The 142,877-nt window shown below is 45.6% G+C and overlaps 8 protein-coding genes across 13 annotated transcripts in view; 4 read left to right on the top strand and 4 right to left on the bottom strand.

Moving 5' to 3' along the window:
- The first annotated feature begins 862 nt into the window (after window positions 1–862).
- On the top strand, window positions 863–7,568 carry zgc:154093 (uncharacterized protein LOC777623 homolog). The gene is made up of 2 exons (XM_036537108.1): window positions 863–996; window positions 5,517–7,568. The coding sequence occupies exon 2, from the start codon at window positions 5,978–5,980 to the stop codon at window positions 6,782–6,784; it is 807 nt and encodes a 268-aa protein (XP_036393001.1). The 5' UTR covers window positions 863–996; window positions 5,517–5,977; the 3' UTR covers window positions 6,785–7,568.
- Window positions 7,569–9,547: 1,979 nt separating this feature from the next.
- On the top strand, window positions 9,548–18,676 carry ercc2 (excision repair cross-complementation group 2). Its single transcript, XM_036536965.1, has 23 exons — window positions 9,548–9,692; window positions 10,092–10,191; window positions 10,500–10,577; window positions 10,928–10,990; window positions 11,165–11,278; window positions 11,524–11,640; window positions 11,902–12,018; window positions 12,391–12,514; window positions 12,616–12,712; window positions 12,891–13,024; window positions 13,389–13,557; window positions 14,276–14,394; window positions 14,549–14,618; window positions 15,164–15,233; window positions 15,544–15,645; window positions 15,784–15,847; window positions 16,131–16,252; window positions 16,565–16,657; window positions 16,885–16,957; window positions 17,129–17,199; window positions 17,729–17,872; window positions 17,960–18,103; window positions 18,468–18,676. Exons 1-23 carry the CDS (start codon window positions 9,688–9,690, stop codon window positions 18,558–18,560), a joined length of 2,283 nt encoding a protein of 760 aa, XP_036392858.1. The 5' UTR covers window positions 9,548–9,687; the 3' UTR covers window positions 18,561–18,676.
- Window positions 18,677–21,857: 3,181 nt separating this feature from the next.
- On the bottom strand, window positions 21,858–32,661 carry klc3 (kinesin light chain 3). Of its 3 annotated transcripts, none has more exons than XM_036536349.1 (14): window positions 32,568–32,661; window positions 27,827–27,860; window positions 27,131–27,362; window positions 26,186–26,416; window positions 25,730–25,805; window positions 25,127–25,352; window positions 24,931–25,018; window positions 24,450–24,551; window positions 23,917–24,090; window positions 23,429–23,528; window positions 23,169–23,218; window positions 22,679–22,809; window positions 22,352–22,418; window positions 21,858–22,254 (listed from the first exon to the last, which is right to left on the bottom strand). In XM_036536349.1, exons 3-14 carry the CDS (start codon window positions 27,338–27,340, stop codon window positions 22,168–22,170), a joined length of 1,542 nt encoding a protein of 513 aa, XP_036392242.1. In that variant the 5' UTR covers window positions 27,341–27,362; window positions 27,827–27,860; window positions 32,568–32,661; the 3' UTR covers window positions 21,858–22,167. The 3 variants fall into 3 exon arrangements, with proteins under 3 accessions (XP_036392242.1, XP_036392241.1, XP_036392240.1); XM_036536348.1 differs by lacking the exon at window positions 32,568–32,661 and adding an exon at window positions 32,325–32,561; XM_036536347.1 differs by lacking the exons at window positions 27,827–27,860; window positions 32,568–32,661 and adding an exon at window positions 32,325–32,561.
- Window positions 32,662–48,715: 16,054 nt separating this feature from the next.
- On the top strand, window positions 48,716–53,465 carry ckmb (creatine kinase, muscle b). Its single transcript, XM_036536573.1, has 8 exons — window positions 48,716–48,794; window positions 50,431–50,640; window positions 51,022–51,176; window positions 51,468–51,600; window positions 51,835–52,006; window positions 52,150–52,273; window positions 52,413–52,602; window positions 52,957–53,465. The coding sequence occupies exons 2-8, from the start codon at window positions 50,451–50,453 to the stop codon at window positions 53,133–53,135; spliced, it is 1,143 nt and encodes a 380-aa protein (XP_036392466.1). The 5' UTR covers window positions 48,716–48,794; window positions 50,431–50,450; the 3' UTR covers window positions 53,136–53,465.
- Window positions 53,466–53,743: 278 nt separating this feature from the next.
- mark4 (microtubule affinity regulating kinase 4) lies at window positions 53,744–109,207 on the bottom strand. Of its 4 annotated transcripts, none has more exons than XM_036537284.1 (18): window positions 108,582–109,207; window positions 93,076–93,273; window positions 92,219–92,272; window positions 81,541–81,589; window positions 80,021–80,086; window positions 75,647–75,717; window positions 75,451–75,507; window positions 74,364–74,600; window positions 72,018–72,137; window positions 71,184–71,283; window positions 70,698–70,807; window positions 69,707–69,899; window positions 67,882–68,093; window positions 66,828–66,931; window positions 64,851–65,129; window positions 63,504–63,586; window positions 61,021–61,057; window positions 53,744–58,828 (listed from the first exon to the last, which is right to left on the bottom strand). In XM_036537284.1, the coding sequence occupies exons 1-18, from the start codon at window positions 108,630–108,632 to the stop codon at window positions 58,495–58,497; spliced, it is 2,355 nt and encodes a 784-aa protein (XP_036393177.1). In that variant the 5' UTR covers window positions 108,633–109,207; the 3' UTR covers window positions 53,744–58,494. The 4 variants fall into 4 exon arrangements, with proteins under 4 accessions (XP_036393177.1, XP_036393178.1, XP_036393179.1 ...); XM_036537286.1 differs by having other exon boundaries at window positions 58,684–58,828; window positions 61,021–61,065; XM_036537285.1 differs by lacking the exon at window positions 63,504–63,586 and having other exon boundaries at window positions 61,021–61,065.
- An 11,848-nt stretch (window positions 109,208–121,055) lies between these two features.
- On the top strand, window positions 121,056–122,843 carry si:dkey-182i3.11 (insulin-like growth factor-binding protein complex acid labile subunit). Its single transcript, XM_036536595.1, has one exon. The coding sequence runs from the start codon at window positions 121,056–121,058 to the stop codon at window positions 122,841–122,843; it is 1,788 nt and encodes a 595-aa protein (XP_036392488.1).
- Window positions 122,844–133,373: 10,530 nt separating this feature from the next.
- On the bottom strand, window positions 133,374–138,005 carry LOC118783263 (oocyte zinc finger protein XlCOF6-like). The gene is made up of 6 exons (XM_036537030.1): window positions 137,779–138,005; window positions 136,608–136,875; window positions 136,331–136,431; window positions 135,770–135,878; window positions 134,891–135,013; window positions 133,374–134,783 (listed from the first exon to the last, which is right to left on the bottom strand). The coding sequence occupies exons 1-6, from the start codon at window positions 137,962–137,964 to the stop codon at window positions 133,384–133,386; spliced, it is 2,187 nt and encodes a 728-aa protein (XP_036392923.1). The 5' UTR covers window positions 137,965–138,005; the 3' UTR covers window positions 133,374–133,383.
- A 1,711-nt stretch (window positions 138,006–139,716) lies between these two features.
- LOC118783262 (zinc finger protein 260-like) overlaps window positions 139,717–142,877 on the bottom strand; it is a 4,417-nt gene continuing 1,256 nt past the window's right edge. Inside the window, exons 2-5 of the mRNA XM_036537029.1 lie at window positions 142,649–142,877; window positions 142,396–142,496; window positions 141,853–141,964; window positions 139,717–141,758 (exon numbers count right to left, since the gene is read on the bottom strand). The exon at window positions 142,649–142,877 is cut by the window's right edge and continues 42 nt beyond it. Of these exons, the coding sequence (XP_036392922.1) occupies window positions 140,095–141,758; window positions 141,853–141,964; window positions 142,396–142,496; window positions 142,649–142,877 (2,106 nt within the window). The 3' untranslated portion in view covers window positions 139,717–140,094. The remainder of the gene's footprint in view (window positions 141,759–141,852; window positions 141,965–142,395; window positions 142,497–142,648) is intronic.

Genomic DNA, 142,877 nt, shown 5'->3' with positions numbered 1-142,877 from the left:
AAGCCATTTGTCAATCCACGGGTGAATGGTCTGAAATTAGATTAATTGGCGCCAGGATTAGCTCCTTGGTTCTTGCCAGGAGTAATTCAAAAGCAACCGCCTTTGTTCTTTTTCTTGTTTGATTAATAGGTGACAAATAAGTAGTAGTCTTGCAGCATTCTGAGGTTTCCATTTATTGTGCAATTAATAAAGTTAAGGAATTTAATCACTGTTTTGTTTCAGTATGTCCTTCAGCTGTGAGTAAATTATCCAAAAGCAGCTGCTTATCTGCGGTTGGTTGTATTATTATCAATTTGACTGTTGTCTGTTGTTATGTGGGGTTCCATTGACCGCAGTCAAGGCTGTACTGTAGGCCTGAATGGTCAAGATATGACAATGAAGTGACATCAGAAAGATATACTCTTTGACGCCTCATTTTTCTAGCAAGTCTGTCTTTGGAGTTGTTCTATCAAGAAAAACTGTAGAATGAAACAAACAAAAAGTATAAGTCGAGGAACTGATGGAAGCTTCATCTAAACACACCTAGTTACACTTGATTAAGGTAAGAATAAACCAGTGGCCTACTTCACCTTTCCAACTGTAGCTGCAGCCACTGGGCCCAGCCAAAACGTATATATATATATATATATATTTGGTCCAGCTATTCGCTCAATGTAGCCTGCTGGATCTGTGAAGTGCCTCACAGAACAACAGCTGGATTTTCAGTGTCCACGCACTTTGAACAGATGTTGTGGTACTCCCGCCCTTCTCCCTCATTGCTCTCTCCATTCAAGATCATTCACGCCCCCTCCTTTTCATCGTACTGGCTGTGCTGTGCCTCGGCTCTCTAGACAGTGAGCTAAGAGGTTTATTTGCTCTAACTTTGGCATCGGCAAACACATGGAGCGCTAGGCGTTTAAAGCAGAGGGACCAACTTACGACGTACCTGATTTTCTTCGCGGTGGACAGCTGCAGAATTCTTTCGGTTTTATATAGATATCTAGGACTACGGAGCAGGTACAATTTAAAGATACATTTTACTCTTTGTAATTTAAAGTTTCATATTCTGGGAATATTCGCAGTTTATATGCAGCAGCATGTCGCCAGTTAAGAATTGCCCTGTTACTCTTCAGTATCAGCTACGTATTTTTCCTATAAACCGTGAGAATTATGTGTTTGACAAAAATAACGCTGAATTTAAAGAGCACAACTATCTATTATTGTATTTATCTGTTTGTTTTCACGGCTATGCCTGCGGATCCTCCTAATGCTAAGCAGTACCAGTAACCTAAACGGACAGTTTTTCCTCAACTTATACCATTGTATACCATTTTGCATATCGGCTACCAATGTTTTGCCAATGTATATCGCTTGGGGATCTGAGCTGTGCTGCATGTAGGTTGCATATCGGTGCCGGGAAATTTAAGACGATTATAAAGATAATACAGAGGGGTTGTTATAATAGGACCATAATTAAACTAGTGGAATGACCGAGCTCTCTGGGGGAATTCGGTTCTTAAAACAAGTGTTTCAACGAAAGATGATTGTCATGAGATCCAAACATACAAAGCATGACTTTACAGAGAGTTTTAAGAGAGTTTTAAGCAAATACATACTCTACCTTAAACTGTGCTAGTGTCACCAACAAACATTTATAAAACTGATATAGATTTTCTGTTTTTCTGAAAAGTAGTCAGGATGGGTGCGGATTAGTGACTAAGCTGATGATACAACGCGGTTAACGGGGGGATATCCGGGAATTGGATGATCTCAAAGGTTGCGTTTAGGTTGCGATTACATAAGAGACTGAACAACCAGGGAACGCATTCGGGCAAGGCATTTATTCAAGGTCACAAGGCAAGAGACTGTAATTACAACGGAGAAGCAAAAATCTTGCTCTCCGTTTAAAATTAAATTTGAATTCCAGAGCTACACTCTTCCCGTGTCATATGGCATCAAAATCACAGAAACACGTTAGCAAGACACAAAATGTTAACAGGTAGATTACAGCTGTTATCACATGTTTACAAACTCTAAAAGCATTTGAACTGGTCATGGGAAGTTAGACATTTACAAACATTGTACATAAATATCTACATTTTGTGAAGCCTGCAGTAATAACCCTGACAGTACATGTTGGTAGTGGTGGTGTTTGTAACCTGAAATTGTCTGACCATGTTATTTTAAAAGATTTCCTCTACCTTTCAGTTAGTGGAAAAACACACCAGATTAAGACTTTTATTCATGTAAAGGGCCCACACCATGGCATCAAAAGGCATTTGTGGCTATTCTGCAAGTAGGCACAGTTATTAAAAAAACAGCTGGACCATTAAAAAAAAGAGAAAAAACCAAGACAGTTTAACACATATGGTAGACACATCACCACACACATCAATCTGCTCCCTACGAGACGTGGCACTGAATGCTAAACCAGTGAGGCGACAGTGTGGCATCGTGGTTAGGAAGCTAGACCTAAAACCAGATGGCCATGGTTTTGAATCCTAGATCCCAAAGGGCTGTCAGTTTGAACCCCAACTAACTGTGAAAAGTAATTAACTTGAATTGCTTCAGTAAATATCTAGATGTGTTAATGAATAATGTGTGGTATAAGGGCGTCTGCTGAATAAATCAGTGATGCTTTGCAGTGGGTCAACTTTCTCAGATAGAGACATAAGACTGCTGAGAGATTTTTAAAAGTATGAGTTGCTCCTCTATTAACTGGTGAAAATAGAAATATTCCAGCTCACATTTCAAGGTTAGCCAGGTGGCATCCACAGTTTTGTACCATGAAGAGAGATCACTTAGATAGAGTTAAGAGGTCAGGAGTAACAAGCCGTGGCAACCTCTTTGATAGCAGATAAACGGTTTCAGCTTGTTAATGGGGTCTCAAGTGGCAGGGGGAAACTGGAGCCAGATGTTTAAATTTATGGGGGAAAGTCGTGTGTCGCATCAGCAATTTCACAGATTTCACAGTCAAGCTTATCTGTAGCGTCTCCAGGAAAACCAAACAAAACAGACTTCTGGGCCAAATTCTCCAAGGGTTTGAAAGCTTCAGCAGTTTACAGCAGCTACCCATTGTTTTCGGATGAAAACAGCTTTGAGATCATATTGCATGACCACAGCGTTTTTCTTTTTATTAGAGGAAAACTCAGGCTTACTAAACTGTTACTTATTAATCCAGAAACAGCTTGCACACTTTAATTAAATTGCACATAGTGGGCCAACTCTTTGCCCCCCCTTTGTGTAGCTTTACAGCCATATATAAAATATAGAATAAATGTACCATTCATTTAGAGTGGTGAGGGTTTTTGGTGGCTTTTTTCAGCCAAAATTCCAGTTGGTTTTTCACATATTGGAAAAATATTCTCCGACATTCTCTTCAATATCACGCTTATGAGATGGTTTAATGTAAGTTTCTTGCATTTTAGATTTGATCTTTAAAGGCACTTTGAAGGGCACTGTGAGAAAATAAAACCCAGGGAAAGTGTTTGGATTGATACAGTAAACAGCCTTCTCTGGGGCGCATTCAAACACCTTCTCCAGGAAAGTCTCATTTAAAGTGCCACGTGCTTGAAATGATGACTGAGCTAAACTTTATTTAAACCTATCTAAACCTAAATTAAACCTAATCTAAACCTAATTTAGATTACATGGTCATTTTATAAACCTTCCAAATTTCATTCCTCACAAAGAGGGTCTTTAGATGACAGCATAGATGACAAGTCTCCAAGTGTATTTTGCAGTTTCTCTGTGGTGGAGCAAGACAGTGCGTTTGATTTAATTCCCTCAGTGACAGCATTAGCAGGTACGTCAGATGCCATAAATAGGTGCAGCCTGAACACAATCTTTGAATGGAGAGTGGTGCGTGAGAGGATTAGAGGCCTGACATGCATTAATATGGCAGGTATAGCCCCTTGGTTTCAGTGCGCATGGAGTGTGTGTTTTTGCACAGGTGGAGATACTCAGGGAGGACAGATACATATAAGAATAAAAGGCAAAGGTCAGAGAGAAAGGGGGAGAGGCAGAGATACAGCATATTTCTGAACTTCACCAGTGTAAAAAACCTGCACTATGTATGGGGTCTGCAAGACATGCGAGATACGGGCAAGGTTAGCTGCCTTGTACCAGGAAGCCCATTCTGCATGCCACTACTGTGTGGATGGGTTTTGATGCTGTCCCCCTTTCTCACCTTTCTCATCCCTGTACCTTCACCCCCACCACCTCTGTCACCTCCCCCACCCCGTCTCCTCCATTATCACTGTGATCTGTCTGGCGACTGGCTCTGCGACCCAGTCCTGCCCTATTACCCCTCTCCTTGCCATTTGGGCGTAGGCAGGGGGCCACGGCCGGGACAGTCACGTCAGTGACAGAGAAAGCGCAGATGTAGCATCTCATCTTAAATTGAAAGTAGAACTGAAACCTCGGATTAGGGATTTGTACACTATGTGTCATTATGTGCACAGTGGTAATCTGCACAGTTATATGGTGTTCGAATCACAGGCAGAAGAAACACGAACTCTCAGATATCTAGAACTGTCTGATGTCTTTTTTAAGTTCTTTTTTTGTTGTATATGTCCTCTGGTGAAAGAGCTTAATTAAAACCACAGTTCCCAGACCCTCTGCCCCAGTGCACTCCATTTAGGCAGGGAAGCTTCATTATCAGCCTCCAGCTGTTTACAAATACCAGTCAGTCATGTGACAATGTTTGAGCATTGATAGCGAGCTCTACTGCAGTAAATAAGAAAGCTATCATTTTAAAAATTGCATAGATTTTTTTTTCTGAACACACTAGCTACATTAAAATCCTGAATGAGCTTGAGTGTCATCGTCTTCATCATCATTATAATCACAACTCATCGTTCTGCCCAAATAATGTATTCCAATGCATTACATGCTGATTACATGCACCAATCAAAGGCTGTAATTTTTTTCATGCCACCATATGTACAGTTGAGTGTGTATTGGCAGAGCCAGGTCAGGCATAGAACAATGCATGGATTTAAAGACATACTGACAAGTGCCTACAAGTTTTAAAAATGCATTCACTCATACATGCTCCAGGCTAGATTCCCTAGCCTTCAGCAACCGCTGATAACAGGCCTCTCAGACCACAACATTCTCAAAAATGTTGTTGTAACATCACCGCAACATTATCTTGTTGCCCCAGTGTTTCAGGAACGTTGTTAGAATGGTAAGCTTATACGCTGGGAAGACCTTTCACACACAGTTAGAGGAGAGTACGTGTCTAAATACATTTTCATAAACATCCTCTGGAGTACTTCTTGGTACTTTGCCCATCCCCAAAGTTGAGCAAATAGCCAGCGGAATGTCCGAGGAATTCCTTACAGAATGTGAGCGTGATTCAGTGTGTGACTCACTGGGAACACCCCCTCCTGAAAATGAGGATCTTAATTCTGTGGAACGTTGAGAAAGTGGGAAAGACTTCCCGAAAGTCATTCCTCCTTTTTTTTTGTCTTCCTCTGTGTTGTCTCTTCTGTCCCAGACTCTGATTCCTGCTTCCTCTGTTTGCTCTACAGAACGCTGGGACTAGCATTCCGTCGCTACATTCCGCTAAACCCTGACCTTCATCTGTAAGATCACGGCAGACGCTGGGGCAGTTGGAGGGTTACAGGTTACTGCCGTTGTACGACTGAAAAGCTCCAGGGAAGAAGTTTGGTGTCCGTAAGCCGCAGAAGTACTGCCTCATCTGAGATGCCGTCTTCGTGAGGGCACATTGATCCGAAGGTCAAGGTCTTTCCCTCAGCAGAGCTCATACCACTCTGACAGCTAAGCAGCTTAGCGGCTGATGAGACGAGCCTGAGAAGAAACGAAACAGAGGCTCGTCCCTCAATATTATCCCACTGCTTCAGTTTGAGGGAGAAGGAGTTCCACGTCCGGCTAATGCCTGGACCACACCCCAAATCCTCCTAACCCCCGGCCCTGCGAGGGACACATCACTGAGCCGCAACACCCGCCGCACTGAATTCTGGGTAACAGCATGCCGGCCAAGACGCCCATGTACCTGAAGACATCCACCCCGAAGCGGGGCAAGAAGCTGAAGCTGCGGGACGTGCTGTCCAGCGACATGATCAGCCCGCCCCTGGGCGACGTGCGCCACAGCGCCCACGTGGGGCCGGAAGGGGAGGCGGACATGTTCGGGGACGTGGGCTTCCTGCAGGGCAAGCTGGACATGCTGCCGGCGCTGGGCCGCCCCCACTCGCGCTCCCAGAGCATGGAGCGCCGGCTGGACGAGCCCTTCCCGGTGGACGGGAAGTACCACCACCGCAACAACACGCTCCTCAAGAGCACCATCTCCATGCCGGTGTTCCTGGCCCCAGAGCAGGCCCCACCCAAGCCGCCCCGCCTCCACCTGGAGGAGCCCGCGCCCCCTGCCCTGCACCAGCAGCTCCAGCAGCAGCAGCAGCAGCAGCGCTCCATGTCCGTCTGCGAGGAGGGCGTGCCGCTGGCCGAGCGCTACGCCGGGCCCTGCCGCGACCTCAGCTACTCCGCCTCCATCCCCGCCTTACGGCACCTCGTGCCCTCGTCCGGCTCCTTCTCGGAGGCCTCGTCGGAGGACTCCATGCTGGACGGCTGCCCGCCCCTGGACCCGCGGAGGGGCCTGAGCTTGGACTCGGACGCGGGGCTCAGCAACGAGGACCTGCGCAGCGACCGCAGTGACTCCCCCGGCGTGCCCCACTCCGAGTCCCTCGTGGGCCTCGACCTGGACCTGGGCCCCTCCATCCTGGAGGATGTGCTGCGGATCATGGACCGCTACAAGACCGCCCAGGAGGGCTGTGAGCTGTGAGGTGTGGAGCGGGAGGTGTGGACTAGGAACTACAACCATGTTCCCAAACATTTGTGCCCCTTACCTGCTGCTCCCATCCCCCATGTGCAGCTGTACGTCTGACAGAGAGAAAAAAAGCATCTAATAGGTGTGACTTCAATAAATATGAAGTAAAGAGACAGGACTCTCACTGAATGACTGCTTGTCTAGAGTTCACTCATAGCAGCTTCAGGATGGGTTTCTAACTGAAGCGCTTATACTAATGGATAACATGGATCCTTACAACTGTGACCAGCAATAGTGCATTTATTTCCTTCTGTCAAAGTCTTAGACCTTCATTATTTGTCTTGATCAAAATGTTCATGGAATAATTAGGTGAAAGCTGTCAGGGGTGCATGTCACCATTTGTACAAATGGAATCCCCTTAAAACACAGAATCGTTCAGCAACCATCTGTAAGGTTGTTGATCCTGTGGTTTTTTAGGTCACTGGGTTACAGTGCAAGTTCTGTACTGCAAAAGCTGACACGTGAATGCATTTTGTATATTCATTTCCTTTAATTGTACAGAAATGCTGAAGGAGTAAAATAAGCCATAACTTAAGATGAGTTCTGGTTACCTTCATTAGGGTGCCATCTAGTGGTAGTTATGGGAACATGGTGGTGCTGCTGACAAGATACCATGTGCGCTGAACAACTAGTCAAATAACTAAAATTTATAAGGTAATCTGGAAAATTAAGTGCATTAGTGTGAGACAGCAGTATGTCAAGTTAAAAGTGTACTTTAGGATTTACTGAATAGTTGGATGGCCAGAAAATGTAGTCTTCCTTGTTGCCATTTCGAGGTTTATGGTTATATATAAGTACTACATTTTTGTTGTTAACACTATAGAACAGTTGTATTGACCAAAGATTCTGGTCTGTCCTCATAGAAAATGTTGGAGATTCTAGTGTTCTTTTGCATCATTATACTCTTGTATGCTTCATCTTAATGTATTGTAATACATGAAATAAATGTGACCATGAAAAACCTCTATTTGCTAGAAATTCAAAAAAAGTTCTTTGACAGTATGCATACTCATTTTGTGTATGTGTGTGTGTGTGTATATATATATATATATATATATGTGTGTGTGTGTGTGTGTATGTATGTATATATACAACTCCACCCCTAAAAGACAATACTCATACCATCACTCACTCATTCGACAGGTTGTTATATGAATATAAAACACTGAACAACAGTGTGATTACAGATACATTATAATTACCATAAGCTTGTATATAATTAATCATCTTGAAGGGGTACATGCATACATGGCTTGTTTCTTTAAACTGTTGGACATGCAGTGGGTGTGTGTATTGTAATGATATTTCTTTTGATGCCTTGTTGGTTGCCAAGGAAAACTATGTGAGCCCTCCACCAGGGCCCTCAGCTTCAGCGGATTCCCTGGCCTTGCTGGTGACTCTTACTGCTGGGGCCAGGCAGGTAAACATTAACTTCATTGATGGCCAGTTGAGTTCATTCACTAAAGTGATGGGCGCCTCTGTGCAGGGAGCAGTCAAACACAAAAATTCCAAACACTATAGCCTCACAAGTCTCATTTCACCTTGCTGCTTGGACAATTTTCTGTTTTATGACATGTGCCATACTGCCATATTTATCATTTTTGATGCTTGTTTTAAATGGTAATATAGTAATGCTACAACCCACAAGTTCAGTCAAGAGGTTTGACTTCCATAATTCCAACAAAGAGAACCACTTCGACCCTGTGACTAAGTCAAGAAACTAATCTCTGTGGGAGAAAGGATTAAGAGTCTTTCACAGTAACTTTACTGGCTCTTTGGTAGCCATAGCAAACCACCAAAGCACCATCTGTCTTAAGCACCCTGAACACCAGAGATATCTATGGGATGTCAGACCCCTGCAGGTTAGATCTCATCCAGTTTCTTATTAGACACTTTCTGGCAAGCACAAGCCTTGTGACACAAAGCTGCCTCTTTTCCCACCCTGCTGAGTCCTTTACTTTCACACCAATCAATCAATGTGCCTAATTTTCTTAGAAATAGCCAGTCTGCTGCAGAATGGCATCCTACCCTGGAAAATATAATGGTGATAATGGATAATGTCCTACAATAATGTCCACACACATATTCACATAATGAACGCCCTTGATAAAACACTATTATATCATAGATAGGTAGACGGCCATCATCGTTACCTATAATTTTAAGAAATTTACAGACGACAATAATAAAAACAGAATTTTTGATATCAAACAAACGATTTTTGATGTCCAAAATATAAGTGACAGGGTGTATTCGGTTGTGGATAGCAATTATTGCAGTCTATAAAATATCACAACAAATATATTATATATATATATTATAAAACAACTCGCTAGAGTATCTTGCACATTACTTTCTCTCGTAAATCCTCAGTTTTCTTCTCTAGTGTTTCCTTGGTTTCGTTAGAAATTATTGAATCAATTTTACAGTCCATTCAGTGCTCGATTACTTTGGTCTATGCTTCAACTTCAGAGGGGGACGCTGTAGATAAACGCTGCCGCTTGTGAACACTCTGATCCTGCTTCAGCGCTGGGAGCCGTACACACCCGGAAGAAAGGGTGCTGTACTTCCGTGAATACTGCGGCAAACAGACACATGAAATACCCATTCAGTGACACGAATATGACCAGTGCAAATTCAGCAGCCAATCAGAGGAGCAGACAGTAACAACGAACGAAATCGAGGTTGCGTAAAATGCATTAGACAAGACATGTGAATAAGCACAGAAACCCCGAGCAGTAGAGAAGTTTAGTTTGGATACTGATGATTGCGTCGGGTTTGAAGTTCGCAGTAATAAACAATACTAAACAACACACCTAGATAAGAGGTTGAGTTCGAGGGCACCACCACCTCCAGCAATGAAGTATGTAGCTATCTAGCGAGCTAATGTTTTAGATAGCTAACTGGCTAAGTTGCTAGCTACAACGGTCATGATAGCGGTTTATCAATGCTCATTCATTTCAGTCGTTTACGGATGTATTGCAGTTATATGCTCTGTTAGATTGTTGGCTAGCTGTCACTTACTCACAACATATATAATATATAATAATATATTGAACTCAGCTGTGAGATGGTTAACTATAATGTTACCTAGCATTTCGTGGCACAACATACTGTGTGTTACTGTACGTGCATCAGTAACTTTTTTAAAACAGAAGAAAACTTTTTGTGCAAGGTTCCACTTTGACAAATCTCTGGTTAATGTGCTTTCTGCACCTCTTCATGCCACCAAGTGAATACTGTTCATTTTTTTTTCATCCAGGTTGAATATCGAGGGGCTGCTGGTGTATTTTCCTTATGACTACATCTACCCAGAGCAATACTCCTACATGCTGGAGCTGAAGAGAACTCTGGACGCTAAGGTACATGAAGAGTCTACACTAAACCTGCACAGAGAAGCCTAATGTGCAAGACAGATTTCCAAGAGATAGTGAAGCAGGGGATGGTGGTCCGCCACCGGCATGGGAATTTGTTGGGAGGTTAATATTGTTTACTAAGAACATTTATTTATGCCATAGATTACAGGCTTCCCAAAGTCTTGCTTTTGTGTATTTGTGTATCATGTCTTCATTCTCAGATGTTTTGGTATGCTCCGACTGTAAAATTGGCACAGGTAACTGCATTAACGGTATTTGACGTTTCTGCTTGCTCCTAAATCACGTGTCTACAGGGCCATGGAGTTCTGGAAATGCCATCGGGAACTGGGAAAACCATATCCCTTCTTTCTTTAATTGTTGCTTATCAGCGGGTAAGTCTTAAATCAGACCCCTTTTTGAACAAATTCAATACAGCTCAGTAGTATTTAATATATTTCGGTATAAACTGTATCTTACACAAAACATTGGCCAAGACATTGTGTTTTATTTTAGCATCAAGTGTTATGGGTCTTCTTGGGTTTGGAGTTAAGGTTAATGGTTATGACCTACCTTCTTTCCTTGGATCGATATGTAAGACAGTGAAATATTTACCCATTCTTAAAGGAGTAAGTGCATGTGAGAGGTACAGTCAAGGGTACATCTCTCTGCTGTCTCTTAGTGAGTCTAGGAGACGTCATTTAAAAATGCCTGTAATGCTCCTCCTGCACTCATTGGCTCACAGGCCTTCCCCCTGGAGGTGACCAAGCTGATCTACTGCTCTCGAACTGTGCCTGAGATAGAGAAGGTAAGTAATGGGGGGGGGGGTCACAGACTAATACACTGTGTTGACCTAATTTGTTCCTGTCTCCCAGTTCCATCAAATGATCAGGATGTTACAAAAAAATTGTCAATAATGAATGTTCACTGTGGCTTTATGTTAACTTCCAAAACGCTCTGCCCCATCCCCAATCCCCCTTAGGTGGTGGAAGAGTTGAGGAAGCTAATGGAGTTCTATGCCAAGGAGACGGGAGAAGAGAGCAGCTTCCTCGCCCTAGCCCTGTCGTCTCGTAAGAACCTCTGTGTGCACCCAGAGGTAGGCCTCTCCGTCTGTTCCCTTTCAGTGGCGGCCTGTAACACAGCAATTTATGTACAAATGCCTGCTGGCTGTAATTTCATTTGTGTGTGTAGACAATGTTTATAGCGGCTTGACCCCCCACAAACAGCCGTGTGCTGCATGTGCTCGGTGAGCCCCCACGGGGAATTTTATAAAGGGGGAAGAATGTGTGGGCTGTGTACGCCGAGCCCCACAGAAACTGATCAGGTGTGTTGCGTGCCCAGGTGAGCTCCCTGCGCTTTGGGAAGGAGGTGGACGGGAAGTGCCATAGCTTGACAGCGTCCTACATCCGTGCCCAGCGCCATAGTAACCCCAGTGTGCCTACCTGCCACTTCTATGAGGTAGGTGGAATGAGAGGGGATGGGGAGGGGAGGGGTGGGGAGTGACCAATGGTGAAGCTGGGATCTGGCACGGAGTGCTGTATTTTACAGTCAGGCTGACAAGAACCGCTGCAAAAGGCTTGCTGGTCTTGCTCTCCTCCTCTGTGACCAGGCATCTCCTGATTTCATGCCTCTCTAGCCTTCACAGGGGTTTAATATCTTTCTTCTGCCTCCTCTGTCTCTGTCTGGTGGTTTACCCTCCTGTGTCTTTCCATTCCTCAGGGTTTTGATGCCCTTGGGAGGCAGGTGCCCATCCCCTCTGGTATCTACAACCTGGACGATCTGAAGGCTTTCGGCCGGAGCAAAGGCTGGTGCCCCTACTACCTGGCACGGTACTCGGTACGGTCAGCTCCTATGCCACGTTTTATCTGAGTGCCACAGTGCAAATCTGAGTTGCTCCAGGGAAGCCTTGTGGACAGGCTGCATGGCCAAGGGGGCTTCAGTCCTTTTGTTTCAGACTGTCCTGTTTCATTTCAGAGAATGCCATGGACACCCTATGAAATGCCCTTGTGCTCTTGAAAAGTAGCCTGTATTGCTGTTCAGTTGTAACCAAGGACAGAGGGGTGTGCAAAGCAAATGCATAAAGTGATATGATATAAACAGTATTCCTTGAGTATTCTCAAAGATGCAGGTTTATAGGGGTCATATAGCTTTACCTTTTATGCTGTCTCAATAGCCTTCTCTTTCTCTCTTTCTGTTTTTCATACCCAGATTCTCCACGCCAATATCGTTGTCTACAGCTACCACTACCTCCTGGACCCAAAGATTGCAGACCTGGTCTCCAAAGAGCTGGCCAAGAAGTCTGTCGTGGTTTTTGACGAAGCGCACAATATTGGTAAGAGGACCCCCCACCAAGTGCTGATTCACACAGGAGCTGCTACACTTTACACACGTCATCCTTCCCTGATGGTGTGTGTGGTCTCACCCCCCCTCCAGACAATGTGTGCATTGACTCCATGAGTGTCAACATCACCCGGAGAACCCTGGACCGCAGCCAGGCTAACATGGAGACCCTCCAGAGCACCATCCAAAAGTAAGGCACCTTACACATAATCAGGGATTTACTCAGCTGTTTGGTTCCTTTGGTGGAGCATTGTCCATTTATGCACTGTGTAACTAATGGAACTTCTCAATGGAGATACATTCTTGTGTTTTTGGCCTCCTTATGGGATTCCCGGTTGCTGCTTAAACTTCTGGTTCTTACCTCTCAGGATAAAGGAGACGGATGCAGCCAAACTGAAAGAAGAATACAGCCGATTGGTGGAGGGGCTGAAGGAGGCCAATGTTGCCCGGGAAACAGACGTCTACTTGTCCAATCCTGTGTTACCCGATGAAATCCTTCAAGGTAATTGTGTGAATGTGTAAAATTGATAAGATATGTAAGTCACTATGGATAAAAGCTTCTGCTAAGCAAAATGTAGTATGCAGCATGTAATTACTATCCCATTTTCCTAAGTTTTTGGGATAGGTCATATTCAGATATTTTTCCCAGTGTAGGGCTAGTCTACACTGATCTTGGATGGTCGAAGTATCTGCAAGTGTTCACTCAAGGCAGAGATTATTTAGTTAACTTCCTGATTCAATTAATTATTTCCCTGATGGCAGCAGGTAAGTCTCTGTCCCCAGTTCTGAGGTTTGTAGTTCTTCAGCTGGAGTATTGGGGGGAGGTCTGTCAGCTGACCGTGTCTGCTCCCTCCCCCCCTTTGCAGAGGCTGTCCCTGGCAGCATCCGCACAGCAGAGCACTTTGTGGGCTTCATGAAGCGCTTCCTGGAGTACCTCAAATCCCGCCTCCGGATACAGCACGTGGTGCAGGAGAGTGCGCCCCAGTTCCTCAAGGACATCTTCGAGAAAGTGTGCATTGACCGTAAGCCACTCCGGTAAGACACCCAGGCTAAACATGCCCACCTTACACCCCCAGAGCCCTAACCCTACTGAGTGCCAGGCCACCTCTGCTGCCTCAAGGGAACAGAAATCTCCTCTTACAATGCCGCAAAGCTGTCATACTAAGCATCCCTTTCTCCTCATCAGCTCAGCTACTGTACTGTCAGAATACCAAAAAAGCATTTTTGTGTCTTCAAATATTCAGCTGGTATCGTTTAGTGTTCTTTGTTGGCGTAAACAAATGTTTGGTTTTTGATGTGGCAATGAATGGCACATATTCCCGCACAATAATCTTGTGTACTAACCCATTTTTACAAATTCTTAAATGAAGCATTCTGTTATATCCCCATATTACACATATGTCAATGAACATCAAAGTCCCCTAACATAGAGGGGCTTCAAAACAGAGAGCTTCAGTACAACACTCATGTTGTGTGTGCAGCAAAACTGAAAATCTTAAATGTAGCTGAGGCAGTCAGAAAGAAAATGAATTGGAAGTCAGTTAGAGACATTATTTAAAAGACATGCAATTGTGACACGGCGATTACCTGAGCATCAGAAACACATTTTGCCAACATATTACGAGTTGAGTCCTACCAGCGTCGCGTTGATGACGCTTGCCTGTGTACAGAATTTTATGGTTTACATTATTTCTGTACTTGGGAGTCTCACGCCAGGAAGTGATGCGACGAACCTCTTCCTGTGTTCACCCAGGTTCTGTGCGGAGAGGCTGCGCTCATTGTTGCGGACCCTCGAGATCGCGGACATCGCGGACTTCTCCCCCATCACTCTCATCTCTAACTTTGCCACGCTGGTCAGCACATACAGCAGAGGTATGTTTCTCTACCCCTGTCTCTGGCGTGGCGCTGCCCCACTGTAGAATGGCCACACAGGAGGGGGCACGTGTCCATTACTTTTTGTCTGCACCTTTAATGACGGTACGCTAAGTGAACATAGGCTTATTTAGTACTGTCTCTGCTCTTGCAGGTTTCACCATTATCATCGAGCCTTTCGAAGACAAGACCCCCACAATCGCTAACCCAGTGCTGCACTTCAGGTTGGGCAATATGAATTCCAGCGTGTTTAGTGTGCCCTTAGGATTCACAGACAGAATGTATATATGACTCACAGCCATGCTCTTCTCATTATCAGAGGTTACTGGTCTCTGTGAATGTTGTATTTTGCTAGCATGGGTAACTCTGTAATAATGTGGGATGGGCTGTCTGACTCCCACTGGAACTTCTGGTTCCAGTAAAGGTTTATCATCTTCACGTCACCTTTGTTATTAGACTGGGGGACTCTACCACTGAACTGCTGTAAATCAGGAATTTACCGACTGAGTCAAGCATGAATCACTGGGTTGTATGACAACAGAGCAGCAATTCATTAAAGATTAGAGGGATAATCGGAGACATGTTCAAGTATCAGGAGAAATCCATTTTTGGATAATGTGCACTTGATGCACTCTGGTCAAACCTCTTAAAACTTTTAGTAGAAGGATAAAAATGTCTCCCTGACTTAATCATTTGACCATCCTTTTTTCTGTGATTGATTATTAACCCTATGTAATCTCCCTTGCTTACTCTCTCTCTTCCCCCCCAGTTGTATGGACCCTTCGATAGCCATCAAGCCTGTGTTTGAGCGCTTCCAGTCAGTCATCATCACCTCAGGGGTAATCTCTCCCCCTCCCCCTGGGGCAGATTAGCTGCCTGCTAATCACTGATTACACACTCTGCTGATGGCCTGCTCCATCTGTGGCGGCTTTCCTTCTGTCTGAGCCAGCCAAGCAGAAAACAAGGATCCGTATCATGTGCGGATTCTGTAGCCGGGCCACTCAGGCCTTTGTCTGTTGATGCCTGTTTAGTGTCTGAGTCTTCAGTGTATGAATTCACAAGCGGCTACCTCAGTCCCAGATGAGTGAATGTATGTGCCCTTTAACCTGTGACTCCATCACTGTTTCAGTCACACCCCTCTCTCCGTAGACCTTGTCACCACTGGACATCTACCCCCGGATTCTTGACTTCCGCCCGGTTACCATGGCGTCCTTCACCATGACGCTGGCGCGCACTTGCTTGTGCCCCCTTGTGAGTTGTCATCGAAATGCATACTCCATGCACAGTTATAGGGAGAAATGCATCCCCCGTGCACGGTTAAATTGAGGTACAGAGATACAAGTGCAGAACTGAATCGGCAGTTGTAAGTTCAGCCTCTTCCTCTTTCAGATTGTAGGCCGAGGGAACGACCAGGTGGCGATTAGTTCTAAGTTTGAGACACGGGAAGATTTCGGTGAGTGATGGTGATGATGCCTTTCCACACGGAATTCTGTTGTAAGACTTTGGTGGGAGTCGTTTTTCCTTACTCATGACAAATCACAACAACAGCTGACTGTAGAGGTGGTTCAGATGTTTCAAACGTTCTAGGAGTTAACTGTGAGGTGGCTTTTAGACTTTGTCTGGACATTTGTCACGTGGAATAAGAAGGACCCAAATAATTGTCTGTTCATTTTAGTATCCCAAACACAAACTTGAGGTTTGCACGAAATGTTTTAAAAGCCTGACTTCTCTTTCAGCTGTTATACGTAACTATGGCAATCTGCTCCTGGAGTTGTCAGCCATCGTGCCAGACGGCATTGTGGCATTCTTCACCAGCTACGTTTACATGGAGAACATTGTGGCTTCATGGTATGAGCAGGTACGTATGGAGTGTGAAAGAGTAGATGCACTGGGGCTTTAAACCAATGACACGTAATTTCTACAGTGGTTCTGGTTATCAGAAAAAATGACATATCAGGCAGCCATGTTGTATCGGATAGAATCTGAACCTTTGTTCATATTTATATGGACCTCTTAATCCATGTCATTAGTTTGTTAATGATTATCCACAGTGTAAAAGGGGACTGTGGTATATATGTCCACATAGCTGAAAGCCATCTGGCCAATCTGCCTTTGCCTCCTCTTCATGAGAGGTCTGCCTGTGGCTTCATTCTTGTCCTGTTGGGTGCAGGGGATCCTGGAGAACATTCAGAGGAACAAGCTCATCTTCATTGAGACGCCTGATGCAGCGGAGACCAGCATGGCACTAGAGAAGTACCAGGAGGTCAGTAGGAGGGGGGGGGGTCACAGTCTCACTCTTGTGCTGTTCAGTGAAAGTCTCTGAAAACTCCGATGGCCCACCTTATCTGAAGCCTTGGGCCTAACAAAGATGCAGCTGGAGTGTATGTGGGGAGGGTGACCGTCCAGCTGCCCGCAGTATGCAGGAGGACCAGTCACCCTGAGGTGCAGCTTCCGTTCGTGTCTCTCAGCTGTGGTGTTTCGTCTCTACAGGCTTGTGAGAACGGCCGTGGGGCCATTCTGCTGTCGGTGGCTAGGGGGAAGGTGTCAGAGGGGATTGACTTTGGTGAGTATAAGGAAGCATCAGCCATCTTTAAAGTTGCAGATCTCCTTTACCACATCCTCCTGTTGCTCCCCTTGTTAACATCATATGGTAGTGTTACCAATAGTCATAGCCATTTCAGTATTAAAGAATTCATTAGTCGTGCTAATAATGAGTCTTTTTTCTTTCACCCAGTGCATCACTATGGCCGTGCTGTGGTCATGTTTGGAGTACCCTATGTCTATACACAGAGCCGCATCCTCAAGGTTAGTTTGTATCACAGCACTCCTCCCCTCCATACAGAAGGCCTCCCTCCACTCATCTCCTGTCCTGTCCTGTCCTGTCTGTATCTCTTCTTTTACTTCTAACCTTGGACTTAGTTGTGTTGATGACCTGGTAGTCACCATGACCACCACTGAGATGTTAAAATGAGGTGCGGAATCACTTTGGTTGTTAAGGATCCCACAGTGCTTATTGCAAAGAGTCCATGGTGTCCAGGCCAAATTCCCCATCTGGCTGCAATAGTCTGACCAGCTGATCATCCCACTGTTTAATTAGCTAAATAAATCCCACCCCTCCTAAACTGATGGTTACGGAGCATCCTAGAGCAAACTGGCTGTTACGATTTGCTCACATTGGTAATGGTTGAGGTGAGTCACCCCTCCTAACTGAGGCACTCTGAGACCCTTGTACCGTGTAAACGTGTTTCTTTCCTTTATTTATTCTGAAACATCAGTCACGCAGCACGGCCCTCCGTGTGTGGGCTCAAGCTGTCCCTGCGCTCTCCCCTTCCAGGCGCGTCTGGAGTACCTGCGGGACCAGTTCCAGATCCGCGAGAACGACTTCCTGACGTTCGACGCCATGCGGCACGCGGCGCAGTGCGTGGGGCGGGCCATCCGAGGCAAGACCGACTACGGCCTGATGGTCTTCGCCGACAAGGTGAGCCGCGGGGGCCGCGAGAGCAGCGGGGATCGAGGGAGAACAGAAGGTGCTGACGTGACGCCTCTGTCCCTTGCCCCCATACAGCGGTACGCCCGTGCTGACAAGAGGGGGAAGCTGCCTCGCTGGATCCAGGAGCACATCAGCGACGGCAGCCTGAACCTGACCATCGACGAGACCGTGCAGCTCTCCAAGCACTTCCTGCGCCAGATGGCCCAGCCTTTCAGACGGGTAGGTCTCCCCTCTCAGGCCGGAGCGAGCCATCTCTGTGCAGTGTCTCGCTCGCCTTGGTTCTTCTCCACAGCCAAAAACATGCATGGTTCATGTTCTCCCTCTCCATGGCGTCTTGTAAAAGCACGCCCATCCTGTCTGCCCTTGCTGTGTATGGCTGCCTGTATCTGACTTGCTTCCCCTCAGTCCATCTTCCTCTCCTCTGTAGCACCACACACTCATTGAGCTTCCTTTGCTCTGAACCTCCCCCCCTCCCCTTTCTGCCTTTGCTCTAGAGCCCTTTGTTTCAAAAAGAAACAGCCTCATTGGTACAAAAAAGAAGTGCAGTGAACAGATATATGTGTGTGTGTGTGTGTGCGTGCAGGAGGACCAGCTCGGCCTCTCCCTCCTCACGCTGGACCAGCTGCAGTCAGAGGAGATGCTGGAGAGGATCGCCCAGATCGCTCACCAGGTCTGAGGCGCTCGCATCAGAACCGACACAGGCCTTGCGAAACCGTGCCCGTCCCGCATACATGGCCTGTCCTCCATTGCTTTCTCCAGACTACAAAAGCGACTGCTTCCACTGTATATATGCCCTGCAAAGAACTGTATTATGTATATTTGCTGACTACCGGAGGGGTAGGAATAAATGTTTCCAGTTTTTATTGTTCTCTACTTCTGCCTGTGGTGCCTTTTGTCACAGTGTTCTCCAGACCTGTTGAGAAAGTGGGAAACTTTACAAATCAGGAAAACATTTCTGACCAAAGTCCTTGCAGACCTTACCTTCAGCCTTAGTATATGTCACTGAAGAGTGTGTACATACAGAACTTTTAACACAAAAAGAAAACACATGGGACATGCTTATTTCATAACAGCTAGACTTTATTTTACATTCCTGCAATAATTCTCATATAAATATATATTATGTACCATACATGAAGTTTTGTAATGTAAACAGCATAGAGAGCACTAAGTGTCTAGGTAACGTACCTTTTACTTGACTAAGTGGACCACAGCCGTCATAGACAAGCATCCCAGGTAACACACAACATTCTCGCAATATTGTAACACTTCAGCAACAGTCTTGCACAACATGACTCAGAGGGGAACCTTGATGGTTTAACTTGGTTCTCAAAGGAGAACCTCTCATTTAAAGCTATGGTGGTGCCTGCCTTTAAGGAAACAGCGTTGTATATTCCTGCAGTCCAGGATAAGGCTTTACCTAGACAGACTCTTTTGAGACATAGTTGTATGTTGGTTTCAGCATACTTCGATTACAAAATGCAAAACTGCCACAATCAAAAGGAGGAGAGTACACCTCAGTGCAATTTTATATGGACTCACTGGGGAAATAAAACCCCACTTCTGTAACAGTTTCAACACATTTTTCTGTGTTTGGAAATAATGTAGAAATAAAATCATGAACACAATTAAATCTAGAAGCAATTACAAACCATTATATCATTAAGCCATCTGGAAGGGCAGTAAAGTGTAAAATAAACCCAGAATGCATTCTAAACTCTTTTCTACTGTTGGTCCCAGGGATGATCATTCACAGAGGCCTGGGTTCAAGCTCTTCCACTGTAGCTCATTGACATTAACATTTAAACTGTTTTATAGTGGAGGGGATGATTTAATTTGTTTAAAGGACAAACAGAAGCAAGTCACACACTGTCAGCATGGAGCAACCTAAGCATGATTCAGTTGGCTTGGTAATATAAAAAAAATTAAATGAGTTCAAACCATTTTTTGTTATTACAAAGGCTAACGTTCTTGCCAAAAAGCTTACAGACAGCATCCAAGATGTAACAGCAAGCAATAAGAAAGTTTGCAGGCACTAGCAGGCACACAGTGCTATTTACTTTGGGGTTGAAAAAAAAATCTTAGAGGAGTTAGCATTAGGCTAAATTATTATTTTTTTTAACATTCCATAGTTAGGGCATCCAAAGAGTTTAACATTGCTTGACATGAGATGTTACACATTGTCGTGTTACACATACTGCTAGTGCTATCAGTCAACTAGCCTTTTCTGTAAGGTTATAAAAATGATTCCCTGTCCCTTCTTGTTACAAATCTAGTGACCTAACACAGGCAGTGGTCAGGGGAAGGATTTCTGCCCCTGCATTGCCGACCAGAAAACATGCGTTGCAAAACCATCTGCGCAGAAATCGAGCGGACTACTACAACAGCTGCTGCACACAAAGAGGAATGTTATTAAAACCAGTTTAAAAACACACCGCTGATCTACATCTGTTAAAAACGGACATTAGAAAACAAAACAACAGTATCAAAGTGTTGTAATTATTCTTAGAAAAAGCATAAACGGACACACTATTCTTATGTAAGGAGCAGAGTGAACCATGGACACACTGCGTTAAAAATGTCCCTTCGAGATGGGGGTGTAAGTTTTTTTGGCCGGTGTGATAAAAAAAAAACATGTTATTTTGTTCTTTGTACAGGTTCATAGTTCAGAAAACCTTCATTGTCGATTACATGACAATTTTCCAGAGTGCTGTCGGTCTCACAGCGAGGAGAACAGAATCTAGAATTATGACCTCAAAGGCAGGCAGTAGTCTTGCATAAGTATTTGCATGCCATCATTGGTGCTCTATTGTTCAGTAGCACAATAGAATAAAAGTCCTTTGTTTCCGCATGCCATCCCGGCTCTGTGAGATACTCTTACTTGTAAATGATGGCAGACACCCTGAACCGAAAGGACAGGGTGAATTCATCCTAATTCTGATAACGTCACATCAAGGCTGTTTCAAGAACAACTTAATTCTGTCGCATGAGAAATGTGGGCAATTCGCACCTGTTTCTCAAGGGAAACAAAATCAAGGTCCAATTTTCAGGTCCAACATGAATTGCACATCGGTAATTATCACATATCTTAGATCGTCACTGAACGCCCTTGAAAGATGTGCAAGGTGGTCAGAATCAAACAAGAGTTAATGAATGTAAAACAAGTTAACTAGTTCAGACTTCAATTTGTTTAACACAAGCGTTGAAATATTCTTATTAAACTGACATACACATTTAATTTACTGCATCTTACTTAAGGCAGTACTGCACTGTTCTAAAACTTCACTTAAGCAAGAGTAGCTACGGCATACTAGAGGCATACAACATGCTATTGCTTTCCTCCCTACATGTTCTGTGTATTTAACTTTTTGTAAAGTACATATTGAGCATATATTTTCCCCCTACATCTTACTTGTGTGAATTACATAGACCTGATATGATGAATTAGCCAGGTAATTGAGTGTCCTAAATCTAGGACTGACAGCTGATGCATTTGCCTTCAAATAATAAGACATGATTTGGTCACATGATGACACAGTGGGGAATACAGCTGAACCATCTTGACATATCCCTTCCATAACTATTTCAAAGGTATAAAATGGGAATGGTCATTTCTCATTGTCAGCGTAGTGATTTAAAGGTAGTGCAATAATTTTTTTTGGAGGGCTGTTTGATATATTTGATACATTAAAATGTATCATGTTTCTATGTGTTGTCTTTGCAGATCGTTAGATATGGCTCCTTATTCTATGATGGAGCAGATATAAATATGTATTTTCAGCATTACATCAACCTCCCCAGAACTTAATCTGGGTTTAGCTGCCCTCTTTTAGTATTATTATATTTTTGTAAAAACCACTAAACATCCTTCTAAACCCAGTTTATAACCTTAACGGATTGTCTTTGCTTTTTAAGTCCCGCTTACACTAAAATGGTTAAAAATGGATGTGCGGTTGATTACATTACAGCAAGGCTGTGTGACTGGTCTCTGCTTTTCCACACTGAAGATGGTGAACAACAGAGAGATTAATAGGATGGACCGTGGGTGTGTACATGTGTGTCTGCGGTAGGGGGTCTGCATCTATCTTAATGTGCCTACATAGGTCTGCTGGTGCTGGACAGGTGTCCAATAGGGCCCAATAGGGTTGCGTGTGATGAGGTGTGGCCAGTCCAGTGGGACAGTCGGACAGAGGAACGGGTGGTGAGGACAAGCAGGTCCTGAGCCGGGTGTGAGTCAGCTGAGGTTCGGGGGGTCAGATGTCAGAGGTCAGGGAATGGTTGTGTTAGCTGTTTGCGCTCAAGGACCCACGCCGTGCCAAGCTCTGGGTGCTGGAGCTGAGTGTCCGGCTTTCTGTCAGAGCACCGGCGTTCTAGAGAGCGACAAAGAGACGGACGTGCACGCTGGAAAATGCTTCCATCTCAAAAAGGAGCAAGAATCTGTGCTATCACATATAGTTTCCCTCTTACCTGGGCTGTATCCTGGCTCTCCCTCACTCCAACATTCAGCACATTAAGGGAATTGGCCCTTTTCATCCTGTCAGAAGAGAGGAAACAACCTCTCGTGACATAGATGAAAAAAAAAAATCAACAAGTCTGGAAACGCAGCACCTTCTCAATCAGTCAGCTACAGTCTCAATGACATTTAGCCCTACCAAAAATTGAAAAATTGTTGAAAGCCACATTAATTGCAAGACCTAACCATTCAAATAAACTGATTCCTCAACTCACACACATACACACACACACAGACACATACACAAACACATACACACAGTACTCCTTGTGCAGTCTTACCCTGGGGTCCGCGGGGGGCAGTCTTGCGTCCCCACTCCCTTCAGCTTGCGAACCAGCTTCTCACTGCTCCTCCTGATGGACTCTCTGAGCTTAGTGAAGGAGCCACTGCGCTTCAAACTCCCCAGTCCATCCTGCAGACAGAGAGTAAGAGTGGGTCAACCAATGAGAGAGGAGAGAAAGAGATCGAGAACCAATTAAACAAAAGAGTCTGAAGCACCAGTGGAAGACAAGAGCGAAAGGGAGACGGAACCCAGAGAGAATGAAGCAAGAGAGTGAATGAGGAGCATGAATGAAAAAGAAAGAGGAGAGAGTGAATAGAGTGAGAGACAGACAGGGCAGGACAGAGACTGGCAGAAAGAACCAGAGGGACTGAATACTGGATGTAATGAACACTGACAGGGAGGGTGGCAGTGTCCCCTGTATTTTTGGATCATTCACTATTCCATTTCATGACAATGAAAGACCCCTCACGGGACGTCCAACCATTCACCTGTCGCGAACCGCCCTCTTCTGTGTGTATCCAGATGGGCCGTCCATCTCCTGAGCAGGAGGGAGAGGAAAGAAAGGAGATTACATGCTCTTCAGAAATATAATTTCTTTTATGGATTGTGCCTGTGCTTTTACAAAATGAAATGCATTTCCCACATGGCTACTTGCAATCAATAGGAAGGAAGCAAGGGATATGAATAGGACACCACAGGTCACATAATAAATTACAACATTCTGGAATGTAGCCCCTTTTGTTTTTACCTTCAACTGATCCAAACTCTTTCTCGTGGGCACGGGTCAGGATCTCCTTGTAAAGGGCTTCAGCCTGCCTGTACTTTCCTTGTTTTAGGTAACAGGAGGCCTGTAGAGACACACACACACACACAAAACGACAACACAGAGTCACACCTTCAGTTTGACAACTTCAATTCGGACACACATTCTGGTCTCCACCACGCTGGCATGATCCAACCAATGGTAGAACACCTAACCGACAATCCTGGACCAATAATGGCTGCTTGGTTAGCATAGCCTGGGAGCCGGTAGTCATTTGGCATTTCTCTGGATGCCCTTCAGTTTGCTTCTCTGTTCATTCACAACCCAGCTGACTGCTCTAATCATTGCTCCATCTACCCTCATCTCTTCTCCTCAACCCACCACCCCATCCCATTGTCCTGCTGTCACAGCCACACCCACTTCCTTATCCAATGTCCCCTGCTCTGCCAAGTCCAAAGCCACTGGTTTCTCACCAGGTTGTTCTTGGTCTTGGCCACGTTGGCATCATCGGGACCCAGGCGACTCTGGTAGATATGCAGGGCACGCTCATAGTACTGCTCCACCTCCTGGTACTTTCCCTGGTTCTGACAGAGCAGGGCCAGGTTGTTCAGCTGCTTGGCTACATCTGGGTGGTCTGTACCCAGCACCTGGGGAGGGAAGAGCAGGGAGTATGACGGCAGGAGTGGGACAAGCCTGTCCTCTTCATTTCGTCAGCCACCATCAGCTTCTTCAGTTCTTTCACACGTACACTTCATATAAAAGAAAATTAACTTTCAATTCCATTACAGAAGTTAAGTGGCAGTTTACCTTCTAATGGAGTCATGCATTTTCCCTTGTCTTACACAAGCTGGTTGACATTGAGTGTTTTCAATACAAGTTTAAACTGTAATTTAAGGCAGCATTAACTTTTATGAAAGTTAAACTGAAATGAACTGAAAATGTAGTGTAAGCAGCAAAGTGGGTCACTGAATGAGTCTGGCGTGACAGGCTGAGGTTCCCCCCTTACCTTCTCCCTGATCTCCAGTGCCCTCTTGCACAGTGGCTCCGCCTCCTTGTACTTCCCCCTCTTGCCGTACAGCACGGCCAGGTTGTTCAGTGTGGCCGCCACCTGCACACACAGAAATACAGGTGTCATCTGCTTCCTTGTGTGTCTAGCTCTGAAGTGACTGGGGATTCATGGGTTACTAGTCTGTTACAATTTGCGTCATATTTACTTAATTAAATCCACTGATTGATAAAAATGTTTACTCCTGGCATGTTTATGCCTCTTGGACAGTATCTCTAAATCCCTGTGGATTTCAGACCTACAGGAGTAGGTGTGGCCACCACTGGTCTCCCATCCCCCACTTCGATATCAGGGACAAAGCAAGAGTAATTAACATTTTTATTGTCCATAGACAACCTGCACATGTTCTCTAAAATTCATTTAGAGAGACGGTCATTTTTTAAGGGAGGAATCGAGAATCCTCAGGATGGGGGGTACTAACTGCAGGGTGGTCCATGCCCAGGGTCTTCTCCCGTATGGCTAGGGCATCGTTCAGCAGGTTGGCAGCCTCTTTATACTTGTTCTGGTCCCTGAAGAGAGGATGAGCGGAAAGAGCAGCTTTAAACATGACGTGGAGGGTTACAGAAATCTAGAATTTACTGTCAAGGATCATGCCGTTAGCAGGATGTTCCCATCACCTGTAGACCAGGGCCAGGATGTTGAGCATGGTGGCCACGTCGGGGTGGCTGTGGCCGGAGGACTTCTCCAGGTCCTCCAGGGCCTGCTTGCAGAGTGGCACGGCCACCTCGTAGCGGCCCTGGGAGGCGTACTGGATCACCAGGTTGTGGAGGGTGCGCAGCCGGGCCGGGATCTCGTAGCCTCCCTGCTGGGCCGCCGCGGCTGCGCTGCTGTGAGGCTGGGAGACTGAGAGAAACCCGGGGAGACCAGACAGCGTGAAACACTGTGAGACACTGAGACCAGGGAACACTGATAGAAACGCAGGGAGACCAGACACTGTGAGACACACCAATACCGAGACCAGGAAACAATGAGAGGGACACAGGAGTCAACTGAGATAATGAGATACACGTTTCTATCCAGACAGTGGACACTGCAGAGACACTGACATGGCGGGACAGAGATAAATGACAGAGAGAAATGGAGCAAAGGAAAAAGACTCAGGACAGAGAGAGACTCAGGCTGACACTGCAGAAACTGACAGCAACGGACAGGCTGACAGGACACAGGAATCATGATACTAGCACGAGGTACATGTTTTGGAGGACAGAGACCAGACTTACTCTGCGACTGCTCCTCCTCATCAGTGGGAAAGAGGTCATCCAGGGACTCCTTTGCAGAGGCAGTTTCTTTGTCATCCTGTGTGAGGAGGACACAGATGACATCAAGCATTACTGTCAGATCTAAAATCTAACAATTACAACATTTACATACGACAATCTGCTCTGATATGCCATCTAAAAAGTGAATATACAAACATCAAAGTGACTATAACATTATAGACTATATACTAGCACTATAGCATTGGCACACTATAAACTGACGAAGGTAGGGCTATAGGAGATTGAGGCAGAGCTTCCAAACAACGAGCCAATCATACAGGAAAGTGAGCAGGGCTCCAGGAGATGATGACAGAGCACAGTCAGACTGTGAAGGAGCTGCAGGACGCTGAGGGTCGAGCTACAGGGCAGGCTGGAGGGGGGGGGGGGGGGGGGGGGGTGGCGGGGCAGGGCCCGTACCAGCGGCGGCTCCTCCTGGTCGTACTTGCGGATGCTGCTCATGAACTGCAGGTGGCGGTTCTGCTCCTCCAGCGTGACCACCTCCTGCTCGCGCTCCTGCAGCCGCTGCTGCGTGCCCGCCAGCTCGTCCCGCAGCCACTGGTTCTCCTGGCACAGCCGCCGCACCTGCGCCCGCAGCTTCTGCTTCTCCGCCTCCAGCGAGCCCAGGTGGGCCGACAGCGCCATCATCACCTGCGGGGAGGTCAACTACAGCTGAACCGCTACACAGCCTAAAACAGGGTGCTTCCCCGAGGGTGGACGTTGGGTTGGGTCATACACTCTGTTTCAGGATGGGAGATGACTACTACTCAGAAAAGTTGTGTTGAAATGGCAGCTGCATCAGAGTCAGCTTGGCACTTCTTAGAGGGACTGCAAAGAACTCTTTTATTTGACAATTTAGAAGTCACAGTATTGATGCATATATCTTCATACATACTGTACATATGAATTCTAAAATGTGACTAAATAAATTACTGATGATAACAAGAAAAGTCTAAAAGACTTAGACTCACGGCACATTGCTCATTGTTGCTAATTACTGGAGCGTGAGCAGAGACTTCTATCATAAGTGCTTCTTTTATAATTCCCGTGCTAACGTAAAACATGCAATACTCTGGGCTTGCTCAAGATTTCCCATAGTATCTTGATATAGACCAACCTCTGTGTAGTTCATAATAGGGCCTTCATCTATGACATCACTATCAATCTGCATGGACATGCAAAAACCATTAGTTATTCTTTCATGCTATTTGTACACCACCTGTTTAATGCATTCAGTGGGGTACAATCAGTTTTCATTTTTCATCATGGGTGCATTCCATAACATTTTTATCTAGGTGACTCAAGTCAAGTGAAGTCAACAGCACCTCATATTCCCACAACGGTTCTGTGACTCGGCCCGCTCACCTGCGCCTCCCCGAGGCCCAGCTCGATCCTCTCCAGCGACTCGCGGATGATGCCGCTCTTCTCCTGCTCCAGGCTGCCGCTCTCGGCGGGCGGGCGGCTCTGCAGCGCCTCCTGCAGGTTGTCCAGGAGGGTGCAGTTCTCACTGCGCAGCGCCTCCAGCCCCGCGATCACCTGCCGTGTGCTGCACAGGATCTCCTCCCCCGACAGCATGGTTCCCCCTGTTGAGCCACGCCTGGGGGCACACACGGGGGGGACAGGGGCGGGGGACGGGGACGGGGAGCGGTCACTAACACACGGCACGTATGACAACCCCGGCTGATCACTGTGCGACTTTGCCATACTCACAGCATGGACCAAATTCAACCTCTCCCTACAGTACTGAGAAAGCTGAAGATTTACAATGTGCTGCTAAAGTCTACTGGGGAGCTCTCAGTACAACTTGACTCTTCCTCCCCTAAATATTGTTTGTGCACACAAAACTTACAATATATAAGCCACTGAAAATGTTACCTAGAGTACGATGAATACAGAATGTTCAGTACACTACATTGCATTCTGTGCAACACACAAAACCATAAGCATACACTCTAGATGTAGACACTTGACACACAGCTGCATTGCCTATACATTGCAATAGCGTGACAAAGCTGTCACTCTTAATACAAACAACACAACACGATGCTGGAATGACCTCACCTCAAAATGAAGGTCCTCTGTGATATCCCTCAAGCTGCAGAGAGACAAAACAGGAGTGGAAGAGTAACGGAATGGAAAAATACTTCTATATCTCGTGTTTTATGAGGACACATCTCCTTTCATTCATCTCCACAGGAGGGCAGCACATCTTTTTTTTTTTTAAGAAGCAAAACTGTAACTGTTCTACTTTTCTAGTCCTTTACTTGTCATATAAACCTCAACACACCTGCCCATGACAAATAACAGAATACAGACATCTGACATATGCTGGCTTCTCTAGAACATTCCTTCTCCGGCCCAAGGCAGCAGCTGGAGTTTAGAGTCTGGTGGCTTTCCAGTTTCCAGCTGAAGACTACACTAAAGCTAGAACAGAGTTCCATTTCAGGAACCATTATAACTGTGTTAAAGACAAAATCGCTCATATGGAAAGAACATGGCTCCAGGTTCCCACGAATCTCTTGTTACGGGAACTGACCAGTCCTCCTGGTCTCCAGCCACCTGGTAGATGGGAACCAACTAGAGATATTGAGATATTTCAGCCATAACAGTAAACCCAAATTACAGGCATTTGAACCTGAGAGGGTGTAGTGCTTGAATGTTCTGAAGGGGAAACTCTAAATATAGAGCAATGGATTTCCATTGCTAATGTATGGAAAGCGTACCCTGTGGCTCCTTCCACCAGCTCACAGTGCAGGGCGCAGACAGCCACATGTGGGTGCCCACATCCTGAGGGGGGCTGAGATTGTGTACTTCCTGTCTCTTTATCTGGGCACACTGAGAAACGTTTGAGGGGGCAGAGCCTCCAAATGTGTCCTTACTGCTCAGAAAAAAAGGTGTGGTTGGGACACAGGTCTCATGACCCTGGCGGTTTGTGAATTGTTTTTTTTTTTTTCCTTAACGTTGGGCTCTGCATCTATGTCCAGGGGTTCTGATGTTCTCTGTCTTTAGAAGTTGGCAAAACACCAGGTGCAGCCAGTGTAAGTCGCCCTCGGTAAACAGGTCGTCTGACGACATTAAAAATGCATTAAGGGAAGGATATGATATCCTTACAAATTGAATCAACCTCTCTTTGAACCTACCCAAGTGCATCTTAATTATCTGAATGAACTACACTGAATGTTTGTTTACTGGTTTTTTGTTCATCCAACACAATTTGCAAAACCACATACTGTACATATTATTGATATAACAAACTTTTAAGTAAAACCTGAGCCACTGAATGAGAGATTGCAGCCTCTCTGTTCAAGATGGCAGGAATGGTGTCTCGGGTCATGTTCACAAGATTGCTCCTAGGTTCAAATGTTTTGGGCATAGAAGTCATAGTAGAAAAATGAACAAACAATGAGTTCACCTTCAGCATGGATAGATTCACAAAAACTCTTGTTTACATTTCATCACACCGGAAAATGTAGGTGAAGCTACAAGATGACCTAGCAAACTGACACTCACTAAGCTACTTCTATATTCACTCTTTTTTCTGTGTGAAGGCTTAGGTCCAAAACAAGTTAACACTGTACATTTAACCTGCATGTGCTAGCATATACTTCATATTGAAACCCCACACAAGACACATGTGTAGACCTGCTCTAATTAGCAGAATGCAAATTTAGGCAAAGGGCCACCCCCAGAGTTTCTGTTTTAGGCGGATATTTGACATATAGCAAAAAAGGAAGGAGGAAGCCATGGCTCCACAATGCCAGCAGTTCATTTGCAATAAGAAGGGCTAACAATCTCCTCATCAGTGCAGTATGGATATCCTTTTACGTGAAGATCACAACAACGGTTTTTTTGGTGGGCAGGAGGACTGCAATGCAAACTGTGGTGTCTGGTGGTAAGCCTTCCTTTAATTTGTGGCAGCCAAGCACTCCTCTGTTAGTTTAGAAATAGTAATATCGGTAGCCTAAAAAAATGCATTCCATGCAGTGGTTGAGAGTGATATATGGAAAAATACTGTTTACAGTATTCTGTACTTCGGGAATAGTTCTGATTTCTTTAACAATTCTTCCTGCCACTTTTCTTTTGGCAGGGTGGGGTGAGGGGTTGTATCCACAAGGTGTAAGTTTTTTACATTCTCAATTCAGTAAGAGTGAGTGTTATGAATTAGTATCTTATTTTCTTAATAAATTACCCTCATCCTGGTAGAGCAGGTAACCAATCTTGAACTGAATACATGGTTTAGAGGTGCCCTGTATGGGTTTGATTACTATGGCATCATGGTCCGGATCAGGTAACCTGACATTCACCAACATGACCCCTAACGTCGATCTAAAATCCATTCCCCTGCTGGAGATTACATCATTTACTTCAGTTTTCCCTGGTGTTGTTCTTGCCCTGGATAATCCCTGCGGGCATACGATATTCTACACCACACAACACAGAGAGAAGATAGTCGCCCAATAGAAAGGATCACCACTCCATCCCAACCTTTTGTGAACCTTGTGTAAGGAGAGCCAGGTGTTGAACACACCCTTTTACGCATAACACATTAAATTTAAAGTAACAAGTACTAACCTAGAACTGCCAAAATGGCAGAGTGGTGGAATGGTAGCAGGGATTGAAAGGTTTCTTTTCATTGCAAGCTGACATCAATGTAACTGAACAAACTAACTGTAACTGAATCATCCAAAACTGCAAGATAGTATGCAGACGTCTCCTTAACACACTCCACTCTGCAGGAAATGGATCCAAATGTCTTGGCTAGACGTACCACACATTTACAATCTGAAACGATGATCTGAGACAATAAAACAAGATTTACCGCCAGGGATGTGACAGTGCTCATTCTGAATCTGTTTAAAATAGTATAGACAAAATAAAAATGATTTACATCTCTGACTTACTAAAGTCTCTGATTAGAAATACAGCAAGATAACATGTAAGGTAATCTGCTGATCATTTCTGACAGAAGGAACCTTGTTGGCGTCAACCTTTTTATGGCAAGACATTCTCCATTTTCCCTCACAATACATGCAGATAAACCGCTTTTTAAAAGAGACTTTGGTTGAGCCAGGCCTGTTTTTAGAGGTGTTGGCATGATCAGAGGTTTCCCAACAAATAATTAGGACACACAGCTATTCACAACGTTCATCAGTGTCCTTTTACCAGCAGAAATAACAAGCTGTTTAACTCACTATGGCTTGAAGCAGAACACACAAAACACTCCGCCAATTTCAGATTCCTGAGAGCTGTGAAGTCAGATTTCGTAAGAACTGTAAATAAATATACACATGCAAGTACACATAATTTGTAACAATACATTACCTGTACCGCAGAAACTCACATTTATAATTCCAGAATGTGTGATTACTCCAAATGTAAAACATTGTTTAACAACATTGTCTGAGTGGATGACGGCATTTGTTCCAAGCTTCAATTCTTGCAATACAGTTTATTAGTGCAAAATGCAGCCTGCTTATTCTGTCACTGTTCTCTGTGAATTCATACTGGTTGACCTGTAGGTACACTGCTTAAGGAATGGTATGTGTATGAGTTAATTATCATTTGTCATGTGAATGCAAATGAAAGGTCTAATAACTTTTTGAAAGTTCATTATTCGTTTTATCCATTTAAATGTTTTGCTCTAAAAATCACATGCATCTCAGATGTGATGGTCCATGGTATAAGACAAGAGGGCAGTTTTTGTTGCTGTATGTAGTCTCACCCGTTTAATTACTACCGTAACTTATGCATAATGGCAGTCGTGACAAATAAAGGGTTTACGGTAATATCCAATTTTCAGCAGCACGCCTTGTTTTATTTCACATTTTCCTCCAGTAAGTCTTCTTTACTGACATTTGCCATACAGGCTATATTCCAAAATTGGAACAAAGAGCAAATCGAGACAAAACCCGGTGTTTTCGTAAATGTAAGGTTCGTAGCGAAGCTAAAAGGCTAAAACACATGTAGTGAAGAGATTCATTCAATAAAACCATAATAGAGAGAGTTGCCGGCTGTTAGGCGATAAACCGACAACACCTTTTTTTCCGAGCGACGCTTTTCAGGGTGGCGGTTCTCCTTGCGGGGAAGGCCTTTCTCCTCAGATATTCACAGGGGCGTGTTGTTGAGTTTCCCCCACCCCGTTTAGGCTTTACCACGAATTAATTAGATCGGTAGGAATTTCTGAATAAAATCAGATATCCTACTCATGTTTTCGGTTCGTATTTCACTCCCTGCCACTTTTCAACTTTAGCAATCGCAGGACACGATTTAATCGTAGCAGCATGATAAATGAGACGCCATCCTTGTCGCAGATTATATTTGCAGATAAAATCAAATTGCTTACTTACATATTAAGCGATGCATAAAATTGAACCAAGAGAGGCGCATCAATAAATACTAAACAACACTCTTTTAGCTAATTAAAAATAAAGCTGATGCATCTTATCGATTTTAAAAATAATACCCTTAAGAGATAAACGGCGGAGAACGGGCTAGTTTGTCAATACTGTCCCCTTAGAGGGAAAATCGATAGCGACATCTTGCCAACAATAATATTTACCTGCTGTTAATCCCTGACGCGTCTTCCGTGGGGTTCAAAGTATTTTTCCGCATGTGACACAAAAGAAGGCTATTTGAATAGATGCTCCAATTAAAATAAAGTGATCTCATTAAAACATCGACGTGCAATAAATCTGTTCACAGTGGGATGAGATGACAGATTTATTCTATATAGCCATAAAGTAACTCTGGCAATCATTCACCTGTTCTTACAGCTTAGACTGTCTGTGTTATTTGAGCTTACCTGACATACTCCTACCCACAATGCACAGCGGCTCCCGAGGGTGACATCTTGGTAGAGGAGTCCAGTTGCGAGTGTTTTGAAATACGACATTATAGTAATATATACCTAGATATTAAAATTTGTCATGAAAGCACAATCAAACCTCTTGTTTTATGCATAATTGTACTGTAAAGATTTGTATTAGAAATCATTTTAAAACATATACAAACACATCGTCGTTGTTAAGGAAATGGTACAGTGTGTTCCTATGAATAAAGGCAGAGGGCGTCATTTTGGTGAAGGAGAATAAGCATCCTCCAAGCCCCACTATTTACTGCACTTGCGTTTGTGACTTGCCATCGTAGTTATTTATTTTTAATGAGATTGCCGGAGTCATCACATACAGCACCACTTATAAAAACATATGCTTAGAAGATATACTAACTATTCTATGCGCACTCACACTTTGCATTAATTTTCAGAGTAGCACGGTAAGTCGCAGGGCTCAGATCTTGCTCTATTGTCCGGCCCAGTGTCCCTATCTGGAACTGTTGATCTGACTAGCTGTGCGCATGACTGACATCACTGGGGTGGAACAGCCAGCGGAAGGGATAGGCCACTGAGAAGCGACGCAGCCGAGGCTACCAACCCTGCCTTGATAAATATCCCAGCGCTGATGATATGCACATTAGCTCATAGGTTCCATAAAGTGTGGAAGTGGACAGAAATATGACCACTGCTAAATATTTCCCTGCTAATAAACAGAAGCCTTGCACTGCAAGTTGGGAAGCAAAAACCGCCCACCACCAGACATAACACTACTAAATGTTTCAAGCGTGCCTGCTATCACAACTATTTAAAGTAACACAGTTACACATAGGCATATCATGGCCAGACGCGTTGCGCAGAAAAGGTAGTGCCTGAAAAATCTTTTATTTTATTATTGCTTTATTTTGTTTTTTTTTTTTGTAGAACAGTGCCCAAATAAGAATGGGCCAGTTTATCTTAAATCGTGACTGAGGGGCACTACGGGACGTCAGGTCAGACATTTGAATTTTTGGAAATACTTCGGGATGCAAATACAAGCATTTCATATAGTGCGACCACAGATGTTAAAATGAACGGTTTATCATTCATGTTTATTCTGATATGAATCGACAAGATAGTAGGCCTACATCAAAAACTAGGGTACATTCAGAAGCGCAAATCATTCTATAATTAAGCAGTGGAATTATTGTATATGTAATGTGTAATGGTAATGTAGTGTTAATATTAACATGTTGTTATTGACAGATTGTATGCTAAAATCAAGTTATGTTTTCTCATTGAAAAAAAATAAAATAACGATTATTTATTGTAGAAACTCCACTACTAACATTTACAACTAACTTTTAACTAGAGTCGCCATTTCGGTCAAGGATTACGAAAATTGACCTGTCTGTGGGTGATGTTTTCGTTCGTACATGCGCAAATGATTATTTCTTGTCTCATAAAAAGGGCCCGACAATGACTTCAGAATATCGACTTAAAATGTAAACAACATTAACAGTAAGTTCCGATTGCGACCACAAGGCGGCGACAATAGCCAATGCATGGCAAATCGTCCGCCTTGGCTCTGCATATGGTATCTTCCTGGTCACTACCCGTCTTCACGTGCAATGAAAAAAACCACGTTTATCGATTGTTTCTGTTAAGCACCATCTCTTATTGCGCTATAATAATGTGTCCATGCAAGATAAGCGGTCATTTATGAAAGCAATAATTGGGGTTTATTTTGTACTTTCTGCATGGAATAGCCTATTTTGTACGTGTCGCTGTTTCCGCGTTGTCCCGCTAATAGGACAAGTACAGTAACCACAGTAATGCTTAGTAACACGCTAGCATGTCGGACCAAAGGAGGTCCGCCGATGGGAAAATGTGATGTGAAAAGCAGACATTGTGGAAGTAAAGAAGGATGGAAACTTCACTGAAAATTGTAATTTGTGGTCTTTATTGGCTGTGTGTGTGACATAATTTTAAGTTAGGAGGGCTTTAGGGTACTGAAAGCACACGAATAGACTACTACAGGTCGCCATGCAACAATTGATTTGTCGTTGTTTTTTACAGTTTGGTTGACTCCAGCCTTTGAATATGCATGCAATGAAATTAATTCTGCTCATGCAATGTTTTCATACATGCTTTGTTATTTCAAACACTGAAGCAATGCCACCCACAATGGGCCACTGTACATTAATTATGTGTAATGAAATCATTCAACAAATCATATCCCCCTAAATAAATAAATTTTATTTTTGAGCCTGCAATCAACTGCTGGACATTAGCTAGTGAACATGGTTCTGCGTTTAAAACATGTAACTGCAATTAACTATTTGAAAGGTATCATTACTGTAATTGCCAGTTGTTGTGCATCCAATTAATTTATGTAGTCATTTGCTGTTGGTAATAAGCTGCTGGCTATGTCCCCCTGTAATTTTATGTCTTGGCTTCAACCATATTGTGCTTCACATACAAACAGCTAATTTTTCTTTTTTACATTTACTTCTTTTCTCTCTAAATTTTGCCTAGGAGGAGTTACTCATGCCTATGGCTAATGTAATTTCATGGATGGTGACTGTGAGTCTTATTTGAAAAAGTTTCCATGTTGCCATAGGACAAGGAGTGCCAATGTTGCCATTAAGAGCACTTTAATTAGATCTGCCATTTGAGAAGGGTAGATGGGTTGCAAGCACAAGGTCATTATGTGCACCCCCTTGTGTGAGTTTTGCTGTGGAGACCTACAGTTACACAGAGAGAGAGAGAGAGAGAGAGGGGTTACCCTGCATTTCACATAACTGGGCAAGTTTTCAAGCGTCTGTGTTTGCATGCGTGCGTGTGTCTATGTGTGTGCGTGTGTGTGTGAGAGAGACAGAGAGAGAGGGAGAGAGAGAGAGAGAGAGAGAGAGAGAGAGAGAGAGAGAATGTGTGTGAGAGAGAAAGTAAGAGAGTAATATATATATATATAAAGAGAAGGAAGGTAGGAGAAAGGGAGAGACAGTGCAGTAGGGGGCAGAATGGTAAGGAATGGGAGACTGAGAGGAAGAGAAGTAGAGAGAGAGAAAAAAAGGGAGAGATGGTCGCTGGTGCTCTGGATGAGCGACGTGATTGCCAGCCACTGCAAAGAAATGAGTTAGTGGGATATGGTGGAAGGCAGCCAGGGAGGCAGAGAGAGGGGACTGGGTAACAGAGGATGGAAGGTGAGCAAAGGAAACCTGCAGAGATGTACAGAGTCAGCAGGGAGCGAGAGAGGACGAGAGAGAGAAAGACAGATTTAGAGAGAGACAGATGTGTCGGGGGGTCGCGCGAGCTGAGCGTTAGCCGGGAGCGGGGCGGTGGGAGTGAACAGAGGCAGGGAAGATCTGAGTGCTGGAGGACCACCCCAAGAGCTAGAGGGAGGGAGACATACAGAGACAGGGAACAGGAGCGTGACAGCCAGAGAGCAACTGCATCCCGGCAGTTATACAAGGCCGCTAATTTATGGTTCAGCTGCCAGGGTGCACGGCAAGCGAGAGACCCAGGCCGTATAAGGGCAGCGCGACTGGCAGACAGCAGCAGCCAGGCCCATTGCATTTGTGTCCTCGCGCACAGAGCGGCTCCGCTGGTCATTTTTGGACCGCGGCGGAGGCTCAGTTTCCTGGTTCTTATGGCTTGCGATGAGTCCAGCTTCGGAGGACTCCGAGACTGACGTGCACCCTTAACCCGTTCAGTTTGTGGCAAACGCTGGCTCTCGGAGGTAGCCCTTGCGATAGCAACATGAGCTACTTCCTGCAGGGAAGCAACCGACATCAGGATCAGTTTAACTATTAACAGCTAACAGGTGAGTTCCAGTCTTGATGATATTCCATCTTGACTAAATTCTGAGAAATTATGGCTGTGACTGGAGGATGAAGCTGTGCAAATGGCGATGTCCCTCTTTCACTGACTGAGTGAGCAGCTCCTGCAGTACTGGTGTTTTATCACTAGAGGGAGAGCGAAACAGTCAGAGCCAATTAACTGCTCCACCCTGAGGTCAGTACTCAGTTCCATGACAACCCCAGGACCAAACTCCTGAAAACATCTTCATAGCAAGGTGGCAGAATGGGCTTTTTTTCCTCTTCACATAAATCTGATTTGGAATTGTTAATGGTACACTTATCTCACCACAACAACCTCTGTGCTGAATGCAATCCTGTGAAACACCTGCATGCAGCCAAAGGCTATTTTTTTGTTCTGTAAGTCACAGAGTACACTGCAAAGACATGGGGGCTGACTGGAGGACAGGTTCTGCTCCCTTGATGTCATTTGAGCAACCTGTGGATCATAGTGGTGCCTGTGAGCTGTGCGATGAGAAAACCCACAAGAGACCAACCCACCTCTGTCCCCTATGGAACAAAGTCAATTAGTTCCTCCACTGCAAGCTCCCAGTCGCGGCTGGCAGATAAACACAGCTGGTTTCTCTCTTTGGCTGGAAGGCTCACACTGCTCTCACTGACTGAGCCATTTGGGTGCCCCGAGCTCTTTAGCACTAATTAAGGTTAAGGTGATAGATTCATGAAGCACCTTACTCACCAGCTAGCTAGCAGTCAACACAGTGTCCCATCTTAGCAATTCTTGCTAGTTTCATACATCAAAATATGCATGATAAGAACGGATGAAGTCTTTTGTAATAGCTTGTTAATATATCCCTTTGATATAACACCCCTCCCCTTCCACTAGTTCCACGAGGTCCACTAGCACCCGCAATGTAGTGTTACATTAGATATATATCTATATGTCTAGCTAATTCTTGATCATGAATGAGGAATAAAGTTTGTTTATTTTGCAGATTCCACCCCATTATGCAGACAAAATCATATCCTATGAAGTAAAACATGCACACAAACATGCTTCCTCATTGCTTTTACTTCTAAATTATTAGCACTAGTATTGTGTGTATGTCACTAGTCCATATTCCTCTAATGCATGGGAGAGACCTCCATGCACCCATTAGATTACCTCTCTTAATGCTGATTCAGTGAAGCCCTCTTTACACCTTTGTTGTTTGCTTAATAGAATGAGGCAGCCCCAATGGGAGGCCTTCAGAATAGCAGACCATGTTAAGTGGATGCTGGTTGCCAGGGGACAGTATTTTCCACTGCCCACTGTACGTGGCCGGGCTTGAGATGGGGGGGGGGGGGGGGGGGGGGGAATTGGGGGGTGGTGGTCAGAGTGGAAAGCCAGGCCTAAACGCAGGGAATGCAATCAATGTGTGTGCGTAGGCTGGGGCCTACCCTCTGTCACCCTCCATGGCCCACATTACGCTCAAGGTGACGCCTGGAGAGCAGCTGGGTGCAGTTGTCTGTTGCTGTGCTGTGCATTGTGGGAGAAGGAGGGCAAGTGTGCGTGCGTGTCTGTGTGTGAGGAGGCTGAAGGGAATGTACATTGTGGCAGTGAGTGGCGCTCCACTGCTGGCCTTGATAAATGAGGGGGCATCAGTGGTAGGCAAGCGGTCGTACCGTAAAGGTGTCTCTCACCCTGAAAAGGAAATGAAGCTGGTGTCAGGATCTGGCCCACGACGGGGAAAGGGACATGGAACATTTCATAGGCCTACATTGTGCGTGTGTGCGCCGAGCGTGCAGAAACACTTGCAGGACAAACATGCGCGGACTGACCGACTCACAAATGCATGGACTGCATTGATGAAGTTTAAAATCCCTCAGACGTGCCAGCGCTCGGACTAAACCACAATGCAGATGCACTTCTCTAACGCGTCATTCAGTCAGTTAATTCAGACCGTTAATGCCGCTCCGCAGGGGAAAGCTGATCAGAGTGCACGGTCACCCCACAGCGTCCACCCTCTCCAGCTCCCCCTTTCTCTGACGCACATCTGAGTCCCGGGCTGCAGTTGGACCGGTCAGCGGCGGGCAGACAGATGGACAGACAGACAAACGCACAGCTGACTCGATGCAATTCAATCGGCAGCGCCGGAATGGAAGGACTGTCGACCCTGCAGAGCGGTGCTAAACATAGCGTCCGCACCGCGAGCAACCAAGTGGACTCTGGTTTCAATGGGATGCAGTGACCGCCCCACCAACACACACATACATGCACCCACACGCACACACACACACACACACACACACACACACACACACACACACACACACACACACACACACACACACACACACACACAAGCACACAATCATACACATATGTACATGCGCGCATGCACACGTATGAACATGCACACACAAAACCACATGCACGCACCCACAGACATGCACACACATACTTTCTAGCCTCAATGAGAGCATAGACAGCTTGCTTTAGCTTTTGCATGCACATGAAAAAGCAATGGTGCACATTTATAATCTTTAACACTGTAGTCTTTGGAAAATATTTATGATTTTTGTCACTGAAAAGGAGACATAAAGACTTCATGCATGCTCATTTTCCAGTCTGGGAAGGGTTAATGCAAATGAAGGCTGTAGGTACAGGTCATCAAATTTATAAAAGCAGGCAATTTTTGCAGCTGGTGCCATTCCACTAAACTATTTTAAGAGGGAGGAAAACCAGGTGCTAACATTTGTGGCAAGGCTTGAGAATGGTCATAATAAAATGGCTACTGTTGTAGCAAGGAAAAGGCAATGTGTTCAAACAACACAGGCAAAGAATAACAATGGACAGAATTTAAAACAGTCCCCCATAGTTTTAGGGCATATATTTAAAGAATGTTCACAAATTCTATATTGAGAACGGAGTTTTATATCTATTTCTCTTCTCTACGACCCTGCTCACCCCGGCGTGTGGGGTCAGCTTACTGGCCCATCAGACTGTTGTGACTTGCCCTGGGCAGAGCTGCCAGTTACAGATGGCTCTCTCTCTCTTCTCTTTCTCTCTGTCTCTCTCTGTCTCTCTCCATTCAATCCAGCATTTGTTGTTGGCAACTCAAATGCAAAACGTATTACATGTGTACTGCCAAATCATGCTTAACAACAACGTCATGAGCAACAAAAGACAATGAACTATGTCTATGTTAAGATACAGCATATCTATGACAAAAAGCTGTGTGTATGCCACTCGCTGTCCCTCTAACTGCGGCGGGCACTGACATATCGTTCCACCGATGTAGCACATTTCCTCCTTTCTCCAAAGAGGATTGGACATTTTTGGATGTTTTGGACATTTTGCATTTTTGGAGGCCTGCGGATAGCGGAAAATAGTCCAGTAATATAATTTCGCGTCATCTCCGTATCACCCTCTCTCCCTCCTTCTTTCCCTCTCTTGCACTCTTTCCCTCTTTCTCTCTCCCAGTCTCCCCCCGGGGGCAGCAGCAGCCCTGCCCGGTGCCCTCACCACACCCTGATTGTATCTGTTTGGCTGCAGGCCATGGTGCTAATGATGCTGCCCGAGCCTGCCATGACCCCCTTCACGCTCCTGGCAGTAACACCTCGCACACAGAGCTGCGCACGCTGAAGAGCGATGGTGGCGTTCCCTTCGTTGTCCCAGCCCGTCGTTCACTTTTAGTGACGCGTCGATACCGCCCTCCTCTTGTCTCTAGCGTCGTTCGTCTGGTCACGACACATGCAAATCAGGTGTTTAATTACTGGAGGTATCCAAGTGAATTCCGGTGAAGGACAGTTGAATTAGTTGCCTGCGGTTGATGTCGTTAACATAATTGTTACTGATCAATACGACACGGTCCTCTGAATGACTGTGTGTGCAAGGAGTAGTGAGATTCTCTCCCATTAGTAGCCACAGATGCACTCTGATAAATCTGCAGTATTTGTGCATTTGTAATATATTTATTAGATATGGTAAATCACAAAAAATAACTTAAGCACTCATAAATACCTTGCTCTATTGAGAACCACTCATAAGTGGCTGTAATGTTAATGTCTCCAAATATCTGAAGGCATTCTAAAAACCACTCATTACTAAATGCCACACCAAGCAACCTTTACTTAAAGCTTTGTTTTAGTTCCAGCTTACTGAATTTCAAAAGGAAAGTGAATTACTTACCTAGCTAAACAAGCATTCTCTGAGTGGTTATTAGCAGATGTGAACAGTTTGCAGTGGTGAATGTATTATTCTTAAGCGTAGTTATGTCTTTCTTTTTATTTTCCTCTTTCATGCTCTCCCACTTTTTCATCCAATTTGCAATGTACTACGGCAGTTGTACAACAGTGGGCTTGCCTCTTTTCAACGCCCTTGGTGCTCATGTAGTAACACTGGAGCAGGAGGAATACAATCGTCTGATACACCTGCATGCAACCAGTGGCTATTTTGCCCACTACAAGTCCCACAGTGCACCACAGTGGCGCAGATGCTGATGCTGGACATATTGTACATATTGCATTTGTCACAGTAGTGAATAAAATGCAAGTAATATTATGCTGTGAAGTCCACAGGGCACCTAATGTCAACTTTTGTCATTCAAAGACACTTACGTCTTCAATAATATTGAAAGGGCTCAAGGTGGCCAGAAGATAAGAACAACCTAAAACCTAATTTTCCTCTCCTCTCAAAGGGACTCATGTTTCACTTGGCAACCGGTCACTCCTTAGATCGTAGATGGCGAAGCCCACTCTTAGTAATATAGCCCATCTGCTAGCTTTAATGAAGACTCATTCCATCTGTCTAAACCCTAGGGATCAACACTCGCCACAGATATAGTGGAAATATTATATGTATGGCAAATCCTTGTATAAGGTCTACAGATAGGGTTCTAAGATGTTTTCCAATTTCTATAATAGATCCACAGTTGAATGTAATGTCTTGGGTTTTGTCTTGTTTGTTGAATTCTGGCTTGTCTTAGATATTTTAAGATCTATGAAAACAGCAATATGTACATTTGACTTTCATGTGTGTTGCTGATTTGGACCATTTACAAGGTTTTTCTGTGCAGTCCAAAGTGTTTTGCTTAGTGTAAGTCCCAAGGATATGAACTGGTTTGACATACCAAGCACTTGTAAATCTGTGCAGTTCACTTAATTTGTGTTAGATGCTATCCTTTTTCTAGAAAACATCTAGATCCCGTATAGATGTTAAATAATAATTGTGTACTATAACAAAGGAAAAACTACTAATATTTTTTGAGAAAACTCCTGTAGATGCCTGTTAAGGCAGTCAGTACCAGACTTATGTGGTTCATGAATCCTTGTTCGCGCATCACCATAAGCCACCTCTGTATTCCCATTCCCGCCAGTACACAAAACATGGTAAGCTGATCCAGGTTCAGATTCTTCCTTCACGGGACCAGCCACACAAAGAAAACGATTCGATGGCCAGTGGCGGCCTGCACATAGCCTTGAGTGAATGGCTCTTTATGTAACCACATGTTAACAGTGTTGCTCAGACAAGAGCAGCTGTCGAGGAGCACTACACAGCACTCGGCAGTTTTGTGGAACAGAGACAGGGAGTACACCATAAATCAGGGTGGCGTGACTGAGTCTATTGTCCTGTGTGCATTTGAACATGTATTCTGGGAAAGGCTTTTGGATTGGCAGTGTATATCATATTCAGAAAATCCCTGAATACAGCTCAATATTTTCATAAAGTTCAGCCTCTAGTATGTGTGTCATTTCAGCTGCATTTCTTGAGAATATACATAAGGATATTGATAAACATTTAAACATTCTGTAATGAGAACGTGTGTGTGTATGTGTTGTGTGTGGATGTATGTGTGTATGTGGGGTGGGGGTGTTAAAGCAAACTATGAACATTAATGTTATGTGAAAGAAAAACAAAAGGTAACAAAGTAACCCTTAACTATGTTATTGAAGGCTAGGACCACCTGCCTGTATTTACAGAAGAGCCTAATCATCTTGTGTGTGTGCAGACTGATGATAATCATATGCTGTACGCGATCTGCTGGTTGGGGAACCTCCAGATAGCAGCAACATACTGACTCTCCCCTTTGACTTCGAACCATAAACACCTTCCCATGATGAAATTCACATTGGCTGTCAGAATCATGTTTCAAAATGCAAGATCTATTTGTAGCGACTGCAGTTTTTTTCCCATGCAGTTAACACGGCTGCCCCCGAAGTCAAGTCTTATATGGATTCCAAGCAAGGCGTCATCGGTCATGGTTCAAAGCTCACTTCCTCTCCCATGTACTAAACTGGCAGCTCTGCTCTTACAGTACATTTCATGAGTTTGAACTATTTGGGATACCATTCAAGGATAGGAATACTAAATCTTTATTCTGGAGGGCAACAGCTGTTGAGCAGCTCTGTATGCATGGTCCTGAGAGCTAACCCTAACCCTTACCCTAAAGCTCTAAAATCCTATAACCCTAAAACCATAACCCTAGCCCTAAAACCCTAACCCTAACCCTAAAGCCCTTACTCGAGAAATTGGTTCTTGGGTTGTCAATCCACAGTCCTCTTTGTAAAGTACCAGCCATCATTGCTGTCCACCTGGTGCAAAGCCAGCACTGTGCTTAGACAAATGAAGATGTGGACCAAAGTAAACACAACAGATCATAAACAGAAATACAATCGTGAGCAGTGTCTAAAAAGGCATGTGAATCTCAAGGGCTTAAACACAACAAAGATGCCTGATCTTCATCCCAATCTGCCTTGGATGTTGAGTGGAAGAATTGTGCACGTAATTATTGGATCAGAGCACAAAATAATGTTTTATCCAGGCCCAGATGACTTATGGAAAAATCACCAATGGGACAAATGGTCAGCTAGCGTTGTTGAAATTTTATGTAACGACTATTGTATATGTTGTATATTCATTAGTACTGCAATGCCACGATCACATCTTCCCCTCACAGCTGCTGGGTACATGCTCAGCTGTGGGGGGTGACCCAATCTTAGCCTATGGGGATGCTTGCACAGAGCAACTGTATGCTTGCATGTCTCTTGGAACCAGTACGTACTGGTCACCCTCTATAACATATTTTAGATAGCTTTAAAGAAGTTTTGAGCTGGCACTTGTTTTGGGCTGAACTGTTGGAGACACAAAGTTTAGGGGTCTCTGATTTATTGCATTAATGCTGGACTCATAGCTGTACTGCTCATTTGGAGCATAGACTTGGATATCTGCAGAATTGGTCTGACATGCTCCTGGAAGTCTCCAGTTTCCTTAGACCTGGAAAACCTGCCGGTTACCTGCCTCCTTCAGACTAGGGCTGTGCTGGCCTGGAACTGTAGTGGGTTGTAGTTCAAATGCTTTCTGTCATTTACCATTGACCTCTGTGCAGCAGCTGGCCAGCGGACACCCTTTTCGCCAGAGGCCTCCTCAGCCCCTTGTGGGCAACTCAGGGGTTTCATAAGTTCACAAGCCCTCCCCCCCTCCCCCCACCTCCCACCCCCTTGCCCAAATCCCCCCCACCCCCCATTGCCTGCTGTCACAAGGCTTACATAACTGTTCCTGCTCTCTGCTGGGCAGCAAGGGAGTGAGGGGGACCATGACTAGCTAATTTGGGACCATGGTTCTGGCACAGACTACTCTTCTCTTCTTCCTTTTCCCCCTGGTTGGGGCTTATCCCTCCCATAGACTGCTCACATGTTCACTAGACACAGAGACTGGAGGTGTTGGAAGCAGAATCAGCTAATTGGCTCCACATATCTGGGCTGCCTTAAGGTTTGCCACATGGACCACATCCCCGAGCAGAACTTCAGAGCATTACAATACCTCAGGTCAAATATGGATCATTCAGTTTTGCTGAAGGAAACAGCCATTCTGAAATGTGCTGCTCATGTGAAATAAATGTGGTTAGTTTCATATGTAGCTGAATATGTTTTCACAGGGCTTAGTCAGCAAGATGCTCATGTTGGGTGTGTGCTGTGCCTTACAGCCCGGGCTCAAACACTGACATCATAGGTTTGGAGGATTGCATTCACCTCATTTTGGCACTGTTGCATGAGAACGGAGGTTGTTGCAGTGAGACAAACCTAATGCACAACTGATGATTCCAGACAGGATTGCACAGAGAGTAGTTTTCCATCTTACTCTTGTATATTGGTTGGGGAGCATCCAGAGTTTGGGAAAAGGGGGACTCTGGTGTGTATTATTACAGCACACCATGAGGACATATTGAGTATACAATGTGGGTCAGACTTCCACAGTTTGCAAAATAAAATCACAAGGTGAGCTAACAAATCTTTCTTTATCAGGATTTATAGATTTTTTTAGTGTAGATAGGTAGCAGTGTGGCGCGGTGGTAAGGAGGAGGGCATGTACCTGAACAGTTGCAGGTTTGATTCCCCGCTGGGGCACTGCTGCTGTACTCTTGGTACTTAACCCAGAATTGCCTCAGTAAATACCCAGCTATATAAATGGGTAACGTGTAAAATAGTGACCTATGTAAGTCACTCTGGATAAGAATAACTGCTAAATGACAATAATATAATGTAAATATATTATATGATTTCTTTACCAGAGAATGGGAGCCTGTTGACTTTGTTAGAAAATAGCCTCCTAAAAAGGCCTTGCACTAAGCCTTCTTGGTCTCATGCAAAGAACATTCTGCCCCGCAGTTGAATTTTTTGCCTTGCAGTGCACTTCTTTCAGGGATCCTCATGGTGATTTACAGCAATGTTCCTTGCATTGATCTTTGGCTGTCACCCTGGCAATATGCAGTGGGGTGTTTTGTTTTTTGGGGGGGTGGTGGTGGTGAGGGGTGTGTTAGAGGAGCAAGGGATAGGTCTGCTGCACAGAGACTAATTTGGTAAGTCATGTTGGAGCTGGACAGGCAGGGGACAGCTGTGAAACTGGACCCTGAGTATTGATTTAGAGCAAGGGCACGGTGACAGCGACCCTGCCCCCCCCCTCCCCCGTCCCAACCACACACAACTCTCTGTTCCCCGCCCTCACACCCTTTCTTTCTCCCCACTGTCTCTTTCTTTCTTTCTTTCTCTTTGATTCTCGCGCCGATATTCACTTCTTGCAAGCTTCATTATGTTTTGCAGATTCAGCTCTCAGTGTTGAGGCCTCTACATCATTTTATACAGACAGCTAGGAAACCCCACCATAAAAGTCCTGTAAAGGCTTTCTCCATTTCAGCAACAACCTCTGAACCCTCAAAAGGGTTAATGGCACTTGCCTCTTGCTCATCTACAAATTCCCTACCAGTGCTGCAAACCCAAGGCCTCTGATTTAATATCTGTCAGTAATTGTATTATGGAGATGAGGCAGATCCCAAACTCCATGAGACATCTGCAATCTCCCCGGTACCTGCTGACAACTCCAAATAACATTGCATGTCTTCTGCCAAGCTTTTTGCTGGAGTTGGTTCACAAGGAAGCCCTCAAATGGTGCTATTAATGTCCTGATGATCATTAATATAACACCATTCAGCCACAAGCTGCATTATGGCATGAAATTGGTGAAAGACAATAAAAGGCACGGCAGCCGTCTTTGATAGATCTCGATTACACAGTAAAACTATTTGATATCAGTCCCAAGTGACTATGGGACTATCATGAGATAACAACATTGTCATAGTTCAGTCCTAACAGCAAACAATTACAATTATACATTCCTAGTGTTAGGAAAGCAATGTGTTTCAGTGAACTGATTTCAGGCACACGGGTACTCTCCCAGCGTGTGCCTGGTATCTGGAATTTGAAACCCGGGGTTTTTATAGCCCACTTGCCAGGAGCAGGACTGGTGGATGGAGGGAGGTGTGATCGGGGGGAGGTGGGGGTTGGACTGGAACGGGGTCCAAGGAGTTGCGTGTCACTAACTCTCCAGCTGGCAGTCGAGCAGGAGGTATGATTGCAATTTAGTGCCACTGTCGTCCTTTTCTTTGGGGAAAAAAATCCTTGTCTGCAGCCGCAGATAGACTCTGCACCAGCGTGAGGAACGTGCTTGAAGCTGTTGCACCTGTGAGAGTGATTGATCCGAAAGCTGACTTAATCGCTGGCAAGGAAGCCAGTTGGCAGAGGGGCAGGGATGTGAGTGACAGGTGCTAGGGCGGGGTTTGGGACAGGACAAGTAGCTGATTTTAAGCAGAAGGACTGTGTGGATAAACTATACATGTTGAGCAAAAAGGAGTTTTGGGGAGATTGTGGTGTGGGGTGAGTCAGCTCTCTTGTTGGAGTCTTCTCAAGTGGAAAGTCTTTTGGACCAACCCAGGAAACAGAAGAGCATACACACAAAAAATAAACGCAAAACTAAAAAAAAAAGGCTCACACAAAAAAATAAAAGAAAAGAAAAGAAAAGAAAATACCCACAAAACCAACCACTCCACAGTGGTGGGGCTTCCTTCTAAGAGTCATGGTTATGAGACGTTTGTGTGCCTGAGCACTATAGCAACGTGCCAGAAAACATTAGGAAACCATGTGATTGTGACATCACATAGTGCTTCTGTCAGTGATATTCATTTTGACAGATACACTGTGCTGGTGCTATATCTGGCATTAGAGGGAGAGAAGAAGGGACCCCCTAAGCCAGGAAATGTGAGATATCCCACATTAACCCTTATGTGTCAAAGTTCTGTGACCTAGCAAAGTGAGTTTCAAGTAGAAGTATTATGCCAATAGGCAGGGCTTTGTATAGGAATCTGAGGCATTAATGCAGTGAGAAACAAGATAGACTTGGGAAGGGAGAGAGAGAGAGAGGGAAGCTTTGATTACATTACATACATTACATTACATTACATGCACTTAGCAGATACTCTTATCCAGAGCGACTTCCAGCACAAAAGAACATAAGTATATCCATTCAAGTTAAATGAGCAACAGTGTCAGATTAGACATCATATCTACATACATGCATATATATGTGCGGGCGCACATGTGCACACACATACACACACATACACACACACACATACACACACACACACATACACACACACACACACACACACACACACACACACACAAACATACAGTATATATATGACCCACATGCCAATGCTTATATTATGCACCTGGTAAAATCTTCTGTCATATGTCATCATTTATCATCCATCGATCTTCTATGAGAAACCACACTATTTTCTTCAGTGACAAGGGACATAGGGGAAAAAGTCCTAAGTCCATGGTCACTGAATACTGCATTCTTTGTTTGATTAGATACCATCCCATAATAACATCTCCTACTTTTTCCATGTTATCCATTTACTGAAGCAATTCAGGTTAAGCACCTTGTCAGTAGGCACAATACATTCCTCTACATGAATAAGTAGATGAATAAGAAGTAATTAATAGAAGTAGTAAGACTAGCAGGTGCTATGGGGTGGGTACAACTACAATGCACCCCTAGTCTGCATTTAGATGCAGTGGATGAGACTAGTGTACCTCTACACTGAAAGACCTGTGCACCATGTGCAGTTTTGGAAGGACGTCTATTACAATACGAGTGCACATTCACTACCCCTTGAAAGATCACCTGGGCAAAAATCTGTCCTCCCCTTCAGTGAAAAAAGCCTAATGGAAAAAAGCACACCTCTTAGTAGGCCAACTCGTCATCAACATGCAGCAACAGGATCGGATGGTATGAAAGACCTCCCTTCGCCACTGCAAGCCTCCAATCTGCAGCGTGTTAATGGGAGATCTTTCTTTAGACGGGCACACGTGTCTCTGTGGGCTGCGGTAACTTTGATCGCATGCTCCTGTTGTCTCCTGCACTCCCACAGTCTCAGGTTTTCTGAGTGTCTGAGTTATTGCAGGCTCCCTGAATCAACTTCGTCTACCACGGAGGGGGAGGAGATACAGGGTTGCGTGATAAGGTGAACCCCTAGAAACTTGTGAATCGACGTCGACATGCTCTGCACAGAACGACAACATACAGTGTAACACATGAAGTCGGAAAGCACCGATGGGGGTGCATGACCCTGCTGAGAGTGTGTTTGAATTAGAGGCTGCATGCAGCCGGAAGCAATACCGGGCGCATTGCCCAAGGCTTCCCACTCGGAACCTAAGCCTGAGCTAATCCACAGAGCATACGTTCACCCTTTTTTGTTCCTCTGTCCCTCTTCTGCACTGTCCCTTGCCCTCCTCTCACCCTGAGCTATGTATGGGGACAGGTGGGGGAGGGGCAGGGGGTGAGTACAGCTGTTGTCCCATCTTGGGTGCTGTGATGTAAGTTCTTGCCTTTTTGAATATAAGACTGACTCTCACCAATGGGGGACGTGCAGGCAGAAATTCTCTAGCCAATGACTGCAGGGCACCTGAGTATATAAAGCAAGGTCTGACCCTTTCAAAGTTGGGCAACCCCTACATTGGCATTGGTGAACAGGCTCTGATCCCAAGGACTGTTACCGCTTTCTTTTCTCTTGTGCAGGTAAACCCAGCTCTCTCTTCAAGGGACTGACTGGAAGAGGGTGGGAACAGGGTGGATTGACTTAGTTGGAAAGCAAAACCTCCGCCAAAAAATGAAATGAGAAAGGAAGAAGGATTAAGTATTCATAACTGATTTAAGACAGGAGTATCGCAATTTTACCATGCATTGCAATTTTCAATTGCCTGTTGAATTGGACTCCTAAAATGTGACCTTTTTTGAGAGAGGGTTTTTTTTCCAGCAGACACCTCTTTGGTTTCTCGTTGCGCTTCACAGAAGGTTGAAAGGGGGCTTCGCTCGCTAAAATGATTATATTACAGGCAGATTAAAGTGCTCTGCATTGCTTGCTCAAATGCAGCACTGACACAGTTTGGCTTCTTAAATAGGTGAAAAGTCAGGGGGAGTGAAAATTTGTATGTGGTAATGGATGGTGACAGGTGAATGGAATGGACTGGTCTGGACGCAGCATGCAGGGATGCTGCAGGGAACGGTGTCTCTGATCCTGGACAGAGTGCTTGGAACTGGAAGAAAAAACAGGCAGTTGAAGTCTCTAAAGCAGTTGTTCTTGTACTGCTACATTAACTTAGACACAAGGAGAAAGGGCAAGGAGAAACTGAGAGAGTGACAGGGGAGCGTGGAGCTAGTTACTTGAAAATTCTGGTTTGTTCTGCTTGTCTGCTTACTTTAACCAGCTGTCTAGCATGAAATGTTGCAGCCTGAGAGCATTACTCATGCTGTTTAATATATGACAAACGCACATGTGGAGTAAATGGAGGCAATTTGTCCAGTCAGAGCTAGCCAGCAATAATTCCAGGTAGTGCATACCACCAAAGTGTTAAAGGATGGTCATAAGACTTTGTCTTTCTGAAAACATTCCTTCTTGATAAACTGACTGATTTCTGGGTTTTGCTCCAAAGCAGTACTGTGCAATAGCTATTTAAGTTTACTGCATTACTTGTATTGTATAATGTAGATGTTACAAATAGTTTGTAGCAGATTTTGGGACTTTGCTAATTGCAGTAGAATTGGCACAGTATCTAGTCTTTGCGCCTTGTCAATGAGACATAAGTCTTCTGCAATGGGATGTACAGTACTTCCCCATGCAGGTAACAAGAGCCAGGGCAAAGTCGTTTTGATTGTGAAAAATTGAGATGATTGTGAAAAGTCTGGCTGTCTGCCACAGTTTTCTGAAGGAAACCAAGTGGTATGCGTGTTACCAAGTCTGTTGCATATGGCAGGGTGGGGTGGTGGTAGAGCTAAAAATACCATCTGCTGCCCGGTGCATAAAAGTCCACAGGATCCCTCACTACCATTCATAGGGGAAATATGAGGCGATGGCTGGAGGTAGCCAGGAAAGTCGCAGCTAAGATACCAGGCTTTCCACAGCACTTGAAATATGGTATGGCCTACAGCTGTTTTGACAGTGTATCTCCTGCAATCTGAGATCATTCAGTCTACTTTTCTGTAAAGCCATTCCACTGCGATGAGAGAGGCTAGGTTGAAGTGTGCTATCTTTTCTTTCCAGGAGCAATTTCTCATGTAACCCTACTAGACTGGCAATGGGGTGTCATTGTGTGCTGTGCACTGTGTCCCAACTGCCATCTCATTTTCCACGTCCTTCATTTCTCTGTTTCTGCAGACCGTGTTAGGAACGCAACCATGACGAAGAACTGCCACAATGACTACAAGATGAAGTTCTCGCTGGATGATGAGTACCCTGACCTCAGCCAGCACAACAACCACATGGCCAAGGCTCTGACCAAGGACATTTACAACAAGCTGAGGAGCAAGTCAACCCCCAGCGGTTTCACCCTGGATGACGTCATCCAGACCGGAGTGGACAACCCTGGTGAGTGGCCCACCGTGTCTGATTCCCCTGCCACACCACTGCAGCCAACGAAGGCATTGCAGTCTCTTAACAAAAGCTAGAGAAATTAATTATTCACAGAAAATAATCACTTCAGATGCATCATGACAAGCATATTAACATGCAAGAAATGGAAAGAAATTATATTACCCCACCAACAGCTCAATCCTGATTTGTGGTGTGCAGATATCAATGCTATAATTATAAATATCAATATAAATATCAAAAAGCTACAATTACAACACCAACGCTAAGAATTATAACCATGTTATATACTTAAGCATCCTTTCACTCATGTATGTTTCATTTGTGACTGCTGGGACCTGTGACTCTAAAACGTTCTGTAACTTTTTCTGACACCAGGCCACCCCTTCATCATGACCGTGGGCTGTGTCGCTGGTGATGAGGAGTCCTACGAGGTCTTCAAGGATCTGCTTGACCCCGTCATCTCCGACCGTCACGGCGGATACAAGCCAACAGACAAGCACAAGACTGACCTGAACTTCGAGAACCTGAAGGTAAGCAACTGAAGCCACAAAACTGTTAGACAGGCCTGGGTTGCACAGAGTTTGATTTTACACACTAAAATATATTAAAAAATGTCCTTTTGACCACATAAAAATTGCATGTGGAGCTTCAGCGATTGCAAGACGATAGTAGTCTGAAAATGGGATAGCTGACTAATGACACATTGTACACGTGTTGAGATTTGAGAGTTGAGATTTTATCAGGCAAATTCACATGGTTGCTGAAAGCAATATCCACTTGTTTGATGAGTTTGGCATGACGGTGTGCCTTTTCCTGTGAAGGGCGGTGACGACCTTGACCCCAACTACGTTCTGAGCAGCCGTGTGCGCACTGGCCGCAGCATCAAGGGATACACCCTGCCCCCCCACAACAGCCGTGGCGAGCGCAGAGCCATTGAGAAGCTGTCCATTCAGGGTGAGTGCCTGCAGAAATCCTCCATCTTGTCATGGCCCTGTCCTCTCTGTGAAAAGCCTCAACCCCTTTGGGCTTTACTCTTTGTGGACCCGATGTTAGAAACACAGTGTGGTTCTGGGTAGTATAAAACACCATTATGGTGAACCTTACCTTAGGTCTGTGAGAAATGAGGGTGGATTCAGTGAGGGTATCTGCATGCCAGCACTCACCTCCTCTGTGTTCTCACTCTCCCAGCTCTGAATGTCCTGGATGGAGAGTTCAAGGGCAAATACTACCCCCTGAAGGACATGACCGAGAAGGAGCAGGAGCAGCTGATTGCTGACCACTTCCTCTTTGACAAGCCCGTCTCCCCCCTGCTGCTGGCTGCTGGCATGGCCCGTGACTGGCCCGATGGAAGAGGCATCTGGTGAGTGCCGTACCCGTGATCCATTCAGGCCCATGCCACCTATCCTGTCATGGCCCGCACACGCAAATACTACTGTAGAACAGAAGGAGACCCGAAAGCACAGAACCACACAGGACACATTGGGTTGCTCTTCTTCCTGCCAGGCACAACGACAACAAGACCTTCCTGGTCTGGGTGAACGAGGAGGACCACCTGCGCGTCATCTCCATGCAGAAGGGCGGCAACATGAAGGAGGTCTTCAGGCGCTTCTGCGTCGGACTGCAGAAGGTGCGAGCTCGTGTCCCCTGATCACCCATTGCTCTCAACATTTACCGCACTTGCTATGTTTAGCACTGCCTTTGGAAAGATAGCACTCCATGCAGCGCTCAGCTGGAATGGTATCTGTTTTTCCCCCACTCCCTGACAGATTGAGGAGACCTTCAAGAAAAACAACCACGGCTTCATGTGGAACGAGCATCTCGGCTATGTGCTGACCTGCCCCTCCAACCTGGGCACTGGCCTGCGTGGTGGCGTGCACGTCAAGCTGCCCAAGCTGAGCACACACGCCAAGTTCGAGGAGATCCTCAGCAGGCTGCGTCTGCAGAAGCGTGGCACAGGTACGGGCGCAACATCGTGTCCCCCCCGCCGCAAAAGCTGCTTGTGTTCTCCCCCCTGGACAACAGAAGCCACATAGCTATGAACGCTTGCCTCATTCTGACAGTAACCTATACCACAGTACACAGTCCAAAAAAATACCTTTGTAGTAAAAAAAAAAAAACTGAGGAGAAGAATCATGAGATGACTCAAAGAGAACTCAAGTGTTCATAGTCGGTAAGCTAGGGAGTGTTGAGGTTTAAGATTTTCAACAGTGTGGATAAAATCTGTGATAGACACCACAAAAATGCAGAGGGCTGTTGCAGGAAGACAGCAGAAGGGACACGTGGTTCACCTCTCTGTCCTGTTCTCAACAGGCGGTGTGGACACTGCCTCCGTGGGTGGCATCTTCGACATCTCCAACGCTGACCGTCTGGGCTCCTCCGAGGTCGAGCAGGTCCAGCTGGTGGTTGATGGCGTGAAGCTCATGATCGAGATGGAGAAGAAGCTGGAGAAGGGAGGCACCATCGACGACATGATTCCCGCCCAGAAGTAAAGTGGGAGGCCGTGTCTTCTTTCTTTTTTTTTATATGACCTTACTCTTACTGTAACCTAACACGCACGCGAGCAGATGAGACCCTATTTCTGCCTTTTCCCCAAACTACTTACTCTGCTTTCTTCATACTTTCTATCCACCCTTTCATTTCCTCCCCCTCCCCACCCCCACTCCCATTGCTCTTTATCTCCCCCCATCTTTCCTGTAACATCCTGGGATCAAACCTCCACAGTCAGGTGGCCCTGGCTTTGTGTCTTCACCGAAATTTCAATTTTTTTTTGGTTGTAAAAAGTAATCGGTTCAATAAATCTCGCCCCATGAAACAATCAACCCTGTGTGTGCTGTCTTATCATCCTTTAGTTTGTCACTGATGCCTCCTCCACAACGCCCAGAAAGCCAGGCGGTAGATTGGGTCATTTGTGCAAATCAATCAACTGCACCTGAGCTTCAAAATGGGCAAAACACTGGAGCCGTTCCATGGCACTTCACATGGAGTGAATCACTACCAGACGCTGACACTCTTGCACATTGGATACGGAAGAAAGACAGGAAATCTCCAATATTAGTGAATTTTTATTTCTCAACATCTTTTTTCTTTAGTTCCCATTTTTTCTTTACATCTAAAGGCACCATAGCCGGTACCAGAATAATAATTTAAAAATTCAAAAGAAAAAAAAAGAAATTGACCCATATTTTCTTTTCTCATCTTTGTTTTCTACACAATGATACAAATACAAGCACTCTGCTGGATTTTTACAGGGAGAGTAAGGAGTGTGTGTATGTGTGTGTGCGTGTGTGTGCGTGTGTGTGTGTGCGCGTTCTGAGTGTGTGCCTATAGTGACAGGTTGGGGGTTCCATTGTGTTGCCTGTACAGATGCTGCAGAGGGACAAACAGCACGCAATTGAGCACCAGGGAACAGTACTGTTAGAATATTCTATTTTGGAAAAAAAGGAGCTAGGTCTTCTTTTGCTCAATTCATGGGTGAAGTAAAACTAACTAGGCGTTTCGAATCTTCTTGTTTGGCTCAGTAATCAGTAATGGACATTTTTATTTGGAGTGATGATTGCACCTGATCCACTCTTAAAAGATGCCATTTCAAGCCAAGAGTTCCATATAAATTTGTGACCAGCCAGTAAGATCTGAAAGCGTGGCAGCTCACCAATGTATTTAATAGTCCTGAACCATAAAGACAACAGCAAATGGCTAGAATATCTTGAGTAGAGAATGCTTAAGTAAAACATACTAAAATTGGTCCTTTGTAGCGTTTGAACAGAGGTTCATCTCCGGATAAAGATGGGCACATTTCCTAACAAGTAACCTTTGCTGACTGGCATGACTGACAAAGTTCAGGCCTAGCATAGGAAATAAGTCTGAACTTTTTCCCAAACCAGTGGATACCGCATCTACCCATGTTTAACTTGCTTATTTCCAACACTACCATGGTGAAAGTTGAACAGATATTACAGAACATGGCATGAGCCTGCATTCTCACCAAAAACAAGGGCCAGCCAGGACTGCTGTTGGACTTGTTTTAAAGGCAGCAAATAACTTCACCACTAAATAGATCTGGCTGTGGGCATTTCACTGTGTTCCTCCTGTATCGAAAGGAACGCCCCCTGATTTAATCGTCTTCACTTTCTATCAATGAAACTAACCCTGGAAAAGAGGCTTCTGTAGGACGCTTCCCTGATATTTTCCACTCTCCCAACAAAGAGAAACCCAGAACCTCTTGCAGGCTTTTCCAAATCTAATAAAATGAACTGCCACTCCTAATATGCTCATGTTCAGTCTGCTATAGGCTGACAGTGACCTTTCATGTCAGCAGCCAAACTAAAATGACTCAGCATTTGGAACGATGAGGCTGGACTCATGTATAAACCAGTGAAAGCACTTGCATTGAAAAAGCATCCGATCAACAGGTGAAACAAGGTCATTTTATTCATGTTAAATTAAAACCGATTTCAACTCAGCAATATTCAGTATGGCACCCCCTTTATCAGGAACAGCAGCTGTTTTATACCTAATGCTTCCTACTCTCTAGACATGACCCTAAGCTCTAACAATATCTATGCAGCTGGCTGAAGAAGAGAGGCCCTCTTTTATTTTTGAAAATCTTTTACCGAAGGAAGTGTCCAAAAATCACAGCTTTCACATTTAAGACAGTTACTCTCCCAGAGGCCTGCTTTTAAGATTTCCCACAACTTCCTCTGGATGTGGTAGATTTAAGTAATAGTTATAGTGTCCCGGATACACCTGGTGCAAACCCCACCACCGCCATTGGAGTCTGCACTGTACAGGGATCCAGTGTGTAATACTGTATGTGTAAGAGTAATGAGATTGTGAAAAGGGGAAAAATGGCGTTGGGCTTATGAGAGAAAGGACATTTCTGATCAGTGTGTGTGTGGGTCGGCTTGGGTTTTCAGGGATGTGGAAACATATCTAAAAACATCATGGAATCAGGAGGGGGTCACAAATTATGAGTAAAAAGCCTACAGGAAAGGAGTGAAAAACACAGGCAAGAACTCCGAACAACTCATCAACCTCTTTCACGGGTCTGGCAGATCCACTTCCAGGGGCGGACACCGGCCCAGAGACAAACAGCTGCATGCTGACACGGCCAGAAGGACACTCCGATGTGAGATCAGAGCCAGACAGTGCACACAGTGGCAGCCTCTCAGATGGGAGGAACCACTCCACTCTCCTGACAGGAACGTTAATGTCACAGCCTTTCCCGGGGCTAAGTGGCCACCTGTGAGATCCCAGTCTGAGAGGGCAGGGCAGGCTGCTGGCGGATCAGTGGGCAACCAGGCAAGGACCTCCCCCCTCTTACTTCCTGACCAGCTGTCAGCTGGAGGCAAAGCCCAGATTCGAACCAGCGATCTCCAGGCTGAGTTGGAATAAATGGATCGGGGGAGATGGGCCTGCCTGCTACCAGGTCTGGCCGACTGAGACCGATGAACTGTAACGTTACCAGGTGATCTGGCAGACTGGGTTTAGCACCAGGTCTAGACCTGTTTACCTAACGCAGGCTCACTTGGGCCCTGGAGAAATTCAGTCCTGCAGGTCTTCCGGTTTTCCTTGAACCCCTGTCACCATCAGAAACGGGGAAGGAAAATGCACTGACACGAGCCAGACAATGAGTACATGAACCACGTGCTTTCACTTCCTGACTGGAACAAAGCCTACAGACACTGCGGTCCTCCAGGGTCAGGCTTTGAGCAGACCTGTCCCAAAGCATCATTAGGCAGCCAAAGATTTGTGCAAAACCGCCGGCACGCACAATGCCGTCTTCCTGCTTCGGATGTAGGCAGCGATGAGCTGAAGTCTTTTTTCCTTAACTTCTGACAGAGATCCCTGGGTGAATTCTCAAAGGCCACGACAGCGTTGCCTCCCAAACGGCTCCCTCCTTCTCTTCTCCCTGCAGCATCGCTGACCAGCAAAGGAGCCTCTGACGTCATGCAAAAATCCCCCTTACCTACTACTGATCAGAGGTCAGTATTGCTGTGGGGAGAAGAGAGTATGGCAGCATGTCAAAATGCAACCCTGGACTCACAGAAATACAGAGTAGACCGCTGCACCTGTGCCCTAAGACCTTTCCAAACTCTTTTTTTTTTTTACCGTTTAATCTCACAAAGTGTTTCAGCGCACTGCCTGTTAGCCAATGCTTCTTGGCAACTAAACGGTTGAGCCAAAAGGAGGTGAATGCAGCGATAAGTTTATGCGAGAAAATCCTCCTTGGCCCTAGCAGTGGCCATTGAATGGCTGCTCTCCACCGTCATGCCAGAACCAGGCTTGCTGGCACAGTTATGGCTGTGCCTGGTTTTCCACAGGATTTATTTTGCTGAGCCAGGTAAATAAAACCGGTGCTGGACTGGTTACTAGTAGGCCAGGAGCTGGGTTAGCAAAACTGGTGACACTGCAATAGTCAATGCCAAAGCTATCAGGAAGGAGAAAATGTTTCAGGAGGTTTCGGTCAATATTGTGTTAACTGTAGATAGGTTTTAAGCTACTGAATGTTTGTACTTGTCCAAATTGCTCGACATCATGTGTCTGCTCTTATCAAAACCTACACCCATGTCCTCTCTACTAATATAGGTGAATTATAGCAATAGCTTATGACAGCTATGCTAATTTTTACATTTATCACAGAAAACATGTATGCTTATAAATTGCACCACTCTAACAAGGATTAATACAAAATATAGCTTACTGCAGCTATTGTATTATGTCAGCTAGTTAACAATAAAACACTTTTGTTAAATGAGAGCTTGAAAACTGACTAAACTACAGTTCTTCCTCCTGTTTGAGTGTCATAAACAGTCTATAATGCTCCTTCTGTTCAAATGTGTAAGGGTGTATTACAGCCTGAGTGCGGCGATGGAAAACCAAGCAAGCCTCGTCAGCCAGTTCCTGCTTGGCTCGGCTTGGCTCAGCATGGTTAAAGTCAGTGGACAAGGGGAAAACAGGAGACGGGAAACTGTGGCTACCGATTCGTCTTGATGCTTGTGCGGAGCTTCTACAAAATCAGGCATGGAGCTTGGATGAGTGACTGTACCATTTGAGGAGGGGATACTGTTAGATCAAAGTGCTAAAATATGAGCGAGTCATATGCTCTTTTTTTTTTAAATGTGCTAATATGTAGAAAAATAAAGTGTCGTGGCTCAGAAAAGCAGTCATCACACACTCAGCTTTGTACACTGTGAAGTCAGACGGCTTTGTTCTTGCCCTCACTGACAACAAACAAAACAGCAAAGGGGACCCTCGTAAGACTGGGCAGCCAGGTAACTGGGAAGAGAAAATCAGCTGTTTCTCTTGATGCTGCATTTCATCCATCTCTGCATTTCTGCTTATCGCCCCCTTGTGACTAGAGTCCAGTATGACACCGGTCGGCCCCGATGCTTCAAACCTTTTCGCAATACTTCATCTTATGCGTCACTCGGAAACAAAAGTAAACAATAAAAACGGCTTTTTCAAAATAATAAAAAGAAAGGTGAATCCCCTGCCCGTGACAACAACAAAAAAAAAAGTTCAAAAACATTTTAAATAGCAGCTGTTCAAAAAGGAATGACAACAATTATAATATAATCATTATGACGACGACAACGATATCATCAACAGGAATAAAAATCAAATCGGCTGGATTCTTTTCGTCCGGGAATAGTGATGTCTTTCGTAAGGGGTCATGGGGGATGGCGGGTGGCGAACTGTCTGTGTCTGCGTGTCCGTGTGACGTCGTGGCGGGGGCGGGGGAGGGGTTGGCGGCGGCGGCGGCGGTCGAGGCGGGGGCGCCGGTGGCAACGTCCCTTCCTGACTCAGTCTGTCCGTCCTCTGCCCCTCCACCCCCGCCCCCTGTCGCCCTCAGAGTTGCAGCTCCTTGGAGACTTTGGTGGCGATGTCCCGGAAGGCGAGCGGCGCCCCCCACAGACGCTTGAAGCGCACGCCGCTGGTCTCGGAGGGCCCCGTGGGGAGCTGGCACACCTCGGCTTCGAAGGCCACGCGCGAGCCGGCCGCCCCGTGGGTGCAGGACAGCAGGAAGGGGCCGGCCAGGTGGACCTGGCAGCCGCAGCCCTGGGCTGCCTCCCTCAGCGCCAGGACCACCTCCGCCGGGTCCCGCGGGCTCCGCACCCTCACATCCCAGCCGCATCGGGGGGTCCGGGGCTCTGACGCTTTTTGATGCCCAGGTAGATGGCGACTGCGGGGAAAGGTGGGGGCCGGGGGTGAGAGTGGGGGGCAGGGGGGAGCAGCGGTGGGTGGGGGCATGATGAGAATGGAGAGTGAATGTGTGGGGCCAGGGGAGGGGATGGGGGGGGTGGGGGACAAGAGGAAATAGGTTAATTTTGTCTAGTGGTGGCTGTTAACAACACTTCAGGCCTGAGACGTAATTGAACGTCATAATGTAAAATGCCATCTTAATTTCACCACCCGTTCCACAACAGAAAACAGATGTCCTCTTATTCAAGACAATCGTATGTTACTAAGAAGCAATGGGACATTTTCAACTTCCGCTGTTTCCCTCATTGGTTGGTGAAGTCAAGATGACATTTATCTCTTACAATTAACAACCATCATAGTAACATTTTTGTCAGCTGTAGTAAGATGGAGAAAAACAGGCAAATGGAGTAGCATTACTTTTTTGTACAGTAATCACAAAAGAACAAGACACCCTGGCATTCTTTGTAAATCAAACTAACAAAAGGCAAATACTTAGACATTAAATGCAGATGAAGCCACCTTCGTGAGGAACACGTATCACAGGCAGTGGGCTATATTAGAACATCCATCTAGTCATTTTACCCACAGTTGTTACCTCTTTGAGGACATCCATCCACACGGCTACTACAGCTGTCATATGTAGTGACACAAGGTCACCTCCCCACACCGGTGCCACCCATTGGTTCATTTCTCTTTATGTGAGGCCTGAATCCCACGCGTCTCAGCGGTGAGACGTGACAGGTCTTTAAGGCAAATAGTGCACACAGACACAAGGGGAAATCCCTTCGTCTCACTGTTACAGTGACGCCCTGAAAACTGGCTTTCCTTTCAGTAACTGGATCGTTCTTCACTTGGAACAGGAAGGATGTGATCGTGTTGCTTAAGATCCTGTTGAATCGTAACACAGCCAGTAGTGGCTCTGAAGCTACAACCAGACACACTATGTATTACGCACGTACACACATCTATGCTGGTACGCAACAAGCACACACATACACAAACACACACCAGTCCTTACCTACACACTTGGTTAAATTCATGCACAACAGATGATTTACAGACCACACCAGGTTATTCTGTAAATCTGCTGCACAATAAATTTGAAACCAGGAGCGTAAATCAGCACACTGAGAAAAGTATTGGGAATATGGGACAAAATGACCAAATTTAAGATCTAGTGGCTGTCGAGCACTAGTAGTCTACTTAACCGCACTGAATTAGTTACAGCAAGCCAAAACAAAGATGTCTACCTATCTGGATCTAGTGCCTACAAGCCATAATAAAACCCAGGAAGAAGTCAGGCAAACATGCCATCTGCCATTCAGTGAGTAGCTAATGTTTTACCTGGTGTTTTTACCCTGACATTGTGCATCGGGGGCTACAGGGAAAAAAAAATCAAAAGGCGTTTAAATGGTAACTGTGAGTCAAAACAGAGTTCCACTGGATGAGCTACCGCTAGCCAAAATATCTACCACGTCTCTGGCCTTTCTTGTTACATTAGGGATTTGTGGACCTCAATTTCTTTGTGCAGCTGTTGTTTACAGTAGTATTTTCAGGCAATTCAACGAGACTGAAATAAGACTCAGTATCTTTGGGGACAATGTGAGGACAACTGGGTATGAATGACACCAAAGGTCTGAGGAGAAGGCACTGCACTTGTAAATGACACGCATGCTGAACATGCACCATTTTCCTGAATGGAGGGAAGAAAGAAGGAATTATTGTGACTGAGATCACACAAGTGGAAGGAATGGAATATCGCATGGGGTAGAACGCATTGCAAAATACTGCCAAAATACTGTTCTGTCAGCAGCAGTGCAGCACACAAAGCTGCCCACCTGCGTACTTGTCACACGATGCAGGTTTCAAACAGCAACTGCAGCTGTATTTCCTGATGAAAACCGTATTGCCATCTGTGTCCATTCCCGTGAGGGAGGCCATAACTACTACCCAGCCTTTCTTATTCTACCCCTGTGCCAAGTCCTCTGCAAAGGAAGTGCAGTAGAGAAAACAGGCCATAGCTACCTTACAGTCTAGACTCACAGCAAGCATTGTTTTTGATTGGAACCATTCTAGCTATCTTCTCTTCTCTATATGCACAAGACCACTAAAACACTCAAGGTCGATTCTTAGACCTCCAGTCCACCAGGAGGCGCTCTGGCGGGTACTCACCTTGAGACCGGAGATCTGCAGACTCCCTCAGGTTCGTCTGTGACCCTCAAGAGATAGACAAATGCCGGTGTTAGGAATGAATCAGTCAAACGAGAGAACATCCACCCACCCCCCAGCCATTGTCGCAGCATGACCACATCAACATCAACGACATCAAACCCACGCAACAACAACATGTACCTCAAACCAGCAGTCCACAAAAGAAAAGGAAAACGGAAACCAACAAACAAACAAGAAAAAAATACTCAGCAACACTGGGGATGGTGTCTAGAGGAAGGGATTTCAACGGCAAAAGCGTCTCCCCTGGAACTAGTAACTTGGCAGCTGGAGCTATTGTGTGTGCCAGTGCAATCCCAGTGCACCATGGGACACCACCCTCCTGAAAGTTCTGCTCAGAGGACATTGATGGGAAGACATGAAACTCTGTGACTTTACTAATGAATCACATGCCAAACAGTGCCCCTCATGTGAGGAGGCCGACAGGAGCTGTTACTGTGACCAAAGACTGAACACTTTCAGTGTTTTTCCTTTATGCCCATATTCAGGCTCTACAAAACCTCTCCTACTAGGTCATAAGGATGTCTCTCACGATGACTATGAGAAGTGGCCAATGACTTCTACAGTAATGTGGTTTTGCGCCTTCCCAAAAACGCCCTCTGGACATTGATGCAGACCTTCTGATGAGCGATGAACTGATGCCTTTTTGTGCACCTCAGTGACCCTGAAATAGTACCGGTCCTATCAGCTTATGTGTGGTTCGGTGCCACCCCTAACCCTAACCCCCCGGACAGGGAAGAAGAGGGTGGAGAGCACATGGTCCCTAATGGTTTCCTCTCTTCTCACCTGAGATTCGACCCCAGGCTTGATACATTGAGTCTGGAATATTGCCTACCACAGCCACCTGTAGGGGGTGCCCACGTGCAAATCCCGCCCTGATCATCTTCATCGTGCCGCCAGGCTTTCAGTCTACTGACCATTTCGGGGGACTGGGGAAGCCTTCAAACTGAGAGGTAATGTTGTCGTCTTTCCTAATCCTGATCTCCAGGCCTCAGACAGAGGGCGAATCCTAACTGGGAGCTGATGAGCGCATTATCTCAGCCGGTGGGTGCCTGAGGCTTTAATGCGACCTTGTTTAGGCTGGCCAGATAAGACCCTTTCAAGGAGTCTGAGGGGCCGGCAGGTCGCTCGCTGAGGACGCGGTGAGGTACGCTCCCCGCTGTGAACCGGGGCTCCTGAGTGGCCCTAAGAGGCTTGTTACGTCAGTAATCCTGCTTTAAACATGTGATGAAGCCAGGACAGCCTAAAAGCTCCTTCCAAACTTATCTCCCCTGTGATGGCATGAGGCAGGCATGTGGAACGCTGCTGGCGTTGCCAACTGTGGTGCCCTGGACTGGAGCGAATGCCCAGTGTTTTTTTGGACGACGTGGTTTGAGAGAAAAGGTTCAGAGGGACACAAGGCACCTGAATAAAGGATAAGTCTACCTTACCTACTTGGACAAAAGAGGGGGCCACTTCAATGCAAGATACAGAAAAAAAAGGTTTAAGGTGTAAGTGAGGTTTTAGGGAAAAAGAGCAGCCAAGTCAACCTGAAGACAACCTGCCACTATACCCTAGTCTAGTCGGAGTGAGAGAGGGAGACAGAGAGCAGCAAGGGGACCAGAGGGAGATAAAAAAAGAGGAATATATTAAAAACGAGGCAGTCAGGAGGCATTCTAAGGCAGTGTGCGCAGAGGAGGAAGCGCAGCAGGTCCTTTTGGAGTCTTACTGTGGAGACCTACACAGACCACTGCAAAATGTGGGACGGGGGTTAGACCTTTAAAGAATTAGGCTCATCAGGATGGGAGTATGTGCGTGGATGGTTTTGGAGGTGCAGTGGCACATCAGCAGTCAGGTACAGTATTTTGGTGTCTTTGCGTAACACCAAAGCTAATCAAGACTTGGTCCTTGAGGGTCACATTGTCAGAAAGTGTTCATTTCAGCCAAGCAGTGGGTTTGTTGCCTCTTTGTACAAAATGACCCAATTCAGCTTCCTTCCAGAGTTCTGAGAGTGTTAGTGGTTTAAAGAGCTGGAAAACCTGTTGGGATTGTGACCCTCTAGGAGTAGAGCCACCCTGGATTACATATATTCTTATTTAAATCATGTATTGTATAATGTTATGTAATGTAAATTATTTTGCCTGTAAGTCTTATGTATTTGAAATGTATGTCAAAGAGCGTATTATCCAAATGCTCATGACAAACCCAGCTGCATCACTGTGTTTAAGAAAAAAGAAATGAGCTGCTGTGATTGGGTGAAGTCCTCAGGCCCCGGCTGAGTGTGTGCTGTGCTGACAGTGACCTCCAGGGGGCGCTCTGAGACGCAAGGCGGACTGAGGGCAGGCAGCAGACCAGTAGCAGTGAAAATGGGCGGAGGCAGGCAGGCAGGCAGGCGGGCAGACAGACAGACAGAGTGAAGAAGCTGGAAACATGGGAAGAAGACTTACTAACTGTTTTTGATCCCTGTGGAAGAGTACAGCCCGAGACGGACTTGTTTGAGCTCTGGCGTTTAGAGGGGTCAAGATTGACCCTACGAGAGAGAGACAGAGAAAGAGAGAGCGAGCGAGTGAGAGAGAGAGAGAGAGAGAGAGAGAGAGAGAGACACAGAGAAAGAAAGACAGATACAGTCAAAGAAAGAAAGTGAGAAAAAGAGAGAGAGAGAGTGGGGAGAGAGAAAGAGAGAGTGCAGCTGATTGGCAAGGAAAAGCAAACAAATATAAGAATAGAAGTTAAACAAAACCAAAAAGCCCCACCCCAACCATCACAGCCAAGACTGAGAGAAAGGGGTAGACATGGTCTGGGGGTTTGAAGCTTGAGGTTAATAGAGGAATAAGCCCAGGGAAAAGTCAATGCTGATTAAGGGCACTTGCGAGGGGTGGGGGCAGTCAGGAACACGTCTGCCTGTGTCCACTCGCTCACTCGCTCGGACAGGTGCCGTCACCCGTCCCAAGTTTGCGTGCGCCTACGCCCAAAAGAGAGCCGTGCCGTAGTGAAGGTGGGCTGACGGGACTTTTGGCCATAGGTGCAGCGATCCTGGCCAGCGTGGGCCATACAGTTCACATCTGAATACAGACACGCTCGCACTCACACACAACTGAGCACTGGGGTCGTCCGTCGTCGGGGTGGATTGGTCATTTTCATGCATGGGTGTATGCCTTCCTCACCGTTCCCCCAGCCAAGCACACACACACACACACACACATACACACACACGCACACACAGAATGCCTCGGGATGCTATTGACCTGAACTGGCTTTTAAGGTGGTCCATAACAATCCATGCACACACACAGGAATAGTGTTTCACAAACTGGCCAGCTCTAAAATGCAGGCCATACTGGGCTAAACCTGTGATGGTGAACTTTCGTGTTTGCGGCACTGCAACACACAAACTCTTCAGCACACATCATTACTGGAACACACAGCAATCATCAATGGTGTAGACCATGTACTATTTGCATTTGATGCAACTCATTAAACACCATCAGTTAACATCGCTGTCAAATCTGATAATTCACAATTTGGTGAGTACAAAATGAGGTGTGGGATTGGTCTGAGGACTAATGTCTATTGCATAACCCACAGTTAGCTTCTCTTTACGTTACTCAGAAAACTGTGAACAGAATCCTTATTACTCTCCAGATTATGATCCAAATTACATTCCAAGATGGAACTCAACACTGTGATTGTAGTTCTCTAACACGGTGGGCTGGAATAGCACCTGGGCGCTCCCGAGCCGCAATGCATTGTGGACAGGGGACCCTCCCCTGGCCACTCCTCTCCTCTCCTCTTACCTGCGCGTGAGCTTGGAGGTGAGCTTGCTGAAGAGGTTGGAGGTGGCACGGCTGCGGGCGTGGGGCAGGGGGCTGGCGTCGTGCGACAGCGTGGGCGAGGTGGGCGGGGCCGCGTGGGGGGGCGGCCGCCGGTCCCGCAGCTGGCCCCCGTGGAAGGTGCTGCGGATGGTGGAGCCGCGGGTCAGCCGGGACCGCTCCCCCGAGGAGGAGCCCGACGCCCCCGCCCCGGCGATGCTGTGGGTGGAGGGGGAGGCCGGGGGGAGGCGGTGGGACAGGGAGCTGAGAGAGAAGAGGAGGAAGAGGGGAAAAAAGAGACAGAGATGGAGAAAAAGAGACAAAGAGAGAGAGATTTCACCAACAACACATGTAAGGTTAAGTAATACTACCTCCTGCTCAGTGTCTACAGAAGCAACCCCTGCTGACATCACCCTCACACCGAAAACCCAAGTAAAGGTGAATGATGCCTGTAATTATAAATCTGATTATGGGAGAGAGGGACAAAAACAGACAGCGGGAGTGAGAGTAAGAAAGAGAGAGTGAGTGAGCAAGAGAGGGGACTGATGGACATCAATACTGCAGGAGACACGGAGAGAGGGGGAGAAAGGGGGAGACAGGAAGACAGATGGGGAAGTGGGGGAGGAGAAGCGGACCGAGAGAGAATGCAGGGCGAAGGGAGAGAAGAGAGAGGGAGAGGGCAAGAGAGGAGAAAGACAGTGGAGACAGAGACGAGACAGCAGAGAGAAGGAGAAGGACCTGAAGAGTGAAAGAGAGGGAGCGATCAGGGCAAAGGAGGACAGCAGAGGAGACGGAGACAAACAGGAGAGAGGGAAAGAGGACAAAACAGGGAGGGAGGAAAGACATGGGAGGGGAAGGAAAGCAGAGGCTGGAATGGACGCACGGAGGAGGAGAGAGGGGGACAGAGAGGAGGGGCGGAGGGGCAGGCGTCCGCCGTCGGAGCGGCACCAGCTCGCCGGGCGGCTGTGGCAGACGTCGCGGCCCTCTGTCCCCGCTCCCCGTCCGCTCGCTGCCCCGGTGACAGAGATCGTGCGCGACCGTCGGCGCGGGCGCGAGCGCGGGCGCTGGCCTGGGGCCGCTTTGCTTAACGCTCTGAATAACGAGCGCTCTGATAGGGGCTGCCTCCACGGCCGCGCATGTGTTCACCCCCACCCCACCCCATCTAAACAAGGACCGGGACAAATGAGTGCTTTTCGGACAGTATTTTTCTCTTCCCTGACTGAGCCTGCATGCTTGTGTGTGTGTGTGTGTGTGTGTGTGTGCATGTGCATGTGCGTGTTTGTATGTCTGATGTGGCATCGTATCGACAGGGCCTGTACGGTTGCTGTGGGTTACACAGGCACACTGCCAGCTTTGGCTTTCTCTAGATCCATACCATGCACGGGCCCATGCTGCCCTTACAGACTAAATGCCAGAGGGTCATCCGCCATAGCGATTAGAGATGCTCAGTATCTGAAGTATTGCAGCATGCAAGACCACAGAATGGCCAGGACTACAAATGTGAAAGATGCCATGCTATGATGATATGTCCCCATCTGCAGCTTTAAGTGACCACAACTCCCCATGCTGGGCAGACACGATTACACAATCACACACGTGTGCACGCACCCACACACACACACACACACAGACGCACACACACACAGACGCGCACACACACAGACGCGCACACACACAGACGCGCACACACACAGACGCACACACAGACACACAGATGCGCACACACACAGACGCGCACACACACAGACGCGCACACACACAGACACACAGACGCGCACACACACAGACACACAGACGCGCACACACACAGACGCGCACACACACAGACGCACACACACACAGACGCACACACACACAGACGCGCACACACACAGACGCGCACACACACAGACGCACACACACACAGACGCGCACACGCACAGTCACAGTAACCCTGACGTGTGCGCTCACTGCATTCCTCACCTGTTCTCCTTGCCGTTCTGCAACAGGGAGTGTCTGTCGGTGCTGGAGCGGTCGGTGCACACGTAGGTGTTCCGCCGGGTCATGGCACTTGCAGGGATGTTGTTCTGGTTTTGGAAAGGTGGGGGGTGGGGGGGGGGGGGGGGGGGGGGGAGAGAAGGGCAAAGGCAGGTGTGACTGCACTGACTCCGAGCGCCTGTGACCGGACTGACTCTGAGCTCAACTATCAGTTCAAACTCATGCTCTGCAGCCACTGCGCTGACCGGCCGCTTGTTTGACTATCAAATGCATTCGGGGAAACACGGCTGACCCAGGGTGACATTTTACATACTTTCACTTCGGCAAAGAAGGAACAACTGCGTCAATGCAAACGCAGACAGCGAAAAAAGGGAACTAGCTGCAGTTCATTTCACTAGTGGCTCCAAAAACACTCTGTCTCCCCCTCACCCCAGGCACATTTTCACCCTCGTGCACTTACTGCTCTCTCTCCTGCTCTTCAGCCCTCCTTTCCTCATTCTGTTCATCCTGTTCTCTCCCCTCCCTTCATTCCCTGTCCCTTCTTTCCCCGTTTTCCTATCCTTCACTTCCATCTCGCTCTTATTCACACGCTGGACCCTTCTCACACTTTACCCACTCCTTTCCCAATTGCTCTTCTACCTCCAATTTTCTCTTCTCTTCCTGAAGTCACTGCTCCAATTGGAAGATTGCTTCAGCAGACACTTAAAATACGCTTAGCAGTGACCTGAAGCTCAAGCTTCTCTCTCCCCCCCAATCCTTCCTCTTTGTTACTTATTGCCTTCTCCTCTTCACTCCTACTGTCCAATCCCGCCACTGCTTTGCCCCATCTCCAATACTCCTCTACATCTTTCTCCCTTTATCCCCCAAGCCCTCTTTTCCTTCTCCTCTCCGTACCCCGAATTCCTCTGCTCCATCTCCTCTTACCTCCCTCTACTCTGCATTCCCTCCCCATCTCCCTCTCTGTTTCTCTTCCTCTACGCTCCCTCCCTTTTACCCCATGTCTCTCCCTTTCCCTCCTCCTCCTCCTCCTCCTCCTCACCGTGGTGGCGTTAATCTCTTTGCGGCGATCGGGGATCTCCGACTTGTTGGGGTTGTTGGCGCTGCTGACCATGGGGCTGGAGGGCGGGATGCTGCGGCTGCCCACCACGCTGCAGCTGGCCTTGCGGGACGGCAGCCGTTCCTCCTTCAGCTCGCCGTCGCCCGTGCTGGTGGGGCTGCGCTTTGGGTGCGCCACCGGCAGGGAGGGCCCGCCTTCGGGGGGGGGGGGAGGGCTCGTTAAAAAGCACGCTTAGGGCAAGGGTCAAGAAGTGTTACACAGCAGAGAAACTTTACAGTGAGACTGTGGCCCAAGACATACTACATTACATTATTATCATTTAGCGGACGCAATTACCCAGAGCAACTTACATATAATTGGTTACCGTTTTATCCATTTGTACAGTTTGATATTTAATAAAGGAAACTGTGGGTTAAGTACCTTGCCCAAGGATACAACCTGATGTCCTAATGGTGAATCAAACCAGCAACCTTTTGGTTACAAGCCCTGCTCCTTACCACTATGCTACACTGCTGTCCTGCTGCTGTCCCAGAGATTTACAGTGATGCTGACAGCTCATATTTATGTATGGAGTGTGATAGGGCACATGATAGGGATACATTTCTTCTGGTCTTTCTGATGTAGAAAAAAACAATGAGAGAGTGACGCTTCATAAACTCCAAAATGGGTGGAGCTTTTCCATTTTCAGTGACTCGCTTGGCCGAATCATTGTGCTGATTGGTTAAAAAAAGTCAGTGATTGACAGAACCTCGAACATAGAACCTAGAGTTCAGGAAGCCTCCTTCCTCTACCACTAATGGAAAGCACCACTGATTTGTCAGCTAGATTGTGAAAGTAAAAATATCATCATGCTCTAGGGAACGCCATCTGTGTGCTTGCCTTAGATCAGTCACGTACTGCACATTGTTACAATTTAACTGTCATGAATTGAATTTAGTAATAATTAGTATTCATCCATTCATCCAGTTTCTTTTAAGTTCTCAAACGAGATCCTCCTGGGGAAAGCTGTCTAATCTTCATCCTTGCGTTTCCTGCTGAACTGCAACCTATTAAGTGTTCTCTCAGACACACTGATCTGAGATCAGCTCTCAGAGAGTGAGCAACAAAGATCTACATTATTTAACTGGACCAGGAGGGTCACTTTTCAGCTCACGAGCTGCACTGAAGCCACTTTGAGGCTCACTGTACATTAGAGCCAACTAATAACAATCCGTCACTTTCTCATTTCATCATTGCTATTGGCAGGAGTTATTAGATTGTATTGTTCATAAGCATGACATAAGCAACGTGAGACGCAACACGCACATCAACAGTCGGGTACGGCTATGTAAACAGTCAGCATACGCATAGTGGGTCAACCCTTGAAGTGGGTCAGTGGTGCTTCTGTGTCTAAGATGGTGATGCGCAGCTCAAGTGTCACACGCTAACCCTCAATCCAATCAGCAAATGGAAGATTGGAAGTGAGCGCCGGCGATAACTTGGTGAGCACTGATCTGAGGTCAGTGTTGCTGAGTCGATGGGCTGGAAAGGAACCTTTTTACGAGAAATCACGACTGCTGAATGCTTTTAAAAGATGGGGGGGTAGCAGTATCTGGCAACCGGAGTCTTATCAATCTTGTCTGGAGTAACAGTAAATTAAGGCATAATGAAACACAATGCATTCTATCAAAATGATGGTATAACCAGTGCCAGGTGAGGTCATTTCATGAAAAAGCTTTTTAACCCTTTACTGGAAAAACAGAACTTCACTGAAACGCTACGTAGGCCGGGTTGTGTGGTGCTCGGAGGGTGGGGAGGCGTCACTCACAGAAGTCACTGTGCCGCCTCTGTCTGTGGTAGGTGGAGGCGCTCCGCTGGGTCTTGCTGTGCGAGGAGGCGGAGCTGGAGGAGGAGGAGGCGGCGGCGGAGGAGGAGTGCTTGCTGGTGCCGTTGGTGATGGTGCTGGGGCGGACCCGTGCCAGAGAGAGGCTGCTGCCTGACCGGGATTCGCTGCCCTCCAGCTGTCACGGCGACAAACGAACAAACAGAAGAAACACTTCCTCTGGTCAGGGGGTTGAGTCAGGTCATCAGGGGGCTGGTCATGGACATTCATAACTATGACATCACAAGAACAGCAAGAGCACAGCTTGAACAGACCCGCTGAGAGCAGATCGGTGAGCGGCGATGCGCTGCAGAATCACACACTCTGTTCCAGTTACGGCCCACTGGGTCGTGGGTTCAAATCCCACAAAGAATGCTGCTGTAATTAAGCTCCCCTTAATGTGGTACAACATCTACTGACATTGTAAGCATGCACTTAGTAAACAGATAAGGGCATCTGCAAAGTACAATTGTCAGCCTTGTTCTGCACAGAAAATCCTGCAATCCCTCTAAATGATCAGACTGTGAAATCAGCTCTTTGGAGAAATTATGATCAGCTGAATCATCATGTGAAGGAGAACCCCCACCCGTCCCCAAAAATTCCCAACATGCCTGATTGGAGTCTTATTTGTGAGATATAGGTGTATGGCTGGGGAAGAGTTACATTTGTTTGATTACAGTTTAGCTGTGACTGCACTCATGGTTTTTAATGAGTTCTGTTTTATTTTAATTATGAAAATTTAACAACTGTTTGTTTAACTAAGTGTCTGCCAGCTTCTTTACACGTCAACATCACAAAATAATTCATCTTCAAAACAGAATTAGCAACAAAGACACAGCGGCCGCGCACATCCAACGTTCTCCACTCTGCTGTGTGACACGAGGACTGGCTGGCGGCCTCAGCCCCGCTGCTGTCGCCCCCTACTGGCCTGGCTCACCTCATTCTTACGGCCCAGCAGCAGATACGTAGCCGTGACCTCGTTGTACTTCTGATTGGTCAGGGCGTCCTTGATCTCCTCGCGAGAGTAGCCCATTCCCACCATCACCTCTGCAGGGTGGAGTCAGAGAGAAAGAGGGAGTGACAGATGGACACAGACAGGGAGAGAGCAAGAATGAATGCGGGATTAAAAAAGGGGCAAAAACTCATCTGACGGTTCATCTCATCAGCAGTACTAACAATGCCCCTTCTTTCATATCACAACCAATATAACTTGCTTTGACTGAAACCAAAGCAACCAAAGCAATCACTCATCTCAAACTGCACAAGCGCTCATTTCATAGAGGAACCTGAAAGAGACCTCACCAGCAAGACACGGGGGTGGGGAACAGAATGTGGGGCAAGGGAGAGCGGCGTGGAGGCCGGAAGGAGGAGGGGATAAGGCAGGAGAGGGGGATGAACAGGGAGACGGGTCAGGAACCCTCACCGATGCGGCTGGCGTCATTGTAGTCCTCCACCGGCTCCACGTGGGGCTTCAGTTCCTCGCCCTCGTATCCGACATTCATCCACTTGTCTTTCATGATTTGCTGAGAAAGAGACGGGGAACCATCCGCAACACATCAGACCCGAGCCAACGAGCCAAGATCGCACCAACCTCAGCCTAACTTCTCGATGCGAAGAGCTGGGGTTGAAGTCAGGCTCCTGACCGCACCGAATTACAACTTGCATGACAAACAGAACAGATGACATTCGCTGAAGGTTTGCCATTTGATATCGGCTGCTGGATCAACATTTTATTCCCAGGTCATGTTTAGACAAATTGATTTTACGATATAATCGTAATTGAGCTCTCCAGTATCTGTAAACTTGGATCACATCTCCTTTAGTGTAGTGTAAGGAGTAAGTAGTGGAATGTAAGGAGGCTTTATATAATTGGACTGACAGGATCAAAGCTGATGTCAGGTCAGTGTAAATGGCATAGTCATGTTGGTCTGAGCTGGGTCTTAGTTCTGCTTCCAGGACTCTCACCTCTATGGCTCTTCAGTGGTATAGTGACTCACCGAACCTATTCAGAGCATGGACTCAGCTACTCTGAGCTGCATGTTTGCCCCAAGTTTAGCTCAGACCTTGAGATTGCTTGCACCTTAGGGCCCTGACATCATACTCCACCCTCAACCCCAGTGATTGGTTCCGTCTCATGGTAATGATCCCAAAACTGTGTAACTGGTTCCAGCTTCTGACCCTGGCGTGAGACTCCGCCCTGAGTCCGTGCGATTGGCTGAGGGCGTGTGTGTGTGCGCGTGCAGTGGCCTGCCCTCACCTCCAGGGTGCAGCGCTTGGTGGGGTTGAGCACCAGGAACCGTCGCAGGATGCCCTCGCAGTCCGTGGACATGTAGAAGGGCACGCGGTACTTCCCCCTCAGCACCCGCTCGCGCAGCTCCTGCGGGACGATTAGCGACACGCCGGTTAGCGACACGCTGGTTAGCGACACGCCGGTTAGCGACGCGCCGCTAAGCGCTTCTCAGCCTTCATTTGCAAGGGCCACCGCCTGGGTGAGGAACACGCCAGTGCTCTGAGAGCTTTCACCTGCTCTCTGACCCCGCGCGGACCCCCCACTAAGACCGGTAGTGAGAACAGGGACCCCCGCCGGGCTAAACATGCAGTCTGTTTGCTAGACGCTGTTCTGCTGTTTAAATTCACTGTCACAACTTACACAGGACACCGTCCCAGAAATCCCTGGGAAGCCGGCTACTGCCTTACATCATTTTGCTTTATCACCGCTGTTTGCTTGTTTCAATGTGCTGTGAGGACTCGCCTCGTGTTGTCTGACACCTGGGGAGGCCAGGTTCCCGGTCGAAATCCCCCCACCGCGGGAAAACACAAAGAATCAATTACAAGGTGCTCTGAGGACGAGTTCTCGCATTCATTACATGCGAGTATGGAAAAGCCTCCCCCACTTAAACGTTTTTAAGAGGATGGGGCAGGAACACAAAATAACTGCTCCAATAACTGCTTCCACAGAATAACTGGTCTGAACTGTGAAACAACAAACAGGACTACTTTCATCTGTGAATGTCCTGCATTAAAAATCATTTCTTCCAAATACATAAATGTATGCACATTTACATCATCCAAATCTACAGTGTATTGATAAAAAAAGACCATGGCAAGAACTGCCATACTTATGACTGAGAAAGGTCCATTAGATCCATTGTCATTTAGCAGATTCTGACTTAGGTTACATTATTACATGTTATTCATTCATACAGCTGGAGATTTACTGAAGCAAACTGTAGGTTAGGTACCTTGCCCAAGGGTATAACAGCAGCGGCCTATGAGGAAATGGAACTGGCAACCTTTCAGTTACAAGCCCTGTTCCTTACCTCAACACCACACTGCTACCTACAGATGAGAAGACGCCCACAACCTTGTATTTCATACTTAAACATGTGATACATTTTCAAAAGTGCCAATTCATGTTCATTCCTGATGACAAGCAGTCAGATTTGGATACAGATTTGTCCTGGATTATTCTAAACAATATGAACTGACATTAACATGTAATAATGAGGGGGGCGCATTGTCAGGGGAAGAGGAAGAAACGGAAACCGACCGAGCCGCTAATCAATTTAAACATTTAAACATGTATTTACTTGCCGCGCCCATGAGCTGCATCAACAAAAGCATTCTCATTACAGGATATCTCTTAATCATGATGACATGCCGGCTGCTCAGCACCACCACTCCACTGTGAGGCAGCGTCATTAATCCAGTTCTTCCAGTCGTACAGGTGCAGGAATAGGAAGTAGGCCTCCCAGTTCAGATCTTGCTGATGCTTGAGATCAGGCAGTTGATTCCTGAGATTAATGCAGTTGTTTACGAAACATTGCCATGCCCAGAGACAAGGGGCCGACGGCAGCCGGGTGATAAACTTACGAGCAGGAAGCATTAGCAGGAATTGGGTAGGAGCTGGGCCAGCGCTTGGAACAGCGCTTAAAAAACAGCCAAAAAGAGATGGAAACGGCTTCATTAAGTGGTTATTTGGGCTAATGACAGTTTGCTCTGAGTCCTTTCTACCCCAAAGGCAATCCAGGATCAGATTGCCCAACACTTAATCCCACCCGAAATTATTATGACATAACATCAGAAGCTGATCCAAGGTCAGTGCAGAATGGCAGTCTGTACCAACAGCTGATGGGTGGGTAAAACTTCATCAGACATTCAATGGACAGAGCTACTGTGAACTGTGAAAGACTAAAATGTCTCAAAATGTCTTACCGAGCAGAACAAAGCATTTTATACCCCTTCCACGAACTTCCAGAGACACTCATATCGATCAAACTAAACAATACACTGGCTAGGGAACACGCATCTATTTTGACATCCTTAAGATATCACTCTATTGCTTTTGTCCTACCTGATAACATGCTGGGCTATGTTTTCAGAGGGTCCCGGTTTGGGAGTGTTTGGAGACCCTCTGCTGTAGTGGCCTAGTCAGTAACGGGTGTGTGTGTCTGTGTGTGTGTGTTTGTGGTCTGTAGTGTTGTTAGCCTGGTCTGACACCGTTGCCCATTCAGCTTGAATGGATACACTCGCTCTAGATAAGAGTGCCTGCTAAATGAATGTAAGGTAATGTAATGTAAATGTGTGGAAGGGGTGGTCTTGCCTTGAGGTTCTGTCCGTCAAAGGGCAGCGAGCCGCTGACCAGCGTGTAGAGGATGACCCCCAGGCTCCAGATGTCCACCTCGGGCCCGTCGTACTTCTTGCCCTGGAAGAGCTCGGGGGCAGCGTAGGGCGGGCTGCCGCAGAAGGTGTCCAGCTTGTTGCCCAGCGTGAACTCGTTGCTGAAGCCGAAGTCGGCGATCTTGATGTTGGAGTCGGCGTCCAGCAGGAGGTTCTCCGCCTACGTCAGCCCAAACAGTACAGGCGGTCAGAGACAGTGACGTGTCGCTATTCTCTAGGGATGGCTACACTCTGCTTTCTCGTCCTTCAGACAAATATACACACAGGAATCCCTAGCGATTCGCAGGGAATATGCTCTGAGATCCCCATGTGGAATCTGCTTTCCGGAAAATTCTAAACTATTGGTACAGCATTTGTGGATTTGTTCCTGACACAAAACAACCCCATTTTCAGTATAAATATCACGTAAGGAGTGAGTAATATGTACATTTGCACAGGGATGCTATGACCACATGATATGTACGAAAGCATGGGCTGCCACAAAGTGTTGACAAAAAGGGAAGAAGGGTGGTGGGGATGCTGAAATGAAAAATGAAAAATAATGAAAAATGCAAAACCGCAAATGGGGATGGTCTCCTGAGTTCGACCCGAAAGCAAAAGAGCTTGGGTTCAATCCTGGTCACACCAAAGACCAGGCTGGAGTGCCCCTCTGTTCAGCATTTCGCAATCGAGAGGCCGCTGTGGGCAAAAGCCCTATAATGAGCCGGCGTCCTGCCAGGGGGCAGGCTTGAGGCTCAAGCCGCTTTGCACCACAAAACTCAGATGAACTCTGACCCTGGGAGCCATTCAGGCTCAGGCTCAACTTTGAGAGTTAATCACTTGCAAAGATAGCCTACTGCATGAGGAAACCAACTCTGGTCTGCCCTTAATGACCTTTCAATCATATTCAGATATTCAGATTCAAATAACTCTGCTGATAACAGTGGCCTCTATTTCTGTGATATTAGCCCTAAGGTACTCTATGTACCGATGAGCAACTGATGGTGTTTTCACTGTAGCTGCACACTCACCTTGAGGTCTCTGTGGACAATGTTCTTCTGGTGACAGTAGTGGACGGCAGACACAATCTATGGGACAGACAGGCAGACAGATGCCACATATCTTTGTTATTAGGAGCCATGTTTGTTTCACCCGTGGTTGTTCTGAGGATTGGGACAGCACGGTTTTTGTCCAGACCTGGCGGTCAGGAGTGTCACGAGAGCTCACCTGACGGAATTTGGCTCGCGCTTCTTTCTCCTTCATTCTCCCGTGAGACACGAGGTAGTCGAACACTTCACCTAAGGGAGAGAGCAGGCAAGAAGCCATTTTACAGCTGACAAAAAACATTCTGACTTCTATACTTTCTATTAAAAAGACTGCTTAGGTCATTTGAATCTACTACACAACTTCAGGACCAAAACCACCACAGATGACACTTGAAATAATAGGTAATAGATATTTGCTTGGCTAATGTACATTTTTAACATTAATCAACAATGAATAAAACACTACAAGGACATTTACAAATGCACTAATATTGAGTTATCCTAGTTGTTGACATTTAGCATTGGCTACACTGGGGTATAATTCATTGTCAACTGCACCTCAGTACTGAAACTACATCACAAATCTCTCAGGCAGCAAACAAATAACATTACACCACTGTGAAACCAAATGAATTTCTCACACCTCATTTCGTACTTAAGTGATACATCAGACGGCAAGGGGCTAGAATTAGAAGCAGCAGCTCTTAAGCACTACTCTGATGATCCCAGTAACACCTCCCAACCAATCAAATGGGAGCGCTTCAGAATTTAACCAAAAATTAAAATGGGATGCTGTTTACTGAATACTTTACATGGAATGGTATGTCCCCAATGTTTTTTATATGCCTGGCAATCTGAACCCTTCATTGCAGTACTGTGAGAACAGTTTATTTTTGTGTTTCTGTTTCTACTGCCCTCAGAAGTACAATGGCAAGTACAGGCAAGTACAATGACTTTTACAGTATTTACTCATAGGCAAAAATGTATACTACAGCTGTATACTACTAGGGTCTAAATGAAAAATTTTTAAAATGTTGGATCACACTCTCACATCAGTCTTTAAGTTGGTTGGATTGGTTTTTTTAAAGAAAATGCGTGCGCGTCTGTGTGTAACGTCTATGTGTGTGTGAGTTACCGTATGTCAGGATGTGCATGTATGTGTGTGTGTGTGAATGTCTGTGGACCTATGCATATGTGTGTGAGTGCATGTGAGCGTGAACATGCATGAGCATGTGCATGTATTAGTGAGCGTATGTAAGCGTTTGCACACTTGTGTAAGCATGTGTGTGTGAGTAAGCGTATGAGAGAGTGTGCATATGTGTGCATGCGTGTGCATGCCTGTGAGTAAGATTATGTTAGCACGTGCATGCGTGTGTGTGTGTGTGTGTGTGTGTGGGTAGGCATATGTGAGTGCGTGCACATGCGTGCACGCGTGTGTGTAAGTGTGTTAGTGTGTGCATGCGCGTGCATGTGTGTGTGAGCAAGCGTGTGTTAGCGCATGCATGCATGTGTGTGCACTTGTGGGGAGGGGGGCTGGATTAAAGATTCCCCCTCATTAAAAGGCACTGAAGGAGGGAGGAGGCTGACAGTCAGGAGGCAGTCAGGGGATAAGGATAAAAAAGGGCTGTACTTAATGAGCCACAGACACGGAGCGGCAACGTGAGAGAGAGAGGGAGAGGGAGAGAGAGTGAGAGAAAGAGGGAGGAAAGGGGGATAAGGATAAAGGCAGAGAGCTCTGTGATTACTTCTGCTAGCTGAAGACAGGCAGGTCCACTGTATAAACATGAGTGCAAGAGGAACATAGAGAGAGAGAGAGAGAGAGAGAGATAGAAGCATATTAAACAGGACCTTATCTGGCAGTGTATTTTCCAGGCCTTAGTGGTGGAGGGTAGGACCTGATCTGGCAGGATGTTTGTTTCTATGCGTGAGGCAGTCGGGGTGGGTACTCTATAACACTGTGCTGCTTTTGCTCGGCTAGCAGGGGCCTGATTTTGCAGCACGGCTCCCCGGCTCCGGTGCTGGACGGCAGGGCCTGATGGGGGAGTTTTTCCAGGACTGTGACGGAGGATGGGAAATGCAGAAAGGGGAGGGGGGGGGGGGGGGGTGATGTGCACAAGGCCTGGGAGAGAACGCAGCTCGGCTGGCAGCAGTCTGAGGCGCATCGAGCCGGACTCAAAGCTGGATGCCTGATTGATGTGACGGACGCATGTGCATGTCTGTGTGCCTGAGTGTGTGCCTGTGTGCGTGTGTGTGTGTGGACGAGGAAGGATAGCTGTGTGTGTGTATGCGCGTTGCAGGCTGGAGGCAAGCACGTACACAGAAAAACAGAGGGAGATAGAGGGAGAGGGAGGGAGAGGAGGGATGCACACGCATTCGTTTGCTCAGCGAGGGTGGGGAGGAGTTTCAAAAATGGTGGGAGGGGCCAGGAAGGAAGGACAAAAGGGGGACACGGGCACCGTGTGAGAGGTTGAGGGAGAGGGTGGGGGCGCGGGGAGGGGGGTGGCCACGGGCAAAAAGAGAGAAAAACTACAAAAAAGAACAGGGACGCGATGGGCGGTGACAAAATTCATCCGACAAAAACGTACAGTCCACATATAACGAGAGGGAACACTGCACTAAAACGATTCACCAAGATGTCCGACTGTTACAGTAGAGGCCCCAGGCACTGCCCATCAGGCCTTCATGATCTTTGGGGAGGGGGGATAAGCAGGCAGCTCTTTACACAGATCTCAGAGAGGTGGCCGGTGCCTCGCATGTCATTGAGAACAGACCACATCGATGGTACCATCTTTTATGTTTGTTAGCCACACTGATGTGCCAGCGGCTATTTTTATGTCGGTGAATGCTTAGTGGAGTAAAGTGGATTAGACGCGAGTCACAGGTCTCATTATTTTAAAGGGGAACTGGAGCAAAACCGCTGTGCAGGCGCACGAGTCTGCCGGAGATCTGGAGGGGAGGGAGGGGCCAGACGTGGCCATCCTCCCACCCGGCCGTCCCACTGCCGCAAACAGGGGCCGGATTACACCTGAAGGACCAATCTGCAGCCCTGTCGGCCTCAGGGCCTCACAGAAGAAGGACGCCACGCTCCCTGGCCGGGCCGCACTTTGGGTGCGTGAACAGTTTTTTTTCCGTGTCAGGCCAATCGCAGCCCTCCTGCGGGCGCAGTTCTATGGGCGTGGGTTAGAGGGGCAGGCCAGGGGGGGCGGTGAAAGCTTCCGCTCTGTGAAAGAGCCGGGGTGACATTCTCCGAGTGCCAGGAAGGTCGCCCGCCTGGGGTGCGGGGTCTTGCGGCTGGGAATTTTTAACATTGCGGCCGCAGAACGCCACCGATCACCACAGAGGTCAGATGTGTGGGTGCTACTGGCCTGGACACCGGCCCAACTGGCCATGGGGACTCCATATCAGCTCGGTCAAGCAAGGGCCTGAACACCAGAGGATATCAGTCTTAGCTACATCGGCCAGTCGGACTACGCCACGGCCTCAAAAATGTTCCTGCACCCTTCAAGTTGAGAAGAACCTCAAGTACCTAATCCTCTAAGAGGGTTATTTAAAAGCTACAAACTTCTTACTGACTTTCATTAGATAAAAATGTCCATGAGAGAAATTTCTGCAGTAGGCCTGTGAATACAACAGGCTCAGCTGAAGACTTCATTCAGTCAAACCCTTCTTTGTCCTTAACACTGAGTATGTGGGAGAGAAGTTTCTTTCACTTTTTGTTTTTTACACAAAATTATGGGTTTGACAGTCACTGGACACAACAAAAATGTTGTGTAAGTAGTGGGGAAAAACACAGCACTTGATTAGATGCATTATTCAGATTTAAGGCCGAAACACTCTGCTGCTAAACTGAATAGACTCCTCTCTATTTTTCCATAGGATTAACTGATGTGTGCCTTTGCGCCATGATTTCTTCCCTTGCGGAGGTTTTGCAGGCATGTAACCCCTGTGTCTTATTTAAGGTAACACAATGTAACTTCACTGGTGTTACTACAGAAAAGGCATTTACAAAGTTACACTGATTTCCTCCATGGACAGAATGACCTTTCTTCTTGGAAAAACAAAAAAACACCATTTCAAACCTTTTTGACCACCTAGAAAACTACTGAACGCTGAAGAGGATGCAAAAGTTCAGCTAACCACAAGAAAGCACTGAAAATCCAAGATAGAAGAGACATTTAACAATGCCTGTAAGCAGGAATTTACTACGTCACTTCATAGGAACTGTTTTTTGCTCTGTATAGAGGTTCCATTTTTTGCAATGTTTCTCTTCTGTGTCATGCCAACAGGTGTCAGTCAGGTCGCGTGGAACTTTAAAACTAGCTTTTTTTCATTAATTGTAAGAAATTTCGTGTAAAGAGTAGGTTTTAGTGCCAGTGGCTCCCATCTCGAAATAGAACGTAAACAAACTTGGATGACAGGAAACCCTCAAAAGAGAAGACACCAGGGTTCAATGCTCGGCATTACCAATACAGCGAGTCTCCCACGCCACTTCTCTTTAACGTGTTAAAGTAAAGTTAAAGGTGGTGGCAACACAAAAACAAACACAGGTACCCACCTCCGCTGGCGTACTCCATGATCAGGTAGAGAGTCTTCTCTGTCTCTATCACTTCAAACAGCTGCACTGTAGGTCACAAACGGAGACAGAGAGCAAGTCATGTTACATTTTGCTTAGCAGACATGGCAGAGTAACTTACATAGCTTACCCTTTTTATACACTGCCCACTTACGTAGCTGGATATTTACCATCTCAGTAAATATTGTAATTGGGTCGTGCTGCTGCCCACTTACAATAAAGAATGTACACTTTGCAATGTATCAATAAAAGTAGACACATACATTAAATATTAAGACTAACCCAATGACACCTATAACATGACACTTTTGCTTGGAGATGGTGGTGATATTTATGTCTGGCCTCTGTGCATATGTTTTAAGCAAAGTGATTTATTTGTTATTGTCCTGTCAGTCACACAAGCCTGTGTGCAAAATGGGGGGAAGGCAGAAATTCAGACGTCGTGATTGGAATGTGGCTCAGAAAGGTCATCCTATCACGGGTAAGCAGCACCCCGAGGCTGAACCACGAATATCTACATGACGTAGAAGGCTGAACCAAACTAGGGCCACCCTTCCCTGCATACCTCTGTGCTGGGAAAGCTGCCTCAGGACTTCATTGAGAGGCAAAACTAACAGCGCAAATCCCTGTTATTCAATGATAAGAAAACCATTTAACAGCCAATGGTGCAACGTTAAAATGAATGGGCTTTTGAACCAAGTGGGTCAACTGCAGAGGACGCACAGTCACGCGGGTCCCTGTAATTGACCACAGCGGGCTCCGATGTGACCTGGCATGGCCCTGTCTGCTTGTGAACTATGTTGTGTGGGCCTGGCTGACAGGAGTGGGGCTCTGGGCCAGCCAATGAAACGCCGCCTCTCGCCGCAGCGTCCAATCAAACAGGTCTGCGTCAGCACCCGCACTGGCACCAGCATCAATCACGGCCATCCAGGTAAAGAGGGGGCCGAAGCAGCGCCAGTCAGCGGTTACAGCTTCCAGGCAGGAATCGACAGCGCGTCCAAACCCGGGGGCGGGAGGACGGGGGAGCGCTTGCGGTGCCCGACTGCAAGCAGACTTCATCTGGAAGGCCCGAGCGTCAGCAGGATCGGGCTCCCAGGGGAGGTGCAGACAGGCCTCATTGCTCATTCAAAGCCCCGCTGCACCACCAAGGTCAGGACACAGCGTGTTGTGCGTACACCGCCCCCCGCAGCGAGCGCGGCCCTCAGCGGGCGGGCAGGCGGGCGGCCCCTTTCACACAACGCCAGAGGGCGGCACTGTGGGTACCGTGAGGCATCGTGGGAAAGCCGGCAGATCGCGGTGCAACCTGCACGGTCCGGCGCCAGGGGCGTGTCTGGGGCATGGTTCTACATGCTGTCTGTACCTCGCTCCTCCTCAGCTGGTGTTTTGGCAACAAACACAGTCAAGCCCAGTCTGGATAGGAGCGGTGACACCTTGGCTTTCACACCTGAATGGAGCCTCTTTCAGGCCGAATGGCAGAGTAAAAAAAAACCTCAGTGGCTTACCTATGTTTGGGTGATTGAGGCCTTTCATGATCCGTACCTCTCGAAAGAGCTACAAACGAGAGAGAAAAGAGAAAGAAGAGAAAGGAGAGTTACATTAAAATCAGAAATACGGCTCTTACTGGGTGTGTGTATGGGGTGGGGTTGGGAAGATGCTGTAAGGTGAGGAGGAGGGGCAAATGACTCAACCCCATGTAGCGTAGCTTCCCACAATGTTTACAGTGGTTCGGATCGTCATGCAATTTCTGACCTGAATCATCTTTATTGTTTCTAGTTTTCTTTTTTTAACTCACAATCCTCCCACCAAAAACAGCACCGAAATACACCAAGAACAGAACGAGAAGAGAATGTTTGTCCATATCCTCACAAACATACCGATATCCGCACAAGACCACAACCCCCACCCTCTGCCACCCCCTTCCCCCTCTATATGCAGGTTCAGCTCCTCTGGGAACACATGACTAGACAGAGCCCGCTGCCTCCGGGCAGACTGAAAGGTTCCCTCACTGATCATGAAGAGAATTTTTTGTTTTTCTTACTTTCTAGAAATAGCAGGGGAACATTACCGCGCGTTCCATCTGCTGGTGTGCCTCAACACCCCGGAGTTATTAAGTGACTCAGTCGCACACTCATCCTCCCTCATACTCGTTCGCCAGCTTCCTCGTCTCGCTCGTGACATCTGCTGTAGCTGGGTAAACTGGGCTCGGTGACCGAGCGCCACAACCGAGCAGGAAAAAACGAAGAAAAAAAAACAAAAACGCATCCGCCTGGCCCTGCCCTTTGCGGCGAAATGATTCTAGAACAATGAGAAGACGCGGTCTGAGGCTTGGAGAGGGAAGGCCGGTGGCCGACGCTTGCCCTGTTACACGGGGACAGAGAGGGAAAGCTCACGGCGCTAGCGCGCGACAGAAGAAGGAATGTGCGCAGATATGTGAGAACGCCGCGTCGTGAGGCTCATTCTTCCACAACACAAAAATGTTGCCCAGGCAGAGCCGAACAACACCGCCGCCTTTGGCCCTCATACCCTTGAACAAAATCCTTTCTGCGCTCTCTCCTAGATATTTTTGTTACCGAGCTGATGTCCTCTTGCGGGTAGACAAAAAAAAGAAGAGTCTGCGCTATTATTATGATTATTTTCATTTCTCTTGTAGACATGAGACATCTCAGCGCCTCAGGCAAGAAAGGTGAAGGAGGAAAAAAAAAAAACAAAACCAAATGTAAAACAGAAACTTTTGACGATTAAAAGAAATATGGTTAATTTACCCTCGCAACAAGATTGATTAACCATGCCGATATCTGAATGAGCACAGCTCACAGTGCCCTCACTGTGAGCGGTGCGCACGGGCCAAACGCTCAAACACACACACACACACACACACACATTAACAAACTGGACAGCGTCCAAGAGGCCTGGGGGAAGACGTTTCCGAAACAGCCCGGAGAGACCGAAAGGAACAGCGCAGCATCGTTTTCTTTTTTTGTTTTTTTTTATTTTTTTTTTAGCTCGTCAAAGCAAGCGGGGGCTGCCTGGCCTGTTTTCAAAAAAGCGCGCACGCGAGCGTGCTGCATACTCGACATTTTCTCTTCAACCCCCCCCCAGACGCAGTGGGGTGGCAAATGCGATGCGTATGAAAATTCTTCCGCGGTAATGCGCGCTGACACATTTTCTCACGAAAAAAAAAAATGAATCGCCCGGTTAACAATTTCATTCCCTTTCGGTTTTTTTAAATGCGAGAACAGTTTGACCTCGGTAAGATAACCCAAAGGGTCCATCCCTGCCGCTCTGCCCGCGGGTAACCTGTCAGCAGCTGGGTCTCACTTCGACGTCAGCTGAGGCGTCCGCTGTTCGGCAGCGAACTCGCTCTCTGGTATGTGACGTTGTGGCTGAAGCCCTAAGGGGAAAAAAATCCAGAGCGAGCGTCATTTCACAAACATTAATTTTTCCTCCTGTTATTGTTGCATCACAGCCTCGCAGTAATTTAATATCTTGATCCTGGTTTGCGCTGGACACACCCAGACGTGTGATTACAGATATTGAACGGTGAGGTATAACACATTAATAAGGAGCAGCCCTAATTTTTTTAAATCACCAAGCAAATGAACATGCAGCCCTAGCACTCTATCCTGCATCCTATCCTCTATCCTTAAACGGTGTGCTGAGAATGTTGGCTAATGTTTATGGTTGCAAATATTTATTCAGGTCCTTTTGTGTGTAAGTCGATATTCTACTGTCTTCATGGGGGAATACTAAGCAAAACCCCACTGGACAGCGAAGCTTTTTTTTGAGAGCATATTTTAGTATGAGGTAAATTTGATTCACCACTTTACTTGTATTAATTTTTCAGCAAGCAAGTTGTCACGGGGCATTTCCATAAGGCGGCCGCTCTCAGCTGTGAGGAGGGACAGCGGAGTCTCTGTGCTTCCCCGTGCGGTGAGTGCAGTTCCATCTTTGCGCCACGTACATTTCAGCATTTTGCACGCCAAACCATACAGGTTACATAATAACACTGCACATGTTTGACAGAATTAATCTCTCTGTCACAGACAGCAACGCTTTGCGCGCGCTCTCTCTCTCTCTCTCTCTCTCTCCGTATCACACACACACACACACACACACACACACACACACACACACACACACACACACATGTGCACACTCACGCACACATACAAATGACACTGTCCATTCACATGCAAATGGGCCTCAGAGAAAACGGCCCCCATATGCACAAACATAACGTACACGCATACCAACCCTTTGTGACTGCTCCTAATTGAATTGAGAGGGACAGGGCATCAGCTGTCCACCTGAGCTCTAAAGATAATAATCAGATAAGCCTCCCCCCCTACCCCCGCCACCACCCCTCCCCTTTCGGGCTCCCTGCATCTCTGTCTCTCGCTAAAGCGACTTCCTGGTTCATTCCCCAGGCAATGGCCAACGTCACTGTTGCCATGCCGACCCAGGTATTAAGACCGGGCTCTTCCCCGTCCAGCCTGCGCCACGCTTTCCCTCGGGGGCTGATGTGAAATCTGCCACCGAGTACTCCCTGCCCCCAGTCCCACAATTCCCTGCACATGGCCGTCCTGGGCGGAGAGAGGGACAGACAAGCTGCCTACATCCCACGTTTTACATTCCCCCCTCCCTCCCCACTTATTTCCTAGCCACAGCTTCACTTCCTGTTCCTGATGGATTACAACCAGTCCCTCACTCTCTCTGGTATTTCTATATATGGGACCTGCAAAACAGCTGGCATTATTTTCATTAAGAGGAAATTTTTTCGCTAACAGTGGCTGCTAACACAGAAGCTGTTAAACACAGGCAGCCCCTGGGCCTCAGGCAGGTTAATCCTAGCCCAATGTTCCCAGTCTGAGCTGAACAAATGCCCCCCCCCAACTCAATCATGTGATCTTGGCGACTGCTGTGCCAAGAGGCAGCTCAGACTGTCAGGCCACAAACGCCTGCACAGTAAGCTAGGAGGTGAGTGTGCCAACCCGGGGAACTGTTCCCCCGCTTGGGGATGCAGGCACTGCCAAAAACAAATAATTTGAAAATACAACTACGCGTATGTATGTGTTGAGGTGGGTTCAGGTGTAGGGGGGGCGGGTGGTGCTAAGGGCTGGGCTGGGCTGGTCAAAATTTGAAGCTCCCCAAGTGCTGACATTAAGATTCGCTTCCACGCACTGCTCCGCTGACGAACAAACGGGCCTCTGTTGACTCAGACGCGAGAGAACGGGATCAGACGCGGAAACCGCAGCCACCCCCTCCCGAGCCCTCGCTTATCGCCATCTCCTCCGACGGCTTTCCTCCTCGCGAAAAACAGGCCGGATTATGCTAATGACGGCCCTTTCATGTCTTCCATTAAGATGAAAACAGTCCCCTGGCCCCGGGGGCGTGTGGGGCGGGCCAGCACCCCTCACAGGCCCCTTTCAAACGGCCTCTCCTCCGGCGGGCTGTGGGCTGTGCGGTCAGCCCCACGCCCGCAGAGTGCAATTTGGGTCGGTTCTCAACAGAAGAAGGGGACAGGAATACCACCTCAGCTTGGCTGAAGCCAAAACAATTTGTGTTTTCAAACACACACGATTCCAAATCTCTGAATCGCTCTGGTAAAATGGCTAGATGCCTACTGTAATGTGTAACGCAAAGTAATGTGTCAATCTATAAGCTGTGCAAATGCTTACAATGATAAAAATAATCAATAGTGACTGCCCAACTGCAAATATTTTCACAATATTATGAAACATAAAAAACGGAGAAACCTCAATCCAAAAAGCCTAAAACTGCTTCAAGAAGACATCATGCTTAGCCGCACTGTGTGCTCAACCTGACCTCAGGTAAAAAAAAAACATTTCATATATCCTTCCTGTACCCGACATTTGAGCACCACAGAAACTGATTAAAGCTTCCCACCAAAAACATTTTTTTGAATGTCAATATAGAAGTAAGCCTCTTGGATTTTTCATATTTACACACATACGCTTCAGCACGTATATTTTCCTAAGTTTGCCATTCAGTGACCACGCTTTAAGAGCAGTTCTCTCACTCTCATCATCTGGCTACATGATGCACAAACCTCGAGAGTTCAGGCTCACAGGGCCCGGTTTAAATCTACCGAACCCAACGGAGCAGCGAATGAGGACCCTGATTCATTTGACCGCCTCCGCGGAGAAGGCCGAAGGGATGCGCCGCGTACATGCGGGTCGACCTGGCCGGAGGATCCACGGGCACGGTGAATGAGCTTTTCCAGCTCCCGGGAACAGCCGGAGCACGATTCCCTTATACGCGGGTGACTCATGTTCGCTCTTCTGAGCATCATTAAGCTTCCCCCTCGCTTAAATGCGGCCCCTGAGATGGCACGCAAGGGAGCCCGTGGAGCGTACTGAGCATGTGCGCCGAAGGTGGAGAGGAGCTGGGAAGGGGTGGGGCAGGGTCAGGCTCCGAGACCGATGATGAAGCTGGGGGGGGGCAAGAAAGGGGCCAGGCTAACTCACGGAGCCAATCTACCAGAATAACCATCTCCCCTCCGTGGCCACCCCCCATACTAACGAACTGATGAGCCTGTGCACCCAATACCCCAGGGGCCAGGAAAATGACTATTCCCCATTCGCAAGGCAGCCGGCATTCAGCTGATTGCCGCGCTTCCTCTGCGACCTTTGACCGCAGACGCAACCGCGCTCTCGTTCCATCTCCCAGCCACTCTGATAGGAGCACGCTTCTGTTGCACCACACCGCGCTCTAACACGATCATTAAAAATTCACAGTGTTAAAGGGCTGTCAAGGGCACCTACAGTTCCCTTTAGTTACCGCTTCACACATTTATCTTATCCGCACACTAATTTCACACTTATTTGAAATGCAGCTCTTTAGTAAGAAGCCAATAGTCATCACAAAAATAAAGGCAGGAAGAGGGTTTGGTTGGATGTATCAGGCAGAAACCCAGTATCTGGCCGTTTCATTTTTCAGCACTGCCAGGACTAATAATAATAATTAATAACGGATAAATAAATACTTCGTAAGTCCAACAGAACACTCTCCCTGGGTTTGCACTCTCCTTTTAAAGACTGACCATCTGGATGCTGAAACTATAAAGGTATTTTCAAACGTGGTCCCTTTAACAAACATGTTGGAGGATGTAATGGGCCTTCCACAGTGTCCTCTCTGGGCCTGTCAGGAGGGACAGGCATGTGCCGAGAGAGATCCGAGGGATCTAAACGGCGCACAGTAAACTTGGAGCGATAACGGTCGCTGCCGAGTGGCGATGACAGCGAAACGGGAAAGAGCCGGAGCCAGCAGCTCGGGAGAAAACAGGGAGCATCTGGAGGGTTCTGCAGGGGGTGCGCACGAGTGCTCCGCTCCAGGGGCGCGGCCCAAACAGATGGCCCCAGCGGGGGCAGCTAAAAGCCCGGGTTAGAGGGGATCGGTATGGTGGGGGGAGGGGGCGGTCGGGGATTTGAAGGTCCCCCGCCGGGCCCCCCCGAAACCCGCCTCCGTCCTGGCGGCCCACGCCCCACGCGGAGCGCCCACACGGTCTCGCCGGGTTCCGGGGGCGATCCGACGGGGCGTCCCAGCGACAGAGCCTGCTCCGCCCGCCAGCCGGCTCGTCTGCCAGCCCCGTGCTCCTTTATTAACGAGGGGGAAAATTTCAGCGTTGGTGCTACATCGCTTTCCGGTTATGGCTTTCACCGGGGAGACGCGGGCACGACGCGTACATAGCACGGGCTCTCTGAACGTTTACACCGCTAGTGATAAGCCACACAGATCGTGTGTGTCGTGTGTCACGCGTCCCCAACGCCGGGCGTCCGTGGGGAACGGGAAAATGTTCCGCTCAGTGAACCGGCTGTAGGACCTGGGCCATGTGACCGGCGACCCCTTTGGCACGTCGGTGAGTGGGACAGGAGTGGCTCAGGTGCCATTTAAACACTGTGCGGCTAAATCTCTTCTAGTCCTTTGCACAGTGGGTGGATTGATCCAAGTCTCAGGGACACGCCGACCCTGAATGTGGTTCTTTCCGTTCCTGGCCTACCTTGCTCTGGGCTCCTGGGTTAACATAACAGAACCAACTCCTCCTCTGCCTCAAGAAGTTCATTCAGCCTCAAGCAGAGAGTAGTTCACAGCCCCCCCAACCTGCTTTAAGAGAATAACTGTGTGGGAAAGGGCCACCCCCACTGACTGCCGCCCACCCCTACCCACCCTCTCTCTTTCTTCATGTCTGTTTGAAGAACACCCGTCCCCTTTATGAAGTGCTCCCCCCCACCCCCACCCCCACCCTTCGCCCTTGTGTGAACACACACAGACACACACATTCACTCTCTCTCCCTCATGCCTCTCCCCTGTCTTGGCTCTTTGGTTTTGCCCTGTCACATGACCGCTCCCTTTCTCAGGATCCCTGCTTCACCGCAGCAGGCCCCTGGAGGCCCCCCCACCCACCCCAAAACCCCTCCCCTCCTGGTTAGTCGTCCCCATTGTTTGCCTGTCTGGAATGCTGGCCCTCGTCACAGAGGCTTGAATGAGGGACATATAAACCTCCCCCCACTCCAAAGCCTGGCTGAATCCCAAACATTTTCGTTGTTGACGCAGCGGCCGAGTGGCATCACTGTTAGAAGGGGGCCAGTGTGGCCCAGAACATTCCCACTGCCTCTTCCTGTGATGCTACGGGCGTGACGCAGTTACAATAACAAAGGTGGCCCCCCGTCTTATTCCTAACACCCGGGGGAGGGGGCACAGGATGACACCAGCAGAGCGCTGGGAGGGGGCACTGCTGCACTGCCGGGGTGCAGCCGCAGGGAACGCGCGGCATCCGCTCACAGGGCTCCCGTAATGGCATAATGGGATTAAAAGGCGAAAGTGAAAGAAGATGGCGGGCGTCGGGCAACATGGCGCATCACCGGCCCGCTGGATTAAGACTATCACCCACCCGAGATTACCCAAACCCATCCCCGCCCCTGCCGCGCACGTGGACCAATCGCACCGACGTCTGGCGGGGTCAAGCGCTCCGCTGTGAGACCAGACAGTTGCTCTGCAGATACGCTGACCGGTTTAAGCCGTTTGCCTAAGCGCTTGGGGGGGGGGGTGGGCAGGGATCTGTGTGATTAAACGGGTAGGAACATGGATGCGCACTGTGATCCCAATGCCCTTCGAAGCTCTCAGAACTTAGAGTTTCCCTTATGCGCCTCCGGCTCCTTTCCTTTGCAGTGTGATGCATTATGCCGCGGATGCAGGTTTTGCAAATCTAAGGTCTGGACGCCTGTGTCCGCATGAGACTATCCCCCCTGGATGAGGTGCGGAGGGTGAGACGGGGGGAGATGACGGGACAGAAGAGGGGCGGGCCCGCAGAGAGAAGCCTCTGCAGGCTGTGAATGCACCGCAGCTGCGGGTGTCTGAGAAGGGGGCGACGAGCGAACGCAGAGAGAGAGAGAGAGAGAACGAGAGAGAAAGGGGGAGAGAGAGAGAGCGAGAAGGAGAGAGAGAGGGAGTCACCTGGTGTGTCCTGGACAGGGGAATAGTGCTGACAGGACAATCGGCCCGCTGTACCTCTGCATCTACCACTGCAGTATGCGCCCGCTGCTTCTCTGCAGGGGATCACAGCACACCCCTACACCCGCCCCCCCCCCCTCCCCTCCACTAATGACAGAGCAGGGAGAGGGATCAATACAACCACACGATTTCTACATCTTCGCTGAGAAAGAGTTTCAAAAGTGCACCTCGGTCCCGAACGCCGGGCTCCCCGCTCGCCAGACCCCGAGTATAAAGCGGGGAGGTGTGAGGACTCTGAGAGCATGATGTCATTCTTAGTAATTCTCACACCGGGGGAGCGAATGTCGCACCCGGCTTACACAAGAGCCACGCCTGCTCGTATCGCAGGGAGAAAGAGGGGGGAAAAAAAAGCCAGCGTGGGCACGGCCTCACACCACATACTGCGCGAATATTAAAAGGGAATGTTGTGCGTGTGAAAGCTTCCCGCCACAAGCCCGTACTTGCTGGCCGGCTGCGTGAAAAGGGCCTTTTTCGGCTGCTGGAAGCAGACCTGCTGGCCCTGCTACAGACGGATCTTTGGTCAAGTCGATTGGGGAACCGGCCGGGAAACTTTTGGCCACGCGACCTGTCTGGCGTTGGTCACGGGCGCGTGAAGGGGCGGGGTTAGAGAACCACGGCGGCTGTGGTGCCCGGCAGCAGAGCCGCACGACGGCGTATGGCTACGGGGTGGACTTTGTGTTCCTGTCCCGCATGCTGACAAAGCCACAGGTTGTTGCGTACACAGTTCCTGTAAGAGTTGTTGTTGTGCCGAAACCAGATCGAGATGATGCAAACGTGGCGAAACAAGCCCATTTAGGGTTAGGGAGGAAATCTAAACACGAATGAATGAAAATGCATAAAAATGCATGAAAATGCCTGCAGCTGGAGGCCTACTGTGAGCGCTCCAGCTACAACCTTCAGCCAAACCCTTTTTAAGCCATATGGAAGAAGAAACTAGTAGCAGGTTGTTTGGTCAACATCCTGTGAAATGTAGCTAGCAAGTTACCTAAAGACATCCAAACCGCCCTGTGTTCCCACCGGTCACTCATTACCGTCTCCTACACTAATGCAGATCTGTGACCGCTACAGCTACGGCTAACTACGATAAGTTCACATTTATGACAGAAATAAAACGTAGCTCTGTGCTTACAAACTGCATCACTCTAATAGGAAAGCTAGCTTGTGAACGTTTAGCAGCATGTTAGCCCAATTTGTGAAATGAACTGTTGAGGAATTTCAGTTATGTCTCTGATTCAGTTCAAATTTCTGCAGCGTATTACAACCCAGGCGCTGCAATGAAAAACCAAGCAAGCCCCGTCCGGCGGGCCCTGATACGGGCTCAGCACGGCTCAGCTCACTGCTGTTCCATCTTACAGCGCATGCCAACATGCTCGGGTTAGGCTGTAAATGAGACGGCTCTTCTGAGACGTATCCACTGACCCCAGACCTACCTGAATGTGGCCAAGGGTGCTCTAACACAGGTACAACTGAATGGTTAGAGCTCAATCAGAGCAAAGTCTGGATGGGAGGAACGGGGGAACGCAATGAAAAGCAATGAAAAGGGCGCACTGGACTAAGGACAAAATTCATTTTCAATGGGACACATTAAAACTCATTTATACAAGCCTTTTATGAGGACCTAAACTCTCTTTGAGCGGTAAAATTTAATGTTTAACCTCATTAAATGAACATTACACTCCATTCCTCCTCACTAGTTCACCAAAGAAGGCCAAAGAAAATATAACTAGTCAGCAACCCTGTCTTGTGCACCAAGGAAACACGCTGCTTCAGAACATACTCTGAAGAAACCGAACACTTTTGGGTTAACTTGAGGCTGAATTCAATCATACCGGTGCAAATGATGGCACTCGCAACATCACACCAAGCCGTCTCTTAAATGCAGAGGGTTTCATGTGAACTGACTTATTAGAAGCTGAACGGACTGCTTTGCTGAACTCCACACTGCAATACTAAAAGAGCATTTTAAAAAACAAAATACTCTGAAGGCGCGCTGTGGACAATGGTGATGGCAATAATGAGCCTCCCGGGCTGACCAACCGCAGTGGCAGTGGACACCAAGCAACCCGAGCGGAGCAGCACAGGCACAAGGCCTCCCGGTCACGGCTCAGAGCTCAAAGTTTCCGCAGACAGCCATTGTACCGTAACGTTTCATTGATTGTGAATCCTCCAACACAGCACAAGGGCCCCGCTTCCAAGTGAGCCATTAACTATTCCGTGTTGACTGGGCTTTCTGGTTCCTTGCAGAAGTTATCAGCAGCATCGCTGCCACAGACGTCAGCATGATTCAGCCAGTTGCGAAACAAACAAAGCTCTTCAGACGAGCTTGTGTCCCTAATCTGAGGCAAGATGGCGGATGCAGCGGTCTGCTGACTTGTGTGCTCTCTCGCCTCTGTCCCCTTTCTGAACACTAGTTAAAACCAAACAAACGGACAAGTGAAAACACAAGTGACCCTCACCTAATCTAGTCGTCATTCACATGAATGAAAATTGTCGAAACAGAATGGAAAAAATATGTTTAAATGTATGCTCAGACCCAAAGTTAGGCAGAGACAGCATTGTGGTTACACTACAGTTAAATGGAGGATTTATTGGTGTGAGACATGGTCGTCTGGACTCCATCACAGCTGAAACACAAAAGCGAGGACTCACCTTCTGTAGGCTGGTCGGATTCAGCTGGGTTTTGTCAATTATTTTTATTGCAACCTAAAATAGAAATTTAATTCGGGTAAGACACTGTGCAGACACTGAACAGGCTAACATCAAATCCATATATGACATAACACAATATAACACAACATAATATAATATAATATAATGTAATATAATAAAATATAATGTAATATATATTTTTATACTTCCACAAGGCAACAAAAACCTCATAAATGTAAAACAAGTTATAGAAACACACACACACACACAAATTTAATGTGGAGGAGGTGTCAGTGCAGTAATCTAAATTTTACCTAAATATAGAGCCTTGCCTCCATTCTCCAACGGAGGCCCTGTCTGCCTGTCTATCCCATCAGCCCATACACGCCCAGTCCTATCCTGGCCTCAGTCAGCTTTGCATGTTGTACTTCCACAAGCATAGCCACTTCCCTGCCTCTCACTATACCTGAGCATCAGCATCCACCCAAAGCCTCACCTCAGCCTTACCCCCATATCTTCTAACATCGCTCAACAACCCCAATGTCACCCCTTAACCCCTATCTCACTCTTACCCACCAGAACCCCAGTGTCACACCTTAACCCCATCTCACTCTTACCCACCAGAACCCCAATGTCACCCCTTAACTCCCTCTCACTCTTACCCACCAGAACCCCAGTGTCACACCTTAACCCCATCTCACTCTTACCCACCAGAACCCCAATGTCACACCTTAACCCCTATCTCACTCTTACCCACCACAGACCCAGTCCTTTCCTGCTGCTAAACCCCAGCAGCCACCAATCTCCCCACCCCCCAACCCCGCCACCCCTGTTTCGCTCCCCATCCCAGTGCTCACCTCCCTGCCCGTCAGGATGTGGCGTGCCAGCTTGACCTTGGCGAAGTTGCCCTTGCCGATGGTCTTCAGCAGCCGGTAGTTGCCGATGTGCGGCGTCTCGTCCGTGCAGGAGGCGATGGAGTTCCGGCAGCGCGCCCCCAGCGAGCGGCTCGACCAGCCCGAGCCCTTCTCTGAGCGGCTGCCTGTGAGAGAGGCATGCTGGGAAGAGAGAGGAGACATGGGGGCGGAGCGTGAGCCAATGCACAAACAGCACTTTGACCCCCAAGGGTACCCGATCATATTAATATGCACAATGCATATGTGGCATAAATACACATGTGGCAATGTGCTAATCGCATAAACAAGAAAAAAATGCTGCAGAGAAAACACAGCAAAACATTACACTGCAGCTGCTAACACCTAGACGAGTGGACCGGACACGTAAACAGAAACAGAAACGTCCACACAGCTAAAAGGACACAGTTCCGTTTGCAGAGGACTGTGTAATGGAATAACCGATTGATTGGAATGAGACAGAGGACGGCGGGGCTGGAAAATGCTGCCTGACAGGATTACGAAGAGCTCGCACTTAGCGTAGCCCAGGAGCTGCCGCGTATGGCCCACTGACGGCGTTCGCGTCCTGTAAAGGCCGCTAATCTCTGTAAACCTCACACCGCTGGCATTGTGGGACGCGGGCGGAGGATAAACAAGGGGCCGGCTCCTCTCACGGCATCTCCGAGCCCCGTCTTTCCCGGTACTCGCTCCCGCCGTAGCGCCCGCCGCTCTGGCACGCGAATGTGAAATGACATCACAGCATTCCTGCTTTTTTTTTTTTTTTCTTTTTCAGGACTGGAAACACGGGCTTCGCTGACAAGTCAGACTGTGGCCGTACTGCGCAAACATGCTCAGATGAGTCCGAGATCTGCGTCTGGAGCCCGCGCCCTGTCATCGCGCTTGATCAACGGCCCCGATTCCTCGCGCTTATTTAATTAGCGTTTGACTGCAGTCGCACTGTCCGAAGCGCACAATGCGGGCATGGTTGAGGAAATTCCCACAGGTCGTGACGCAGAGTCAGTGTACCTCGAGGGTTATGCCGAAGACAATCGCTCCTTATGGGAGTGGGATTCCACAATGCGGCGTTTCAGCTGGGTGCTGACTGCGGGCCCGGGAGCTGTATGGCCCAGATATGAGGGGGGAAGAGTGTCAAAGTGAGAGAAGAAAACAGGAGTGAGGCAGAAAGAGAGAAGGAGAGGGAGACAGAAAGAGAGAGGGAAGGGAGAAGAGGAGGAATGGCGATGGAGCGCAAGCGAGAGAAAAAGAGGGAGACAAAATGAGAGAGGGAGGAAACAGAGGGAGGGAGAGGAAGAGGAAGAAAGGGAGAAAAAGAAAAATGGTGAGGGTAAGAGAGAGGAAAAAATAGAGAGGAAGACAGAATAAAAGAAGAAAAGGGAGAGAGTGAAAAAAAGAGACTGAGGGAAACGGGAAGAGAAATGGAGAGAGAAAGAGTGACTGAAAGAGAAAGGGGGGGGCTAAAGGAGCAGATGAAGGCACAGCAGTTGTTGCCACGATGAGGCCTGGGGCAGTGTGCAGGCCTCAGTGCGGCCTTGCCAGCAGAAGGCCCCCTCTCAGACCTCCGCCACACATGCGTGTGCGTGCGTGTGCGCGCGCTTCTGTGTGTCTGTGTTTATGGGGTGATGTCATCTCCAGTATTTCTATAAAACTGACCAACACACTGTCAGGCATAAACAGCACACGGCCTGTACCTCCGACATATACACACACACATACACACACGCACACACACATACACAGAGAAAGGTCCTGAGCATCATAAAGCACAGGGCAGCACTTGGGATTGCATCACTGCTTTCTCCCCCCCCTCCCCCGCCTTCCATCCCTCCCACCCGCCTTCCGCTCTGCGGTCTCAGTTTTGTCACTCCTCTCATCCACCTGTTCCGATGCCGTTTCTGTTCCCCCCCAATCCCTCTGGGAGAGACAGGATTGGCCATTGCGCCCCTCCCCACGCCTCTCTGCTTCCCATTGTGAAGAGACCCAATCGACAGGGCCTCTGCCCGCCCCCCTCACCTACCCCAAGCCACCCCACCCTCCTCGAATCAATTCACACCCCCCCTCCCTGTATTGTTCTCCTATAGACCAGCCTTCCAATCTGTGCTTCACAAATCCCCCCCCAACCCTCCCTCCCAGCCTGTTTTTCCTTTTCAAGGAGAGCCTATCGATTCTCTCCCCAGCTCTCTCAGTCTGACTGCCATGCCGATTTATTTGGGAAGGGGGGGGGGAGTCGATTGATGAGGGGGCATCTTTGCTGACGGGTGAGAAGCATTGGGGGAGGGGGTTCGCAGGGGCGAAGGGAAACTCTCCCTAATATACTGCTACCACAGGAGAACGATGAGAAAGTGACTTGGCACAATAAATGCAACAATACTAATTTACTAAATGCAACATTTCCGTTTCCATCAACTTCAGAGCTTCTCAGGCCAGTGCTGATGCCTGAGCTTCAAGAAACAGAAGCCAGGTCTAGCGGCAACCTGGCGCCAACATTTTTGGTGAAGATGTGTGACAAAGGAGGCCCTGCCTTTCAGATTTTCCCTTTGATCTTGTTTGCTGTCACAGGAAAGTTCACCACAGAGCAAAGTGGCCCAAGTGGGAGGTTATTACTAGTCGGAAGGGGAATAGATTACATCTGCTTGTAGTCACTCTAATATGCTTTTCCAGTTTGCCGTAACATAAAGCATGTCATGAATGCTGTCTAATTTTAACCCTCTCTTAGTGCCACTCCCAGTGACACAATCACTCTGCTTTTTTTGACATTTTAGTGCAGTTTTTCGTCATAATTCTGTCACCACAGCCCTGAAAAAAACCTGTGAAAAGCCCCCTCCACTCCTTCAACACTAACATGCATCCTGCAGTCAAATAGGCTAAATGTTTAGTAGATAAAATAGAATACAAACAAACTTAAATAAATCTAAATGAAAAAAAAATAATCTAGATCCAAACATTAGTTGGCCCCTTATTAAAAACTAATACTGTCATTTTGAGTAGGTATGAAATTTTATTTTATTATAATTATGTATATATGTATATATTTTATTAAGTCAGTTCATTGGTGTTAAACCACATAGTGTTCCACACTGAAAAAACATGCTTGTTGAAATAAAACATCAAAATGTTCTAAATTCCATAAAGCAGCAAACAGCAGAGGTGAGTACGCGTCAACAGAAAGCTTTATCAGGTGTGCTTCTGAACAGAACAGAGGCAAGATCAGAGGTAACATTATTTGGCAGTTTCCCAAAATGGATACAAAAGGCTTTCAGGCATAGCACATGATTACGAAGGACCAGGTAATTTTTTAAATGAGTGTTTCTGCTACTGTTAGCATTCTCTCACCAAGACATTCCTCATAGCTTTACCACAGCCAGAGCTGCTGATTACAGGAAATCTGTGTCTATTCAAATCATGTCAAATGCAAAATCAATAGATGGTTGTAAAAGTGGCCTGAGGCTGAACCTATCTGAACAAGCTTTCAAATTCTGACACGGAAATATTTCAGTGCTTTTGTTGTTCTAATCCTGGGTTCTGTACATCTTGTTCTTATGCATTGTACATTTTTGCAATATCGTAATGGTCTGTGGTACATAGGTAAATAACCAGCAAGATTTTTAGCTAGCTAGACATATAGTATCACTACCTTGCAGGCTAGTCATGTAGACATGTAGTCAGCTAATTATATAACCAACTAGCTATATAGCTAATAAATAGCTAGCTATCTCATCTAATAAGAGAAATCCCTACAATTTTCAAGGACAAATTTGAATTTGTCAGCCTGGAAACACTAACAAACAATGAGCCCAGTAGTCAGGTGTGTAAACCAATCAGAGACGTATTTGTGTTAACATCTGACCAATCACACTACAGTGACTCATCAAGGGAACATTCTTGATCATAATGCCATTATAAAAATGAACAGATTCTTGTTTTCATAATCTTTGACAGGACACCTACAAGATTATAATTCCACTCCTATTTACAGTGTAAAAGCTTGCAGTTTTCCAACAGCAGCCTATGGACGAGACCTCTTTTAGGGCCCAAGACGTTCTGCTGGTGCAGTAGCAGACAGTGAACAGGGCTGAACCAACACGACGCTGTCAGTCTAGTTAATTTAGACGTCATTGTTACCACCCCAGAGAGCACTGCTTACGGCCATGGAAATGCTATTTCTACTCTTCTGGAGAAACCATTTTAGGACACTTGGTGTTCCCCTCAGGCAAAGCAACTATATTTCCATGCAAACATCCCAGATTCCATTGTGTTTAGTTTATCATCGGGACAAAAAAGCACAACAAAAAGCAACATAATTTATTCTCTCTCTATTCAAAATTCTGTTGTGTCCAGCAGAATGAATCAGGACTGCAGCTTGGCTCATGTATTATAGAATGCTGCTTCTGTGCATGTGAAACTGTGTACTGTGCTGTATTTTACTGTACCGCATATCAAATTCTTTTGTCTGTCCATCAATAGGTAATTTATGGGTTCATGGGTGTTGCTAAGGCATTCACAAGTGGTGTGGTGGACCTGCGTAAAGCTACCATGTGGCCCAGTTTTCGGCTACCGTGCAATGTGGCTCAGTCACGGTGTGTGCCAGCCGATGAGAGATGAGGTCTCTTTCTTTGTTTTCTCCAACGGCGCCGAGTTTTGTTGAGCGATTGCTTTATGTGTGTCACAGTTGGCATTGTGGAGCCTTTCACCGCTTTCTGTCGCCATTGCCAAACATTGCCGGTTACGTGACGTGCGCAGAGGCCCTGTGGGTGGGGCTAAAGAGCTCGTGACGGACGAGTGAGCGGAGACCGCTGCTATGACAACTCAACGGTGACAAAAAAAAAAACTGGGCGTCCAGACCCAGGCTGGCCGAGGAACCGGGAGGCACAGAGACAGTTCAACAACAGGATGTAAGACAGAAGGACAGGGAAATGGAAATAACCAACAATTTCTCTCTCTTCCTCCTACACCCTGCCCCCCCACCCCCACCACCCCATCTCACACATAACACGTTTTCACACCTCTCTATAGCGATATCGGCGGCTGCTACAGTGTCTAAGCAGGATGCAATCGAATTAACCATGCAGAAAGGGCACTCTCGGCGAAGCATCTCGCCACAAGACGCTGTTTACGTGCAAAAACGATGCCATAGAAATGCACAAATAAACATTCACAGCAACAGCCATGACCCGGGTCACTGCTGTTGCCACCCGCCGTGGAAGCTATCTTCAGACAGTGGCAGACCTCCAAAGGATCAGGGCTGTGTTCTTTGTGGTCTGACCATTAGAGGTTGTCAAAAAAAGACCACGCCAGCGAGATCAAATCAGGACCACCCCCACCCATCCCCAAAAAAAGCTACCACAACTGTACAACCCAGCCCTGGACACATTGTGTTCAAAGCTCAAAAACAAGGCTTCAGTCAATGGCGAAAATGACGTCAGCTCTATGTGAAAGCTGAAATGGGTGTCTGTGTGCGTGTGTGTGTGAGTGTATGAGACAGTTGTTGATATGTGTGTGTGTGTGTGTGTGTGTGTGTGTGTGTGTGTGCCCTCTGTTCACATGACATTTTGGGTCCCATCTCTGCCCAGAAACAATGAGCCTTCCTTCCGGGACACATCCTGCGTGGCGGGGGGTCAGGGTTGCACCACCCTGCCTCACTCGCCCTGCCCAGGAGCCTCGCAGAGAGGAAGCAGATTACACAACCCCCTCCCGGCCGGCTGACTTCCTCTCCCTGTGTGCGTCAATGGCGTTGAGCTCGACTGGCTGGGGTTGACAGCGATACCCCTTCCACTGTGTCTTTAAGCCTAGCCCAAATCGAACCAGTGCCCCAACATATCGGCTCATTACTGGTGAGTAAAGACAAAAATGTACACACACACAAACACACACACACACATACGCCCCAAACCTCCATTCCTCCCACTCTCCCAGAGACAAAGCCCAGTGAAGCCAGCTAGGTGCGATCTTGGCAATGAAGCCTATCAGCGCACGACACTGCAATTTATTCATTTAATTTCCTGCACTGACGAATATGACATGTTTCTCTCCACATGTCACCTTCTCATAAAAAAACTGAGTAATTTCCTGAACGAGCCAACTGAGCAAGCGATGTAATTATGGAGACGTCCTTATTGTCCAAAACAAAAAAAAAAAATTCAACAAAACACGCTCCTTCTGGTCACAGACTAGGTTGAAAAACAGTGGGGAGAACCTGAGGCTACTCATTTTTCCCACTAACCGATTGCTAATATTTCACTCCTCCATCACGAGCCTCTGGTTCTTCCCATCAGGATTCAGGCTTCGCCTGGCCCAGCCACTGCACTGAGAGGGCAGGGACGCTACCGATATGAAGAGAGCATTTTACAGCACTGACACAGAAACCTGACAAAAAAATTGGACATTTCAGCCCGGGCCAGGCCTATGGAGGAGGATTTTGATACAGACACCCCACTTCCTCTCCTCAAAGCTCTTCTTTTGGGTTGCATCAGTGTGATCCACCACGCTGTTGAGAAACTACAACCGGGTTGGTGAAACAGATCCTGGCATCTTATGCGAGGAAACTGCACCCAGAGCAGAGCCAGTGATCCAAACTTTGGACACATGAAAAAGAAAGAAGCACCCGCTGAATGGAGGGGCGCTTTTTTATTTTCCCTCGATGTTATAAGAACATTTGAGTTCTCCCTGTTCTCACCGTTTCATCTTCTGGCGTGTTCTAAACACACACCCTCCAGCGCGCTGTCGACGGCCTCACCCGTCACTCACGTCGGTGATGCTAGATGCCGCCGTTCCCTGCTGTGAGTTTGCGCGGGGAGGAGGAGGAGGAGGAGGAGGAGGAGGGGAGGACGCAGATTCAAACACAGCCGGCTCAAAGGCCTCTCCCCGACAGATCCCACACGCAGCACTGTAGATCTCAGCCGCGGCAGGAAGTGTGCCCCTTCCACGCCCTCCCTGTCGCACAGGATACATAGAGCAGGACGCTCATACCTTGAAATCGGAATCTATTTACCGTCGTGGTTACATCACCGCGGCGGGTCTCCGCAAACACGCGCGCACAAAGGGTGGAAAAAGACACAAAAGCGGCGGAGGACCCCTCCTGCTGCAAATTTAATCCATTCCATTTAGCCTCCCGGTGCAAACAGGGAGCGCACCAGCAAGAATGGAGGCCTGTATGAACGTAATCTGTTTACAGCGCAGATCTAGCGCTCGAATAAAGCTTCAAGGCTCGTAATAAACTTAAGCTAATGCATTACCATGTCTGCAGAAGCACTCAAAAGGCGTACACCTTACAGTTGACCACATTAACTACAAAGTCGAGGGGTTCGGGTGCACGTGTTTTTAAGATGGTCCGTCGCAGCTGCTGGGTTTTGTGTGTCACAAAAACACAGTGACAGTCTGCGGGAGCTGGGGACATTTCTACGAGGAGATACCATCTAAGAAAAGACGGCTGACATTTCAAGGAGCCACACCTTGGTCTTTTCATTGTAAAGTCCCCTCACTACTGGCTCAAACTACTCAAAGAGTAACAGCTGAAAGCAGCCAATGGCTTTCTGGATCGCACTGAAAGAAAAAAAAAAATCTTTTTATTTTTTCCCAGGATGCTTTTGAATAAAATTACCCTTCTAATCTGTCGAATACAGCGCGGGATAGATGGTTTTTTGAGCTGCACCTTTTCACTGGTTTCTTAAAAGCCTGCAGACAGTGATCTGATTGGCTTGCCATTCTATCTGTCATGTCGGAACAGGTCTATCTGTGATTCGGTTTTCAGTGAGCCTCTGCGCCGAGCCTTTCAAAAACAAGGAAACGAGAACGAGGAAATTGCAGGCTGTTTCAGAACGCTACATAAGACTCTTTCCTTTTGTTGCTGATCTTATTCTTGGCTTATTATAAATGTACAAAATGTACATGTATGCTAATTTACATACATTTACATAATCATGAAATACATTTGAATGTAATATGTTAAATTTAATTTTAAATGTACATGTAAGTAATTTCTATTTCTGTCAATTAACATCCAATATCAAGGTTCTGCGAGCTGGTAAGCTAAAGTTGTAGCTAGCCCCTGAGGCTCCTCGAGAAAACTGTTAAAAATAAGACAATGATACAGCGCAAGAAAGAGAGAGGAAAGGGAATCCTTTGGGTAATATCATAGTTTTGTTTTACATGTAACACTAAGCCAGAGTCTGACACACCAACCCCACTTACACACACACCCCAGTGCGTTGCTCAGCCTCCGGCCTGTGAAGGCTTCACTGCAAACAGCACGTCTGCACCGCTGCTTATGTAGGCTGCCTCGTCTCTGCCTGTGCAGGTACTTCTCTGTCCCCAGATGTGCTCAGCGACACAACCGCGCAGTCTCAGTCCCTCTGGCTGCAGGGGCTCTTCTACCTGCTCCTGCTGCAGCTCCAGCCCTCGCACCTTTTTGGAGCGACAGCGCTCCTCGGCTATTTAAACAGGCCACTGGCTGGTTACCCTGTACCTGTAACCGCATTGATCACCCGGATTGTAACCCGACCTCCCAGAGTCCGTGGAGGTGGTTTTATTTTGCCGCTGTGTGTAGCACACTTGAAGTACCTGGACAGTTGGCGTGAGGCAACGGTGTCTTTCACCACGACTGCTGTAAACTCGGCATTTGGCACCGCCCTCGTTCTCACTGGCCCGCCGACTGATTCTAAACCACAGCTCATCTATTTGAAACAGAAGTCTTCCGCGGCGTGTGAAGCAGCGGTTAAAGCGGTTGCCGACCGGGGGTTCTTTTGGGCTACGCCACTCCTGACTCTGAGGGGGCCTTAGACGGCCAGCTGCAAAAAGATGAGTCCCGCTGCTTTGATGTTTTTCTGTGAACTCGTTTTGTTCTCTTCCTCAAGTCTGACTGGCACTGCTTTGTGCTGCTTTAGGGGCTGTTAAACCTGCGTCACCTGACTGATGATGCAACTGAATGGTTGGTTACACGAGGACAACAGGCAAAGTGGGGGTGATACTAAACCCAGGGTTAACTACCAGTAAAGCCACCAAAAGGTCAGGGGTTAGACAGGTAGTAGCTGGGCAGCATATAAATACAGGCAGCAATGTGGACCACTGGGGAGTGTGTTGGATTTCATCAGTCCAGCCTTTACACACTGTAAATGGCGCATGAACACACAAGTAAACCATGACGCCCACCAGCCTAAGCTACCCTCTTGTCCCCCATCAGCTCACTGAGACCTTGTCAATACAAACCGATATGATGAGACCTGAACTCTGCTCCTCCAGATTAGTTTGGGTAATCTGGATCACAGTACAAGGGATGCTCAGCGGGAGGGGAATATGAAACGCTTTTGCAATTCACCCCCCTAATCTTGGACGCGCACGTCAATCGAGCTCCGTCTCAGGACAACAAACATGGCGACCGCAGGATGACCCTGTTACCCCCCCCCCCCCCCAACCTCGCCACGTCATCGGAATGGATTACGTATTCTGAGATTTTGAAGGCATGACACATAAATGGATTGCAGTTAATCCAATCCAAGATGACGAGTCCATCCTACCTAAATTACATAACTGCAACTGATCCCCCTCCAGATCCTCCCGTTCGGAGACAAACTCGAGGTGGCACTCGGGGGAAAGGTGCAGTCCCCAGTCCGGGCTGGTCTGACTGGACCTCCCTTCCTGCGTGTCCTTCCTCCACGCAGGGCTAAATCCTCTTGTGTAAGACCAGGGATATTTGTTCAATCACCATCAGCTGTCCTAGATTGCATTTACAGATTTTTTCCCCCCTCTTTGCCTCTTCTGACATTCCTGCACCCTGCTCATGTTGTAGCCAGACAGGGCAGTTTATATAATCCCGCGGCTGGGTTCTCCTCACTTCACGTACTTCCTATTATGTTTGTGTTACCAGATTCAACCCAACACACACACACACACAACCGTGCGCTTTTGCTTGGCGGGATCTCAGTGTGGTGACACGCTATCCGGCCTTTCCGGTGACGGCAGAGGCTCCGTGCCAAGGCTGGGGAACACGGCAGCCCCGTGTGCCGGTAGGCGAAGGAGGGGACCCAGGAATCATGGGACGGGCACGTGCAATTCGGGAACCCAGGCGCGGGGATCATGGCCACGGGCTACCCTTTCCACTGACAGGCTGGGCGAAGCCATAGCAGCAGCAGTCCACACGCAGGTGTCTATGGTGCAAAGCAGGCCGCCTACTCCCACACCGCCAACAGTTTACGGCACAGCAATCAATGACCTTGCTGTGTATGTCCAACAGCAGGACCGAAATGCATGTTAAATTTTCAAGTGCACGTCCCCACAGTGACCCAACCAACCGACAAAGTAAACACAGAGCAAACGGGACACATACAAAAACAAGACCTATACTGGCTGGATATGGCCAATGAAACACTCTCAAAGGGTTTGTTTTCTCAAAGTGCAATGCAGGAGATAGGACAAGCAAGGGCTCCGACTGTGTGACCGGTACGTGTGACTTCAGTCATGAACGGAACTCGCGTCGACATGCAAGCGCAGCCACCTTCATTTACAGAGGCCTGCTGTGGCGGCATTCCCAAACACTCCCTTTGCAACAGCAGGGGAAATGTTTTGTATAGCGTCATGCGACAACGTTGTGGAGACGTTTCCAATTTCCGGGATGTGTGGTGTCGGATCAATTTTGACACGAACCCCCTCATATCTTCTTAACCGTGACATGCCTACTATTGAAATACACACCGAGGCATAGTGTCACGTTTCTATCTTTTTAAAGATTTGATCAACCAAGCTGGTTTCATTTGCTACTCTATTGCCTACCCGGGCTTCCTGTGTGATCTCACAACTTCTGATCAACACATTAATGAGGCAGAATCTTAGTGTCGAGCTAAAGCGATGTGAGGTTATTTGCTGCGTTGCAATGAATAGCACCACTCTACCCCACCTCACAGTGGATTATAATTATACAGTAGCATACTACAGTATATTATAGTATGGTATACGAGATCTCCCTATAAATTTCAGGGAATACCATGCAAAAAAGACCAAAATCAGGGATAAGGGGAGAAGGCCATTTTGAATTTTTAACAATCACATATTTGAATTTTGAAAAATCAATACACGGACATCTTCAGCAAAATTCAAAAGGCCACTAGAATTAGGGAGTGTATGAGGGATTAAAAATGACAGCAAGAGTGTGTCTGCACCGTGTATAAATCAGATATCTGAAGAAGAAGAAAACAAGGAAACTAGGAAATGGCAGACGCAGCAATTTCAATCAATAATATCTGAAAAATTACACAAGGCACAAATAAGAAATCTTGTTTGAGGTTACACTGACAGCAATAAAATCTTAAAACCTTGCAGATTACAATGGGTTTGTCTACAATTCGCAATTCCTTTGTTCTATCCAAATCATCAAAAATATAGTGCTTTTAGTACAAATCCATGACAGAGAATGACATATTATATTCTGTATATTACTAAGAAAGTGTTATCCTTCTGTAAACATATGCCGTGGCATCTACCACAATAGGCTGTTTGTTAACCTACTCTCTACCAATAAGATTCTTGAGTGTCCCTTGTGAGACAGAGTTCAGCTGAAAGCACATTAAAGGACTCTGGCTCCGGTTCCATTTGAACCTGCACCTGGGTGAAAGGGGTTTGTTTTCATGTCGGCCGAAGCGCTTTACCTTTCCATCGCGCCCATAAACTACAGCGGGCCTTTTATGCATCACCAATTAGAGTGTTCATTCACGAAGCTCTCACCCTCTTTCTCATCAGGCTACCGCCAGCGTTATACAACACGACACGTTTCCTCAAACACAAAGTAGGCCTAATTGATGTCAGAAGTACATTAAAAACAAAAAAGGGCCGCAGTGTTTTAAGCAGTCGAGCGAAGAGGACAGCCAGCACCTGCTACACAGGATTAAGGACTCTGGGAGAAGATGGGGCCAGAAGAGGTAGGACTCTGATCCTGCCCAATACTCAGGGGTGATATTCCAGAGGGAGTACAAAACTGAACTAGCAAGAGGAAGAGGCCTTTTCTAGTGATTCTGATTTGGTTTTGGGGAAAGGGGGGGGGGGGGGCTTGTTAAAGCAAGCAGTGCACGATCGATATGGTGATGCAAATGTCACAATCTGGTTGCCGCTGTATACTCTGGCCGTTTTCTGAGCGTTGCTCTCCGTGCATCTGTGTGTGAACACACAGGCTGACATGCATTTTATAAATCACTGTGAAACAGATTACGAAACGACGAGCCCTGATCAGAGGTACTTTGGACGTTTTGCCCACTGGGCATGCACCAGCTGTCGGTGATCAATTGTCACAGGTGACTGAATACTAATCAGATGCTGTAGATTACATGTTGATGGCCCACTGGCATGATCCCTCCTTTTCAGTCTGGGATGAATTCCAGAAAGCAGCACAACAAACCCTTACAAAACTGGAGCCCAGACTTCTTAAGTCTTGAAACTGGAGTAAGCTCTGTGGTTATGTATGCTTTTGAACTCTGTGTCAAACAATTCAATCACAACTTAAGCAGCTACTGAGGTCAAATATGGAGCTTGTATTCTTGCAGACCTTGTAGACACAAGCTCCCAATACAATACATTACCGTTTGACCCATTTCGCTATTGTGCATCCGCAGGCTGTCGGACAGAATTTGATCGAGAAATTCAATACACCTAATATCATTTTAATTACACGGATGTCAATGCGATCTGCAGGGAATTGGGTAACAGGCAATGAAATATGCAGTAGCTCACCAGTGTTGACTATCGTATATTATACCATCAATTCATTCAGCACGCAGGGGTGAAAGTGACTGGTAAAAGGAGAGAAATTTTCAACAGCCCAAAAGTGCATTTGTGCTGATGAATTGTTAAATTAAGATTTGGTTCTGTGCACCACTGGCCCAACAAAACAGCCGCTGGTGTGAATGCAGCAAGAGGACATTTTCAGTGAAAACAAGAGGCCACAGAGAATTATCAGGGCATTGCTTTAAACCTCTTATTTTCTTTATACTAAACCATGGCCCAGGAAATCCTTGACAATACAGTTTCAATGCATGAGTACTCATTAAATTAATAGTGTTGTATCTGGTTTAAGAAAAAGAGTTACTACTACTGAATAGTGAGCACTTTCTTGTTTATTTCTTGGAGCGCAGCGGGTCCATTGGTTGACTCGTCGCACCCTTGCCCTTTTCTGCTTTGTTAACAGTTGTAATTAGGAATGGAACATTTCTGTACTTATACGCACTCAAAGAACACCATTTTCTACCTTTCTGGGACATAGTGTCATCTGGGCTCTGTGTACTGGCTGACATACTCCAGGTCCTTAAAACCCAAATTAGATTACATGCCTTGATCTTTTTGCTGAAGAGGTGCTCTGGTCCAAGCTTGCATATCTTGCATTTCATATACAGCCATTACATAGATGGACATTTAATAGAGAACCCTGGGTTAAATAACTTTCTGGGGAATGGCTGTAACCTACAGAGGACCCCAACCTTTTGTATATGGGAATAAACTATTAAACCTTGTCACCAGGAATTAAATTTGTTAAATAGCTACATACTACTGATTCTTTGTTACACTGACACAGTACATATAGCACACTGGCAAAGATAAAGAAGGACAAACAAACCCATTACATATCTGGAGGTGGGGTGGTGACGAATGAAAAAGGAGTCAATCATCTATTAAAACAAGAACATCTCCAACTGATTAAAAGCGCCCGAGGCTCTGTGCATCAGCAAGCCAAAAACAACGTCATTTAGAGTGCGTTTAATGGACTTGTTGTCCAAAGCTTGCGCAGGCTGTCTCATTTGGTCTGCTGCGAACAGCCTATTTGTATGTTAAAACGTTCCGCTGGAACAGGTCCTACGCTTTCGACGTCAGGTAGATAAGGCCACTTCAGAGCAAACCGACCGAAAGACTACCCGGGGGTCTCTGCTAGTATCAGTTCTCAAAAAAAAAAAAAAAACAACGGAAAACGGGCAACATCTCACATTCAAGACCTACATCCACGCCCCCCTCGTCAGATAAGCTCTACATTTTGACAATCCCTGCGCGACGGGGATAGAGAACACCACGCGACCATAAGTACTGTCATCCAAAGGCCATCTTTGAAGCGCATACGGGCCTTCCCAAGCCCAGCTCCCTCCCGTAAATGTTTCGCACGGTGTTAGCTAAACGTAGTACCCATTTCACCATCCGACCATGATCTTAATCAGAGTTGCTACACGAATACTGCAAAACGCAGACGTCTCCCGTTGCACTGTCACGTGTCCCGGACCAAGCCTAGGCCATAATAACAAAATTGGTTCGAAATGGGAGTGGCTGTTCATTTTCCCTTTAATTCGACTTTTGGCTATCACAATGTACCAGATTATCAATACTGCGTATCAAAATATACCTAGACAGCAGAAGTCCAAACAATTATAGCTAAATGAACTGATTGATATGTTTTCTAGTATTTGCTTTTTCAGTAATTGTTTTAAATCAACTCGGCTATTCATTCAATCGTACCATACACAATACTGTAAAAACAATACCATTGTGCGTACTAACGACTAGCCTGTAAGCACAGCTCGTATAATGATTACTGGAATAAAGCAACGCAATTGAAATTGGCGTTTTTCTTTTTTGCAGTTTCAAGTCAAATTTGATCACAGACTGCCGATGAGGAATAGGAAAAACAACTAAACCTTGAGAAAACGGCCTACACAAAAACACAACCTTCTCGAATCCTGTCATGGGTGGATCTATCATCGCATCCATAACATGACACAGAGCGTTGAATACTTTACGGTTGCTGGTATGGTAAATATGATGTTTTTCGACGTTGCATAAAATGAAATCGGTTCCAACAACAAAGCAGAATTTTGCAGGCAAGGTAACACTAAAGTCAAATAAATGCCCTCTAACCACTTCTCGAACATTGGATAATGTTTTGTATCATTTAACAATATAACAAATATGGACCGAAATGTAACTAAATAGACATACTCAGTGAGACAAAAAATACATACATACAGCTAGCCTGCTACCATGTTTTGCTTGCTTCTGTAGCTACCATAATTAAGCGCTATCCCTCCATCTGTGCACGCAGCGGCTAGCTACAACAAATGTGCAAATGTCATCATTTAAAAAACACAGGTTTTTAATACACACAGCCTTTGGATTGTGTGCATACTACTTGCGGTCATGAAACGAAGCGAGCGAGCTTCGTTCCCATTTGAGCACATACAGAGTTAACACAGCTAGCTACATACAGTAACGTAAAATAGATGTAGCAAGCTAGGTAGCTATGTGCACAGCTACCCATATTTTACCCGCAGTGCATCCATAGCGCAATCACAGCCAATACAACATCCTTGTCATGTGTTGTTTTATGACAATTATAAAATTAAACTACTGTCTCCCCTGCATGCCACCCCCCTACACTGTCGAATAGATATGATTAGGTAACATTACACTTATAATCTGCACAGTAAAGTAATTTCACTTACGTGGTCCGAGTTCCGTTCGTTCCCAGACGGTAGTGCTGAGCGAGAAGACATTGTCCCTGAGTGTCCCTACTTTTAGAGCTATAAATGATTTATGTTTATATATATATTTACAGGATTAAATTCCACCGCAAATAACAGTCGACATTGGCCGCTCCGCAGCCGAGCCAGTGCTCCAAGGCAATCAATGCCTTATCCCGCCGGCGAATCGGTGTGGGAGAGTCGTATCCTCTGCCCGTAGCAGCAGCGACTGGTATCCTCAGACGATCCGCATTTTCAGCGATGAAACAGCTACGGCAGCAGCAGCAGCAGCGACAAAATTAGACAAATTGCATTGCCAACTAAGATCCGTTCATGTTTGGCCAGAGTCTACTGTATAAACGCGAGTATCAAGACTGTGCGCATCATTCTGGCATAAAAAAACAACCAAGAGAAATCTCACCACCGTTTATCATATCATAGCTAGTCAGCTGAGATAATATTGGCCAAAACACTTTCTCTCTACCCTTAATTCAATTTGTGTTGAAAAGATAGCAAGCTAGTTAGCTAGCCTGGAAACGAAAAGGCAAAATTGACGGATAAAAACAATAAATGTGAACGAAAGAAGCTAACGCTACGCTAAGAATTAAATAAATCTCTCCCGCAGAAAAAAATACCCACGTTGAGGAAATATTTGTCGATATAGCTACATTTGTTTTCGGGAAAATAAATAAATAAATAAATACAAAAACATCGATTTATACCTATGTTCTAAAAAAGAAAACATGTGAACTGTACAGGCTAACTAGCTATAGCAACAACGAAGCTAACGCTCTGCTACCCTGTGAAGCTAGGCTCTGGTTTGGGGGTAAACAAACATCCCCGTTTCAGAAACGCACCCCCATAAGGGGAAGCTAATCGGTTAAGAAACAGCCGTCCCCCACCCCCCAAAAATGACTGAATTTGAACAGTTCAGTTAAAAAAATCTACATCCCGAAATCGTATGACACTTAGGAGAAGGAAGGACGTCAGGAGAAAGAAAAGGCAGGGCTGCAGTGGACGCTCTCACACACCCATCCCCCATTTTCTTAAAGAGACAATCCCTTCATTCATCCATCTGCACCAGCACTGCTGCCGGCCACACGTACAGTTGGCACTAGCTATATCCTGCCAAACCGTTCTGCATCACTCAGCCACTGCAGGTAACGCGCCTCGTTGGTATCAAACGCTTTCCACATCCTAAAAGCAGAGAAGATGAAACGTGTCTTTGATGGAAATGAGAAAAACGTAATCCAGTGACAACAAATTATAATTTTTCAAGCAGTTATTAGATTTGCAATGTTTTCACTGATTTTGGAATTAGCTAAGTAGCTTACTGGTTTAAAGTTAACCCGCTGCTGCGGTTAAACTGCGCTGTTAGCTTGTCATAAAGTGTGAAAGATGTTAAATCATGAATTCATGCACTGAAAACATGGCTTAGAAAACAGTTTTCACACTAAGCTAAAACCTTACTAAACTTGTCTCGAAACACAGCTTTGTGCTTTATTATGTGATCCTGTTGTACAAGAGGGAAAATTGCAGTCCAATGTAAAATATGGTGCCAAACCACCCCTCATTTTGTTGAAGCTCTGTAAGACCAAAGTGTGCACAACATGATCATGCAGAAAATGTATTACTTTTATATGTACAATACAAATATCTGATGTTATATACTACATATCATGTTTTTTTTCTCCAAAACCTCATGCCCATAGGATGAGTGGAAGGAGGTGCACTGTGGACCACACTGCCATAATTGCTGAGAGTATGAATCAGTATCAGCCCCAATCTGTTTTTGGTCTCAGTATGGTGCTGGGTTAGACCAATTGCAGCGTCAGCATTTCTGACCCGAGTCACCGGTCACAAGCGAAACATTCTGCACACTCACAGCTCCCATCCTTTTCACGCTGGGTTTGCTTATTGCTTCACATTCAGATATGTGCAGAAATCAATAATGGTTTATCTAATTCAGTACCTCCATGTCTGCATTTGCAAATTTCACAGGGACAGACGTACTTCACCACTGGGTTTGGCTGTCTTTTCGTAAATGATCACATTCCGGGCCTTTTTTTTAACGTTGTTCATTGACTGTTTATTGAGCTTACACGTGGATCTAAGCAGCAGTGAGTTTTTGGAATGGGTAACTATCAGAGCACAAAAATGAGCAAAGCCTGCTCCATTACTTAGCAACACCCGATTGTCAAGTAGATTTTTCGGAATTTTTTTTGGAGGTATGTTGTAGAAATGCTTCATTTGGGGCCTGCCAATTAGCAATTTCCAATATCTAGAATGGCTTGCATGTGGAGGCAGGTAATGTTTTTTCCACAGTTGGGATTGGGGTGTGGGCTGGGATGTGATTGCAACTGATGTGTGCATGCAAAGCAGGTCAGAGAGATCGATCCGAACCCAGCCTGGTCACCGTGGCCCTATCTGAACCTGCAGCGCCGATCCGTGCTTCAGATGCAACCCACTCCATTACTAAGGTTGTATGAGGGTTTCAGCTCCCACAGAGATCTGAACAAGGGCCCTGCTTTAAGGTTTCACTCTTCTGTATAAAGGGCCATAGCCACATTCCCTGAAATATGACCACTTCTCATTTAATAGTCCCATAAAAGGCAGTCGGTGCTCTGTAGCTCTAATGACCTAAGTGTCCTCATAATGGAGCCAAACATTCGGAAGTGAACATACATCACAATGATGTTCTCAAATGATCCCGTGGCATTGGCCATGCTGCGGCAATGTTGCATCAGCATTGCGAGAATGTTTTTTCGTCCACTCAGCCTGCATTGACTCGTAGCGTCCCTTGACCACCCCAGGGAATTTTTGGTACCAACCCACCCCCCCCCCCCCCCCCCCCTTTGCTTTTGTCCTCCTTCCTCCCTGCAGGAGACAGACAGCCCCAGAGAGGCTGCGCACTGTTATCCTTACAATGTTCGGAAGAGACTAACCTGGGGCAATGACACCGTGGCGCTCCTCTGTAATTTCCAAACTGACTTATACACTCTGGCCACTAAATTGATCCAAGAATTGAATTAGCAATGCAATGCTTTCCGCTCCGCCCTAAGTGACATGTAGTGAGCAGGCACAATATGGCTGCCACATCACCCAGGTGGGTGAGGCACATTGGCGGCAGATGGGGAGAGGCACCCGCTTCCTCATAGATTTTTGGAGGAAAGGCAATATTTCCTATGTGTTTATTCACATCATATCCGATTTTGGAGAACCAACCCAATGGCAAAGTGCATCACTCCTCCACATAGACTAAAATCTGAAGACCGCAATCGTTTTCCCTTCCGAAAGCATTCGTCTTGTTTGGTTCTCCTTTAGTGTCTCTGGTAAATATTCTTAAAAACATCTCTGGCTTGGAGCTTTCTGTGCCCTTGTGATAACACATTTAGCCCACTGTAGTTCTCACGTGGAAGCTTGCACTGAGTCCATGGTCTGTGTCCCACAGATTGGAACGAGGAGGGGGGGGCCCGGAATACTATATGGAGCAGCCAAGTTACCAACCACTGGGAGGCCAGGCTGGCAAGCCTGCCCAGCCAAAAGACCAGCTGTCCCAGTACAACCGAGCAGATCGTCACTACACGTTCTGAGGGGCACCTGGCTCCGTGTCACACGACAAGCCTGGTTACAAACACCCCTCGGTTCTCAGATCAGAACATGGGGCTTCCCCACCGCTAACGTTCTGTGGTCCAGCTGGACAGGAGCCCAATGAAAGTCAATCTCAGAAAAGTATGGCTCTCCGTCATTTCCTGCCTCGCCATCACCATCTCTGACCGCAAAAGGGCAGCACAGCCCTCAATAACAGATGCATCCTCAGGTTGTCCTGTTGGTCACGCTAGTTCAGCTACTGACCTTACTGAGGTTCTAAGTCAAATGAGCCTGCAGGACTGGAAGCCATTGTCATGGGGTCACTGGTGTGGATAAGTTTATCCTTCCCTTTTTTGGCAAATGGGTGGTGGGGTGTGGTCTGTGTGACCCCCATGGTCAGGGAAACTGTCATACATATATCACCTCACAGGGCGCTAACAAGCTTGCCATAGCCGAGCCGAGCACTGTCTATATCCCATCCACCCCCCCACCCCACCCATGCAGGCAGTGTAGTATGCCCATGTTTTCTGCTGCAAGTAAAGCATCTCCTTTACCCGATTTAGATCTTTAAGTTACACTTGCTATTTGTGTTAGCCTTTTATGACAAACATACTTTGGGAGTGGAGGTGGGCGGAGGGGGCAGGGGCAGGCATCCCCCCTCCGTCTTAACTCTTTGAGTCACGTCTACAATTTAGTCACCCTTGGTAATTCGATACCCACCAGCCCCCGCCCCCCATCCTCCTCTCCCTCCTTCAACATGTGTGGTAATCCCTAATCTGGTCACAGGATTACGAGGGCTGGAGCCAGAGTGCCTGTCTCGGACCGCCCTCCTATTCTTATGCTTGGGCACCTGTTTGACCCTGAGCCTCAGTGCGGGGCTGCACGGTCGCGGTTCACGGTCACGATTCGCCCTGTCCGTTCTGCACCCTCTCTGCCAGACAGCCGGACGGGCAAGGCTGTCATGTTTCATGTTTGGACAGCGGCGGCAGCGGGTCAGACAGTGCCTGGAACAGTTGTGAAGATACACAAAGGACAAAATTGCGCTGGCCTTCTGAGCACTGGCTAGGACCTTTGCATGCATAGCTAGCGATCCTTAGGAAGATAGCCAAAAATACAACAAAATTCTGTTCTCTTTATAACCCACAGTGGATAATATTGGGGTCATGTGACATTGTAAAATGTGTTCTCAATGAAAAAATATTACAATTGGACAAATTGCTAAAAAGAGTATTCCAAATATATCTCTTCTCTCCAGTTATTTTTTGAGAATATATATTGCCAAATTAGGTAATCAAATTCAAGTATGGCTGCTAGTGAACAGAATTTGAAATATATTTCAGTTTTTTAAAAATGATCATAATCTGTCTGGAAGGTCTGTGTTAGGAAATGTCAGTGAATAAATTATTTTTGAGTGACAGTCTAAGAACTTATGTAGAGGAAACTGAAAGATGAATAATTTTAATGCAAAATAGGATTATTTTATAATGATTAGCAACTGTACCTTATCTGTAAAATTCCTGCCTGAAATGTTGTTTTTTAATTTTATTAAGATAAGGTTTCATGAGCAAGACGCATTTACTGAAAAATCTCTGGAAGCTGATTATGCTGTCGTCATATTACGGGTTAGTGTAGATTCGTTCAAACAGCTATCTGGTAGCGCCATCTTGTGGATTAAGGTTTAATGGCACAATAATTATGTCCCTCTACTTATTGATGATCATTTGCTGAATTTTAGAGTTGTTTCTTTCATGAGCACAGTCGATTCAAAATGAAAATATAAATATTACAGAATAAAGCAATAATGAGAATAATTCAAATGAATTCATGATCTAAGGTTAAAATAAACAATAATAATGTGAGAAATCATAAAATGTTGCCGTCTATGTAGGAGACAATGATGACTCAAAGTGATGTTTTTGTGTCCCTTGTGGCGAAAATTAAAAGCCACACACACAACCATGAGCGCACCTATCTTCTCTACCTGTGCTCCAGTTGTTATTAATGTGTAATGTATTTTTTGAGTCGTCAGTTTTAAATTATGATGATATGTTTTGGGAAGCTAATAAACTACATTAGCATTATTTCATCTGTTAATTACCAGTCTATTCAGTTAAATGAAGCTAGCTGCTCGTTGCAAATATTGCACCAGAAGGTTTAGCTATTTTTCTAAGAAAGACCCAGTGAATACGTTTTCCAGTCAATATTTTAGAAGTTATCAGGCCATCATTAAGAGGTTTATACTTTTTCATGTTAGGTTGTTGACAGACATTTTCCTTGTCAAATTTTCTTTGTCTTTTCTATTGTCTAAACTTTGCAAGAACAGACAGCGTTGTTAAAATGAGGTCATTGATTGGGAAAGTAAGATAGAAAGAAAGAGTGGCTGTGGTTAAAAAGAAATGGTCCGCCTACTAACCAAGAAAGTGATGGCTAGGCACCATTTCCTGTGTTCTCAAATAAGCTGCTAAATGTTGAAAAGGAAGAGTAAGCAGGAAGTGTAAAAATTGCATCTTTTTAGAACAGCTTCTACTTTGCAAACAAAGGTCAAGTTTGAGCAATTAAACATTATTATCAAAGCTTTTCGCTAATGTGATGCAATCAGGGGTTGAACTAGAGAATAATAAGCACCAGTACCGTGTCTTTTAGGACCATCAAATTCTTGTAGCTGGAATCAGTTATGTGAAGACAAGGGACATACACAATCTGAATTTTAGTGTGTTTGTGTGTGGTAAATTCTGATGAATTATTTTTCTAACTCAGCTAAAAAATGAAGCAGGCTCTTTTTCAGACAGAAAGATCAGAAAGACAGAATTGTAAATTTGGTAACGTTTACCATTCGTATCCACAGAGAAGGTCCTTTCAAAAGGCTTTTCAGTCTGTTGTTGATTCAACAGGCTGGGTTACTGATGGTAGCCAAACGCGCAGTCGTATACTAGAGCCAATTACTTCATAGGGACTAAAACTATGCTCTTCCATAACCTTTTAACAAAAAGAGATCAGATCCTCTGCGTAGACTGTGACTTCAAAATATTTGTGTCTAATTTAGTGATGTCTAATAGTGAGCACTTTGCCACTCAGTTACCTGTCCAGCTATATCACATTTTCTAAACCAGTCACTGCCTCCACAGACCCACTTGTGAACAGCCATAATGCAATTCTACAACATCCTCTGGATACAGTTGAGCCACTTAAATTCACCTTATTTTTTGGACCCTACAAGCACTACCAAAGATAATCCATTTTTTGTTGGCACAGTTACTCAATACACTAATAAATGTTATAATTTAGAAATTTTAAATGGTAGTAAAAAGTAAAGAGCAAAAAACTGGACATTTCAGCCATCCTAATCCAGTCAATACTTTGCATGCTTACCATTGATATTATTCAGTCTTTTCAGTAAAAAATTATAACATTGGAAAACAAGTACATGCAGTTGTTCCTGCAAATACACTAAACACAACAGATATGTGCACAATAGCACAAGTTGTTCTGATGGACCAGAGAAATTGTTACAGACAAGAACAAGAACTATCCCACAATAATTATCTCCTCAAAATCCTCTATTTGGGTCAGTTTCTCACAAAGGCATCTCTGTGTTTGGACTGTCACAATTTGTCCTAAATGTGGATGACTTAACTCCAGAAGAGGAGAGTGATCTGGGTGTAATATGAGATGGTGATGTCTCCATGGAATCTCATGTAATAAACATAACCACAAAAACATTTTTTTCATCTTGAAAACACAGCAAAATCAAGAGGCTTCTTATCCATCGATGATGGAGAGAATGTGTGTCTTTGTTTCCTCGTGATTTGATTATTGCAGTGCCTTACTGTCTGGCAGCCCACACCGTATTTGGTCTAATCTTCAATTAGTCAACAATGCTGCTGTAAGGATTTTAACTGAAAAAAATGACCACATAATGCCTGTCTTAGCGTCCCCTCTACAAACTGGCATTATTGAGCAGACTTTAAAACTCTGCTCCTTATCTACAAAGCGCTAAATAGGCTGGCACCAGCATACCTGAGCAAGCTCATTATTTCACATCATCCAGACAGACCCTTACGGTTTCAGGAAGAAAATTTAAAAAGCCCAAAATTGCCTGCAAGGCATTTTCTTGCAGGGCCCTAAAATAAGCGAATGATTTGCATAATCAAGTTGACCTCATAGATTGTCAATATTTAAAGGCATTAAAGTCCCATCTGTTTAGACCAGCTTGTGTTTATCTATCTTGATGTGGTGTGGCCCTTTTTTACTCACACCTGCTACCTCCACCAAAGGTTAGCAGCTGCTGTGGTTCCCTATCAACACTTTAGCTGTGGTTGAATTTTTATGAATGTACAGGTATTATACCCCCTATAATCAATCACCCCCACCTCCTCCCCTTCCCCTATCCTGGCATTGTTGAGACCCTACATCCACTTGAACATGTCCATGTTTTGGATCCATGCAGGGCAGTCACTGAGATCATGGCTGTAAAGTATACCCCCACAACCCCGCAAGGCGGAGGGGGGCCCGCAGTCCAAACGGGCCCTGCCCCTGCCTGTCAACAACTATTATGATAAGAATTAAAAAAAAAGTTTTTATTATACCTGGACAGCTCCCGCAATCACAGCTGTCATAGGATCAGCACCTTGACAGCGGTTGTGACACTTTATAGTTTGCAATGTCAAAAAGCTCTAACAATTTAAAATTTACTCAATACAATTAACTCCATAAGGTGTCCAGTGTTATAAAGTCTGTTAAATTTCATTGTGCATTTGAAATGATAAGTATCCTTACTATGAAAGATGTTAAAATTCACCTGCTCTGTGCTGCAGGAAAGGGGCCCACTTAGGGTTAGCTGCGGGGGGCTCACGTGTTTGCGTTACGGTGCTGAATGAGATCACACATCCTTTTCATTGCCTACTGTACTCCAGGCTCCTGCAAGACACTCAAGACCACATCATTGCAGAGGCTCTGCTCTGCACTGCATGCTGTGTCTGCTCCCTTCTGCTTCAGCTGTCAATATCTGATAACACTGCAGACTGTGGCAGCTCCCCAGTTGGAATAATTCTGTTGTGCGCCTGTGTGGTTAACGCAGGCCTATAGTTTTGTCGAGGATTTATCTTTGGTTCTTGCTTGGAAAATTTCCATTTCCCTTGACTAACATCTGCAAAACATCTGCAACTTTTTATCCCTCCCCTCAAGAACAAATAATTGGTATCATTGACATAATTTACATAATGCTGTTTATATAATATATTAATGTATGTGAGGTGTTCCTATAAAACATCTCATTATCTGGACCAGGGAATGCAATTTGTGAAGCCCCCTCTGACAACTCTTGTCAAGACCACTTCTTCAATTAAAATGTGAATGATTTGATTAATCTGTTGGCACACTCATTGGATATACAAACATACAGCAAGGAGATATCTATTTTATAAAGGTTCATATTCACTGACAACAGCACAATTAAATTCACAACTAAAAAATAAAAGAACCTAATCTCACCTCTTCAGCCGTGCCCATGTGCGTTGCTGCCTTTGTTTATAAAACAAGAAAGCAAAACTATACCAACCCAAATCTTCCGATCCAAGTTCAATGCGGTGCTTTCTCCTTTTCACTCTTGCTCTTCTTTTTTCAGAGGAGGTGTACACCTTGGAGTCTCCGTTTCCGTGCATATGGCACAGGGCTTGTACTCTGTGGAATATTGCTGCACAGATTCCGTACCGGTCTTGCTAGCTCTGACAGCAAAGAATCAACCTTGTGAAGTTGTAAAGAAATCACATACAGAGGAGGTACTGTAGAGGGATTGCAGTGTCTTGTAGGATGTGACACCGGTATGCTGACGACTGTCTGGAAAATGAAGATGGGCATAAGAGAGCACACAGGATCTACATTCAATGTGCTCTTACCTTCTATCCAGGACGTGTAAATTGCATACATGGATGCACACACATATAATACCTCTCGCAGACATATGAGAGAACTTGCATCGCTTGCTGGCGCTCCTCACTGGAACCCTCAGTTATTGCACAGGATGTGTTGAGACCACAGACCGCAAACACAGTTGAAATTGTGTTTTTCAATGAACTTATTCAGCAATTTCTGTGTACAAACATGTCAAGCTACTTAATGCATGCAAAACATAAATTCTAAATAACCAGGGTCTCAAACCAACTGTGTCATCTTCTGACGATGACTGGATGCCCACAGTGGAATCCTTTTGCCAAGGCCCTTGCGCAGAGGTTGTTGGGGTTGCGATTGTTTGCTTTTTTAAGCTGTGGACTTGCAGTATCACCAAAGCACCATTGCATGATCTACGCATTACCTGTTGCAAATATACATACTGGGAATTGAATAAGAACACTGAAATTGAATGGGCTGTCCTACTAACCTGTTAACCTTTAAGTGATGATGTTCAAACATGACCATAACTAAAGGGCGGTCTTCCCTGCCACAATCATTTATGCTTTTTTAGATATATATTTAAAAATATATTAAACATATATTTGAAAACACTTGAATACAGCTAAACCTCCAAGATACTGAAAACATATTCAGCCTAAGGGCAGTCAGCTGTTTGGCTATTTGTTGTGTAGCCATATGAATCTGTATCTGAAATCTATGCATTGAACCAAGGTTAGATGGTGTAGAAGTAAACATTTGTAAGGAATCAGTCCTCAGGGTGGTCATGGTTACTTCTGTAGGACAAACTGAATTGGGCTTAACTACCGGTGCTTTACAGGTATGGGGTGTGCCTTGTAACTTGACATACGATGTACTGTACTTGCCATAGCAACTACTTTAAATAATTGCCGGCGAAAACAATTGCACTTGTTTACAATTGCACATTACTGTGATCGGTGGATTAGAATGGAATTGTTTCCTCACTCCGATGTGGCATGCGCTTCAAGAAAATGTCAACAGTTTCAGACTAAACTTTCAGCTAAACAATTAAACAGCAGACATCTCAAACATGAGATGCTGTGTCTGAACAAGTTCAAAAATAGGTTTGAAACAACTGACACATTGACACTTTGGAGTAAAACCGCTGCTCCACCTTATTGATGTATGCCATATCACAACTTGTTAATGTTGAATTGTGGATGACCTACATACAAGGTGAAATCTGCTTGTTCTATTTCTCATTGGCAGATACTTATCAGGTCTTATCAGGTGAATCTACAATTAAATCAAATCAACAACTGCACAAATACATTTTTGGATTTTAAGAGCCAACCAAGAGGAAGTCCCCTTTGAGACGAGGCTTGCTTGGTAGTTTCCATTTCCCTTGAAAGTCATCTCCACTCCATACACTGTGTCGAGAGAAACCTCTCGCCAATATCCTGACACAGACAAAACCGTCACAATGCTGAAAGTTGTCACCCGCAAGCCTGCTGACGGGGCTTCTTGGGCCATCATTCTGAGAAAGCCACCTTCGCACGCGTGTCACATCCTGGGACCACGTCGCGTTGAAAAGAGAGGCGAGCATGTTAGCGCACTTCACTCAGCACGTTCTCCTACCACAAGAAACAAATCTCACTCTCGCTCCACAGTGGTGAGTTTCCCCCATCCCCACAGCAACCGTTATTATTATAACGACTAATTAATTTCTGCTATGGCTTGCTGTATGTTTTTGATTTTATGTTTGCTGCATATTTACTCTGTCTTCAATAACTTTGTCTGGCCCATGTTGTGAATTTAAAGTATTGAATGAAAGCTGGTGCAATGTACTGTTGATGCAACTCAATAGGAGTTGCACGGTTTTAGCTGCATTGTTTTAGAAATGAGCCACATCATAACAATGGCTTGAAACTGAATTATAAATATCTAATTATGCATGTAATGTAAAACTGGTGGTGATAATTTTCTAATTTCAAAGCAGAGAGGAATTTTTTGCTTGCAGTACTATACCTCATCTTAAATGTGTCCATACACAGGGCATGCTAATTGGCTACACCTGCTCTCAAAGGCAACAACATCTGTCTGTTAAGATCTGTTCATAGATACTGTTATTCCCACTATTACATATATTTGTGCACTTGGGAAACCTAAGCGCTGCCGTAATACATAAGCATTGATGGGAAAAAAGTTACAGGCTACTGTTTAATTCAAACTGGAGTCTGATGACACCATTCACAGTGCTTTTGAGTAACCTTTCATATAATAAAAGTATGGTAAACATGCTGAAATGCCCAGGAAATGCACAACATATCTCTGTGAAGATATGTTTGAGCAACAAAAAATGTTTGACTGGAGGAATATAAAATGTACTCAGATGGCATAGTTAAAAAACAATGAAGCTACAGGACATTGCCCCTTTAAGTACTGAAACAGTTGCTTTAAATGTTTAAAGAGTTTTGTGGTGAATTTAAAAGAAAAACATGAAAAACTATTCATAACTAGTATGTTATGAACTGAATTGATAGTGGGGTGAAAGGATATCAAACTTAGAAGAAAGTCCACATTGTCATTAAAACTATCACTGGAAAGTAAAAAATCAGCAGTTTAGCAAAAAAAAAAACCTGAGCTGCCTTTGCCAGGTGGAAAAACAAATTTCTATCCTAAACTTTGGCATTTTCTTGTTTTATAGACACTATAGACACTGTGATCATGCTGGGGCTTTTGAGTGTGATTCTGACTGTGACCTCCATGACTGGTGGCTGCCCAGATCCCTGTGAATGCTTGGACAATTCCACAGTTAGTTGTCCAGATAAGAAGCTTGAGAAACTTCCTTCCTTACCGCCGGGGGTCAAGGAGCTCTATGTTGCCCACAACCTCATCCAATCCCTACCCTCCAGTGGGCTGGAGGAGCTCCAGGTACTCGACCTGACCAAGAACCGGCTCAACATTAGCTTGTCTGGCACCTCCTTCCTCCCAGACATGAGGAAGTTGGACAGGCTGTTCCTCAGGGGCAATGGCTTGCGAACGCTGCCCCCTAGGCAATCAGACGGGCTCCCAAACCTAACTTTCCTGGATCTCAGTGAGAATCATATCCAGGCTCTGCCACCCGGGTCTCTGCGGGGACTTCAGGTCCTAAACACCCTCATCCTTAGCCTCAACCAGATCCGCACCTTGAAGCCTGGAGCACTAGAGGGGGCACCAAAGCTCACCATCCTCCATTTCAGTGGCAACGCCATTGAAGAGCTGGAGGAGAGCGTGTTCGAGAACTCCACAAACTTGGAGAAACTGATTCTGTCGAGGAACAATTTTCAAAGCATGAAGAATGGTTCCCTCAGAGGGGCTGTGGGCCTGCAGCACTTGGACCTAAGCAGTAACAAGCTGGGGTCTGTACCTGTGGCTGCCCTCAAAAATACCCCTCACCTCCAGAGCTTGTACCTTCAAAAGAACTATCTAACCAGCCTCCCAGAGAATGCATTTGTTGATCTCGTGTCACTGAAATTGTTGGATCTAAGCAACAATCACTTGAGTTCAATCTCTGAGATTTCCCTGACAGGGTTAAGTGAACTAGGCAAGCTAGATCTTAGCTTCAATAAGGTTCTGTCCCTTCCCTCAATGCTGTTCCGAGACCTGGGAAAGCTGGAGGTCTTGGACATTTACCATAACGAGCTGAGATCCCTCCCAGCAGGTCTGTTTCACAACACAACCCTACTGAAAGAGCTTCAGCTAGACAGCAACAACATCTCTCAGATAGCTCCTGACGTCTTTCACCAAACAACCACACTCCGGGAGCTGCAGCTGGACAACAATCGTCTGTCTGACCTCCCTGTGACCTTGTTCTCCAATCTCAGAGCACTCAGGCATTTGTACCTAAACCAAAATATGCTCTCAGGGATTCCCAAAGCCTTGTTCCATAGGAACCAAAACTTACGGGAACTCCATCTGGACAATAACTATCTCTACTCTCTCCCGGACTCTGCCTTCCAAGACCTCACTAAACTCAAGACCCTCAAGCTCCACAACAACCACCTCACCACCCTCCACCCTGACCTATTTGCCCACCTCAAGAGTCTGAAAGACCTTCATCTCAATGAGAACGAGATTGAGAAGCTTCCTGTAGGTTTGTTTAAAGAGCTTAGGAACCTCAAGACTCTTGAATTGGACAATAACCGCCTGAACACTTTGGATCCAAAGGACTTTGAAGGTATTTCTGATCTCAGGGAGCTCCACCTTAGCTTCAACCTCCTCTCTGAGCTGCCACAAGATGCCTTTCACTCCCTGGTGCACCTTCGGAAGCTCTATCTCCACAACAACCATCTCACCTCCCTACCCGCTCGCATCTTCAGCCCACTAGAACGCCTAAGTGACCTGGACCTGGACAACAATTGGCTTGAACACCTGCCCCCTGAGCTCTTCCAAACCCTCGGCCAGCTCCGGATGCTCTACCTCAAGTCAAACCGCCTCAAGGCCCTTGAGAATGGGACGCTGGCGCCCCTGAAGTCACTGAAGGCCATCCACATGGACAGGAACCCCTGGGAATGTGCCTGTGCCTCAGTCCTATATGTAAGCGATTGGGTCCGCAAAAATCCCAAGCTGGTCCAGGACAACCCCAGGTGCTCTGCCACGAAAGTGCCTCTGTCCCAGCCGGCTCTGTACCCCTCACTGCTCCCCCTGCACTGTCCTGAGGCTGGAGGTAGCTCCGGCCACAGTCCATCAGTTCAAATGCTAGCCTCACTCCTGGCTGTTCTCTGGGTGATGGGTTTTCTGTGAGAGGATTTGAGCGTTTAGTATTATGCATTTTTTTTTTACCCACACCTGATAAGCTGGCCTACTGTTTGCATGCTGCAGAGGTTGCCTGTTCTTACAGTTCAGATTAGAAAGAGCTGTCGTGGCCTAGATCCAAGCAGGAACAGTACCCAAAATGCTCTGCAATATTGAAGAGGTTTGTTTTGATTGCATTACTTTGCTTAACCAGGAGCTTTTCGCGCGCTGTTTCACAGTCTTCTAAATATCAGAGAGTTACTAAGAAACTTTATGAGAGAGAGAGAGAGAGAGAGAGAGTTTTAAAAGACTGAAAAACTGCGAAGACATGGAGACATCGTTGAATGTGAACTGCAGCACTTTAGCTTTGTGACTTACTTTTGAAGTAAGTCACAAAGCTAGACGGGCAGGCAGGCAAGCGCACATGCACTCACACACATGCGGTCACACAAACCATTAGTTGCCAGTTCCTTCAAATACTGATGTAATATCTGTGCTTTGGACTATGTGAAACTGGGGCAGTGCAGGTTGCTCAAAAAAGCCACAATGCCCCTCTAGAAAGTAAAGTGAAAGCAACCTTCACGCTTGATTGTATGGGTGGATAAAATATCTCTAACAGCTTTCACAGTGTGAGTCTGAAAATGACTGTACACAAGCATTAGTGTGGTAGGTGTTTTGTCACTGCCTGATGAAGTCTGCTTTTGTTATATTATCATTATATAATACTTCTCTTTCCCATCAATCATAACTTGGGGGGGTTGTTTGAAGGCTGACAGTGACTGCACAAATAATTGTTATAACTTTTCTGATTTTATATACTTTTATTTAATAACTTTGGATTCTGCCATGTGTAACTGAGGCATGCTTGGAAGATCGTAATAAAGAAAAAAACATTTAGTGGGCCTTGATTTCTGTATTATGTTGTTTAAGAATTCCTCTAAACTGTTTACAGACTGCATATCAAGGGTAAACAGAACTCTCTAGAACAGCGTTTCCCAAACCTCTCCTGGAGGACCACTTGTCCTGCATGTTTTAGAGCTCTCCCTGCTCCAACACAGCTGATTTAAATGAACAGTTTGTTATTAAGCAGCTTGAGGGGTTCATAAGGAGTTGATCATTTGAATCAGCTGTGTTGAAATGCTGCTCTAGGAGATAAAGTTCTATGGTATAAGGGTAACCTCACCACAGTTAATATCCTGTTCTGTCCACAAGGTATCACTAGGTGTCACTGTTTCTCTATAAATTTGGACTAGACATTTGCATTAGGCAGGTGCTGTCTTTTAAATCCTGTTCCATCTCCCAGATAAAACTACTTGCATTATCTCCTCTCTCACCATTACCTGTGTTGACAGCCTGCCAGCTGTTATTTCAAAATCAGCTTAATATCACATGGGGACATTGTCGTGTACCTTTCCATTGCGCAGGGGTGTGGATGACAGGCATGATCTACATTCTTTGAGGTATATGTTAATTTTTGTTCCAGCCTTTTCCCTGAACTCACTTAATAAAATTATTTGATTATCCACATGTGTTTTTTTCAATACATGTCCTCAGCAACAAAGCATACATATACCTCAAACAGATACAATTGCTTGTGGTGAGGCACTGTTTGCAACAATGCTTCAAAAGAGTAAAATAATAAGCAGCATATTTTGATACATTTCACTAATATCAATGCATCAAACTTCCAGACAAGGTTTGGGTGTGAACATTTGTGACCTGAAGAAAGGTCACTTGCTTAAATCAGCTGCTTTTTTCTGAGGTCAAAGGTAAGGATCCAACAATGTCGTAAGTGTTGCAGCCAACCCTCAATCTTGGGGACAGGCGCTGGCACCCAGACAGAGGAGCCCTCCTATGGGCAGGGTCCTCACCCTCTACATTATGTTTTTTAGGGAGGTCTGGGGGGGTTTGACGAGCCAGGAAGTGCCCCTGTCACAGAGAGGAAAGCCACTTTAATCTAAATGACATCTCCTTTGCTATTTCTGCCCCTGGAACACGTCAGAGGAGCTCGGAGAAGATAAACAGAGGAAGGCGTTTGGTCTCGTCCACTTTTATCTATAAACACGAGAAGTTTGCCATGTCCCTGGAGACCTTGCGGACAAAGCGTCCAGACGTAGTCTTTTGGTTCTGCGGATAGGCGCCAATTGCCTATCCAACTCACGGGGGCCTAAGCCCCTGCTCAGACATTCTGATGACATTCTAATAATATTCAGTCATTTAGAAAAGGACATGCTTTCAAAAATCACAGACAAGAGATTTTTTGTTCTGTTTCATATATCTTGAAAGTTTTACCTCATATTTATAACAGCACACACACATACATCCACATCCAAACCAGTTTAAGGCTCACTGCTAATGCACGTTAATTGCAAATGAATTCTAATTCAGCAAATTGTAATTTCACAATTATTCTCCATGCTTCACTTTAAACTTCTGCTAATGACAGGGATAATGTAAAATCTACAACAAATAATCCATTGTGGAACTAGATAGTAAACACCCATAGCCTTAAGTGGCCTGGCATAGTTTTTAAGTTTCAGGAGATGGCCTCGGGTGGTGACATCATCAGACATTGACCCGATACATAAAGATCAGCAATTCAATCTTGTTGGGATGCTTAAGATTGATCTCTCTCTTCCGTCATGCTGAGCAGTGGTGTAAAAAGCTTAATTGTTCTGTTATGTTCCACACCCCACACAGAAATCAAAGCTAGAACAGGGACAACATAGATGCCAGTCTGCTTTCTTTTAAGATGACAACCCAGGTCATTGATGGGACAGCCTATAGCCCATGGGGAAATGCTGCACTGACATCTTCTTTGATGCAAAAAACACCTTTCCCTGCCATGGAGCTCTTGGACCAGCGCTCTTTTATCTCAAAAGATTAAACTATATTTCCCAGAAAATATAGTTTAAGAACAGAAGAACAGTTGTAACATTTGTAATGTCTATGGAAAATGTATTGCTTACAAATACCATGTGACAAAGATCCTGGAGTATGAAAAAATAACATATTTCTCAAAAGATAATGTGGTAGAACGTATTTGCCTATTTTCTACTAACCTATTTTTTATAAGTTAAACTTAAAGCTTAAAACCTAAACACTTAAGCTTTATAAGTACTTGGAATGTATAATCAATCTACTCTCACTGCTTTTTATTGTTTACCGTATTTCTTACAATTATCTATCCATTTCAAGGTGTCTGTAGTCAAAAAGGTGAGGAAGTGAAATTATAAAAATGACAACTAGCATGATTTTTTGGCTACAAGAGACCCGGGGCAGACAAAATAGCACGTTCCTCTCTCTGTGATAGTAGGTAATTGAGTTCAAGAGGGAAAGTGAGGCGGAGATAAGCGAAGTCTGATGTAGCTCGGCTAACCCCGATTTTTACCTCAGGTTTCCTGCAACACCTCTTCCTGACTCAGGACGACAACAAAAAACACAAGCAACTCCAGTGCACACGCAGGAGAAGGTCATGAGAAGCCAAAAGGTGAGTCCCTGCTGCAGTATTTCAAGAGTGAGGCTCACTATTGTTTTTTTTCACACACAACTCCTGCTACATAAAGCAGTTTCCCTCCCTGGGAGTTTGATGGTCCAATAAATTTTACTGAAAAAAGACAGATTCTTGGCAGATGGATATCTAAGTGAAACACCATTGACATTTTATATTTTCAACAACCAGCAGCTCCAGTTACAATTGTTGAGTGGAGCCTTATTTGGGGGCTTAATTACTTCAAGACCTCTTGCTTCTTAGCCTTTTTTTTCAGATGAAGTAAGAGAAATCTATAATCCATATATCTAATACAGATTTTAACCTTATACTCATTGTCATTAATATCTGTAAATACTGGTTTAGCTTTTGCAAAAATAGAGACACGGCCAAAATATTGAATAAAATGATTCTATGAATATTGGCTAACATTCTGCAGCACTAACACAGACATAGAAATGATACAACATTTAGTATTTATTTGACATCAATATTTTCAGGAATCAAGACAGAGGTTTATTCACTAAAATAAAACATGCCTATGTAACAGACTGAACAAAGATGGCAAGCAGAAATGCTAGTTTTATGATGAAGTTCTTTGTCTGTAGCCTACAAAGTAAAACCCCATGTCTCAACATACACCAAAAGACATATTAAAACAAATTCTGAAATATATGTCCACTTGATCTTTTGGTCTATAGCTATTAGTGTTAGTTGATGTGATGATGCCTCATCTTTAAAATCAAATTATTTTAAATATCCAGTAATAAAAGGGTATTACACACCTGTATACTTAAATATTGGTATTCACCTTGCAACACTTGGGTCCAATGGCATGCATAAATTTGTACGTGAATATCATTTCTTCAAAAACATTGATGGCGATGCTAAGCTTATATTGTGGGTTGTCATTGGAATGAACAGAAACAGAATGAAATAAATGGCAATCAGAAACCTTGGCATGGGCCACTGAGAGTTCCCCTTGAGTACATGATAAATACACCGCCACTGAGGATGTCCGTTTGTCCACCCTGTGTTCTCCTGAACCTGCCCCTTTACAATGTTGTTCTGATAGTGCTATCGCTCGCTGTCTTTCCCTCCCCTATTAATAGCGTCTTTTTGCCGGGGTTGTTTTGGTCGATCCAGGAAACAGCCCCTCTTCCCACCTTCGCTTGGAACGAACATGTAGTGTTATTACTGACTAAGGTCCTGACCAGTGCATGGTAGCAGCACGATACTTGTTATTATGGGTTCTGCAGAGGGCAGAGCATCTCACGTAGTCGGCAAAAGGCTCCTGAGGCTTTTGTGCGCGTGGTCGCAGCGCTATGTGTTGCCCGTTTTCGCTTTTGTCAACACCTGTTACATTATGGATCAGTCTGGAAATGCTACCTTTCCTTACTTATCAGAAAACTTATCAGGGATTCATTAAACACTAGAAAAAAAGTTGTGTCAGCCGTACAGCTTGCAAAGTTCGACTGTAACTCGAACGGTACAGATGGACAACCCACAGCGCCTGTGTCATAAAGGAGTAAAATGTCTCAGCTCCCCTTTCCTGTTGTTTCACGTCGTGTTGCATAACATCCTACAATATATATGGCTCTTTGTTGTTTGTTTCCTGTAAGAAATGTCATCCGTCATGTTACCTAATCATTTTCCTCAAAAATTCCGAAAGAAAAATTGCCGACACGCAACTAGCCTGATCGAGCGCAGGTGCAGGAGAGCAGCTCACTTCCTGATTCAGATTCGACGCTCATTTAATTTCAGCTTTGTGTGTTGCTAAATCGGTTCTTCTTTTAGACGTTATGGTTATTTCCAGAAAGGCCTAAATTTAGTTCCAGCACCAGGAATGGCATTGTCCAGGGAATTAATGCACCTCTTCAGCACCATGTCTTTTGTACTCAGCAATTATGTGCCTATACCTGAGAAAATCTTTTGTAATAATGAAAAAATAAGGTTGGTGTTTTTTTATTGTGAGCATTTGTAGGTCCTGCTTGTAAAAGTAGCTTACTGAAATGTGTGTCACGATTACAAGTTGAGGTTACATATTGTCAATAAAATGTTTAGACAGGTAGATATTCAGACAATAGCTGAATTCTGAATTCTACTGAATACATAATTTTCCCTCATAATTGCTCTTCAGAAAGAAACAGCATATCTCAAAACAATGGGAGACTTCAGAATAACTAGTTAAAATATAAGTATAATGTAATGTAGGAATTTTTAAAAAAACTTTCAGTTAGGCCTGTATTTTCTCAGAGAATAGGAATATATAAAAAGTTTGATTTTACCCAAAAAAAAAAACACTGCAAACACACTTTTTCATACACAAGTATATATCAAAGAGTTTAAAAATACACAAATCAGTATAAATAATTGCTGGATGCAATTGTTTACAAAAGTATTCATAATCATGTAAAATACACTGAGCATGCACCATGCACCATGAAATGCATGACTCATTTCTTTTGGACAGTTTGGAAGCCTGTTCTGGGTAGCACGGTGACAAATTTCCCTGTAAGATAAACGAGCCCTTCCATCCAATGGGTAGGAGAGAAGTGAGATTGGCTGGAGAGATAAGCTGGCCCCGTGCATTCAGCTAGCTGCGTGCCAGTCACATTTCCCTTCCCAGTGGAGACAGTTGCATAAATAAAAGCCCCTGTGCACGCACACGGCAGACACAAAGCATCAACCTATTTTTTCACACTATTATTTAAATGTCAAAACTATTTTAAACAAAGGAAAAGTACATCCTTGTCTGCACAGATGTTTATGGTGTCTGTGACATCACATAAGCTGCTCCTTCCTGTTCCTGTCTGTGCCAGTGGCTGGCCAGTGCTGGGCTCTGCCACAGATATTTCCAGCCAGACTCATAATGCACATGGTATTTTGGAAAATGCAATTGTCTAGCTGGGGTGGGGCTGTCACAGGCACTCACACTGGGTGCTATTATGGACCGACAGGGAGCTCTGACATCACAGACAAGACAGGACATCACAAAGCAGTGATGTCACGTTCTGATCTCAGCCACATTTCATCCGGTGCAGTAACTTTCATCGGCTCATTGTTGTTTTTTCACACAACTGAAGTGGAGGCAGTTTGATGCGTCATTGAGAAAGGCAGATCTTGAAAATTATATTGTTATATGAAGGAAACCGAGGACATCAGGCTCAAATGCTATTTTGCAGACAGGTTTTTGAAAAGCTTTAATGTTTCCTTAGAAATGGCAAGCACACAAAAGATTAGTGTAGTGTATTGTACATCGGCCTGTTGCCTCCACCCATAGGCCATATAAGGAGTGCTTGGGCTCACTTCCTCACACCTGCTGACAATCAACCCCAATTTCTGGCAGAACCTAGTGCTACAAGTCCTCAAGATGAAGTATCAGTGTGGCAAAATAGGAAGGCGCAGTAACACATAAATTATCCTTACAGGATTATTTGGTTATTCAGGAAAGAAAAGAGAACGACTGATGATTGAACTGTAGACTTTTCTTTGACCTATGAGGCTGAATGTTGTATTTATGGCTTGGGCAATACATTTTTAATTTTCACTTACCCCCTTTGGAACAGTTCGGAACAGACTATTTGGGGTTGATACAACCAAGCACAATTCCTTTAGCATGTATGCGCTTCATGAGATCCTTTTGTCTGTTAAGTTTAAATTATTATAATGGTGACATCTAGACTTCTTTGAAATTTATGTATGTACAATGTATTTAAGTGCAAGTAACATTGTTCCCTTTCATAGATACCCACCACGATAACAGCTATATTATGCAACTCAGACAGTTCAACAAGCAATTATCACCTTCTGCTTCCCTTTTTCAAAAACAGGCAGAGACTACATAAATAACACAAATACCACCACCAGTCTTTTATGTTCCACTTGATTTGGATTTTTAACCTACTGCACGTTTTTTATTTGCTACTTGGTTATTGACTAAAGAAGTGCAAATTTAATCAGGACAAATTTAATCCAGTGCCAAAATCAGAAAGTCTGACAATCTGGGCAAGCCCACGGTGCTCTGACACTTGAGTAATCAGCTTTGAAGGAATCAGGAAGCCCTATCACGTTTGAAAAAGTGCACAATTGTTTGGCTCAAGTGGGTAACCATTCAAGATAGAATATATATGGAAATGGGATTGTTCTTCCTGTCCTAAGTACCACATGTCTTATTAGTGCCTATGGAGAATTCCTAGGCGAGATGCAATCAGAGCTACAGCTGGTGTGGAAATCTTGCATCTCAAACAGCAGCCTGCAGGGTGAAAAGGAGACGCGGGCAACCTGACAAACTGTGTGTTCAGGTGAGAGCTGGGAAACCCTTCGCTCGACAACAAACAAAAACGAACGAGAAAAAGGAGTCTACTGAGCGAACAAAGAAATCCCGTGACCGTCTTCCTAAAACAAACAGCGAGTATTAGCGATTAGCGTCAATATGTTTTCCAGCCCAGGCCACATTAATTAGAGGAAGCCCGCTAGCATTTCCTAGGGAATTCACTGTGCAGCAATACGTTAATAGTCCTCGATGAATGGGACTCACCAGAGCCAATCCTCCCCTCCGCATGTCCTCCGCAACCACCAGCCACTGGCACCGGTACTGGAACGCTGCCAGTCCCACGCTATTACACATTTGGCAACGCAAACCTGTTTGTGACACGCATGGGGTATTTGTCTCATTTGATGGGGGTTCACTGCCTTTGAATAACGCCGAAATTTCTTTTCTTGTCTGTAATATTTTTGAAGCCTTCTGGTAGCAAATGAGTTCTTTTACTGCATTTCTGAGTATAGAAATATTATATACCTATATTTTACCATTTTCTTCTGAATGTGTTCACTGTATGTGTATCTATTTCAGACCTGTCCCTCCCCTTTTCTCTGAGAGTGAATCTTAATATGTATCTGCCTTACTTGTGAGCTTGTGAAGCTTTAAACAATCTGCCGACATTTAAAAAATCAAGCTGGTGCATTTAGTGAACTAGTTGCCTGATCCACGTCTTTATTTTGCCTTGTTTGGTCAGCTTGGGTTCCTCTGCACAACTGGAGAAGTACATGTATAGCTCCATATTAAAGTTTATAAAAAGGCACTTAATTTCTCAATTACGTGAGGGATAATGTCTTTCACACAAGATTTGGAGAAAAGGGGAAATGACTCAAGTGTTAAAAGCAGCCGGGGGTGGGAATATCTGGAGAGGGTTAGATCAGGTCCTACTGTGAACACGCTTAACCAAGTCACCAGAATCAAAACTAAGCCGCTCATTTACTTTAGTGGTGGAAATAAATGGATACAGTGCATAAAACACAGCAGTGCATTTGATTAAACAACACAGCTTGTCAGCCAAGTAACTGCTGTTTATTTCAGGCACCACATTAACGGCAACATTGGTTTGAGTTGCATGATTTGTCAAACACAAAGCAGTTTACAATTTAATTATCCGCAGTCACTTTACATAGAAAAAAAATCTTTTTTTGATGTGGATGGTTGAAAACCAGCTAGCAGGTCACAGGTTTTAGTTGTTTAGTTTAGTCACCACTGTTCTCAGCTAATGAACTGTGCAAGTTTGTCTCCCATTTATTTGCTGTACTGACACAACATTTATCAGGATTAACAAGGTATCGGATACCAAATCGTAACAATAGTAGAATCCCTTGAAACAGACCAATCGTATCAGCTAATCTGAGATCTCCTTCAAGAGCCAGTTTTGTTCCCAGTGATCTTGGTCAGACAATAATACATAATGTACATTGCACAGCCACAAAAATATCGAATAACTATTTCCTACATTAATGTTACAGTCATATAAATGAATGTACAATTAATTAAAAGTAATTGGTAATTATTACAATTGCAATTCATTTTAAACAGAGCCCAAATAGCATCTAAAACATTCTGCCAAAAGGATTAAGCTTTTGACCTCTTTACATTGAAATGCACTTAGAATGCCTTCACATGTGCTCTCCGAAATAAAACATGATTCCATTTGTGGTCAGAACACCTGGGCTGATGCAAATAAAATGGAGGCATTTGACTGCTTGCCCTCTCCAGGGTAGCAATTCTGTAGCAAGTGAAATCTGGACAGGACATGGTCCACACTTTCCCCATTCACTTCCATGCTACCAATGTGATTATTTTACAATTCTGACAAAATAACGTTTTGGACTAGAGGAAAGAATGAGTGCTCGCTAGAATGGTTCTTTTATAGTACTCAATGACTTTGAATAAAGAAGGTACAAAAATGATAGCAAATACTCACTATTGAGCTGCAGTTTTCAACAATTAGCACTGGCTGTGCAGAGTTGCACTGACAACTAGCAGCATCATGCTTGCCTCGACACATGCAAATCCAGCAATCCAATTTTCCAACACAGTAATCATTCTGCCTTCATTGAGCCTCCACAATCAGAAGACGAAGTCTTCTGATGAAGCTCAGATATGTATTAAATGATCCTGAGCAGCACAGTTCTATGTTGGCAAATGCAGTTCAATAATGACACTACCTTTGATCACAATGAGAGGGGACAGTGACAGATTTTGAACAATGGCAAACCAAACATGCCTATCACCTTGAGTTGCACCTAAGTACTAAACCAATGTCAATGCCCCGAATGTGAAAGGTTTCTCCAGTTACTGAAACTTTCAGCACCCATATAGTCACTGCTGTTTATTGTGCATCACTGCAGCTGCTACCGCTGGCAAAGTACTGCAGCGCTGACTCATCAAATTGTGTTGATTGTTCAGTATTTCTCGAAGTCCTTGCAGTCTCTTGCAAGGACGCTTTCCACTATAGTCTGTTGAAGTTGTGTTGTTTTAAAAAAAAAAAAAACCCTCGTCACACACATGCATTTATACTGGTAAACATACTTCATCACTCATCTTCACAGTGTATGCAGACCCAGTGGACCCTTAGCCAAAGGTTGAATGATTTAGTGACACATTTCATTTTCTGACTTGTAACAAATTGTACAGCTGGATGATTTTAGGCAAGTTTATTGGTTTCTTTGGAAGTAATATGACCATGTAAATATTCTCCCACCATTGGGGGGGGGGGGGGGGGGGTTCTTTCAGCCATACACACACTTGTGTTCTTTAAGATTTCTTAGATAAGAGAAACTCTTTCCACATTTATCACACATGTACAGTTTCTCCCCTGTGTGAATTCGCTCATGGGCTTTCAGACTATTACCTTGATTAAAACTCTTCCCACATAGAAGACAGCTGTATGGTTTCTCCCCTGTGTGTATTCGCTGGTGTCTATTAAGGTTTCCCAAAATCCTGAAACTCTTCCCACACACAGCACAGCAATACGGTTTTTCTCCGGTGTGAACATTCTGGTGTGTTTTGAGACTACTTTGCTGGGTGAAATTCTTCCCACATTGTTTGCAGCTAAACCGCTTCTCTCCCGTGTGTGTCTGCTCATGTATTTTCAAAGAACCCGCAGAACTGAAACTTTTCCCACAAACTGTACAAATGTATGGGTTTGCCCCTATATGACTTTGCTGGTGTGTTTTAAGGGAACTTAGAGAAGTGAGCCTCTCCCCACATATAATACAGTTAATGGCATTCTCTCCAGTATGACTCAGCAGGTGTGTTCTGAGAGAGCTTGCAGTACCAACACTCTTTCCACAAACAACACATATGTATGTCTTTGTACCTGTGTGAATGCGCTCATGTGTTTTAACTCTACTTTTCTGATTAAAACTTTTCCCACAGGTAGTGCAGCTGTATGGTTTCTCTCCTGTATGAATTCGCTCATGGGCTTTAAGAGTATTGGCTTGATTGAAACTTTTTCCACATGAAACACAGGTAAATGGTTTCTCTCCAGTGTGAATTCGCTGGTGTCTGTTAAGATTACTTGCAATGCTGAAACTTTTCCCACAGATCTCACAGTTGAACGCCCTCTCTCCTGTGTGGACTATTTGGTGTGTTTTCAGTCCATATGCACGATTGAAACTCTTGCCGCATACATCACATCTAAATGGTCTCTCTCCCGTATGAACTTGCCTGTGTTTTTTAAGTAAACTTTTCTGATGAAAACTCATCCCACACTCATCGCAGCTGTACGGTTTCTCTCCTGTGTGAATGAGCTGGTGCATTTCAAGGCTACGTTTCACCGCAAATCCCTTTCCACACTGTGCACAGCTGAACGGTCTCTCCACGGTGTGAACGATCTGGTGAGCTTTAAGATGGAGGAGCTTACCAAAACTCTTCCTACAGTGTGTGCAACTAAAGTTTTTTTCTCCTTTGCCACCTCTCTTGCAGGTCCTCTTGTTACCGCCTTTCTTGAGTCGCTTAGCACTCTGGGTATTCGCAATCTTATCCTTGATAGCCGAGTATGAATCTGCAGGTGTCAACAGTGTGTCCTGGCCTTCTGTCCCTCCTGCAGGTGCTCCACATTCCTCCACATGGTTCTGACGCTCAGTGGCAAGTCCTTCTCCAGCAACAGTGTCAAACTCTACAGGTCCTGTGGGTAACAGCGGGGGTAAGACCATACAACAACAGAGGATCAGTTAATGCACAAAACAATATGGAGAAACACCCTAGTAATGACAGCCTTCTCAGGAACATTACCTTCTCCACTAAGTGTCTGTCCTTCCTGCAGACCTCTGTTCTCCAAGGTTGTGTCACATTCCTCATAGTGTGGATGCTCCGTGGGATGTTCGTCCCCAACTCCAGCACTGAATCCTACAGTTCCTGTGAGGACCATGAAAATAAACCACAGTCCTGACTATTACACTGAACAATGGCCACCAATCAACTTAGAAGGAGATATTTTTTTTTGTTTTATTATTTTTGCTCACTCACACATAACGGTAATGCACATGCAATCACAGGGTATCGCTGCTCAAAAATAATGGCTAACAGTATTTTATAATGACCACAAGAACAGCTTCATGAATAACTGTTTTTTAGTTTTTTTTACATTGGTCTTGAGAATGGGCACAAGAGACGCCACTGTGCAGTCACTCCCTGCTTTTCACACACTGTTCCCACTGACTCCTTACCGTGGCTCATACCTTGGTACTTTATCTAACTACCACCCTCTTCCCTGTAAACACACTCTTGACAACGATCTTTCCCCCAGAATTAGTCACTGTTGTATCTTCATGAGTTATCAGTTGCCTTCTTTACACTGTAACTTAAACTGTGCCTTTGAATCAGATTTTTATATATATATATATATATATATCTGGTTTCAATGGCACATTCTTTGTACACATTCACAACACATCTCCAAAGGATTTCACAGGGTCAAAGGTCAGATTTGAGTATGCTCAGCTGGAATGAAGCTGAAGATTTGTTTACAGTTAGAATCATTCTTTTTAGCAGCTTAAATGATAGCTAGCATCAGTATCTGCACATATATGGAGAAGTATGTTATATGCAATTATTGGACAGCATGGGGTATTTATAGAAATAAATTAGTAATTCAAGTAATGTCAACTGTACCATCTTCACTGATGTCCAGTCCTCCTTCTAAAGGACTACTCTCCAGATCTTCCTCAAGTCCCTCCTCCTTGATAATTATTGATTCAATTCTGTCCTCTATGTCTGAAGGCTGTAACAGAGAAGTGAAATTATTTTCAGTAGAACCCAATTCTCAGGCTTCAGATATTATACATAATTAACATTATATTCCCTCTCCTTATAGTGCCATTCTACTCAACGCACCTTTTCCTGTAATACCATGTACAGACCACAGTATTCTCCTAACCGTGCAGTGCACTATATGGTTCAAAGTCTTACCTACATAGAAAGGGTATACAAGTCTGTGACTTTTTTTTGCTAAATTACGTTTTACTGAAGACGGTGAGGAAACTATTTGGAAACTGCTCGTGAGATCCCATCAAAGATGACTGAAAACTAAACTGTGAAAGAAAAAAACAGTAAAAATTAAATAAAGTTAACACATAAAAACCATAGAAAAACCTCAACTCCCCCTGAGCAATATTTGCTCTATTAGCATTAACATGACAGAATAAATAGGATGTTGAAGCAAAGTTAACATACCTCTGCCAGCATGACCACACACTGCAATGGAGTGACTTCCTCTTCAACATCTGTGGGCTCTGCACCTCCCCACAGACTGACATGGGGACAGTGGGCCTCCTCTGAAACAAAGACAAAACAACTAACCTATTCACCTCATGAGGAGAAACCTGCACAGAGTTCAGTGGAATCACTTCAGACTGAAATGTACACATATACAGCTAGCTATGTAAAACAAACTGCTTGAAAAATGCATTCTCATTCATTGCCATTATCACGGCGGAGTGTCGTTTCTCACCCGTTTCTTCTCTTAATTCACTGCCGACCTGGACTCCGACAGAACGACTGCTTACAGGTCTCTCGTTCACTCCAGCTCTGCCCTCTCCACACCCCTGCACTGTCTTCAGCTTGTGCTCCATCAGCTGTAACTTCTTCTTCAGAGTCCCGTTCTCAGTCTGGCTCTGATCCATTTCCAGCCGCAGAACCGCAGATTCCTCATTGGCAAGTTTGCAGATTTTATTCACTGCTTCTTGGGCCAGCATCTCAAAGAGCGAGGCCAAGTGTGTCTGAAAAAAAATTATTTTGACATTGTCTTAAAGCAAATCCCTGCAGAGAGACTCAAAATCAAGCAAATAAACATTCTCCTGATTGTGTGGAAAACCTAAATCAAAGATCCCTAAAGCATAATATTGACATCAGCCTACTAAACATGAGAAGTTGGATCGCATGAATAAAGCTTTTTCCTACATATCTACTGATGGACATAACTGAAAAAGATACTGCGTTTGGCTAGATTTTGAAATAATCATATTGCCTAGATGTGGAGAAGCTTAAAAGCCTCAGATTAGTTTAACGCCTAACAATTATGCTAACGATTTGTCAATAAAATGAAGTTTGTGCACATGACTGCCATTTTATAGGTGTTAAGGATGCTTAGTAAGAATCGTGCAACTTGTATAAATTCTCTCTATTCTGGGGGACAACTGATTCTGTCAACTCAGAATTCGCACCTCTTTGGGAAGAATAAATACAGACTGGCCAGAATTTCTAGATTTGAGTAAAATAAACATTATTCTAGCCCACATAAAATGGCGTCATCAGTGGATGTGTACACACGCCAGGTGATGTTTAGGAGTTTGGCAGCGAATTATTTTTGAATTCGATCATCAGCTGGTTAAGATCAAATCCCATGGACATCTGGCTGTTGCATGGTTTCAGCCCTTGGAAACCATGCTAGTCATTCTATTTCTACAGAGAATACCACCCCAGCAACAGCCTGGCAAAACAAATATGGCTAATAAGGTTTCTGTGCTTACGACTGTAATACCAAAAGGCATTATCACTTGCTCTCAAGTTAGATGGTTAGCTAATAACTTTAAAGCTAGTTACAATTGGTGAAGCTAGTATCAAGTCATCGACTGGCGTATCATTGACCCTCTTCCTTTTCCGTAGCTGCACGCTTAACTTACCATTTTCGGTTCGCTTTCCATCACCGGGAACTTAACTTTCGGCGCTACGTTCTCACTCTGGCAATGAGACATTTCAAAATGTACCGTGGCTGAGCCCTCTTCGACAACTTTACTTATTTCTGCCAGGACAGCTTTAGCCATTATCTCCATTATGGAGACTATTTGTGTTTGAAAGGTGTTTGACATTCTCACCGTCAGCAACTTAACTACAGTTACTTAAGAATGTAATCAGGACGTGCATAGTTTGTAGTTTCTTAAATCGATTAACCGAAACAGTCTAAGGATCCAAGAAACCCGCTTTTGAAGCGTGATCTGGAGGTAGTATTCTATGTAATAGAAACGAACCTGTATTCAACACCTCACAGGCTTTCTGCTTCCGGTTTCCATAGGGCGTGCGCATTTCATTTTAAAAGCCCATTCCAGGCGGTAAAAATGTGGGACCTAAGGAACAGGTTCCTCACTTGAACAACTTTTTTAGTTTGATCCTGTGAATCGCCAGACATAACTAGTCCATGTTAAAATTCTACAGCGTTTTTCTTGAGGTAACCAATTTTACAACACCAATCCCCAGTTCTGTAGCATTTTTTATTTAAACACTGTAATTTATGAGCAATTGGTAACTAAGTGGTTCCACAGTAAATGTATCGAAAACAGACTGGACATTTATATTTGTTTTTAATCTAGATAATAAACTAACATCATTCACAATTTGTAAAGAAGAAGAGTCATGAATCACAAATATTACATTTAAATATTTACTTCTTTAACATAGCCTTTCTTCCATTTTATTGTTTCCTAATGCAACTGGGTTTTGCTGCAGCATTTGTTACAAAAGGGGATACAACCTCTTATCAACTTCTGTCCCTTATCCAGAAATCTTGGATTGTGAATCTTATGGTAAGTCTTACAGAGTGGAAGTGTAGCATAGGGGTAAAGAACAGGGCTTATAACTGAAAGGTTGCTGGTTCAATTCCATGCTGGGGTACAACTCCTGTACCCTTGGGTCATCCATCCCAGCAAGTGTACTAAGGTTACTTGGTTCAAGTCCAAGCACATTGGGTGTATGTATGCAAACCAGTGTAGTGTATATTATGTGATTTTCATATTAGAGTAGTGTGCCATAGCACTTTGCTACAAAAACTCTTCTAAGATCACTGTTGCTTTCTTTGATATTGTTTACACTAATAATATGATCTATTAAATTATTTTTTGCATAGGTTCTGATATGACATTGTATATGTGTAATTTCACCTCAAAATGTGACAAATGTGCACATACTGGCAAAGCTGTCACACATAAAAAAAACTTTTTTTTTTATCTATAGGATGTTAGCAATTTGTATAGATTTACAGTTGGCTTATAAAATGTTCTCTCATTGTTTTCAGGAGAATACATGGAAAATACCAGCTCTTGTCAAATATAAAACAGTTCAAAATCGTGTCATATGAAAAGACTACAAAGACTTTAATAAATAATTCTTGTGCAACTTGCAGTATCACTGTTCCTAAAATATTGATTATTATATCTGCCAAAATAATTTTTGACTGCAGTCTACCAAATAAATTAAAAAGCTACTGAATTAATGTCAGGTTTCCAAAGATCAAATCCAAACCAGAATATACTGAGAAGAATGTTTATAACCTGTTTGGTCTGCATGAGCAGACTGTTTTATGTGAAACCAATCCTGATGTTGTGAGACTTTCTTTTTTTTATGAACAAGTAACTAGGCACTTTCTTCCATGCCAGATATGGTATCAACAGGACGAGGCTCAACTGTGGAGATTAATCATGTAAGTATATTACCCATACTGTACATTTAACATGACAGATTGTCATAACTTCTCTTTTAGCTCAATTGTTTTATAAAGTATGTTGCTTCTTTTTACAGAATATGTACATTTGATACATTTAGTACACTGATACCCAAAATAGCTCCAGTAAAGTATAATTCAACTGCAACTTATAGAATTTATTACACAACAAAACTGGCTTATTTTGATTATAATTGTATGCTGATAAGTCACAAATGGAATCTGAGAAACCATTGGAGGCCATCTACTCCTGAGTTGATTTATTGCATTTAATCTGCCTGCCAAATAAAGTGTGAAGTTGAGACAGTGTTTTCTGGTGTTTACTGCCTTTACTAAAGGCTGGCTACTGGCTTTCCAAGCATGAGACATAATTGTAATTAATGGAAATGTAGAACAGTGCAACATCTCTCACATTATGTTAATTGCCCCACAAAATATTAATGATGACATGATCAAGGCTTTTGGCTTTGAATGACCTGGCTAATCCCTCCTGCCATGGTTTATTTCAGCCATAAACACACTTGTGTTCTTTCAGATTTCTTATATATGCAAAACTCTTCCCACATTTGTCACACATATATGGTTTCTCCCCTGTGTGTATTTGCTGGTGAGCTTTAACATTATTAGCTTGACTGAAACTTTTACCACATATATGGCAGCTGAAAGGTTTCTCTCCTGTGTGAACACGCTCATGTCTCTTAAGATTACCTATAAAACCAAAACTCTTCCCACAAGTGGCACAGCTAAACGGTTTCTCTCCTGTATGAATTCGCTGATGTAATCTTAGACTATTTGAAAAACTGAAACTGCGTCCACATACACTGCAGCTGAATGGTTTCTCTCCTGTGTGAACTCTCTGGTGTGCCAAAAGTGCACTTATTTGATTGAAACACTTCCCACACTTAACACAGCTGTAAGGTTTCTCCCCCGTATGAATTCGTTCATGTATTTTCAGGGCATAAACTGACCTGAAGGCCTTTCCACATGATTCACAGCTGCATGGCTTCACTGTGTACGTTTTCTCCCCAGTGTGAGCTTGCTCATGGCTTTTCACTGAGACTTCATGGGCGAACCTCTTCCCACATATTGTACAGCTAAATTTCTTTTCCTTTCTACTTGACTTCTTTCCTGTGTGAATTTGCTTATGGGCTTTAGCAGTATTGGCTTGACTGAAACTCTTCCCACAAATATCACAGCTAAATGGTTTCTCTCCTGTGTGAATTCTCTGGTGTCTAGTAAGATTGACTGCAAAACTGAAACTCCTTCCACATATGTCACAACTGAAGGCTTTCTCACCTGTGTGAACTATCTGGTGTGTTTTAAGACTATTTGCACCACTAAAATTTTTCCCACATATGTCACAAGTAAAAGGTTTTTCTCCTGTGTGAACTCTGTGGTGTACTTTAAGGTAACTTGCCTGACGGAAACTCTTACCACATGTAGCACAACTGAATGGTTTTTCACCCGTATGAATTCGCTGGTGAACTTTAAGACTGCGCTTTACTGTGAAACCCTTCCCACAACGTGCGCATTTAAATGGTTTCTCTGCTGCATGAACAATCTGGTGTGTTTTAAGTCTGTATCTTTGACTGAAACTCTTTCCACACTGTGTACAAGGGTACGCTTTCTCTCCTGTATGACTTTGCTGGTGTGTTTTAAGGCAATAAGCAGAACTGTAAGTCTTCCCACAAACATCACAACTGAACAGTTTCTCTTCTGAGTGAACCCTCTGGTGTGTTCGAAGTCCACGTTTCTGGCTGAAACTCTTACCACACTTAGCACAGCTGTATGGTTTCTCTCCCGTGTGAATTTGCTTGTGCATTTCAAGGCTGCGTTTTATCGAGAATCCCTTCCCACACTCTGTGCAGCTGAATGGTTTTTCCACTGCATCAACAGTCTGATTTTTTTTAAGATTACATTTCCCGTGGTTTACACAACTGGACCTTTTCTCTTCTTTTCCAGCTGTCCCAACAGTCTTCAGGTTCTTCTTGACATGCTTTGTACTCATGGTACACCTGTCTTTAATTGAAGTATGAGTGATTGACCCAGCTGGTGCGGACTGTCCATCCTGTTCCTCTCTGTTGTCAGCAGTTGTGTCACATTCCTCCACACGGCTCTGATGCTGAACAAGAGGTTTCTCTCCAGAATCAGTGCCAAACTCTACAGGTCCTGTGTAAACAGAAAGAGTAAGAACATACTCAAAAGGAATGAGTTAATGAAACACTGTGTGTGATAATAATGACACTTTTCTCAAGACTTTTACCCTCTCCAGTAATCCCTAGCCCTTCCTGTAGATCTTGGTTCTCTAGATCCTCTTCAATGATCTCCTCCTTGATGATAATTGATTCAGGTCTGTCCTCCTCCACATCTGCAGACTACAAGAAGGGATCATTATTCTGAAAGAAACCCAACTCCCAATCATCATGTGTAAGACACACAAATACGCAATCACGTCGCACAGGCACTAGATTAAAATACAGCTTTACAATATATCATGGTTCTCAGACAAGACAAAATTTATAATACTAATGTTAAATGAAAAGGTGATGCAGCTGACATCAGTACACCTTCCCATACTTAGACAGGTATACAATGAAGCTTGGCAATGTAATCTTTGAAGGCCTAGTTTTTCTGTCACAAATGTTTACAAAGGCAAAATTACCTTTTAGGCCCTATGATAATACACCGCCCCATTACAAAAGAGTCAAGAAGTCCAACATCTTAGAAATAACTCACTCCTAAATATACTGCAAATTGGATAAAATGAGGATAAAATGCAGGCCCACAAACAGCAAGGTGAACAGACCTCTGCCATCGTGACCACACGCTGGAATGGTGCAACTTCCTCTTCCACATCTGTGAACTCTGCACCTCCCCACAGACTGGCAGTGGGACAAAGGCCATCCTCTGAACACAAAGGTGAATTCACAAACCAAAATATTTACATTCACATTTCTTCTGGAATCAAAATTTTACACACAGCTAAGGCAATACCACCCCGATATAAATGCACGCAGAGGTTTCACAAGCAGGAAAATCAATGCACTGTAGCTCCTTACCACATTCTGCTCCTGTTAATTCAACCCCGGCCTGAACTCCGACAGAGCGGCTGTGTCCAGAGTTCTCTCTTGATCCTGCTGCTCCCTCCCCTCTTCCCTGAGAGGTCTTCAGCTCACGCTCCATCAGCTCCAATTTCCTCTTCAGGGCTCCATTCTCACTCTGACTCTCAGACATTTCCAGCCGCAAAACCGCAGACTCCTCACTGGCGAGCTCGCAGATTTTGTCCAC

The sequence above is a fragment of the Megalops cyprinoides genome, chromosome 9, assembly GCF_013368585.1.
Source record: "Megalops cyprinoides isolate fMegCyp1 chromosome 9, fMegCyp1.pri, whole genome shotgun sequence".
NCBI classification, from domain to species: Eukaryota; Metazoa; Chordata; class Actinopteri; order Elopiformes; family Megalopidae; genus Megalops; species Megalops cyprinoides.
Note: the sequence above shows the minus strand (reverse complement) of the source record. Positions and strands in the feature narration are given on the sequence as shown.

Excerpts from the sequence above, each read along its gene's own strand:
- zgc:154093 (XM_036537108.1), top strand. The coding sequence starts at position 5,978 with ATGCCGGCCAAGACGCCCATGTACCTGAAGACATCCACCCCGAAGCGG.
- ercc2 (XM_036536965.1), top strand. Across the intron at positions 16,658-16,884 it reads CACTAGAGAAGTACCAGGAG|GCTTGTGAGAACGGCCGTGG; the intron begins GTCAGTAGGAGG and ends TCGTCTCTACAG. Across the intron at positions 16,958-17,128 it reads GTCAGAGGGGATTGACTTTG|TGCATCACTATGGCCGTGCT; the intron begins GTGAGTATAAGG and ends TCTTTCACCCAG.
- klc3 (XM_036536347.1), bottom strand. The coding sequence starts at position 32,434 with ATGAGATCACTTTATTTTAATTGGAGCATCTATTCAAATAGCCTTCTT. Across the intron at positions 25,353-25,729 it reads TGAGGAGGAGCAGTCGCAGA|TCTCCCAGCCTCACAGCAGC; the intron begins GTAAGTCTGGTC and ends GGTTTCTCTCAG. Across the intron at positions 23,219-23,428 it reads AGAGTTTGGATCAGTTGAAG|GAGATGGACGGCCCATCTGG; the intron begins GTAAAAACAAAA and ends CCTCCTGCTCAG.
- ckmb (XM_036536573.1), top strand. The coding sequence starts at position 50,451 with ATGACGAAGAACTGCCACAATGACTACAAGATGAAGTTCTCGCTGGAT. Across the intron at positions 51,177-51,467 it reads TGAACTTCGAGAACCTGAAG|GGCGGTGACGACCTTGACCC; the intron begins GTAAGCAACTGA and ends TTTCCTGTGAAG. Across the intron at positions 52,274-52,412 it reads TCTGCGTCGGACTGCAGAAG|ATTGAGGAGACCTTCAAGAA; the intron begins GTGCGAGCTCGT and ends ACTCCCTGACAG.
- mark4 (XM_036537284.1), bottom strand. The coding sequence starts at position 108,632 with ATGTCTTCTCGCTCAGCACTACCGTCTGGGAACGAACGGAACTCGGAC. Across the intron at positions 81,590-92,218 it reads ATCCGACCAGCCTACAGAAG|CTCTTTCGAGAGGTACGGAT; the intron begins GTGAGTCCTCGC and ends TCTCGTTTGTAG. Across the intron at positions 71,284-72,017 it reads CCAAGCGCTGCACCCTGGAG|CAAATCATGAAAGACAAGTG; the intron begins GTGAGGGCAGGC and ends TCTCTTTCTCAG.
- si:dkey-182i3.11 (XM_036536595.1), top strand. The coding sequence starts at position 121,056 with ATGAGGAAGTTGGACAGGCTGTTCCTCAGGGGCAATGGCTTGCGAACG.
- LOC118783263 (XM_036537030.1), bottom strand. The coding sequence starts at position 137,964 with ATGTCAAACACCTTTCAAACACAAATAGTCTCCATAATGGAGATAATG. Across the intron at positions 135,879-136,330 it reads GTGTGGTCATGCTGGCAGAG|CCTTCAGACATAGAGGACAG; the intron begins GTATGTTAACTT and ends TCTCTGTTACAG. Across the intron at positions 135,014-135,769 it reads ACTGGACATCAGTGAAGATG|GAACTGTAGGATTCAGTGCT; the intron begins GTACAGTTGACA and ends TGGTCCTCACAG.